General features: G+C 44.3%; 2 protein-coding genes across 8 annotated transcripts; both read left to right on the top strand.

Annotated features, from left to right (window-relative positions):
- Window positions 1-26,457: 26,457 nt before the first annotated feature.
- On the top strand, window positions 26,458-74,080 carry sulf2a (sulfatase 2a). 6 transcript variants are annotated; one of them, XM_069155307.1, is made up of 22 exons: window positions 38,843-39,077; window positions 46,382-46,450; window positions 61,132-61,391; window positions 62,153-62,392; window positions 62,511-62,662; window positions 63,263-63,432; window positions 65,018-65,168; window positions 65,437-65,612; window positions 65,783-65,911; window positions 66,178-66,234; window positions 66,369-66,498; window positions 66,939-67,146; window positions 67,557-67,839; window positions 68,006-68,102; window positions 68,218-68,312; window positions 68,389-68,448; window positions 70,864-71,030; window positions 71,227-71,369; window positions 71,555-71,663; window positions 71,755-71,788; window positions 72,302-72,355; window positions 72,740-74,080. In XM_069155307.1, exons 3-22 carry the CDS (start codon window positions 61,196-61,198, stop codon window positions 72,768-72,770), a joined length of 2,682 nt encoding a protein of 893 aa, XP_069011408.1. In that variant the 5' UTR covers window positions 38,843-39,077; window positions 46,382-46,450; window positions 61,132-61,195; the 3' UTR covers window positions 72,771-74,080. The 6 variants fall into 6 exon arrangements, with proteins under 6 accessions (XP_069011477.1, XP_069011420.1, XP_069011408.1 ...); XM_069155467.1 differs by having other exon boundaries at window positions 67,581-67,839; XM_069155376.1 differs by lacking the exons at window positions 38,843-39,077; window positions 46,382-46,450 and adding an exon at window positions 26,458-26,526.
- Window positions 74,081-75,141: 1,061 nt separating this feature from the next.
- arhgap46a (Rho GTPase activating protein 46a) lies at window positions 75,142-106,072 on the top strand. 2 transcript variants are annotated; one of them, XM_069155768.1, is made up of 10 exons: window positions 75,142-75,275; window positions 86,954-87,460; window positions 95,528-96,959; window positions 99,292-99,949; window positions 100,192-100,284; window positions 102,473-102,546; window positions 102,852-103,051; window positions 103,715-103,806; window positions 103,894-104,063; window positions 104,286-106,072. In XM_069155768.1, the coding sequence occupies exons 1-10, from the start codon at window positions 75,262-75,264 to the stop codon at window positions 104,478-104,480; spliced, it is 3,435 nt and encodes a 1,144-aa protein (XP_069011869.1). In that variant the 5' UTR covers window positions 75,142-75,261; the 3' UTR covers window positions 104,481-106,072. The 2 variants fall into 2 exon arrangements, with proteins under 2 accessions (XP_069011869.1, XP_069011956.1); XM_069155855.1 differs by having other exon boundaries at window positions 99,292-99,925.
- The last annotated feature ends 297 nt before the right edge of the window (window positions 106,073-106,369 follow it).

The following is a 106,369-nucleotide window of genomic DNA, read 5'->3' on the forward strand; positions in this document are numbered from 1 at the left end:
CAGGGACAGCTTGGTCTCTCTGTATCTCTTTTCTCACATGTGTTGTGTGTGTGTGTGTGTGTGTGTGTGTGTGTGTGTGTGTGTGTGTGTGTGTGTGTGTGTGTGTGTGTGTTTGTGTTTGTGTGTGTGTGTTTGTGTGTGCATTCACTGGACCCAAAACTCACCCCTCCTTTACACCCCTGTGGCCATCTCCCTCCGCCTGGTTCCCACACACACTATCAAAGCCTTTTAATGGCTTCTAATTAGCTCCCCATCTGCTGGTGACAGCGCACTGGTGGCATGCTAAAGCACCCATTGAGAGCATAGGCATTGTGCTCTGGAATACTTTCCACTCCAGTGGCAATTGCCTGGAGAGAGAGCTTTAGTTGGGAGTGAGTGTGTGTGTGTGTGTGTGTGTGTGTGTGTGTGTGTGTGTGTGTGTGTGTGTGTGTGTGTGTGTGTGTGCGTGTGCGTGAGCGGGGGGGGGGGGGGTGTTCTAGGCGGACTTGTTGTCTTCTCTAGGGTTAGGGGCTTGGGGGAGGGCAGGGGTGGAGGGATACACAATGAGAGACAGTGTTACGACTTGTTGCAAATCTAATAACGCCAGAGTCCCTTTTCCGTCCGCTGGACATCAAACCCCCCCCCCTCCCCGCACCAACAGCAACTATTTCACAATCCCACCTCACCCCTCCCCGGACTCCTTTAAGTATAGCAACAGTCTGCAGACATCCCAACGCCCACTCGGTGCTGAGACCAGGGTGAAACTGGCAACACAACCTGATGAGGTGCTCCATTGTCCCGAGGAGCCCCGTGGCTGCAGCTCCCCTCTTGGACCGAACAATAGATGCACCTCTATAGAAACTGTAAATGTAGTCTAATGAGGCCTCTTCATTAGCAGAACCTATATATGTGTTTTTGTGATTGTCAGATCCTATAAGGCCCTCTGCTTTCCAGGACTTCCAGCAGTGCCCAGGTCCACTGGTAGCAGAAGGGGAGACCAGCTGTTCCCAGCTGGTAGCCAGAAGATGCCTATAGGGGACAGGCCTGATTACTGCTGGCCAGCTGCCCCCTGCTGCAGGGGGGAGATGGACAACAATAAATATCTGCTGCTGTCCTCACTCTATGTCCACTGTTCTCTAATTTTACACCTCAGACATCACTGTTGGACTGAATGGGGGGGAAGTATGGTTACATCTGATGTGCATGTATTTTAATCAAGACATTTAGCTGACTCATCAGAGTGGGTAGGTCATCATCAACTCCCGAGAGAAAAAAAAGGTCAAATGTCACCAACAAATTGCCCTGAAAGTATTCTGCTGATGTAAAAAAAAGAACAGAGAGCAGTACAGTAAGAGAGGAGTGTTTATTGTAGATTAATAAACATGTTTTGTTTGACAGAAACTTCCTGGATGATGTTCTGAAAACAAAACCAAAGTAAAGATGGGAACTTTTTCTGCTGTTTTTAAGATTCCATGGCAACTGAACGCACCACTTTGAAATGACAAGTAAGACCCTAAGTCATGTATTTGTGTGTGTCTTCTGTGTGTTGTGAGACAAATGGCCCGTCACCTGACCTCTCTCTCCATCCCACACACACACACTCACACACACACACAAACCCGCACATCCCCACAGCTGCACAGAGGCGTCCAGTCAGCACGGCCAGGGGACATGGGAGCCAAAGCCCAAAGATGGAGCATGGACAGTGGCAGCTGGGGAACTGACAAAGCCCCATTCAGAGGGCCCGGGCCTGGGGACAATGGCTGGGCCAGGCTGAGCCCTCTCCTCCACTCTTCCACCAAAAGATTAATACTTCAGATGGGCTTCCCGGTGGCAGGCAGGGCTAAAAGGAGAGCCCTCCTGTTTGTCACTGGGCATTGTGCAAGTCGCCTGAGAACCAACCTCTTGGATGGGCTTGACAAATGAGAGCCGCCATTGACAGTGAACAGATTGGGCCTGCCACTTTTGTTTTGATTGTGGAGCGGGTATAATCAAGTTATTTGGGCCTCGGGGAGTTTTTGTTTCTTTCTCCTGGTGCTCTTGACACTAAAGTCCCACCTTAACAGTCTCTGTCGGCTCAGCTGTGATCTCAGCCCGCTCAAGTTTCCCCTCTTGTTTGTTGTTTCTATTTATCAAAGCTGTATAGAGGGTGCAACGGCAAGAAGAGGAAGTTAATTTACTTGGGTGTGGGAATCTGGCAATCTTTTCATGTGCCGTACAGAAGGCAGTGCAGGTGCAACAGGTGTAACGTGTGTGCGTTTCCTTGTCCCAGTAGAGCAACGGTGCAGGGTTATTGTAATGTTTTCTATGCAGATGTCCTCTGTACACCTGACCTGAATAATGTGTGAAAAGAAACAGCTCAGCCAGGGGACTACAGTAACCAGAGATCCTGTTAGGGAAGGGTATGTGAGGGGGTGCAGGCAAATCCCCCCCCCCCCCACACACACACACTGTTTGCTCTGTAACCCAGTGAGTGCAGCGCAGGTGTTTAGCCCCCAGCAAGGCAGCATTTCAGGTTAAACTGTAGGAACGCTGCCCCGCCTTCACACTGGGAACTTGAAGTGGCCACAGAGTACACAGCATCACACCTGCACACCTGTGTGTTGTCATCACATCACATGATGTCACAACAGGAAATACTCGTCCACTGAATCTTATCAGAGAAGAAAGCATCACATTCAGTGAGCATTGTGTATGCAAATGTCACTTTTAAGCCAAATGAAACTGACCTACAATTTTTTCCCCTCACCAGTCAGCCTCTGACTGTTTGACAAAGGAACAAGCAGGGACTGAACTGCTGTTTTCATGTGCTGTGGCTTCAGTGCAGAAGGCCTGGGACCATCTGCCCAGTCAGTCCCGGTGTTATTGCTGTGCATCGAGCAGCCATTCTCACGATAAAGGAATGTGCCCTTCTTGTAAACATGCATGGACCCGACCCCCCCCCCCCCCCCCCCCTCCCACCCCCCACCCGCAAGTGCCACAAGCTTCATCCCCTTTCCCTCCTTTCTTCCTCTCACGCTCGGGTGTCCCCTCGTGTACCCCAGTGTATCACCCTCTTATCCACCCCTACCACCACCACCCCTGTCTCCGCCGGGTCCGTCCAGTCTCCCTGTCCCCTCGGCTGCCCAATGACGATCCTCCTCTGGTTCCCACGTAGAACTGAGAAACTAAGATGAACGCCCTGCTTTTTACCCAGGGCTCTCTTCCAGGAATCTGTGTGAAACTCTGATGCAGCAGAAGGTGCCCTACTTTTAAACTTCATTCTTCTCCCATGGGATTGTTTCGGAGGGTTCAACAAAAGGGGGAACAAGCCTGTGTGTGGGTCAGCAGGGGTGTGTGCATATGTGCATCTAGGTTATACTCATGTGCATGTGTTCGCGTGCGTGCTGGTGTTTATGCAACAGTGTGTATGTGTGTGTGCACGTGATGGGAGGGCTGTAGGATTATAAAGAGGAAAGGAAGTGAATGGGAAGTACACACTCAGTGACAAAATAAGAGGGAGACATTCCTTTACTGCCCCTCCCCTCCTCCTCCAGCCTCCCTCTTTCTCTTCTCTCCCTCCGCTGTGGCAGGGCCCTGGGAAAATCAAACAGGTGGTTTGTGCCTGGCAGGAAAGCTGGCTGGGCCTGGGGTGGGCAGGCCTACAGGCTGCTGGGGGCTATCAAAAGCTCTTAGCCCCAGCTTTAGGCCAACACTCTGAATGGCCCCGGGCTTCATTATCATGTGAATTCTGGGAACTGCCCCGGGCCCCCAGTAACACCAGTGAGCTGCCCATATGGTGTTCGCTTGGCAACTAGGGAGACCTAGCACCCCACCCCCCTCCCCACCCCCTCACCCCCCCCTCCCCACCCCCCCAACCCTTCCAGTGCTACTTCTCCATTCCAGCACTCCCGATATCAAGGGAAGACAAGGAGAGGAGGGAGGCAGAAGCCCATAGCCCTCACCCTTCTTCTGGGCTGGGCGGGGTGGGGGGGGGGGGGGTACTGGACCACACAGAGCAGCATTGGGCAGTCCTTAGGGACACTGGGTGACACTGCTGCCCTACAGGGCGCAACCACTTCCCCGGGTCTGGGTGGATTTAACCATTCAGTGAGCATTAAAGACACATTCCAGAGCTGTCAATTTAGCATCAGAAGCCAAAGCTTTGACAGATAAAGATGTCAGCAGCCTCTCCACTTCCTAAGGATACTCACGATCAGCTACAGCCACCTCCCCTCATCCTATTTCTCACAACTTTAGAGGGAGAACTGTGGTTTTGTAGCTGGTGGGCAGGTCACCGTAGCTCTTTAAGATTCTTTAAATCTAACCATTACAAAACTTTGATATTTTCAGGACACATACCAAATTGCTTCGGTACGATCTACTATGGACAAATGGCTTGTTATTCGGTATCTATGCTACTTCAGCTTTTGCTTCATTTACACAGGACTAAATCTCATCAGCATCAGTATTACACAGCATTTACCACAAGTAGCATAAACATGGGTGGCCCACCCGCATAGATAAAATCACTTGGTTTAAACTGAGGTCAATTTTACATTAGGATGCCTTATTTCACTTTTTAAACTAATTTTTGTCCACAAACCACTCTGAGTAAGGTGTAATGAAGTGACTAAAAGACTAGCGAGAACATGTGCATGTGAGGCGTATAACCTGGGTTATACTCTCCCCATCCAAACTAAGGGTTTGTACTGTAACGTTTTGATGATTATATATAATGCCTTTTATATAATTATCCAAAAAAGTATCAGTATCAAGGTCAAGGGATCATTCGAGATACTGGTGTTGAAATACTTTTGAATGAGACCGAACCCTACACCAAACATTTTGTTCTCGTGATTTTATCTAACTTTATGCATAACAAGGATGATCAAAATGTGAATAAAAGCTTTTGTTAGCTTGTTTAGCTAAGTTTACTTATTTTGTATTCATTTTCTATTTACTTATTTGCACTATATTCTTCACATTTCCAATTGATCTAAGATGTTATGATCGTGATTGTCCATCCTGTCACATGACTGCTCTGTACATCTGTCTGTCTGTCCTGGAAGAAAGCTCCTTAATCTGCTCCCGTTTGTGAGGTTTGTTTCTCTTTAAAGCTTCTTCGGAGATTTTGTCCTTATATGAACTGAGGGTCTGAGGACAGAGGGTGGCGTTTGTTGTAAAGATTGTAAAACCCCTTGAGGCAAACTGCTGATTTTTGATATTCAGTTATATGAATAAAATGTACTTTTTCAAAAGTCTTATTTGTACCACTGTCTCTTGTCTCATAACTGTCAGCAAACAATTTGTTTTTTTTGTGAAGCAGTTCATGCTGGAGATAAATTGGCTAATCTTTTGGATTTTACAAGGGTCAACACAATATCAAGACAGCTTGCTATTGGTTAATAGAATTTAATCAACTTTGGCAGCCAAAATGCTCAAAGTAATACTTCCTTTCATTACTATCTGAGATTTCCATCTGCAGTAATATGCTGTAGGTCTACTGGCCTCATGCAGCTTCCCGTAAGCATTCCAATTATATTATCAGTGACATACAAACCCCAATCAGATCCACGTGAGGTAAATATCCTCGTGAGTCATTTGATTTTCCTGGATGAGGATGAGGACACTTCTACAGAGGAGATGTCACTTAACAGCAGAGCAGGAATGCTGCTCCAGCTGCTGCAGTCGGCCACCTGTGCTGTAGTCCAGCAGGAAGTGTGTGAGCAGTGTGTGTTATATGTGCCACATGATCTCATGCTGATGAAGAGACTATGGATGGCTACGACATTGTTCATTGTGATCACTGAGGTGTGTGTATTTATATGTGTGTGCGTGTGTGTGTGTGCACATGTGTGAGGTTGTTCTTATGGAGCACATGTGGACAATCTAGTCTGCTTACTTCACCGCCTGCACCTGTGATAAAGAAGGCGAGGTATGGAAAACAGAAGAGCGCAAAGCAGGCAGGGAGGGGGGAGACAGCTGAAAGTGTGATCTGACTTCTGAGGAACTCTACTGGTGATTCATGCTGTTACACATGGAGCGATTCACTCCCTCTGCAGCTGTGTGGGCCACATGTGCAATATGATTTCACAACATCTTCCCTGTCCTTGGAAATTCCTTTTTTTCATTCTCACCCTCTTCTCTCCTTTCAGTGTGCTTGCGGTTGTCCTGACTGAGAGGCAGGTGCACAACTTAGTCATTCTTCTCTTCTCCGAATGCCTCTGTATTTCACTGAAGCTTTAGTCAGCTCGAAGGGCTTGGCCAGTAGGCCCTGTTGGAGTAATGTGTTTATCATACAGTAGGCTTCACGGTGCTGCTGTTGACGGTGTTGTTGTTATCCCTCAGTTTACCACTGCTGCCTTAGGTGTCAACAGCCAGCTGGGAGCAGAGCAGTGAACTCTCAACTGGAGTGACTTAGCATTTTTATGTTTCACGTCTTGCTTTTTGCCTACAGTGTGTGCTTGCTTATCTTTACAGTATCCATCTCACTCTCTGTCTTTCTAGGATTCGATCCACTCCATGTCCAGTTGTAACCCACGGGAGCGTCAGTGGGATCCCATCCAGGATGATGTGTGTGTTGTGGGGCCGTGACATGATTGTTCCGCACAGTTTAAGCTGCACTCACATGAGACTTGGCTTGATTTTGTCAGAGCTTTGATTGCAATAAAAAGTAATGCACCTCAGTTCAGGACCGCCTATAGACTCTGCTGAGGCATTAGTTAAATTAGATCTCAAAGAATGTTTCATTCAAGAGGCTCAAAAATAGACATTATTTTTCCAATAGAAAATGGCAATGCCTATTAATCAACTTTAAATGAATACGTTAGCGTACTATAAATACAACAGGGCTGTCCTACTCAGATGACCTTCCACACTGACATTATTAATTAATTAGCTTGATCCAAATTAAAGAGTTTCTTTGTCAATGTCATCATAAAATTCTGCATTTCTGCTCCCAATTACATCCATTGAACCACAGCAGGTCATCAGATAATGGGAGCTGAAGTAAATGAGAAAAAGTCCCATCTGTGTATCTCAGTTTGCAATGCTGTTCAACAGCAGACACACAACTGGAACATTAGTCAAGTTCCAACATGGCAGATTTCTGAGTTTACTCTGAATAACATCCCTAAAAAAAACCTATCAAATGATACTGTATCCTTTTGAGTGCTAAAAAAGGCAAAATTGTTGCTTGTGGTTTGAAAGATTTAACCAGCATCTCCGATAGAGACTCACCTCTGGTTGGTCAGCCTACCTGACAGATTGATTGTATGGAAACACAGTTTATATTCCAAACCAGTTCCTTTCAAACTTTGGAGTCGCACTAACCTGTTACAGATAAACACAATTGTTCTCACAACTAAGGAGGCAAAATCTAAAGAAACATGAATTGAGGTGGTGGATTAGCACGGATGACCACTGTGACTGACTGTATAGTGCTTGATAAGTAGTAATAGTACTAGTTGTAGTAGTAATACTGAAGCTAAGTTAAGGTTATTAACCATACCTTATTCAATCTCTGTGACCGAAGCATGTAATTCTCCCATCAGTCCACTAGAGGATACCATGTCAGTGTCATGTTTTGCCTCGCTGAGGTGTGAAAAGAACATGCGGGTATGACCAGGGTCGAAGAAGGAATTCATTTTCTATTCCCTGAGAAAGCCGTTACTGACATAACATATTTGACACACGTAATATACCAATGTGATGTATGTAACATTACTTAAATTGAATTACATTTATTATGACCCAAACCATCTTTTCTTTAAACGAACCATGTGGGTTTTTTTCACCAAACTTAAAGCACCTTACTTTTCATGCTAAATCAAGGCAAAACGTGAAACTGATACAATATCCTCTAGTGGACTGACAGGTGTATTACACCATTTGGCGTAATACTGGGTTAGAAAGACAAACAATAGAAATGGCAGAAAGACAACAAATGACAAAACCTGTGGACGTCCAGATAATAAAATGTTTAAAAATCTTTTTTTAAGGCAAAATATATTCTAATAAACACCAATTACACTTTAAAGTCAAATATTAATTAGTTTATCATATATTCATAGTTCATTTAAACTTGTCTTGGCAGGGCTGCAGCTGGGTATCACATACTTTTTTTTGTTAACGACTGAAGTGCTGACATCTAGCAACAGATATCTGTTCATATTTGTAATCTTTCAGTCATACTCCATTAAGGACAACATTTGGTCAGTTTTAGTCTATTTTATCAAAGTTATTGTACTTTTATAAACTGTGTGTCTTGTTTTGGTATTGGTAAAGCTGAACATTTTCAAATGATATCCATCCCCAGTCTTCAAATTACCTTTGATATTTATCTCAAACTAAATTTGCAGTAAACTTCTTGAGGGTAACCTGCATTACCATGGTCACATCAGTGGTGGATGATATCTCTCTCCCTAATAAAGGATATGGGCCTTTAATGAATAAACCTTGTTTGACATACATATATAGAATCTATTAAGAGCTATATCCATTGTTTGATGAAGCATTTCAACTCTTAATCCCCCTCTCCACTCCCCACCCCCCTCCACACACACACACACACACACACACACACACACACACACACACACACACACACACACACACACACATCTCTTATCCCTCTTCGCGCCAAAAGAGCCAGCAGGAGAAAGTGAAAGGAAAGAGAATGGGCCATCGAAAGGCGAGGAATGAGAGTGGAGTTGAGGAACAAGTGAGTGTGTTGGAGAATAAGAAAATGAGAAGGAGAGACAGCATGGATTCTTTTCTTTGGGGCCTTAAAGACATGTTTCCCTCAGATGTTGGCTCTTCTTCAGATGCTAATGGTTCACTCTTATTCCCAAGCTGTGCCTTAGCATAACAATGCAGTGGAAGTGAAAGAGCTAAACCTCTGCTTTCTTTAAGAAGCCAAAGCTGGGCTTTTCTCGTGGACTAATGCCCCTCTCACTCTTTGTGCTCCCAGTGAAAGGCCTGTGGAACGCAAAGGCAAGGTGATCACAGAGTTTACTGAAAATGAGACTGAAACAACACATGTGCCTGCACTAAAACTGCACCGGTGAAGTCACTGGAATCCAGGAGATATGACCAAATATAGAGCAGTGAGCTCGCTGGCCCTGAGCCAGAGTACTCACTCTCTCAAGTATGATGACAGCAGTCATTTTGAATATTATCAGCTTTTGCTTTTAAAGCTGTGCTGAATTATATCTGTTGCACGACTCCAACCCAAATGTTATGACTGTGTGTCCCGTGCTGACTCCAAGACAACAGTCCCATCTGAAATGCAGTTGTGAGCCTGAAGGGTTTTTGGACGAACTGCGGTCTGACCTTGATGAAGCCCAAGTAGATACTGTTGTAAGGCCGAGATAGCCTCCGATAGCAAACACAGAACATATGGTTTTTCAGCTTTATCATTTATCAAGAAAGAATGATCGGAGGTAAAGGACATGAAGGAGGACACAAAGATATAGATAGTATAGGTCGAACTGGCTGCACCAAGACATGATGACGTCAACTTATCCCTGTTTGTGCAAAAGTGAAACGGTTCCCTCTTATTATATGTCACTCAATTTTCTGCCTTTCTGCCAGAAGTCATGCATTGGAATTTGGCAAGATCTCGAAGGACACATTTTGAGATGTGGTTTCAGGATTGGCTGACATTTTACGATCGCGTGTTTATGACATAGAAGCACATTAAAAATATTTTATGCTGAAAACATATATTAAATGACAGAGAATTCACAGCTTTAAAGGAGCCATCAGAAGTTAGAAAAACACAATGCTATTATGTAAATTAAATGTTAAAACAATATGGTAACCGCAGTGTAGGAGAAAATAAAGGTCCCATATTGTACAGATTCAGATTTCAATTTATGTTTTGATCATAAAGCAAGTTTAGGTGCTAAATAAATGCTGTGAAAGTGTCAAAACACTCCTCTGTGAAATGCACACAGACTGTGTTCAGCAGCTGTGCCGTTTGGGCTTCGGTACATTTGTGATGTCACAAACTCACATTTATGTCATCATGAAGTTTCACAACAGCAAATGGAAATTCAAAAGAACACGAATGATGCAGCCTAAATGAGAAAAGCAAGCTGAAACTGCAACAACAACAAAAACAGCACACCATATGAAGCCCAGACGCTAATACATACACCATACGTAAATAGTAACTACAACAAATGTTTGGGTTAAGAGAAATGTTGGAATAAAAGTGTAAAGGACAATGGTAATGGTAGTTTTTGATATCAGTTAAAAGGCACCATCATTTATAGGGATGTGTGAATTCTTCAATCCAACTTAATCTGCTTCATTTGTTGTCATTGTGACTGCACAATAAACCGGTTACATTTGTAAATACATCTTTTTCTCTGTATTTCAGCCCTTTCCAGACCAAAATTGTTCTCCCTCCAAAATGTAGCTTATCAAAAGGGCCTTCAGTGTGTAAACCTGAGTATTTTAAGTGCCCCACAATTATCAGGTTTAAGCCATTAACACCTCTGATATTCTCTTTCTTTTTCTTTGTCCTTGCAGCTCTCCTTCACCCCTCCTCTGTCTTTATGCAGATGAGCAGTCAGCCCAGGTGCAACACAGAGGAAGTTAGCGCCTCCTCAGCACAGCGACACACTCTATTTACATGCAAAACACTGGGCTCTGTGAGAAAATGTGTGAACACAGGTGTGTATGTGTGAGCGGGAGATGATGGGAATGTTGTTACTGGAGCCACTAATCTGTTTGTCCTGACGTGCTCTGTGTTTGCTCTGATACTGTTGAATCACTGTATTGCGTAATTAGATGCTTTGTGGCAACACATTTGAGTTCTCTGGGAGAAGAAGCAGCTGAAAACATGCCTCTCACAAGCCTGCATTTACTTGTGCTGAATTGAGCTGTTTGAGCTCTTTGATTTGAGTGCGATTACAGTATGTGTGTGTAGGTTGAGAGGAAGTCGGTGGTGGCACCCAATGTCATTTGAAGCGTAGCGCCTGGCGCCACAGCATCAGGAACATCACTCCCTGGTGCCAGGCTAATTTTTATAAGCACTGAGCAAATGACACACAGCTGGCGGCATAGAGACAGCTGTCACTGCCGTCACTACGCCCTATCTGTTTCTCTCCCGCTCCTTTCCTCCTCTCTCACACTCTGGTGTTCAGCTGGGCTGCCTCCCTTCCTCCTCCCTCCTCCCTCCCTTCAGGGTCCAGACTTCATGGAGCCGAAGCTGCAAAAACTCACTTCCTGGAGCTGGTGCTCACTTCCTTTTCTTTTTGTGGGACTTCCTGTCCTGCCTCTGTGATCGAGCCGGTCAGAGCTGACTCTCTGGGAGAGACTTCCTGATGCACAGACAGCTGGGGAGATAATTCTGTCTTTCTGCCTTCGTCAGGAATTTTTTTTTTTTCTATCTCTCTTTCCGTGTCTCCAGAGGTCTTTTTTCTCCTCTGTACTGTTTTTCCATTTACTCTGCTAAGCTGCAGGTTTATTTTGATATGATGCACAGCAAATCTGATTCCCCAAAGATAGATCATCTTCTGAAAGAGGAGACCTATGAAGGACAGAATCACAGGAAAATGAGCCTAACAGATATCATATAGCTAGGGATAATTTTTTTTATTTTTTTTTTATTTTTTTTTTAAAGGCCAATGCACAATGAGCCCTTCATACCTGCTGATCTGGAGAAATTATGCTATGATATAATACCAGGCTGTCCTGTCCATTAGAACTCCTGTTCACCTCATCTAGCACCTCACCCTCCCCTCTGGCTGTTAAGTGGAGGAATGTAGTGGGTGTGGGTGTGTCGGTCCCGGTAGCGAGCAGAGACTGGCTCTAGTCGGTACACCAAGCCCAAGAACAGACTTCTGTGATGGGGCAGACGGGCCACAGCAGACAGACTGCGAGGAGGAGGCCTCAGTGGGTGAGCAAAGACAGGCCTGAAACAGGGAGTGATAGCAGGGGAAACGAGCACGAGCAGTGTAGGAGGTGTAGGAGAGAGTATAGTTTGAATTCGACGCCTCTCTGTCTGAGCTCTTGGTGTTTCCCATCCTGCAGCACATCACCCATCATCCCATGTTGTTTTATCGCTGCACACACTGCAGCATTTTTGTCTTTGGGGGTCTTCTGTTGCTAAAACAAATAAACTTCCTGCCAAAGCACCCATCTACTTTTCACTTGCATATGTTCACCTTATGCCGCTTCCTCTCTGCGTGTCCATCTGGCCACCTGGGCCACTGGTGACAAGCAGGGTGGCAAGTCCGGGGTCAGGCCAGAGGAGAGCGAACGCAGCAGCCTGGGGATGGAGGGCTGGATCTTGGTGTGCCGGCCAACCTAACCTGAAGAGAGGCTACGCAGGCCGCTGAGAGCAAGTACACCAACTCAGCATCCGTCTGCACTGAGGCCAAACTGTGAGGGTCTCCTTGTGTTGTGGCTCATACATGGGATACTTTCAGACCCAGTGTATGTCAGCGGGCCCTGCACTCTGTGCAATGGACAAATGGGTTTAGTGCATTGCTCCTCTGTTTGCACGGATGCTCTCATATGTTTGAGGTTCTCTGAAGGGAACGACCTGGCAGGGGCAATAAATAGCTGGACTGGATAACCAGTGTTGTTTCACCTGAGCACTCAATCTGTGGTCAAACATGCCCAGGGGATACCTATTGAAATGAGCGGCTGCTTTGGGTTTATATTGCCTCGGTTAACATCTCCACAGATAGTATCAAGGTGTCCAGAATCTGAGCTATGCAAACAGAGCTAAAAAAGGGACAAGTGAGACTGAACAGCAAAGGTGCGTTGGAGAGATATGCAGCAACTCCTGGCAGTTTCACTTTTCACTTTTCTGAAACAACAAAAATAACAAGAGTGGTGATACAATCGTCCTCTCAATCTATCATAATTAAGATGATGTAGTTTTTGAGAGTCACCCTCAGGGAGGGAGGGCTAAGTGGCGTGTCCTGCCCAGGATGAGACCAGCTCTGCCGCGCTCTGGCCCCGGTCTGCTTGGCTCGGACTGGCTGGCTGCTCCCTGGAGTGTTGAGTGATAGGAGAACACTGCTTCTCCACACGTCCTTCACTTCCTGAGCTACTGCTGGGCTCGGTCGCCATCAGGAGCTCCACATGGCAGCGAGCTGAGTACACACACAGGAAGAGGTGACATCTGAAACAGCAAATGCTGCAACAGTTTGTTTGCCATCTCTTCAAACTGGTGAAAGTTTTGAGAACGGGCACTCTTATCACCGGGGCCTTCTCATCACACAAGAGCCAAATAACTACACAAACAATATTTTCATTTCATCAAACTGCAGTAAGACACTTCCAACAATTCCAGTTTGTTCATCATTGAAAGAAAATTATTTATTTTTATGACAAATATGTCATGAACAGAACATAAAGTACTACCAGCTGGCCTAATTATCTGAAAAGGAAAACAGCAAAGAACGCATAAGTTTTCTGGTATCCGTCAACAAATTATTACAACAGAAGAGCTTAAAGTTTCTCGTGAGCAACACTTTTACTTTTTGCTACAAATCACATAAACTTGGCTGATAAAAAAGTAATAATGAATTCAAACAATTCCAAGGTTTAAACCAGCTTAGCAGAGAATGTTTTTTTCATATAAAAGGAGATACTTTAGAAGAGCTCAGGGATGAATGTGTAATGAGCTCGAAATAACCTAAAGCCCTTTTTTCTCTCTTTTTCTCCTCTCTGTGTCCTCCCTCCCTCCTCCCCTCCCTGTCCTTTTTTTTTTCTCCTCTTTTGGGAAACATGCCTTTCCCAGCTGCACAGCCCCCACAGCGCGAGGCCAGGCCAGGAGCACAGCTGGCCAGACTTGGTGGAGCCAGTCGACAGGCGCATGGAGCGCAGCCCGCCCAGGGCCCGCTTCCTCCGCAAACATGCCCAGGTGTGGGGCCTCCGAGCTGGGCTTCTGATCTCCACCAAACAGCACTGTGTGTGTGTGTGTGTGTGTGTGTGTGTGTGTGTGTGTGTGTGTGTGTGTGTGTGTGTGTGTGTGTGTGTGTGTGTGTGTGTGTGTGTGTGTGTGTAGGGAGGGACGGTGGGATGAGGGATCAAGAAGGCAAACGGGGGGAGGAGGAGGAGGAGGGGGTTGTCATGGTGTAGTGGGAGGGAGGTAAGGGGGTGGGTGTCCCTGCTGAAGCTGTGTCAACATTGTGTGTTAATGTGTGTGAGTATGTGCATCTGTATCTGCATGTGTTTGTGTTTCGGGAAGTGAGGGGTCACCCCTGGGGGAGACAGTGGGCAACAACAATTACTGCCGCATTGTAGCTAAATTGTGTCTGAATTGTTTGGTCCCTGCCCACAGCCAGCCGATGCCAGCAGAGAAAAGCTTAGAGTGAGTGTGTAATTACTGTGCAGTGGCTCATTTAAAAGATGCAATACTGCTTATTAGCATATAATAGAAAATAAATGATCACCTGCAGGACGATCAGACACTCATGCAGAGCTCAGAGGGCTGTTTGAAGAATGTCATTGTATACAGATTACAGATTACTTTCCACACTAGAAGATAAATAATGAAGACTAATTATTTATCTTTATTGCTCAGTTTTTCCACATTCTGTTCTTTGCTACTTGAGCGCCTCGTTGGCTGGTGAAGTGGCCTCATCACACTCCTTCTCCTCCGAGTTATCTTCCACATGTCTCTGACTACTTTTGTTAACTTTCTGGTGTTCCTGTTGAGCTGTGGTCCTCACACACTTAAACAAAAACACACTCCTCAACGTATCCAGCTCAGGCCACAGAGCTCGCCAGAGTAACTTTCCCATAAATCACTTCATAAATCACTGCACAAATGTATGCTTAAACGATTTCACATTGCATCGCAACAGTAACATTACCTGTGGTTGATTTGATATGCAATTCCCTCCCCTATAGCCCCCCCTTTTTTCTTTTTTTTTTTGCTGTTACAACTGATGGTGACCTCAAACTGGCCTGTTGACATCCAACCCAGGTATTTAACTTTATAACCATATTCCAACCCACTCACACACATGCCTTGAAATGCACACACACACACACACACACACACACACACACACACACACACACACACACACACACACACACACACACACACACACACACACACACACACACGAACAAAAGAAGCACTTCCACACGCTGCACCAGATGAAACATAGTGTAACAGGAGGCGTATGAGCTGGGGTCAGATCAGATAAGGTGAGGCCAGACAGGCTCAGATAAGCTCTTTGAACGGCTCTATCTGCAGCGTCAGGGAGACGTTCTCCCCTCCAGCCGTTTCACATGATGACTGCTGGCCAGGCGGCTGCTGCTGGCCTGTTTGTGGCCTGGCCCTGCTACTAATTAACTGGGAGAGCCCTGGGCCCTCTGACTGACTGCCTTGTCCAACCCCCCAGCCCTCCAACTCAGGATTGCTCATGCATGCATGCTAACTGACACTCACGTAAATACACACAGACACACAGACTCTTATCTGATGTGGACCCCAAGAGGATGTGAGATGGTATAGGTGGCCCTCTTGTGGTAAGAAATGAAAGCTGTTGAGTATAGTAAGTGGGTGTTCCTAGTTTCTGGGTCTGTCTGTCTCTCAAAAACACGCTAGCGGGTAAGTTCCCCAAAAAAAACAAAAAAATTCAATTTGGTTGTTATCTGACCTCTGAAAACAACAATTACAGACCATTAATCTGTCCGTTACATTTAGGATTAAGCAATTAATCATTTAAATCAGTCATTTCCAAAATGGAGCACTGTCGCCACCATGAATTCATTACAAAATATAGCCATGTGTTGAAAGCTGTAACATCTAAGCAATATTGCAACTGGGAGTGTGTGGAAGTCGAAACAGCTACCTAAAAGTAACTTGATAGTTAAAAATAGCATAACATAAAGAAAAGCAGTTCAAATAGTGAGATAAATGTGGCGTCGAGGAGTGCTTCATTCATCAGGGCTGTGGGACTTGGAACCACTGATTCAGTCCATAATAATTTCACAGGTGATTTCTTCAAAGTTTGTCTTTTCTTCAACTAATAGTCCAAAACCCAAATATAAACACTTTACAGTTACAGGACAGTCTCCACTCCTCATATTGGAGAGACTGTAATAAGTGAAGAGTTGAAATCTTCACTCAACAAATGACTAAAAAGGAAATTTTCGGTCCATCAGTTAATCACTTCAGTAGTCTGATTAACTCGTACTTCTCCTGTTGTCTGTCTGTCTCCATGTCAAGGCATCATGTAGGTTTTCACTAAACAACACTGACATTGGCTAATGTAAGCTTCTGATGTCAGTCCAGTTGGAGGTCTGGGCTGTGTTTTAGCAGCACTCCCTTCCCACGGTGCCAAGGTTAAAGCCCAGTTAACCTCGTACGTCCAGAAGAATTCCAGAGACTCTCAGCTGTTTTTCCCTGCAGCGTCTCATTGATGGACCGGCTCTGAAGGCTGGAAAACCTCCCTCTGTATCCCAGAGACAAGGAATGACTCGATCAAGATGTTTGAACAACCCTGAAGTGCAAGCATACACACACACACATTCATATAGACGAGGGAAAGAAAGTGTGTGAGCGCTGCTGCTGCTGGACTCTCACCATGAGTAAGTGTTTGACAGGATCAGCTGGGATTTGTGTGGATGAGAGTGTGTGAATCGGAGTAATTGTGTGTTTCAGTCACTATGTTTGTGTCCACTGCTTGGGCTAAAAATGATGGCTTGCTCACCTGTTCACACACAAACACACACAGAGGACAGCAGGGGAAGCAGCCTCTTTTCACAGGGCCACAGTCACGGCTGAGTGCACACACAAACAGACACACGCACACTGACCTCCACATTTTTTCCCCTGAGCTCACCTGTTTGTTCAGAGGATGTCTGCAGCCTGATCAATTTAAACACAGCTCCAATGTTCAAGGCTACCTGTTTGAACAGCTGAGCGTTGACTAGCACTTTGCACAATAGCTCGAGGTTGGTTTGGAGGAGCAGACACACACACACACACACACACACACACACACACACACACACACTGGCCTCCTCCTCCTCTGCTCCCGCTGCTCCCGTGGACTTGGATATGTTAAATGCTGCCTGGTGACCCACTGAAAGACTTCCCCTTTAAAATAGTTCACTCTGGTCTGATGGAGTACAATAAGAAATCTGGTTTTAAGCGCATGTTTGTGGTCTGCATTGCTTACTATATATGGGCCGGGCCTCCCAGTCCAACATCTAATTATGTGTTGAAGGCTGATGGGAAAGGATTACACACACACTCATATCCAGCAGGAATCTGTAATTGTGTGAATACACTCTGTGGATGTTGGAGTGGATGTCGAGTATGGGAAGCAGTGTGCTATTGAAGGAATGCCCTGGTGCCAGTGAGACTAGCGAGCAGAGAGGCAGACGAGCTGTGGCGGAGCTAAATGAGGAGAGACGGCAGCGTTTACGACACAGAGCTGCATTCCTCTCTCATCTATAGGCAGCTGTGCACTGGTGGCCATCATCTGCATTTAGACAAACACCTACACACACACATGCAAACATGCCCGTTAAAAAAAAAAACGTGGAAAACGGTGGTAACTCTTTAAACTTGGAGACCTTTCGATCTCATATGGGCAGTGAGGGAGACCGTTACAGGCGTAACACGGCGCAGCGGGCTCGTCGGCGTCCGTCTGTCGCTGGCCGGCCCGTTTTGGGGGTCCGGGCGGAGGGGTTTTGTGGCTGCGGTGCTGCCTGAGGCCTGGCTGGGCTGATTTACAGGCGGCGTGGGGACATGTGCCGGGGATACTCCCAGAGCAGCCTGGTGGGGGCCAAAACAGCCACACTGCTGCTGCCTGCACATCTGGAGTCTAGACTGAGTGGCTCTGCCGAGCGCCTCCCTCCCTCCCTTCTTCCCCTCTACACATCCACATCCATCCATCCATCCATCCTTCTGCCTCAGCTGCTTGGGCTCCCCCTCCCTCTCTTTACACTGTTTGTGTAGCTGCCGGGCCTCCATTGAAATTTAAGATCAGCTCTCACATTTTCCTGTCTCCCACTCACTTTTCTTTCACCCTTTTGCTCTGTTTCTCCTCTCTCCTTCTTGCCCAACCTCCAACACGTCTGATGAAGGACAAAATAGCCCGCGTCATGGAGAGCATGTGGAAGATATCATAGAGGGGATTGTTATTCCTCTCCCTCTGAAAGCCGGAGCCAAGTGTTCACAGGGGGACCCTCCAGTGATCTTTCAAGGAATTGAGGATCAGGCTCCTGAGCCAAAGAGCGGTCATATAAACATATTGGCTCTGACATACATAATAAATAGCGGTGATAAACATGATACCGCACTCTTTCGCACACAGCCGTGTTTTAACAGCGGCTCCTGTTGGTTCCTGTCAGCACAAATGTTCCTTGTTCTGCTGAAGGCCTTGTAAAGATGACAATCGCTGTCCAATCTGACACTCCTGTGCTTTATCCTCCCCTGCTCGACCTCCTTGCTTCAAACATAAACATCTTCTCTTACCATTCGCCATCTATCTCTCCTTGCTCGATCTCACGTGCACACAGAGAGATAAAGCCTCTCAGGGTGATGGTTTTTATTGCTTTCCCACATATACATCCCATAAGGGAGCGCTCATTAGATTTGCATGGGAGAACATAATGTGTAAACAGAGACATATGTGTTATTTCTCATTACACTGACATGATGGATGACGCTCTCAGCCTCACAAGATAGATATGTTTTGGTAATTTGGATGGCCTTAAGAGGAAGTTAGGGAACTAGTGGAGACAGAGATTGTTATGCAAATTATCGATTGTGGCTGACAGTGGCTGTTCTCAATTTTAAAGTGCGTCTCCAGTAAACAGCATGCATCAGGGTTTCCCTTTGGCACAGGAGCGCAATCACAATGGAGTCTCCTTTTTAAACAGTGGAAAAGTTGTGGCAGAAACAACGTGGATCCAGAGAGGCGGGCGTCAGTGTAATTTACTGCAGACAAACAGGGACCTCTCTCTCTCTCTCTCTTTCCATGGAGCTTAATTTCCCTTCATGCATATGAACATGGGCTTTTTTCTTTTACTGCCGTGTTCAGCCCTATATTGCATTCACACCGTGTCATACACTGCAGGATACACGGCTGCGCTCAACTCTCTGGTGTTAAACAGGTCATAAAAGGCGGCTACGTGATACTCTCCAACAAGGCCTGAACCTGTGCGGCTGCTCGACTGACTGTCGCCTGCCCGCCAGTCTGTCTCCCCCTCCCCTGAAATGGAACAAATGATCCAGCTACTCTGGTACAACAAGGTTTTTTATTCATTTTTTTTTAAAGAAGTCAAGAAAGAAACATCTACAGATTACATCTGGATAGCACTAGTTGGTGTTTGCCTTCTCTGGAAGCCATTAGAAAAGTTTTCTTGGTCTATGTGAATGGTCTCCTCTCACTCTCACGTTTCACTCTGGTTGAACCTCGCACATCTTCTCACCACCTGGGACAGCTCCGGTTCCCAGCCTTGTTTTTTTTTTTGTCACGGGACAGATACGGCGGGTGAGAGACGGGAGAAGGACACCAGATACAACAGAAGGAGGCAGTCCTGTGTGAAAGACAAAGAGAACAAGCAGTCCCAAATGCTGGAGGTGACCTCGGCTCTTCAGATTACAGGTGCAAACGGTCAGCCTGGCTCTCACCTGCGTCGAGGCCGGGGGGGCTTGAGTGTCACAAATGACAAAAGTGGAGGACGCACATTTGGTGCTCTGTGAGAGCCACGTGGCTCAAACGTTCCCGTCAAGTGCCTGCTGAGGTGATAACAAAATGTGCTCTCTGCTGAAGTCCTACAAAACCTCCTATTGGCTAAAATACTTTATTCAAAGACATATTTAACTTTTCCAAACACTACAGTGGTCTACGCACTGCTGACGTATCCACTTTTTCCTCACTGACAGCCATAATAGACCTCACTGCCAAGTGTTTTACTGTAAACCAGGCAGCTGAATGTATTTTGCTAGTTCAACACCATGCGCTGAATCATATTGTCCTTCTGAGACCCATATATTGCACAATAAACGTGTGCGCGTCCAAGATAGAGAGCACATTAGATTTAATTATGTGCTCATGAGTCTGCAGAGCTAAAGAAAGTTTTCAGTGTCCTGTCATTGCACAATAAGCCACCGGCCGGATGGCTAGGCGTGTGCGCTGTCGGTGTGTTGAGACCCGCAGATTGGCACAGCACTGTGTGTGAATCATCCCGCTTACTCGGGCAACACCACTGTCAACACAAGTCTGCCCAACGCCCCACTGGGAGAGGCTCAGCAGCAGTGGTGGACTGGTATTAGCTGTGTTTGTTCTGGGAGAGTAAGGCAAACACAGGCTTAATGTTTTATCCAGCGCCTTAGAAGAAATTATGCCTGGTGATAACTTCAAGTATGAAGAAGAGCACTCTGCTACCGCAGTAGGTGAGAGGTGCTGTGTATCTGATCTGACTGCTGATAAAGTGGTGCTAACGTGGTACCGGGAAGGGTGAAGAAAAGCAATTACACAGCAACAACAAGGGAGAATTGCTGTGTGCTGCTTGGTTTGATAAAATCAACAAATACTGATTGATGTTTATCCCTCTTTTTAAACCCTCATCCATCCCCTAAACTTCTCTTTGAATCAAGCCTCTACAACAATCGTCCTCTTGTGAATGCTAGATTAAATTGATAAGAAATATCACACACTTGTTCATATGCTCTCGGGTTTGGGTGCTACAGCTGCTTAGTGTAGTGTGAGAACTAGCTTACGGTTACCAATGGTTTTTTTTTATGTTGCGTAACTGTGAGCTCCCACACTTTAATTCTTCTCATCTCTTACACAACATTTTAGCATGCCAAAGGGGAACCTTTCATTGGGTTAATTCAGTGCTCCTTCAGAAGCTGCGCCTCCCGAACGAATGGACGCCAAGGCCAAAGCAGCAACAATAACAACTGGGCTTACTGTACGTTCCACAAAGCGGGTTATCATTTGTCATTGCTCAAGCAAAACACACTCTATAATAAAAAAAAATGCCATCATATGAAATACATGAAAGCACACACACATTAGCCTGGAGATTATTACATTATTGCTCACAGCTGCAGTTAACTTTGCTGTAATTTTCGTCTGGAAACCCTGTTAATGTTTGCACAGCCACTCTGACCAATCTGAACCTAGTATGATGACACTGAAGTCAAGGTCTACGCCCAGTATTGTGCAACGACTGGACTAGATTTCATATGGAGGATTTACAGACCCATATATTCACGCAGTGAACTTCTGTCTGGTAACATCAGGCAACACAAACACAGCATCAACAACACAACCGCGTAAAAACTAGCAAGCCTTACTCATTTGGATTGTTTTCTCAAAACTACAATTTTGAGAAAGAGCTGCAAGTAAATGCAGCTCTTCTTTGCCTGATCATGGCACCTCTTTTTTAATTCGTATTCTTCAGACCTTCTCCTCAACCGACCAAACCCTCAAGCTATTTTTCCTCCTTAACAATAAAAGCTCCTGTGCACAAGTATGCATGCACCCTGTTGGTGGTTGGCTGCAAAATAGTGTTGTTTGGCTTGGTCTCAGGCGTCCTCATCAGATATTTATTTTTTTATTTGACTAAAAGAAAAACAGAAAGCGGACTGTGAGAAGATATTTGCAGAATTTGACAAAAAGTTTATTGATACGAATCCTGTGGCTAATTGCACCTTTAGGGTGTCCAGAAACACGCTGAGTTAATAGTAGACAATATTGAGCAAAAGATATTGTCTTAATTGACGAATATACTCTTGCTGTTATGACTTCTTAAATGCATTCAGACTGACAAGTATGGCAACATGGTGCATATGAGAAGGTGTACTCAGAACGGTCAAACTTGTGTATGAAACGCTGGACACTTTTGCCAGGAGGGACCACCGATGTATTTTTCTGACTGAGCTATAATTGATGCAGGAAAGCTGCAGCATTTGTAGCAAACCTACAAGTCCACATGAAACTGTTTATTTTTTTATACCGTTGCTGGATAGAAGCCAACACAATGTTTATTGTATATGTTAAACTAGGGAAACGAAGAGACGCTCTCTCTGGAGGAAAATAACCAAACAAAACTGGCAGGTATGTTTGCAGGTGCTGCATTCAATATTGCTGACGTAATTACCGGTAAGTGCATAACGGCCGTGTGCAATTTGAGCCCAAATTTACGCACTGCGTAAGTATGTGTACCAACGTTTTTCAATCGCCGTGATGCTACCTATTTAAAACTGCAGATGTTTTGCTATGATCTCAGCCGGAAATGTGTAGAATGTAAGATTTTGTGTTAGCCTTTACATATTTTTAGGGTTACAAATTAAATTCTTAAATGTGAATATCTAGGTACACTTGACGTTCAATTAATATTTGGTGTCTGAAATGATACAGCCATGTTCATACCTTACCATCATTTGGCTGGTGGCTGATGTTAATTTCCCATCCTGCGGATTTGTAAGAATTTTTCTACCATGTTTGTGGGATTTAAAACTTTAAAACCCAGTATCTGGTCATGATGATGTTCAAAACTACTCAAGACTTCACACTGTTTGATACGTTTTATCAAAGATTGTTGTGGAAATGAATGTGGGAGTTAAATGAAAACGAAAGAGTGATGTCAGTGGCCATGCCCTGTCAAGTTGAACCAGACCAGAACGTCTTAGTGACAAGTGAATGAGTTATTATAGCACTAGCTCAACAGGATCATGTCAGAATAGATCATTGTCCCCAGTGTGTAAGTGAATGAGCCTTTTTGTGCATGTGTGGTGGTATCTGCCAAACCAGTCAGTCACAGTAACTGTGTAAAGTGCTATACAGTGCATCAGCTCCAGCTGTAAACAGCTCCAGTGTGTTAACTTGGTTTGTAACAAACTGCCTTAACAGGGGGTTTTATGGCAGTGTTATGACATCCTGAATGGTTTGCTGTCCACAAGTGGCATTTAACCTTTCACTCAACTTTTCTCACTCAACATTGTATCACCCTCTTTCTCTTTCACTCTCAGTTGGTCTCTCACAATTCGCGTAGTTCAACAGTGAAGTGAAGTGAAAGGATCTATCTGTCTATACATGTGTTATCTCTCATGCAGCTCATCAGTGATCTCACCAATCCTTTGTCACACTCACTGTAACGCCTGTAACAACAGCTCTGTTGGTAATAACAACAACACGTCTCAGAGACATTTAAAGAGATCACAGGCTCCTCTCTTTGGGTGTAGCCTGTTTTTATATCTGCAAAAGGCTCTATGTCTATGAGCAACTTACACAAAGAGTAAAGCTGTCATTTGGTCCTCATAGTTACAGTAGTTTTTAAAACTAAAAAGAAAGAGCATGTAGTTTGGATGAAATTCTGTTCATGTGTATGAGGCCTCTTTTGCAGGAGCTCAGTGCCTTTGGGAAATAATGAAAAATAAACAGAGAGCCTTGATGTTGACTCAGGGAGAAGTGATCCACAGGTTATTATTGCGCTCCTCTTTCTCCCTCTCTCCCATGGCTCTTGGATGAGTTTATGTAATCTAAGCAAAGTCCTCCCTCTCCACACATACACACACATTCTGGCCTCCAGGGCAATGGATGTCAGATGCTGCTGTCATGTCTCATTTACACCTATTGCTTCGCAGCTGTAATGGATGGAAGGAGGTTTCTCACCCAAGGTTCGGGTCAATTCACTTATTTTGAGAAATATCATAAACGCAATTCACGGTCCACTTTATGTAGCATTCATGCATTGTGGTTATCGACCAGCTATTAGGGCCTGTACACATACAACTGTACATTTCAACATGTTGATGCCTGAGGATTTTCCTAATTTGTCTAAATACCTTGTAGGGACTTTTTCTCAGTTTTTTTTTTATAAAGACCAGCCCTACTGTTTTCTATATCTTCTCAGTGTGCTCTTCGGTGTTTATCTACTATTGCATCACAAAAACGACATGCAATGAAATGGAAATCAAAACACTTAAAGAACACTGAAACTGGGTGTGTGCACAGATAAAGGGATGATTGAGCCATTTTAAGGCAATTTTGTGATGGATATTTGGCGCCTAAAGTGTCTAAACCTATAATGATTTTCTTTCGAATAAAAGAAGAAAAATATACTTATTGATGCTGTTATGAATCTACAAATATTATGTTTGTAATGTGGGCTTTCGCAGGTTTATAGAGAAAGTAGAAGGAGGTGGGATAATATGGAAAATCACACCAAAAAAAAAAAAGGGTGATGTTAAGGGATTAAGTTAGCTGGATTATCCCACACACCTCAAATCTGTAACTCACCCATGCAGCCAACTACGGCACAAACAGGCTTTCATGGTTTTTTTTTTCAGAAAAACACTTGACAGAAAGAGTCATCCTGCCAGCTGGAAACTACACTACAGCCAGACCTGCCTGCTTGCTTGGACTTGCAATGCTTATGAGAATAGTACAAGCTGGTGGCGCCACCTTGTGTGTCAGATAGGTATGTAAAAAAAATGATGTGTCGGCGTTTCTTTCAAGGTTTATGTCAAATTGCAGCAATTATAGGATGAATTGGTCAGTGGGTAAGCCTTGATAGACACGTTTGATACTGATGCAGCCTACACGTTCAGCGCCATGACAGGAAATGCGCAGGTGTGATGAATACCTGTAATTATGGGTTCCGTCCATGCCGGAGTTGTTGTGATGGTGTCCTCGTGCTTTCGGTAAGTAGACAACGTCCAAATATAATTGATCATTATTGTCATCAAAATTTCTGCTTGTAAATACAACAAGTCCCTTAGAAAAAGTAGTGACACTTATTTTATTAAACGACGCTGCGTTGCGTTAACTGAACTGAACAGGTAGTTTGCCCGCATTTCCCTCGACGACTTCGCTTTTCAAATAAACTAAATATGAATATTTGTGTCTAACAACAAAAGCCAAACTGAAGTCTTTAAATATATTCCGTGCGTCACTTGGTGTAGACATTGTTAGAAGTCGGTAGGGGTCGCTGTGAAACAGTGCTGGCTTTAGGATTTAATGACACAGCAGAGAACATGGTGGGTTCAGGTGACTGTCTTCGTGACGTGCAGAGCACCAGGTGTGTCCGAGGTTTTCTACAAATGCAGCAGTGAGGGAAAACTTCAGGATTTCTGCCATTTCAAAAGGTAATGTCATAGTCGGAGTAAACTACAGCAGGCCCAGCTGTATGAATTTACTCTTAGAATAACCTCAACCTGTAGTTAGCAAGTAGGTTGAACCAAGGGTACGATTTTTCTGCAATCCTCCATGCACTTGGAGTGGCATATCTGTTTTTGGGGTAAATCAGATTAATAAAACTTGCTGTATTAAACCCTCCCGTTGTCCTCGGGTCAAAATGACCCGCAGCTGTGTTCAACCAAGTCTTATTTTATTTCTATATTTTTTTCTATTTTTTGGGGATCATTGGTGATCATTCTTTAAAGAAACCCTCAAAGCCTCCTTGTCACCAATGATTCCCCCCCCCCAAAAAAATAAAATAGAACTTGGTTGAACACAGCTGCGGGTCGTTTTGACCCGAGGACAACGGGAGGGTTAAGCTGCATATGGGAGCAGAAGTTTTCACATCAGCTATTGCTACTTTCTCATTTGGCAAAATATGACTCATACATGCACTTTGTGTTGCACTACAAAACTTAAAATGTAATAGAGTGTGTTATCCGCACTCAGTAGACAGGGACCTGCATCATTTATGGTGGAATGTTGTTATTGTTGCCTTCGAACTTTTACTCCATCGGCACTATGTCTATTTTAAGCTGACACCTATTTGTGTCTGAAGTGCAAATTATTGTTTATCTTACCAGGTTGTGTTTATTTTTGATTTACACATGCCTGTTATTTAGATGCCAACAACAGATTTGCGAAAAATCATACGGAGGAAAAACATCAGTTTATGTTGGGGGGGCCAGATTCGTCCCGGGTACCGCGTTATTTGCCCAATGGTCTGAACAATGTCTGCGTGTTTTTTTTTTTATGCCACTAAACAGTGAACAAGTGTTTGTATTTGCAGTAATGCAGGAGAACACTCTCATCAGCCTGTAAGTCTGTGAATATGATATTAATAGACTGTGAGTGTTGTTTGGAGATTCAATAGACTGGATGAATTATAGATGATATGCCTGGAAAATATAACTCTATAATCTCTGAACAAAACATTAGAGACCTCAAGAACTGTTGCAGCCCTTCTTCCAGACTGCTCCAAGACATCCAGCCAGGGAGAGAGACCGGCTGGTGTCTGTCATCAAATACTCCCACTGTTTGTGATCCATTCTGTCTGTCTCACACGCACACGCACACACACGCACGCACGCACACACACACACACACACACACACACACACACACACACACACACACACACACACACACACACACACAGAGGTCGGTAATGGCTCGGCCAGTTGTTTGGTGTATTTGGGACATCTGTGTCTCAGTGCGGCTGTCACGGTGAGGTCATTCACTCACTGAATTATACTCTGTTTTTCTTTTTATAGACGCCCTGTGGCAAACACTGCTGTGAAGAAGCTCTGCCTGACAGAGAGAGGTCTTCAGCCAGAAAGTTAGGCGGTTGAAATCATCCACGCACAAGGTAGGGAAGAACAGACTATTTATTACAATTGCCGGAGGAGGAATCCAGATCCTTTTTTTTTTAACGGCAGTAGAAGTACTGCAATGTCAAATATTGCCTTACAAGCTGAGATGTATTCGCCATGAGATGTAAGAGTGTTTGTTATCAGTGATTAACTGTCATGTTTAATCTTAGGCAATGCATCCCCTTTTTTGTGGGTTTAGTATACATTTTATATGTAAGGACTTGCTTGGAAACACCACTGTCTGACAAATTGGAGTAAGTTATATTATTGTACACGCTCAAACACAGGGTTAAAAAAGCAGCGCAACTAACGTGTAACGTGTAAATTACTACAGGATTCAAGTATCTGCACATCCTCCCTTCTTTTACATGTCTGATATCACAATATTTAACGTTAACCATTTGCAACACAGCTTCACATTCCCCATCGCGTCACCAAACTTAGTTTAGTTTTGCTGCTCGAATAACAAAACACAAAAACATGTTTTCATTGATTGTGTAAAAGCAATTGTACTGGGAAGATTAAGAAAATCAAAGGGGTTTAAGGCATTCCTTAAAAAAGAGAAATTAAAATCAAATTCCTGAATTTCATGAAAAAAAGTGCAGCCTTAATCCTGACTTGAAGTTGTATGTACAACTATGGGTAGGAATAACACAGCATGGAATTAATAAGCCTTTTTCACAGACAACATTTTAAAATGACTCCATTTAGCTGCTTTAGTTTAAGGGTCCTGCTATTACTGGCTCACTGACTCACCGCCATGCCTTATTGGGAAAATTGATTTGAACAAAGGCATCATTAAAGTTATAAGTAACAGCTGTGATTTTCCCTTTGTGACCAGTCAAAAAAGACTGACTATCAGGTGTTATTATTACAAGCTAAATTGTAATATTGTTTTGAGTGTGGACTTAAGAAATGTTGTCATCATCTACAAATACCTTGCTTTAAAAATGCTTATAAAGACGAAAGTCTAAAACTCTCTTTTCCACACACAAGTATCTTTGAGTAAATTCCAGAAAGTATAAAGTGATCATTCCTTTACATTAAACTCATTATAGGGATACAGTATATTGTATATTGCAGGTAGCAGTAACTATAATCAGATTACTTTAATCTAATTATGTGTAACACCTCCCTCCTGAGTCTGTTCATGTTCAGGAGTCTCATAAATTCACCTCATGTCAGCAGTAGATTTCTCTTGCACACACTAAGTTCACTGTGTCGAAGACAAGGTTGCCTCACCTCTGTTGGTTTGTCTTCGTGCCCCCCCCCCGTCCCTCCTATCCATCCATCTGTGCTCTTCTCTCGCTGACTTTGTCTCCCTTTGTTTGAGTGCGTTCCAGCCATACTGTGGTTTGAAGCATTTCTGCTTCTAATGAGCGAATTGTTCTTGCGTTTTGTTCCCCTCGGGGAGTGTTGTGAAGCTAACAACATTCTGCTCACAACCATTTTTAAAACATATTCACTGCACCAGGGAGGGATCGGGGCCAACAAAACAATAATGCCTGGGAGCACATACAAAATGAAAAATGTGTTAATGACAGTTGCACTAGTGAAGTGACAGCATATTCTTTTCCTGTCAATTAGACCTTGGTTATTCAAAAGCAATTTGCAACTCCCTGCAGAGTAAAATGTGTGCCATCTCCCAGGCCTTACTCTGTGATTGTGTAAGTGATGTTTTCATCCCATTTCTCTGGGTGCGTCCTAGTTTGAGACGTAGAAATAATATTAAGGTTAGCGACGAGCCACAGTACTCTATCCACATTCTTCCCACGAAAACAGAGAAATGTGTAGGTCTATTCTGAGGTGCGTGTGTGTGTGTTTGTCTCTGTGTGCACAAGTGCGGCCATAACCGTGTTACAAGGGGTATTGATACAGCTGGCATTCAAGCCCCTGATTAATTGCCATGGCATTTGGCTGTACTTGGTAAATGCCATATCCCATGCTGAGTGCTCGGTTAATGGATGTCTGCCCATTGCAGGCCCAGCATTGTCCCTCCTTTTCTTTCCTCTCCGTCCATCCTTCTTTCTTCCTCTCATTCCTCTCCTCTCCCTCTTTCCCTCTGCTCTCCTGCCCTCTCCTCCTCCTCTGCTTCATAAAAGGTTAGCTGTGCTTTATCAGCAGGAATTGACACACAAGTGGACTGATCCCATGCAGCTCAGATGTCCATGCCCCTGACAGTTCTGCCCAGAGTGGGCTTGCTGTACAAAGGCCTGCTCTTTATTTCCGCCAGCTCCAGTTCAAAGGTAGCTTAAGGTTACGTCCTCTCCCTTTTCTATTTAATCTACAGTAAATGTGTTATGATAAGAGCTGAGAAAAGAGCTCTACCTTGTGTGTGTACACCCAACTTCAGTTTGTCTCTACATCTCAAAGTAGAAAAAAAAAAAAGACATGAAGAATTAGCTCTTGTTCTCAAGTGAATTAGTTTGCTCTATCTTAATGAGGTTTGCCATGTCAGAGGGAACAGTTCAGAGGGTGCATACTAAACAGGCTGAAATTGGAATAGAGTATTAGCTCCGAACTGCAAAAATACCTTCTCTCTCCAGCTCTAATTCCAACACTGCCATGCAATTACCCTTATACACAATTTTATCTTGTCACTTCCAAATGGGAATAGAAGACCAAGCAGAGGAAAAATCATTCTGTTTTTTTTCTTTCGTTTTTTTCTTTCTGGAAACTAATTCCAAAATCTAATTAACTGCAGAAAAACATGTCACCAGTTTGGCTGAAAACATCGAATGTAGTTATGCAAATGGGCCTGTGGATTGTAGAATGTGATTTGACAGAATCTCATTCTGCATGATGTGGGTCCAGATAGAAAGATTACTCAGCCATATCTGAGTGGAGGCAAACAGGAAGCGATGAGCCCGGTAATTTATTGTATTGGTATCTCTCCTATTTGACTTCAGACAGCTCATTAAGGGGCGAGGTGTCACCCAGCTGGACAGAAAGACAGACAGGAGCATCTCTCTAATGGGTCCTCCTCTGCTCTGTCTGCATCAGCTCTTTTCTGCCTTTGTGTCACTGGCTTAATCTCTGCCTTTTTTAATATGAGGGATCCAAATACAATTTTACACAGTTCATCATTTTGCTCCTCACAGGGGAGAAGGAGGCGCTGCTCCATCCTCCCACTTGTCTTTAGTTTGCTTACAGGGCTGTTTCAGGGCAGAAGTGGACAGAAGGCTGCGATAAGTAAAGACTGTCAGAGGAGAGACGATGAAGGATGCTTTGATGTGACAGTGTGCTGTACAGGTGTCATTCTGCTGTAGCTGGCTGGTGTTGCTGTTGGCAGTAAGCGGTCCATATGCTGCGAGAATGCTGCGACTCACTTAACATTTGTCTGTGCGAGTGGATGCCTGCTAATATAAACACAAACAGTGAGGGGTTCATATTTAGAACATAACCGACTCAGTTGCATAACTGCTGAACAGAAACTACAAAGATTACGTCGCAGTCTAAACTAGCCTCTTACAGAAGTGAGGTGAAGCAACACATTTTCACTTTCATAATATCTCAAACCTGTAGTCACTACGAGTATGAAAATAAACATACTCGCACATTACCAGACACCAACCTCCCCCCTCCAGTCCTGCAGCGTTGACCTTTCCTCGTGATGTCAGTGCTTACACCAGGCTCTTCAGGAGCCCTCCTCACACCCTGACAGCTCCTGATTGCATGCCAGCGAGTGTTTGTTTGCAGACACAGAGAGTCATACAAAAAAGATCCAAGATCCAAGGTCCACTCTGGTGCAAAGAAGTAATTAATTATTGAGGACACAAAACATGACTGTTTGCTAATTTACATAGCCGTTTAAAGCCCCTTGATTTATAATTCAGGCCACTCTTACTCCGGTGAGTACTGAGATTGGAAGGCTGCACTTGAGGGCACTTGAGACATCAGTGGGGAAAGGTGCGTCTTTTCATTAGGGTGTATGTATCTGTGCATGGTTAAGTGCTACAATAGGTGTGTGACTACAGAATTGCATGTGCCAATCTGTATCAAAATAAACAGAGAGCTGAGCATGTCACCCAGCAAGTTAACACAAATGCTCATTTAACTACATCATAAAATTCACCCATTTTTGTGTAATTCTACTCCTCTGTGTAGCCGCCCTCACAACGTTTTAAAGTGATTACTAATGTATTTGTGCTAAAAACACTGGGGTGCCTTGTTAGACAAACCCACAAGCACTACTTATTTAATATGTGTGGCAGATATTACTCGTGCTGTACATTAGTAATGCAAATAACATGGCGTCAAAGGGGTTTTGGTTAATTAGCTGGAGATGTGATGCGGGCGCTGGCCCATAGCAGCTTGATTTCCTTGGGAGCGCAGACCTCGACGGGGGGCCACTCTTTGATCTGTGGATCCCACGGTCTGTTAGCAGTTTCCCAACCTCTGCAATGGTGCCGCACATGGACAGATGGTAACAAAGTGCGTGATGGAGTAAGTGTGTACCTTTGTGCCTGTGTGTTTGTTTCTGTACATGTTACTGATCAAATTTGTTTGGATTTTTTTTCCCCCAAAACTGTGAAATCCTAAACACTCAAGTTGAATAAAGTTTAGCCACCGATAGTTTATAGTTCTACAGATAGTTTATCTGTAGAAGATGAGTTCAGATTTTTCTTAACTTTCGCAACAGCAAAATAATTTATGCCTTCACTGCATTAAAGTGAATGCCGTCTGGTTTCAGTTCTATCATAAAAATGTAATCAATTATGTCCCATTCTGTTTAAAATTGTATTCAACTCTGTTTCTTCAAAAAGGTCTAATGTGAAGTTAATTTAAATTTTTCAGCAGTGACTAAATACTCATAAACATTAAGACAAGGCACTATTCCAAAGGCTGACATTTATTTCCAACGGTAAACTTGGACTTAAAAAAAAATCCACATCCGAATGTGCAGGAACACAAAAGAACAGAAACAGAACCATGTTAAAGTGGCGAGACAGTTTTCAGCATTACCATTTCAAAGAAGACAATGAGATATTAATCGATATTAATCATCTTTTCAAATCAGTGCAGTTGTCTTCACCTCAAAGTAATGCTTCATGTTTTTTTTATACTGCTGGTGCTCAGTGGAAGATTTATTCCATCCAGGCCTGAGTACGCCTCCCCCTGCTGGCTGAGGATCACACAACATCGGCTGCGTTTGTGAGCCTGGCAGGGAGTCCCAGTTCTAATTACTATGTGCTTGTACACCATGTACTAATGTTGACAGCACACTGTTTTGGCAGATAGACTACGCAATAAATCAATGTACTGTAGTGTTTTGTACTAACAAGAAATGGTAGAAGCATGTTAGTTAAACTACAGCTAGGGGACTGAACTTCAAATTTAACAAAAAAAATGTTCAGCTCCAAAAATATTTTTTCCAAAGATGTTTTGACTTTGGTTGCAGCTACAAGCGGCCGAAATGAGTTTCCTCCGTAGGGTGGCCAGGCTCAGCCTTAGAGATAGGGCAAGGAGCTCGGACATCAGGAGGGAACTTGGGAGTTGAGGCGCTACTCCTTCGCGTCGAAAGAGTCAGCTGAGGTGGTTTGGGTATCTGATTAGGATGCCCCCTTGGGCGCCTCCCTCTAGAGGTTTTCCGGGCACGCCCAACTGGCAGGAGACCCCGGGGAAGACCCAGAACACACTGGAGGGATTATGTCTCCCAGCTGGCCTGGGAACGCCTCCGGATCCCCCAGGATGAGCTGGAAAATGTTGCGGGGGAGAGGGAAGTCTGGGTCAGCTTGCTTGGCCTGCTGCCACCAGACCCGACCCCGGATAAGCGGAAGATTATGGATGGATGGATGGATGGATGATTTGACTTTCATAACTTTGCTATTGCTGGATTTCTTTTGATCAGTTCCATATCCATGATTTTGGGCTCACTCAGAGAGTTACCCTAAATGGCATGGGGCCATCGTTTAATTTTAAGCTGCTTTCACACATGCTGCAACCCTGAATTTAACACAAATATTTGAATCGGTAGGACTGAGCACTTTTCAAACATGTTCCCATAGTGTTGTTCTATCCCATCACTGGCAGGTAGATCTCTCTCTTTTTCAGAGTACACTGAATTTTTGGCTGGATGGATAAAACAGAGGGGCTGGCCCTATAAACATGAGAGTGTGTCACTGAGTGAATGAAGTTACACCGTTGGTGTTTCCCGTAGGATGGAGTTGTCGCAGCAGAGGTGAAGAGCAAGTGTGCGCATGCATTCATATTGACATTTATTGAACATAAAATATTTGGTCAATAGCTACCCAAGTACAATCTAAAAATTCAGAAGTGTTTTGACTATACTATTAGTTTTTTGTTTGACCCATAATATCCCCAGTGTCACAGTTTACATTTTCTGGGTGTTAGCTAGCTCCTAGATAACTCATTCATCGTCTTTTTTCGCCACAATTACCTTGCATCACTTCACACATCAATGGTCTCTTGTTGATTTTACCACTACTTTTGAAAAAAAAAAAAAAAAAAGTGGTGTTGTATAATTTACGAGTAATTACTATTGGGGAAAAAAGATCATTGATATGTGAAATGATTTTGGTCACAGTACACTGAATGAGCCTGTAGTTATTAAATATTTTTGTAGCATATCTTCTTTTCATTGTTGCACTTTTTAGACAGTCCCTGGTCACTCGTTGTCGTCAACAATGGATGTTTGTCCAAGGACGACTCGTTTTGATTAAAAAAGGAGGTTGTTGTTTGTTGCCTACTTTCCTGTGGTAGGAATGAAACGTTGTTTGTGTTTATCAATGTTTAATTATTAAGTTAATGATTCGGGGAAGTTTGATTTAGCCAATTTCATTCCTACTTCATTGAAGATGTGTTTCCTTGTCCTACTATTGAGTGAGTGTGTTTACTGTAACGTTACTGTGGGACACCGAAGTCAAGTTGCAAGACTGATTGTATTTCAGAGAATGATAATAAAAAACAAAATCACTTTTGCTTCTTCTTTGTTGACACCCAGCGCTTGTTACAAATGTGCCCTCATTACCAGCTCAGTGTAATGTTTCTCATTTATATGCTTTACTCACAGGTGTGTAAATTGACCGAGAGATGAAGCGTCCGTGGCGTAAAATAATATGATGTTAGCTTCCGATGAGATAAAACAGAGCCATCTCCTCTTCTCTCCTCTCCTCCTCTGCACTCCCCTCGTAAGAAAACAAAAATGCCGCCGTAGTGGAAACACTGGTGGCTGAGTTCTGTGACTTACTGTATCCGTTTCAAATTAAAAGCACTTGTTTCAACTTAAATGCCTAGTGTTTCATACTGGGTCCAGACATATAATAAGTTTGACCCAGTCTCGTCAAATCTATCTGGTGAGACGTTCCTGCAAATACTGGGCATGCTCTGTGAGCATCAGGGATTAACTTCCATTTAGCCCTATGGTAACATGGAACGGGATAAAATAATACATTTTCCAGATGCTGTTTGAGCTAATGAATCAGATCTTGTTTAGGGTTATGATTCTTAGACCAGTTTTTCTACCATTGCACAGCTTTAAAGATTCTGTAAAGCAAATTCCAAGATTTGCTTCTCAATACATTATATACATGTGAAATGAGTTGCTGAAAGCATGCGCAAAGTTTGTAAACTTTGTCGCACAGAAATGTGGAGTTAGAACATTAAACAGTTTCTCATCCGTCTTCAGCTCAGGTTTTTTTTAGACGGGGCTAAAAGCTAGCCTATCTACGTCACAAGGCTAGCGCACAGACAGTTTATATAAAATGATGTGAAAAAGTGTTTGTCCCCGTCCTGATTTCCAATTTTTTTGCATGTCACACTTAAATGTTTCAGATCATCAAACAAATTTAAATATTAGTCAAAGATAATACAAGTAAACACAAAATGCAGTTTTTAAATGAAGGTTTTTATTATTAAGGGAGAAAAAAAATCCAAACCCACATGGTCCTGTGTGAAAAAGTGTTTGCCCCCTCCTGTTAAAACATAACTTAACTGTGGTTTATCACACCGGAGTTCAATTTCTCTAGCCACACCCAGGCCTGATTACTGCCACACCTGTTCTCAATCAAGAAATCACTTAAATAGGACCTGCCTGACAAAGTGAAGTAGACCAAAAGATCCTCAAAAGATAGACATCATGCCGAGATCCAAAGAAATTCAGGAACAAATGAGAAAGAAAGTAATTGAGATCTATCAGTGTGGAAAAGGTTATAAAGCTATTTCTAAAGCTTTGGGACTCCAGCGAACCACAGTGAGAGCCATTATCCACAAATGGAGAAAACATGGAACAGTGGTGAACCTTCCCATCTTAAATTTGTTTGATAATCTGAAACATTTAAGTGTGACAAACATGCAAAAAAATAAGAAATCAGGAAGGGGCAAACACCTTTTCACACCACTGTAACCTTCTGCATGGTTCCTCCTCTCACACGGTGAAACGGTATAAAAGCCTGTAGCTCATTTGCATAAGAGGTCATCCCACTCGAGGAGAGTCGGAAGAGACTCCAGCGGAGCCTAGTTGACAAGTGTTTTTTGTGATTACTCTCACTGGCAGAAGACGAAAAAACATTTCAGCACTGCCGGTTTAAGGTTTTAGTAAACTATACTTTAGTTTGACATATTTCATTGTGAATGTAAGACATAGTGAAAGCACAATATAAGATGTGGAATAATCATATAATGTACAATGGACACCATATTGTTTTGTGTCTATCTGCATCTCTGTTGGTTGCTGTATAGGAACTAAAAAAACTAGAACAAAATCAACAATCTGTAGTGCAATTAAGGAGGACAAAGGCTTCCTCACAGTTTCTCTGTTCAAGATTTCACATTGTTTTGCAGAGATTTCTGTCAGAGACTTATTCAGACTCTGCCATCTGAAAAAAGTCCAAATGCTTAGCAATTAAATTTGAAGTCTGCATTGATGAAAGTTTTGTGAAGACTCTGTTCTTTTTAATTGTAACATTCAGAATTGTGGGACAGTCATGAATAAAATATAACCACCTCAGGATATGGAGCTAACTCTTCATAACAGATTGATGAACAATTTATATTTTCAATGGTAGCGTGTGACGAGACGGTGACAGGAGGGATGAAATAAATAAGAGGAAAATATATTGCATATGACAGGACGATGTGTGGTGTAGAACATTGCCAGGATGTAATGATGTCTGGATATTTAGCTGATCCAGCCAGCCGTTCTGTCGACCTTCTGCACGACAGGAATATGAGTGGAGGAAATGTGGTCCAGGAGCAATGAGTACAGCTGCACAATGTGACTAATTATACTATTTGCACTTGTAATTAGCCAAGAAAACTGTCCTCTGGACATATGTTTAATCCTCTCAAGTTTGTGTGACTATGGTTATTGCAATATAATACACACAGGAGCCATGTTTATGGTATGTCTGAGCCTCTGCAAGCTGAGCAGGAGGCTACGGTAGGTTTAATGTGGCTGTCTTGCCGCTGGAACAATGTGCTCAATGGTTGGATAGCCCTTTTACTATTCTACCTGCAGTAGCCCCTGTGCTATTTTCAGTTGGAGGAGTTGTTTCATAGTACCAGGACTTCTTTTATCCTCAGTTCTGTCAATCCTGTGTCCTTGAGTCCCCACATTGTCAGCCTCTGTGTCCTTTTTCTCTCTTTCTCCCTCTCCCCCCCCCCCACCCCTTCTGTCGCTGTTTCTCATCATAATGTAGCCATAGAGATGTAGAGCTGTCTCGGCACAGGACACATACACACACACACGCAACTGCACACGCACACACAAGCAGCCAGGGATTCACAGAGTGGACAGAGGGAAGGTGGTGGGTGGGGAAGAGAAATCAGCCTTCAACCGATTGGCCCACACCAAGAAAGTAATAGGAGTAGAGCTCTCAGAGACAGAGAGCGCTGGTGAAGAAAAGACAGTAAGGGGTCTGCCTCATTTGCACGGAGTCCTCCCCTCTTCATGCAGCCAGCTGACAGTGGATATTTTTATCAGCCTGGCACACAGCACAGAAAAGGAACAAATTCATTTGTAAAAGCACATTCCCCGCCAAGGACAAGATCTCCGCATGAGCTGCCTTTCTGTGCTATCAGAAGGGAAATCATTCATTTTTATTTATGCACCTGCCACAGCATTATCATGCAAAGGTTGCGCACAAGGCCTTTCCCACATTGTATCCAATGAAGCAGAAAAGAGAAAAGCAAATTGTGTTGTCCAAGGTCTGGACCCTTCTAGTAGTTTTAAAGTGCGGACATTTCCCTTTGTCAACATGCAGATATTTGTATTTGTATTCTTGTTTTTTATGTCTTTGTCTATCTTTTTTTTTTTTTTTTTACTGTGTCTTCTTCCTCTGCCCTCTGTGGGAATTTCCCAGAATCCAGTGGTGTTGGAATATGTCACCTTGTAGTTCAAGGAAAGTTACCCTGTCAATATACGCTCTTTTAATGAAGGATACATCTGTTGATCTGTGTTAAACCCAATTAGAAGTCAGTGGGATGACACGGCTTAAGTGTGCGTGAGAGCAAGCGAGCGAGAGAGTGCGAGCATGAATAAACCATGTGCTAAAGTGGTGTCACTGGGCTGCTGTGTTGGCATGTCGGCATCGCTCAGGAAAAACATGGCCATCTCTGGGGCATTGTCTGTAATCCAGCATGTAAGAGCAGCTTGATGTCTCCTTTATGTAAGAAGTCCCAGAGTCTCAGACATAATCTATCATGCATTGATTGGAGAAATACATAATTTCACTTTTCATAATTTCAGTATTTTTTGTGATAATAATGAAAAGTATTAGAACAATCTAATCCATTCTTACAAAGGGCTCATGGTTCCAATTGGCTTAAATGACAATGCTTTTGTTTGTTTTCTGTTCATTTTTTAATTATTTTTTTTTTATCAGGATTAGTGTTGAATACACCTGATGTTAAAGCAGGAAATATCATTTTCTTTATCCTCAAATGCCATGCAAATCTCCTGCTCTGAATAGACTGTTTTGCATCTGCAAAGGACAGTCACGGCCAGTAAATTGCTGTTTGATTTTCTCAAAAACAGCATGGTTTCATCTCTTTGCAGTGACACAAATAGCATAGTGTGCCAAGCTGACAGATAGATGATCCATTGCAGACGTTGTAATTGAAAACACTGAGAGGGGGTGGACAATTAATCTCTCTTTCTCTCGCTGCTTCAAATTTCCATGGAGAAATACCTCAAAATGCAGATAATAGATAAGAGTGTTATTGATTAGATGGGGTGGGAGGAGAAGCAAAGAGGTGCAGAGGTTCTCCATCACTAATCTTTCTGGCTGTGACTGCATCTAAATAACCTGCAGAGAGGGATAAACAGGCGCATCCATCATGGGACGGCTGGTGCAGACAGTGATGGATGCCTCCACCATTCGCCGCACCTTTCCCTCCTGGTCAGGGATGGGAATTGACACCGGCACTCGGGAGAAATACCTGGTTTAAACTAGGCAGGAAAATGCCTGCTTTAGCTCTTCTGTGATAGAAGGACTCGGGGCAGGCTGTGCACATGTGAGTTTTTAGAATTGTCCCCTGTCCCCCTTGTCTCTTTGAGTTTGTACGATTATCCATCTTGATAGATCCTGTTTGTTTTGTCAAAAAGGAAATTGGTTTTGTAGATTTGTGTGTGTGTGTGTGTGTGTGTGTGTGTGTGTGTGAACTCTCATATCCTTTTTGTGCGCTTGTGTATAAATTGATTTGGGTGTGCATTTCTTTTTATCTGCATGCCTGTGCACTGTGAGCCAAATCCCCTGTGCTGCCTGGACCCAGTGAGCAGGCATACCCACGCCAGCTCTCCTCAGAGGTGCCAGCCTGATAGATATGGTGTGTGTGTGCCAGGCTGTGCTTTCCCTCCCCAACCCTGCAGCATTAAGATTGATCCTTCGTTCCCTCCCATTCTTTTCTCTCTTACTCCTCTGTGTGCCTCTGCCTTTATGAGACTGTGAATAGGGGAAGTTAACAGGCTCCAACAGATGGCCAGAGCTGCTCTGGTTCACTGTCTTGCTCACACACACACACACACACACACACACACACACACACACACACACACACACACACACACACACACACACACACACACACACACACACACACACACACACACACACACACACACACACTACTGCTCCATGAATGAAAGTCGAGAGAGGTAGAGGAAAATGTGACAAGGAGAATGAGAGAGACAGGAAGTAACACAGGAGAAGAAAGGCTAAAACTAATGGAAACAGAGAAGCAGTGACAAATAACATGCAGGGAGGAAGATGGAAAAAGAGAAGGAGCGCAGGAGTAACAGCAAGAAAACGCTAAAAGAAGAGGAGGACAGAAACACTGCTGAAAAAGAGAGTGAGGGCAAAATTGAATTGTAGATTGAGGGAGCCTCTCTCCTCCCTCTTTCCCTCCCTCTTTTATTTATCTCATGTGAAACCACGCCTCCCTCCTTTCACTTGTCAGTGCATCTATAACAGTGAGCTGTCTGCACCGGGCTGTGTGGGGGGTGAAACGAGCTCCTCACACTGCCAGCACAGCGGACCAGATCTGAACCGAGCAGACGGGACTGGATGGTACTGGACTAACCAACCAGGTGTGTGAATTGGTATTTGTGTGTGTGTTTGTGACAGATGACAGAAAGCGGCATGTTTATCCCTCAGCATGTGATCGCTTGTTCCTCCACAGGACTTCCTTCCAGAGTAGCATATCTAGAAGGTACAGTGCTGGAGCTTTGCCCTAGTTTACACTTGAATGCTCTGATCCATTCTGTTCGCCTCTGAGATTTATGCATGGAGTCGCTAACGGCACTGCTCATCGGGGTAAGAAAGATGAGACCTCTTGTTCATCGGCTGCACTGGAGTATCTGGCTCTGAATCCGAGCAGCGAGGAGACAAGCTGCCGTTTATTCAGTGGAACAAGTTGGTCGGTTTTGGGCTGGACGCTGTCGACATGTGCTGTGTCTCCATTAGGTTTCGAAGTGATTGTCTTTTAAGTGGCGTTTGTGTTTTTGTAAAACTTATAATATGCCATTGAAAGATTACTAATGAGGAGAATCTGTAAGAATCCAATTTGTTCAGGGAAATAAGTAGGTACAGCTTTTACAGTTGTTTGGTCTGCCTTGGTTTTGAATCCCATTTTGTGATTAGTTGTCTTTGTCCTCGTGTTTCACAGTCTGCAGTGTTTTGAAAAATGGAACATTCATTGTCTCAGCGTTGCTTTGTATTTACTCAGACAGATATAATCCTGACTGCTGCTGAATAGTGTGTGGGGTTTAAAATTAGAACAAAAACAACAGCAGTGAAAATATAACTTTTTCCAAAGGCAGGACCAGTCCAGTGTTGGATGAGCTGCCATGTGCTCCCCCCTTTTTTCTGTTTTTTTAGGGAACTGATTAGGTATCCACCACTCAGCGTTCATTCAAGAGTCGCCATTTCAACAGTTGCAGCCGCTGCCACTCCTATAGAAGCCTGCACAGCTTTAGTCTGCCAGACTGGTCCCAGTGAATACACTCACTATCAGTGTTTTGTCAATATCTTTATGGGTCAAAAGCCTGTGTCATCACCAAGTGGTGGTGGTTAAGAGCAGCGGAGTGGAGGAGGGTGCGAGCACTGACCTAAAGGCTGAAATATTCATGACAGAGACAGCTGAACGTCCCGTGCTGTTTGTAGTGATACGGGTGGGTGGGTGGATGAATAAAATGCAAAGATGGAGGGATGGATGGAAAGTAAAGCAGCTTCAGAGATCTGTTCTTTAAGCATTCATTATTTATCACAACGCACTCTGCCATGGAAGCTCTAACCCCCACATCAACTGGCCTCTTTTCTCACTGAGATGCCAGTGGACTGAAGGAAGTTGCTTCTGCTTAGTCTACCTGTCAGCTAGTCCCCAGGCATGTTAAGACTGCAGCTGAATGCTACACACTCTGCTCACACACACACACACACACACACACACACACACACACACACACACACACACACACACGTAAACACAAACACACACGTAAACACAAACACACACAGACTCAGACATGCACGCACCCATATGAGTACACCCACACATACGATTTGCGATTATGTTATTATGTACTTATCATCTGGCACAGTTATCAGTATTTTCCTGGTTACACTCACTAATGTAATACAAAAAATGCAGTAAAAATCACATATCTGCACTGAATTAGTTGCAGACATGCAGTGGCTTCACTCACTGCATAGATTTGTGCTCATCTACAAGGAACACACACACATGCACAGCACCTTGTTAACCATCAGACATTTTTCTCATTCTTATTACCCTTTTTCAGTTGTTCAGACACTCTTTCGGAGACACATGAACACCACACACATACACACACACACGCACACACACACAGTCAGACTGAGGGACGACCTTGAGACCTGTTGATGTTGTTTGCGTGTTGTGAATACATAAGAGGCCATGTGGGACTCCTGACGAAAATGGGACGCTTGACATGCCGTTTGTAAAAAATGGCTCTAAAATGTGCAGGAGGGCTGGCGATGGAGGCGAGGGGAGACACCAGCATGAATATGGATTGTATGCTAATGTCGCACGTCGTGGCTGTTGATGAAAGCAAAGGACATGTTCCCGCAATCTCCACTCTTGGGAGGAAGTGGTATCGACAAACCTATTGTCAGCGCGCAGCCTCATCTTTGGCCAGGGGGGCAGTCTGGTGACAGGTGGCAGATATCCATGACAGCAGCCAAGGTGACACTGCTCCATGGTCTCCGCGGGCCCGCAGGCAGCTGGGGCAGCGCCGTTGCTCATTTTACCGCCGCCTTGACCTTTTGTGGTTAGACACAGAGAGGTTGGATGAGAGGGTCCTGAAGTTAATGTCACCTATTACCGTCATTCAGCCCTGTTAGACCTGCAGCTTCTTCCACCGGCTCCCCTTCCTCTCCTACAGCATGCCCTACACCGTCTATAGATACACCAATTGGTGCATTTCCAATCCATTTCTTTCGACGCACATTTTGAATTTGCAAATAAAGATGTTCTGATTTTGCCTGCTTTTTAATCTGCTGTAGACAAAGCGGCCATGCCATTCTGCATAACTACACAGAGCAAGAATGATGCCATCCAAGGTGAATAGAGGCAAATAAATGGCATGATACAGTATATCTGAGTTACCGAAGCTTGATTAATTGTTAAATTGTGGTGCTAAAATATTATGGCAGTTTAAAACTCTGAAACATAAGTAGGGTTTCACTACTCATTCACTTCCACATTAAGCTTCTTTAAAACACATTGAATGTCGCCACTAAGTAGCACTCACGTGAATCCCTGCTCATCTGTATGTATGAGCTGCTGTTAACAGGTCCTGCAATGAGCCGGCTTCAGGAGATCAGTGTGTAAATCTCAGAGCTCCTGCTCCTCTCAGCTCTAATGATAGAGAGGCTTTTTGACAACGCCTCTCAAACGCTCCTCTCTAAAAGCGTGCAGAGGCTGAAGAGAAGTCTACGGCTGATAAGAGCAAATAAGGCGAAGTGCACTGGTGTGTGTTTGTGCATGTGATTCTGTTTATTTTTTTTCCTGTTGTGCCTCTGTCATATCAGATCAGTGTGCACAGTGTGTGTGCATGTGATTCCCAGTGTTCATGTGTGGACAGCCGTTCGACTGCTGCGTGCGAGTGCAATCAGATTTCAATCTCTTCCCTCTATATGGCTGGGCTGCTGCAGCGGAGGTGCCCCACGGGGAAATGTAATTATACCCTGCTGGCCACAGAGAATGGGCTTCACTGCCCTATCTGTCTCTGGAGAGACAGCGGCTGGAGGCCCCTTCTCACTTGCAATATCAAACAGCAGAGATGTCACTAAAGCCCTGCTATATCTGTGAATTTTGTATTAAATCCTTGCTCCAATCTCCTCCTCTAATCAGCTTTTAGATCCCGGGGTTATCTGTGGTCTTTTGCTACAGTTTTGTTACAGTTTTGAATAATTTATGACAGAATTAACTGCGGTTGCTAAGAGCAGTGATTGGGAGATTTTGGAACGCGGCCCAAATCGTATTTAGGTTCAAAGCCATTTTTCTCAACCTTTTTTTTCTGTCTGATAAGCAAAATTTTATCAGCACGTATGTAATTATTGCCGTAATTACTTTCATCTGCATTTTCTCCACCTGGGTCCCTCACATATGGATCTGAAGTGCTTTTTATTGCTGAATCTATTGTATATTCCTCTCATGTTCCTATCCTTTATGGTTGTGTTTCCTCCACTGCTTGCTTTTGGCTTCGCTCAAACTGAGGTGTGTGCAGAGATGGTGTCCATTAGTAAGGCAAAACAAACAGACACACCCCACTCTCCTGAATTTAGGTAAACAATCAATGAGAGCACTAAGAGAACAGCAGCCTAAGTGGCCCATTGATGTTATGTTTAAATGAATACAGGATGCACGAGTGATGGTAGAACAACCCAAACCAAAAGAATTCTATTATTTCTTATTGTGTAATTCAATTCATGTATACCAGACGTCTCCCAAAACAGTTTACCCTGTTGGGGCTTTTAAAGCAAAGAGGGGATAATTCCAAGAAAAAAGAAAGTGCACAAAAGAAAAGGAGCTATGGCAAAAGACATCAGAAAATTCCGTGAGTCGGGTAAACAGGGACAATGAGTCCAGCAGCTGTATAGACGCCAGATGTAAATACTGACTGGCAAGTTGAAAAATGTTCCCCGCAAATCTCAGTGTGTCACCCGTTTCATCATGTTGTACCTAGTCATGGTAACTTACTAGAAGTGCAGCTGAGCCAGAACACTTCTGTCTTCTTCATTTCCCTGATTTGTTACACTCCAACTCTACCTTAATCTCCATTTCTCCATTCATCACCCGCTCTCCATCCCTGCATTTAGCCTGGTCACAAGTGCCGCTCCCCACACCCCTCCAATCACACCCTCACCCCTCCCTCGTGCCTCTCCCTCAGGGTGTAGTAGCCATTGTTGTGTCTAATAAGGTTTATGGAATTACAGATCTCTGAAATTGGATTTTCTCACTGCACCAAAGCAGTGGGATTACAGGTTTAAGGCCGGGCGGAACGGGGGAACAGCTGACTTGAGACTGAAATTTTTTTGTTTTTTGACTGCACCCTTGAGGTGGGCAGATCAAGAGATTGACATGCCAACAGCTCTGGAATGAGTCAGACAGGCAGGCAGATTCCCAGTGTCTGTATGTACCTGGCAATTAAATTGATTCTGAGTCAGACAGCTTTTTGGCTCCAATGTTTGGATTTCTATTTCTCTCATGTCGACCACTCTCACTCTTACACACTCCTCCTCTGTCTGTCCTCACAACTTTGACTGTGTTTGATCTAATTCTCCTCTAATGAATCTTTTGATCTTCTTCGCCTGACACGGAGACACATCCCAGATTTCTACATCCAAAGTAGCTCAATTCGTTCTAATCCTTAAAATCTGGCTGCTGGTAAAGCAACTGATTCCCAGAGATGTATAAAGATTTGCACTGTCTACCCCAGGCTTTTGTTTGAAGAACTGTGGGATTACTTCACTAACCTTGACCTCCCCGCCCCACCATACCCTCAAAAGCTACCTCGTTACAAATCCAGATCAATTCAGTCATTATTGTTCAGTTGTGCTGGAGCATTAACTACAACTGCAGTGGAGGAGTCACAGGCAAAAGTGAGAAATGAAGTTTGAAAGCACCAGAGACAACGGAGTAATTTGCCCCAGTGAGATGTTGGCAGGAAGGTGGTGTTGATTAGGAGTGGTGGCTTAGTGAACTCTTAATTGGGTAAGAGACAGGGCTGGGGATAAGGGATCAATGGAGGCAGGACTCGGGTTCCAGTCCACTGAAATCAATCAGCCTCCTCTCCAATAGGGAAAATGCTCCCAATCAAAGAAAACAGGCAGCCGCTCATTTACCCTCCCAGTCAAACTTCATCAGGAACAACCTAAACAGACAACGCACTCTAGCTCCCTCAGTCAGAGGCGGATGAAGTCGCCTAAATTGTTTTTATTTGTTGATGTAGGCATTTGATCATATTGCTTAGAGATGTTTTTAACGTTTCGGTGTAAAAACTGTCAAGAATAGGAGATTACTATTACTGATAAAACACTTTATGGAAAGGAATATTAAGCAAAATGTCAGCCGTGTTTTTACTTCACTGCTAAAAATAGTCCCTTTCCCCTCATCTTCCTGTTCATTTGCTCTTTGCCTGGGTAATAGCCATCTTTCTACCCTGTCACTTTTTGATGTATCATCCTCTTATTCACATCAAGGACAAGGCCAGGTGTCGCATTTTCTCTCAGTTGCCACGCTTGTCACACTGCCTTGTCTCCCAAAGCTTGTTCCAGCCCACTCCCTTCTTCCTCCCCCTCTCCGCTTATTTATATGAAATCTGTCACTCCTTTATTTTAGTGAGAAAAAGAAAGTAAATCACTTTTGCCATTTGCAGCCTGCTGTGTCTGCTGAATGCTGCTAAATTTATGTGGATGTCATCTTTGGCCACATAAATCCAGTCAAAATAAGTGATGTCAATGCTGTTTTGTGTTGTTGTCACACAACTGGAGTTCCTGCTCCTCATTGTGTCCTTGGCTTCAAATGCCTTTATTTCAGTTATTTGTTAAGCTACCTAGGAATATACTACACAGTGTAATGAAAGCCTTGACAGAGGTCTAAGGTTGTTTTTTTTCATTGCTCCAGTTGGACAGACAGACATACAGACAGGCACAGGTGTCCAGACTCACCTCTCTTTGATGCCCATGAGTGGCTGGCAGTGCTGGCTCGGGCAGACAGCAGCTGGGGTCAGAGACATGCCTTGGCAGTGAGATGACAGTGGGCTTATAAGGTCCTCCAGCGTATTCTTAGCCCTGCTGCACATACCAAACGGCTGGATGTGTGTGGTTGTGTGTGTGTGTGTGTGTGTGTGTGTGTGTGTGTGTGTGTGTGTGTGTGTGTGTGTGTGTGTGTGTGTGTGTGTGTGTGCGTGCGTGCGTGTGCGTGTGTGCGTTTGTGTGTGTGTGCATCCTCACATTAGTGTGTGCAAAACTCTTCACCAAAGACTGCTTATCAGGGAGATTAAGGTCTAAATTTCACAGGGTTACAGAGATAGCTCAAATGCTTACATGCTGGACACTGACACCTGTCCAATCAGAACAGACATCAGACAGCTCTACTCCTGTCAACATATCTTCACAGGCAGACATAGAACAAGGCCTCGTAGCTTACAAGATATCAACTAGAGGCACTTGCAAACGTAGAGATAGAGTGTTAGACGGCAGGTTGATGGAAAGAGCTGGGTGAGAACAGCTATTTTTCTGTACCTCAGCTGCTTCTGACATCAAGTTCAAAGCAGTATAATAATTTACTTGTCTGCCTGACTGAGTGTAAGCAGCGCTTACATACTATTATGAACACAAACCGATTATTATCAGTGCTAAAAATGTCCTGAAGGGTGCGAGGTAATTATCTTAAAAATTAGACCATTTCTACTGTGTTTCTGGCACAGGTCTAATTAAACCACCTGCTGAAGGCCTGCTGCCTCTGGTGTCACAGCATCAGTCAGACATGGATTTTTTTTCATGTGTAAACATGTGAACTGACATAATGTGGGGTTGTTTTTCTCCATATTCTACAGTTCTTCACAGTGTTGTGGACTAAAACAGATGTGTCACCACCCTTGGGGTATGTGAGGGAGGAGTGGTGACTGGGAGTTTATGGCATCTGTTTGGTAGGACAGAGACAAAACAGGCCCGGATGAAGCATGGATGAACCAGAATGCGTACAAGATGATGAATTAAAAGAGATTAAAGAAAAAAAAAAGATGGATTGGCAGTTATGGGATAGTCTGGCTTTGTTTGAGCTCCTAAGCTGAAATTGCATATGTTCCAAGTATTCATCCACTCTGGACTTTGTGTTTGCTTACAGAACTTGGCAGTCAGAGGCTGATTTCTGTGGGAGAGGCGAGCATCAGACGCTGTTTGTTTAGAGAAGAAGGTAAGGCGGTTCACCTCTTATTCACTGATAAAGGGACATTTCTCTCTGCGCTCTCATGTCTCCCTTTCACACCCTCCTATAGAGAGTTGACATGCATGTGTGGTTGGAAGTTTTGTTGTGTTTCTACAGCTACTAGAGGTTTCTGAGGGTTTTTTTTGCATGTGTTTACTGATAGATGTGGGTCAGTGTATGCAAGGCTGTGTCTTCATGTTTCATCAGTAGCCTATTTTAAACAAAGATCTCACAACACCGAACCAAACAAAGGCGGCATAATGCCGCCCCAGTGTGTGGTTTTTAGATAGCATGCTGACTTTTGGTAATTAGAGGTGTGACATTTACAACAGCATTGGTATCTAGCTGCTGGTTTAACGGTGGAACAACCCCTATTCTGTGTTTAGATGTTTTATACAGAAGGGTGAGAGCGAATAAGAACTAAACAATCCCACCTTGAACAGGCTTTGTAAAAGTGACCATTGAAAGCAAATCATGTAATCAGAGTACTAAACTGTGCAAGGATCACTCCCCCAGTACAGTCTGTCTTCGCACCTCCCTGGGTATCCCTCCTCCGTCTGAACAGAAATAAGTCAGGTTCTGATTATTGTTCCCGTTACCATGGATTCTACAGATCCCACAGGAACCAAACAACACAGCGTTAGTAAGAGTCAACACTTTATTTACTGCGGGGGATAGATTCATCACCTCAAAGCTGACTCCAGCATCACGCTCCTCAGTCACTCTCAAAATCACATCACCTCATTTTATTTGCATGCCAGTGTTCTGCACAAATAAGAGGCGGGTTATAGTTGGCCCGGCAGAGATAGAATTCATGATCAAAGAGACCTGTGGGTGTTGTGGCCACTGCAGATGCCCCCTCTATGGTTATCAGTCCAAATGAAAAGAAAAGATACAGAGAGCAAAAAACTGCTTTCACCCCGTGTGGCTTTAGGCTCTAAACTAGCTTCACGTCTCTAAACAAGCCGTGTTAACATTGGCCATGTTTTATGCTCGGAGTCGGTGCAGCGTGACCACTGTCCTGTTGGTTGTTTACCAGTAACAGACTTGTGATGCAGCTGTGATCAGAGTCATCCTGTGTGAACAGTTGGAGAGCAGCAGAAGAAGCAGCACATGTGGGCATCTTATGTGCACAGCTGTGCACAGCTGACTCATTACCACTCGCGAATACCTCAGAATGTGTGACTGTAATCATCTCTCCTTTTTATTAATCAACAACTTGCTACAAAGGGCTCCAAATATAGTCGTGATAGTTAAGTGTTTGGTTTGAGAAGAAAATATGCCCAGCAATGAAACTTTTATTGACGGAGCATTTGGGGAAGGTGAACTCTGATTTTCCTTCTTGTCTCTGTGACACTAGCAAGAGCAGACAGGTGAATGATTTGCCTTTGGTAAGATATTCTGTTTAAAGACTGATCTCCACTTCAAAACCCAGTTTGAGGATAGCATTCACCTCTTTCTTTCTTCCTCCTCGGCAGAGGGGCCCTCGGCTGTGTGGGATAAAAACCAAAAGTCTTCAAGAGAAACTCTTCAAAGGCACAGTTCATCCACTGAGTGAAGACCTCATCAATTCAGTTTTCTTCTCTTAAACCACTGTCCCTTCCACAGAGCTCTGGTTGTTTACGAACAGAGCTATGTTATATTTCTCCCCCATTCCTTGCAGCTGGTTGCGTAAGGTGCTTTTGATATCTCGCGAGTGACAAAGGGATATTTTCTTTTTACACTTGGGCCTGTTGTTGGTGGCAATTTCTCTTCAGGCAGGTTCCTCGCATCCTCCCTGGGGTATATGTGATACACACAGTGGGGCTCTTGGACCATTTTCTTGACCCTCATTTTCCACATCAGCAAGATGGAAACTGCCAGCTTGCTTCCATGCTCCATCCTGCCTTCTGCCCACTGATTAAAAGTCAAATATTAAAGTGCTCTGTTGTGAGCTCGGCCTAATTGATTCTTTCCGCCGGGTGCACACAGAATGGGCTGACAGCAGGCGATACCAGGCTTTGTCAACATCGGGCATGCAGCCTGACGCTCAGGACGGCACCCCAATAAAGCTCCCTGTGAGTGTGCCAACCTGCGGCGCCACACACAGTGAGGGCACTCGGCACGCCGGCCAAGCTTTATAGTAACAACACAGAGGCAACTCATTCTTTTGCTGTGTGTCAGCTCCCATCGGCTGGGAAGTCGGCTCTCTATTTGTAAGGAAGTGGCTGGCTGTGACGAAAGTGTGTGTGTATGTGCTACACTTAAAAAAATAAAAAAAAAAATCTCTTCTGCCCACTTGCATAACCACTCATCTAACTTAAGCAATCTGGGGCGATGGTGCTGAAAGGAGCATTCATGTGAGTTCTACAAAAGGCTCTCTTCTTTTCTTCCGATCCCAGCTTTCCTGCCTTTAAGATAATTGCTTTAATAGCTTTTAATCACAGCTGTGTTTAAAAAGGAGCTGACAAAACACAGGATGACACCAAGTATGGAAATCACTGACCACTGTGAGAAAAACACTGGACAGCTGGTGGAGATTCTGGTTGAAGCCTCGTGTCCTTATCTTAAAGTGTTTTGCTCTCTCTTAATAACAACTTAGAGATAATTAATTGAATCTCTACATCAGTAAAACAGTGTCCCTCTCTCCTCCTTAAACCAAGACAGTGCAATGTCCCTGTCCCTTTCTTGTCTGCTTTCTCTATGAATTTACTGGCCTTTTTATGTGCATCATGAATCAGCTTTGCTTCCCATTTATTTTTTAATGCTTTTCTGCTACACATGTGGGAGAGTGTAACAGTGATCTTTGTGCCACACAATGTTCATTATATGTAGACATTCATCCGCAGCATTTTCCTCATGAATCTGATTGACCTTTTAGCTCAGCATGATTCACAGTAAAAGGGTATAGGTGCCTATTAATCCCTCCATGGCTGAGAAGCTGGGTATAGCTCCTGTCCTGTCTGGTGCTTTATGTTTCATCTGAGCTGATTGGAAGGTGCGATAGGAAGGTTTGAAGGCGCGTGGGGGTGAAGGTCAAGAGCTGGCTGTAATTACTCGATTAGTGAAACTGGGCCGCGCCCTGTGGTCTGACAAAGCTCTAATTACAACACAAGGTTGATGAACTTGATCAGGGCCCTGTTAATTCATGTTTAATTGAAGACACAGGAAGAAAACAGAGAAACAAGGAGGGAGACAGGGCAAGCAGGTGTCCTTCTGGTCCATTTTTAAGGACATAATCAAAATGTGAACCTTTTCCACCCGTGCAAATCCAGTATTTGAATTTTTTTCTAAATCACATTTCAGTGTGACCGATCAGCAGCACAGTTGAGGAATGGTCTCCCGGCTGCTTCAGTAGTAAAGGCCACTGAAAAGTAATCACAGTGTCCTCTCTTCTGAGCACTGAGCACGGTTTCATTTGTGCCTCCCTTCTGTTACTTCCCTGCTGCATATCCTGGGGGGCGGGCGGGTGGGGGTCCAGAGGCCGAGTGGGGGTCATGATCACAACCACAGGGGGGCCGATAGCTGGCTGCCTTTCTGACAGGAGCCTAATGGCGGGCTAACAGGAGAGAGTCCCGGAGACCACTACTGTAACCTTGACACGAGCCTGTGGAGGCAGGTAAAGAGGAAGAGGGGGGAGGGAAAAGTGGCACTAAAGAGGCTGACAGGCAGGTGGTTTAAATATCTCTTTACTCTCTCTGACCATCACTCTCTTTACTTGACCTTTGCTTTCCTCCATTGTCCCGTTAGCAACTCCCCAATAAATGTCAAGATGGAGGAAAGAGATGTTGCTTTCTCTTTCCTGACACAGCATGTGTGTGAGTAGATGAGTCAGTCTGTCAAGTGCGTATATGTGTGGGTGTTGGCATGTGTCAGAATAAATATTCAAATGATGTTTTGATTTGTCTTTAAGATTTACTTTACTGATGTTTTTTGTTTTTATGACTGTTAGTTTTTGTGTTCTCCCTACTGAGAGAAATGTTTAAATTGTTTATGCGGAAATATTTATAAAGTATTCTGTTTGGGGGAATCAATATTGTCATTACAACAGCTTGATCTTTTTTTTATTAGCACATGTAAAATGAATAGTTTTTTTATTTTAGAAGCAAATTTCAAGATTACTGCTGGTAGTATTTTCAATTTGGTGACTTTAGCAGTAGATTGAGGCCAATAATAGTTATATTTTCTTAAAGCTGTTGCAGAACATTATTATCAACCACCAATGCCTCTTGACCTTTTATGATGAAATGGCATGTTTGTAACTAAAAACAACTTTAAGATACTTCTGTGCTGGATTAATTTTTTTTGATACAAATACATTGAGAAAATACAGCAACAGGTTTAAATCTATATAAATGTTGTCCTGGTCCACTCAAGCAGTGTTTCTCATTGCATATTGATTGGATACAAAATGAGCCATATGGATTCAAAGCGCAAGGAGACAGTAATGATTTCAGTTCAAAGGATTGTGAAAGTCCCCTTTAACAAAATTAGAATTATTTCTGCTCAATAGAGATGTGAATATTTAATATAAATTTTCCTTGTGACATCTTTAGCATTCTTATATTTGTGCCAGCATACACTTATGTGTGTGTAAGTGTGTATGAGTGTATCTTTTCATTCTCATGCCTGCAGGGACAGCCAATAAGCATTATCCACAGTAAAGAGAGAGCCACTGCTGCCTGATCAATCTGAGCTCTCATTAAAAGGCTGCCAAGCCCTTTGCAACCCGATACAATATCAATACTGTAGCACCACAGAGAGACCTCCAGGGCTGTTAGGCAAGCCGCTGGCAGCTTAACTGTCATTACCGGGAGGGCAACATGCCAGAGACCCCCTTCGTTGGCCACTTAGGCTCCCCCCATGGTCCCAAACACAGGTCAGGACAGACAGATGGGCTGTCTGGGCAGCTGTCCCAGGGACGAGGCAGAGAGAGATGGATACCGACCTGTAGAGGAGGAGACAGCCTGTGCGCCCTCACAATATGGAGGGATGATATGGACTGTTTGTGTTGTGTTGTGTGCGTGTGTGCCGGTACGCACCGGTGCGGTCTCACCCGAGACTTGTTTGTTTGCCTTCGGTGCTTTCCGTGTTGCTCATTCTGTGTTGTCAACGACTACAGGAAAAATCACATGTGTTTGTGTTTAAACTAGACAAAAGACAAAAAAGACTTTGGTTAAAAACACTCTTGGTGAACGCTGTGGATGATAGAGATTCAAAACTCTAGGTTTTGGCACATAGCCCGATTCCTGCTGGGAAAACCACGAGCACTGAATAGCACGCCGTGGTGATTTCTGAGTCAAGCAAATGGGGGGAATATAAGTGGCCATACATAGAAAGCCTCTGTAATTCAGATCATTGTGCGGAGGTCTCCCCTCTGTACTCCAGTCTTAACCCTCTGTGTGGTTCCGATTGGGGAGGGAGGGATCAGTGTGTGCGTCTCTAAACCCCCAGTAATCCACTGACAAAAGGACCAGGAGAAAGCCAGCTCGAGAAGGCAGGGGGTTAGGACAGAGAATGGGAGGAGTGAAGAAGTAAAGAAGCGGTCGTTGCCTCTCCAAGCCCCAAGGGTGTGCTTAATACCAGATAAGATGGTCCTCATTGCACCCACAGACCCCTGCCACTCCTCGGTGAAACACCCCTCTGCTGCGTGGGGCCTCAACAGCCATTGTCAGCTGAGCAAAATAATTCAGAGTCCGTAGAAGTGATTACTTCTGCAGCAGCTCAACTGTAACTTCCAGCAGGAGTATTGATTTAACTGGGCTGTCTGTAATTTATTCATCGGGCGGGCAGCAGTTGTTTACTGAAAGTTGAAACCGATATTGTCTGTAATCATCATTAAGTCAGAGCCATTAGAGGCAATCCCCACTGCAGGTGCTAATTTAATGATGGGAGAAAAATGGCATGTAATTAAAACACAACAGATGACATCTAAAACGTACGAGTCCTGGGGAAAATGATCTAATTTTACCAACACGTATGCAGCTTACAAACCCGAGGCAGACAGCATCATTTAGAAAGATCCACTGCAATATCGAGAGTAGATAAATATCCCAATAATGTTCCTCTCATCAAACCTTTGAAGTATTATGGATTTCTCAGCAGATCATTTTTGACTGATATTTGATTTCTCATTTGTGCTGCAGTTACACAATGTCATACAGAAGTCAGCAGGCTGCTCTGAGGTCTCAGTGAGGTAGTTAGGTCGGTGGAACAATGGGCCCCAGCTGATTTGTCTGTAATCCATTTAGCTGAGATGTGACACACTGTAGGGGGGCTTTGCCTCTGGTCAATAAGTGCCAATAGGAAACAGTCATCACTCAGCGGGCTGCCCTGTCCACCAGCTTGCTCACTTGTTTCAGCTGTCAACCCCTGTGTCAAAGGAGCTGGCGATTGTGCCGCTCTTTCGGACGCATCACAAATGGCTTTCCCATACAAACCTGAATGGGACAGGAAAGGCAAGGACACTCGCAGACTGCAAAGCAGGCGTATTTCCCTCCGACATCTGAATAAACCCATCTGAAGTGAAAACAGCTACGTATTTACAAAACACCATTGACAGTTGCTCATTCTCTCAATCTTAAACCCCTGGAGGTGGGGCTACGGGGGGTTGAACCCCAGGCTGGGACAATCGGGGCTCTGTTTGTGTTTTCTCTAACACCTCCGTGTTCTCTTTGGGCTCTCATGGAGCGTACCACAGGGGAGGAGGGGTGAATGCTGTGACCCTGCCGTAGACCCTGACTGAAGCCCTCTAAAAAAAAACTCCAGACCACCACGCTAGCCGTACATACCACCCGGTTGCTGCTGGCAACAGAAAGCAAGCGCAAAGTGGACGTGCGAGAATGAAAGGGAAAACCGGCGTCTGAAGAGATCAAGACAGAATTCAGTCACCAAAACGTCCTCACTGCAGCAGGTTTTCACATTGTTATTTATGATGTGGCTCCAGTCCAATCTCATTATGCAGAATATCTCCATGAGTTAGTTTGTTAAACCTTTAGGAGACAAAAAGGCAGACAGTAGCGGTGTGATGTCCCACTAGTGCTGGCTGGGCCAAACAATTTGTGAACAATACAATATGATGCTGTTCATTTCCTCCAGATTCAAAGATAATTAACCGAACTGTTGTTCTCTTCTTTAATGTCCTCTTGTTGGAGAGAGAAGTTTGAAGTGTGATATGCAGAGTGTGGGTGTGCTTGTGTGTGTCTGTCTGTCGTTCTGCCTACGTGTGTGTGTGTGTGTGTGTGTGTGTGTGTGTGTGTGTGTGTGTGTGTGTGTGTGTGTGTGTACATTTATAGTCAACAGAGCAGACACAGGGAGTCTGTCAGAGCTCTTTGTTCTCCAGCGAGAACACATCATGACTGGGCCTTTTGTCTGAACTGACACAATCATACAGTCTCTTTCTTTTCCTACCTCTCTCTCGTTCCCTCTCTCTCTGTCTCGCTCTCTTCCTCAGCCTCTTATTTTTTCCGCCAAACTATTCACCTGGCATCCTGTCACTTTCTTCCTTGCACGTTGAAATCATTTAAAAGATAATGGGCCCAGTGGATTATGGAGTTGCGGAGATGGAGATGATTTGCTCCCTTGTGTCTGGGCGTGGACCGAGCTCTTACTCTGTGAGCAAGTATAGCGTGACTACCAGAACGTAATGACTGAGGACCGTTTCTCAGTGTCTGTTTTTGCATTTATAATTGATCAATTTATTAATTTACTTCCTTGCTTCCATTTTACTTTCACGTCTATACAACCTCATAATTATTATTTATAATATATTATAAATTAATCCTAAAAATCTAAATTTCAAGGAACACCACATGGCCAACATTTGAACACCCCAAAATGACACCCAGATTGAATGTCTCCTTCTAAAAACATTGGCGTGCTGCCTCACCAGCTTCCACTCTTCTGTGAAGACTTTCCATGAGCGTTTGCAGCCTGACTTCACAGCATGAGGTCAGTCAGTGATAAGGCGTGGCTTGCGACACCATACGCCAAGTCATCCTGGAGGTGTTTGGGTCATTGGGTTGAGGTCTGAGATCTGTGCAGACCAGTCAAGTTCCAGTTAATGTATTGACCTGCTAAAATATAATTATTGTGTAGCATCCTATGCAAAGGAAAAAAAACATTGTTTCATTGCTGGAAAAAATTCATAAACATGCTCATGGTGTGTGCATGTGTGAGAGAGAGAGAGAGACATTTCCAGCCAGAACACGTCACCCCTTCTCTCAGAGCAACAGACTTACTGCAGGATTAATGATGTGTTAAGCGCTAAAATTACACACATTAATATTTCACTGTCTGGGCAGCACATTTCACATGATATTAAAGGTTAGAGGACAATATTATGTATAAACAAGAAAATAATCACAAATGTCGAGGCAAACAGCTTAACAGCAACGGCAGAAAGAAATATTCCACACCTGAGTCACTTCATCACAGCACAAATCTCATTTTCAAATTTTTAAAGTCTAACCACCTCTTTTGTGTGTGCGTATTCAAACAGAAAATTGCTGTGCAGGTTCTGACTTTCATTTTAAAATGTCTGCAGAGTGCCAAGCTTATCGGAACCTGGGGGAAATCTAAATTAAATCTTCTCGGTGAATGGGATCAGCATAGCATTATCTCTTGTCATTCTCAACTATTAAAGTTAGTTATTAGGAAGTAAAGGCACATTTGTCAAAAGAATGTGCCGGCGCTATTTTCAACCAAAGAGCAGTTGTAGAGTTATTGAATATGATTTCAGGGTTATCAGCCAGACACTGAGTTTGGACAGACTACGCCGGCCTATTCAAGCATTGTCATTGTTTTAAGATGTCCTCACACCAACATTAATAACGGAGAAGCTGTTAATTTAGAGGTCACTGGTTCAAAAGATGATCTGGGATGCAGCAGCGCACAGACGCTTAAAGCACTTGTCATAGCAAGATTGTCCTCCAAAGAAACGACAGCATTGAAACTGCTTAAAGCTCCTCATGTTTACATTCAGTACCAAAGCAGGAATGTTCCTACAGCACAGGGAAAAGTAAAGGAGTTGGTTTTGAGATAGAGGATATGCACACAAAAGATTTGATTCCAGAAAGCCTCTTACCAACAGCTCACATTGGTATCGTTTTGCCAGGATGTCAGTCTTTCCCTAAGCTTCACCAAGTGATTCACCTCAACTGTACCATTGCAGTACTTTCTTTTTCATGACCAAAATCTTGCCTTAACCTTACTCGTGTAATTTTGGCTGCCCAAATATAGCGTGTCAATGTGTTTTATAATGATAATGCATCAAATAACAATTTGAGAACAGTGTGATAAAGTGAAAGTGGCCACTTTTGGTGATTACTTTACAGAGAATTATCCCCTTGAATCTGTAAATGCCCTCAGCTATACAGAGTTTAAATGCAATTTCAGGTCAAGTCAAGACTGAAAACAGATATAAAGGACTAAAAACTGAGTTACTGTCAGTGGCTGATCTCTGCTGGCTGCCCAATCCACTCTGCACATGCATGCACCTGCACAAACAAAAACACATATTCCTGCCTGATTTCTAATGTGTAAACAAGTCACAGTGTTGAAACACTTTACAGCTGTCAGCCGAGAGTACGTTTGAGCCGACGCCTGTTAACGCCTGTTTCATTTTTCATGTTGCTTCATAACTGATCTTGCACAACTGTGCTTGTTTTACTAAAATTGATTTAAAATGTAAAAATGAAATGCTAAAATTAAAGGAACACGATGACACAAGGCAAAAGATGGCTCCTTGTCACCTTACACACATCCATTTAGGCTACCTGTGGTGAATAAATATTATCCTGGATAATAGAGACTGAGCCATCCTTTTTAGGACACACTTATTTATTTTCTTTGACTTTGTTTCACGCAACCTTTTCCAATTATGGTGTTATTTTCTGGCTCTCTAGATTTTGCTAGAAGCGTAAAACCCAGCATGAGACAGCTCAATCTTATATCCCTTGTGAGAATCAAAGCAACATAAGAAATAAAATAAAACCAGCGTGCGACAGAACGGACCGTGGCATAAAAGATTCTATGCATGTGCCTACTTTTGCACAGGTGCAGAACAGATTGGGCTGCCGGCACGCATCAGTGGGTCTTAAGCATGACTACAAATGAAAAATAATGCTGCTATGTAACTGCCTGACACGTAAATAAGCCCAGGTCACTGACATGTCAGTACTGTGCTCACAATTGCTTCTGCTCCCCCAAGATGCCCAAAAGCCAGATATCTCAGGTTTAATCATACCTCAGCTGTCGGGGAAAATGAGCAAAAATGCTCATATGTCATTTTTGAATGTATGTCATTGTCATTTATCTGAGATTGACAAGATTGAGAGTAAAGATTTTGCTGCTGATTCAGATTTTCCTGAATCTGGTGGTGATGCAGAGATTTGTGAACAGAGAATGATAGATGAGGGATGGCAACAAACCATGGCTTCTTATTATCATGAAAAAGGCATTCCATACTGTATTGAGAATTGCAAACCCCTCCTTCCACCAACACACACACATGCACACAAACTTGTCTGAGAGAAAGTTACTCTCATATAGATGCATGCCATTGCAGAATTTGCATCTGAATACCAACTTTTGTTGGTAAATTCAAGGGTCCTTGGGGATTTTGCACATTCTGTTCAGAGCTAGGCAGGCCAGTGGGAACAAAGTCACACATTAGCAAAGCCCTGCCAGCCTCAATTATGACCAAAGGGATTGGCTTCATAGTGTTGCAGCAGACCACATTCAGCACTGGATGAGTCTATTTAAACCTTCCTGGCCACTTCCTTTATGGGTTTCAGCACTTGAATATGGTGGACGGCGAATTCCTGTGTCAAGAACGATGCAGAGATATAGTGGTTCTCTGCTTCTGTATTCTCTTTTATTCTGTTCTATTTTGTATGGATGCCTTGGTCTGTGAGTCTAGTTTCATGTTTTGTAAAAATCCATCTGCAATGGAGGTACTTGGTCTTTGTTCTCTCCAGACTGTATGCCTAGAGGTTTTTTTTTCCTTCTCACACTTTCTCTGTCTTTTTCTCTCAATCTTTTTCTGTCTCAGAACATTCGTGATAGAGAATCCAGGAGTCTGGCTTTAAGCTTGTGGGTTTTCGCCTCCATATTTCATATGCATTATGAGACACAGCTGATTAAACTGCAAGTGTACGCTATGACTCGTCCTTCTTCAATTTGTAATAAATGTCTGTTTTTTCCCTTGGTTTTCTCATATTTTGTGCCTTCTCAGGGGGCTGCAGATTGGATGAATCAGACTTTATTCCTGTTTTAAAGCCCAAGGTATTTTATTTATAGGGAAAAAGTACATTAACGCCTCTGCAAAGTCTTTGGAAGATTTATCAAGTGCTCTCTCAGATACCTCAGTGCCTACAGTGAGCTGTGGTACTTAAAGCACAGATGTGTGTTGCTGGGCAGTGTAACATATCTGTCTGTCGATCTAGGGTGTGTTTTTATTCCTCCACTCTTGCCACTGTCTTACCATCATGCCCATGCTGTGACATGGCCAGCTCTGTTGTCACTACATTTATAATTCAGTGTTATCAATAAAAGATGCGCAGCATTAAGTTTTTATCTGGTGATGCAGTGCTGCTGTTTCTCAGAGCCTCTTTACAAGCAACTGACTGAAAAGCAAAACTTTCCTTCTCTGTTCTGACTTCCAGGCATCACTTGGCATTAGTATAACCTTAGATGATCCTTGTTCCTTATACATGCTTTTAGAAGCTTATGCTCTATGATCTCATATTCTGCTCGCTTGCTCCCACAGCCTGCCTCTCCAAGCCCCCAGACTTTAATGAGTTTTGCTGAGAGTTATATTTACTCATGTTGTCTTGTGCTTCTGTCTAAATGGCAAAATCTTCCCCTTTCATTCTCTCTTATCGGGCTGAATCAGCATTGTCTTTTTGCAATTCACTTAGTGCAAAGAGCTGATGTGGGCAGAGCTCTGTCAGGAAAACGAGCTCTAAATCTTCCCGGTTTACAGAAACAACATGGCTTGCCTTGCATTATGAATCACGTTGTTCATGTTGTTGGAGAGTGAGAACAGCTTGTCTATGTACTGCAGTTTTCTAACTGTTGTCCATCTCGATTTTTCTATATATATCTTCAAGGTATAATGGCTTTTGTTCGTTTGGATGTTGTGGTTTCATCTTCTTTTCTCTTTGTGGTTTCATATAGTGTCTGCCACCCAGAGAGATAAACAATACGGGCAGATAAAAGAGAGGGAGAGAGCAATCCGGAAAGAAAGAACTGCATGTGTCAGTTTGAGCTGATAAAAGCCTGAAAATCCAATTAGTCCTCAGCATCAGGGGAAAGAGGAGGCCTCATAGGAGTAATGTCAGGAAATATCCACCATCGTAGCATGACAATAACACAACATTTACATACTTGGCTATTGATAGATCAGCGTGAAAGTCACTCCTATATTTTGTTTTCTTGCCTAATGGGTTTTGCCCACATCAGCTTTTTGAACAGATAAACAACTATCAAAGGCGAGTGCGCTACCTTCCGTACCACAAACCACTCTAAAAGAGGAGCCATTGCGGAGGATGAGCTTAATTTCAGAACACTGAACCTATTCTTTATTCACTGTAGATGTCCTGGAATCCATTTTGGTGATGAGGTACTCACAACTGAAAGCAGCCAGAGCTGATTAAATGTGTGTTCTTTCAGCAGGTTTTTTTTGTTCTTGTGGATTTCCTTGTGGCTGGTGCCTTGTTTTCATCCCAAGCCAGAAATGACAGAGGGATGCAGGCAGGGAGAGAACATGAGAAAGGAGCAAGGACAATTTCAAACAGCACAGCGCCCCAGGTCAGAGCTCATACGTTCCTCCAGGGAAGAAGCACATGCTCTGGGAGTAGGAAACCAGAGCAAACACAGCTGGTCCTATACATTTTATTTGTGCGTGTATGCACATATTCACATGCTCATGGTGTGTATTTGCATGTGTAGGTGTGCATTTTGTGCAATGCAAAACTAGGTGGGGGAAGGAGGACATGTGTGGGTGTTTGTGTGATGGGAAGACCTTAATGAGCACAATCTGGACAACTAGATCAGCAAAGAGCAGGATATGTTTGTGTTAGACAGGAGCTCTCGCACATTCAGCTCACACTTGCCACCACTGCTGTATAGAAATACAGATTAACAGAACTAAATTCACTCTTCCTTAAATATGTAATACATTTTAGATGTGTGCATTTTAGGGCTTCATTCTGTCTTCGGTAAGTGTATCAGTTGTGTATGTCTGCATCCAGACACAGTTGCAGTTGCGTTTCTGTTCATTTGTTCCTGCTTATCCCCATGTTGAGCTGTATTCCAGTCGGGTTGTTGTTGGAGTAGAGTTGCGGTCCCAAAAGACGGAGCTTGCCGTTGTGTTGTTGTTATTGTGTTCATCTTCAAACGCGGATTGCTCTGGCCACTAACTCCGTGTGGACTCGCAAACACACAAACACCCACCTTTCCATGACAGTGGAGCATCTCAGTGGGCACTCGGATGCTGCTGCCTGTTTATAATTCCGGTCGCTGGGGTGTGTGCCTGCTCTGATTACGTGTCATTATAAATTAGGCACAGTATTTCAGTATTTCCGTTTTGACCTTAAATATCAATTGAATAATATGCCGTTAATCCATTTTTACAAAATGTGTTGTTGCATGTTAAATGGACATTCGATGGAAATAATAGTCTGCAGTAGGACACATTCATACGATAGGTTTTTGCTTTATCTTGGGAGCTTTAAATGAACATGGGGGAACAACAAATAATTTATCTAAATTCATGATAGTGCTCTTGTTTCTATGGTCAGTTCCCGCAGTCATTGTTCCTGGAGTTTTCATAATAATTGTAGATTTTGTTTTCTACTGGAAAATCAGGTAACTACTGCTGTGTATTTTCAGGACAGCATTACCAATGGTTGCCATGGTAAAACTCAGAGGGGATATATTGTTAATGAGGAAGAGTTATTAAAGACCTAATAGGATTGAAATGTAATTTAAGCAAACTGCATGTAGAGATTAATGAAGACAAAGCTCTATTTAACATGTATTTGGCTCTAATTGTTATGTTGAAAGTTCAGGGATCAGAATGTGTAATTTTCTGTACTTCTAGAAGCTGTTTGTTTTTAATGATGTTGCCACATGATGATGTTTTTTCCCCTTCCTTTATTTTCACTGTTACACACTGCGTCTGGACTTGGTATCGTTTCAAGTCAGCATTTTCTTTTGAGTTTTTTTCCCCTTCACATTGTCACCCTGCTCACTGACCCCTGTCTTCATTTTCCTCCTCTCATCCTCTCTCTCCTTCACCTCTGCCCCCCACTACCCCACCTCCCCACATCCCTTATATCCACCCTAACCCTCTCAGGGGGAGGTGAGGCCTGAGCTGGCACGGGCCCAGGCCCATTAGCCCCAGCCTGGCAGCCATGTGCTCATCACCAGAGATCATTACAACCAGCCAATGACACCACTCTAATGCATCATTAATGATTGATTAACGAGCTGAGCTCAGCCCAAACGTGTGCTTTGTACGGAAGAGCACCCTGTAATGGCTGTGTAAGAATCGCATCTACTGTTTTTCAATGTGTATTGAGTGTGTGTGTGTGTGTGTGTGTGTGTGTGTGTGTGTGTGTGTGTGTGTTTGTGTGTTTGTATATTTTATTCTTATCAGTCACCACTTGTGTCTTGTTTCTCAGGCCGAGTGAGGGAGCTGAGAGCCTCTGTGTTGAAGGACTGAGGAGGTGACTGCAGGATAGCGTAATGGCAGGGTGGGGGCTCCCCGCCCCTCTCCCTCTTCTTCTGTTCCTTGTGCTGCTGGGAGTCCTTCCTGAGGCCCAGGGCTCTGGCTACCTGTCGGGGCATCGCCTCAGGTCTCGGTTGCAGAGGGATCGGCACGTCCGCAACATCCGACCCAACGTCATTCTCATTCTCACTGATGATCAGGACATAGAACTTGGTAAGATGGTTTCCTTCATTAATCCTCAGCTGTGTGTGTGTTTACTGTGTGGTTGTGCATCTGTCCCTCTCTGTTTGCTTTGTCCCCCTGTCCCATGGGTATGAATATTCTGTCCATGTGTATCCAACAGCATCAGCAAGGGAAATTCAGCCTAATTCTGCCTCCTGGCACCATAACAACTGGCCCACTCAAAGTCATGTGTTCCCCTTGCCAACTCCTCTGTTGCTGGCATGAAATGAGGGCGGCCTATGGCTTCCATTGTCTGGTTGCCAAACCCTGGCCATCTCCCTACCCGCTTAAGTCCTTTAGCGGCGTATTGGACTGGAGTGGCTGCATAATGGCCTCGGTGACATCCTTTGTCCTCCTGTGATCGCTGGTGAGAAGACTCCCATTGAAAAGCAGGAATTTATGGTCAAGCATCTGTTTCCCCAAACAATCACCATCAGTCTGAAAAGCTTTTAGTACACAGGAATCCAAATGGGTTACACTTTACCAAAAAGATTTATTCCCTCGTTAAATTTACCCCCTTCGTTTTCTCTTACCGTGTCCATAATGGTTTTACCCCCTCATGCCGAATATTTATATTTTTCACTCCTCACCCGATGTTTTCCTTAATCTCTCGCTCTTTTTTTACTCTCCAACTGCTTTATATGCCCCTGGGTCCTTTTCATTTCAATCGTTGGCCTTTGAATCTCCTCTTACCCTCCTATCCCCTCATATAAACTCCCCCCCTCTCTCCCTGTCCCACTGTTTTCTTCCAGGCTCAATGCAGGCCATGAACAAAACTCGGCGCATCATGGAAAAGGGTGGTACACATTTTTCAAATGCTTTCTCCACCACGCCCATGTGCTGCCCGTCCCGCTCCTCCATCCTGACGGGGAAGTATGTGCACAACCACCACACTTACACCAACAACGAGAACTGCTCCTCACCCTCGTGGCAGGCCCACCATGAGCCGCACACCTTTGCGGTGCACCTCAACAGCTCTGGCTACAGGACAGGTGAGCGCTGCCAAGTCCAACCCTGTAGCCTCAAAAATGCACTTTAAGTTGAGAGATTCACTGATAAATTGATGCTAGAGAACAACATTAACACACTGCTCACCTGTTCCACACTCAGCCTTTTTTGGAAAGTATCTGAATGAGTACAACGGCTCCTACGTGCCCCCTGGCTGGAAGGAATGGGTAGCATTAGTGAAAAACTCGCGCTTCTACAACTACACCCTCTGTAGAAACGGAGTGCGAGAGAAACACAGCAGTGACTACTCAAAGGTATTGATGCACTCCTCTCTCTCCCACACATGTCAAACAGAATAATACTTTGCATGATGCAAGTAAAAGTTAAGCACAATATGAGAGCTATAGGTATCTCAAAAAGGAACTATATCTTACCTATAATTAGCTACTAGATTTTTATTATTTATAAACTTAAATGACCTTTTTTCCTTTTAACGAGCTTTATGTTTCCGTTCTTTTTCTTCTCCTCACCATATTTATAATTCTAAAGCATTTTCAGAAATATACGTATACAGAATACCTCAGTGAAATGTGTATAATGTCATAAAGGCTACAAAACATTTTGAGCGTTTCCATTTTATCAGATGAAAACAGCTATTCTCCTTGGTTTAAGCCACCTAATACGATGTGAAAATTTAACTTAAAAATTTTAGGAAATTAATAAAATGAAGGGTTCAAAGGTTAAATAATTCATCTCAAATCCCTTGACTGTCTTTACCTCAGTCAGTAATGCTTGGCTTCGACTCTCAGTATGCGACACTGACCCACAACAGTATTAGAGGCTTTGACATCTGCTCTTTCACTCTTTCTGTCACTCACTGAGTGCCTGATGGACAACGTCTTCTCCCTCCACAGGACTACCTGACAGACATCATTACCAATGACAGCATCAACTACTTCCGCGTGTCCAAGAAGATGTACCCTCACCGGCCTGTGATGATGGTCCTGAGCCATGTAGCACCTCATGGTCCAGAGGACTCCGCCCCGCAGTACAGCTCTGCCTTCCCCAACGCATCACAGCACATGTAAGGAAAAGAACAAGCAAAATGCAAAACCAAACTTAATGATCTACCAAGCTGTGACCCCTCAGATTGTTGCAGGATCTTCTATGATAATTTGTGCACAAATAATTGCAAACTGTTTGAACAGGACTGCTTTTGCCCATTTGATGTAAACTTGTTTGCTTTCATTGGGCCAAAGTTGACAAGCACAAGGTTACATATCTACATTTTCACAGCCACATCTATTTGCTCACATATGAGTCATCCACACATTCATGCTTCCTTTCATTTGACCCAGAGTGACACAAATTCCATAATCTCAGCTCGATCTGATCTTCCTCTGCCTGCAGTATGCTGTTGGCAGCTGAGGCCTCTCCTTATACAGTCAGTGTTTTGCTTCAGTTTACTTGGCTCATGTGTTGTGCACATTAGTGTTGCCATGATAATGAGCCCTGCTAATTTGCACCATTTTATTAGCCATGATTAAAGAGTTGCACGAGAGTTGTATGTTTAATGCATAGTTCATGATTTATGAGTTTGCGCGCGCGCACACACACACACACACACACACACACACACACACGCACGCACGCACGCACGCACACACACACATACATACATACACATCTACGTAACACTTCAGCCTTTGTCTTTCTGACCCACCATGCCTCTGACTAGCTGTGCAGTGCTGCTGGCTAATGGCAACCCTGCTATTAGCCCCTTGAGATGTATCTAAGGCCAGTAATGAGACTGCAGTCTCTACCCCCTCCCTCCAACCCACTCACACCCTCCTCCTGCTTCATCTAATCCCTCCAGCATCATTAACCTGTGCCACACAGGCTTTACACACAGAATATTCTGAAAATTCAGCCCCAGTGTCTTTGTGCAAACTTTTAATTGCTCTTCCTCCATAAATTTGCTCTCCCTCGGGTGGTGTTTTCTGAGAGCGTCTTCTCTGGTCATTTTTCTCTCTCCATCTGCCGCTGTCCTTATCAACCACACGAAGAGAGCAGGGCAATAAAAGTTCTGCACTCCTCTGGTGATAAACCTTCTTCTCACCTTGGCACCTCACAGGCCCATCTTTACACTACATTGAAGTTTCCACTGCAGACTAAACTGTGAGACATTAACATTTCTAGAAAGTCAAATTGATCCACTTGAAACAAAAATATTCTCTTCTTGGATCTCATTAGCTTTTTAACTGGTTTTATTCTCAAATAATTAAAGCTCCATATGGCTTGGAGTTAAATATTGATCAAGCTCTGAGCACTGTGTGCAGGCCTATTGATCGCAACATTTTACCTGGTTTATGTAACTTCCAGTTGAGCATTGCATAAACAGTTTTCTGGCTACTTTGGGAAGTATTGGATTGGAGACATCAACCGACACAGGCAGGGAATATTGCTGTGAAGGCACAATGTGACTATAGAGCTATAGACTGTGGAAACATCCCAGGGGAAATGTATGCTGAACTACACTTATATGCACAGCAATGAGTCTTTCTCCACTAAATGTAAAAGAAAGGATGAAAATCCAACGTTTAATAGGCAACATAGGTTCCTGTGATTTGGTTTAATTTAACACTCTTTTCTATCTTCTACCTTTTCAGAACCCCGAGTTACAACTATGCCCCGAACCAAGACAAACACTGGATCCTCCGCTACACTGGACCCATGAAGCCTGTCCACATGCAGTTCACTAACATGCTTCAGCGCAGGAGGATGCAGACTCTGCTGTCTGTGGACGACAGTGTGGAGAAGGTTGGCAGACAGACAGACATATGCTTAAACACAGCAACACACATACACACTTAATCGTAGACACACACGCTCACATTTCATCTGACAGCCTCAAGTCCTGAGAGATCTGTGCTTATTCTGACTGGAACTGTGTAATGTATTCACTGACACACTTGGTAAATTGTTCAATCCCTTTTTCCTTGAAACTGGCACAAGAGACTTAAAATATCAAACAGGAAGTAAAGCTTTTTACACTGTGTGGGTGTTCAATGAGTTATATCCTCTGCAGGTGTACAACATGTTGGTGGAGACAGGTGAACTGGACAACACGTACCTCATTTACACCTCAGACCATGGCTACCATATTGGTCAGTTTGGCCTGGTGAAGGGCAAATCAATGCCTTATGAGTTTGATATCCGTGTACCCTTCTACGTACGGGGACCTAATGTGGAGCAAGGTGCCACGTGAGTGACTCAGACTGCTTTTCTGGCGAACATAGTGGAGCACTTTGCAACAAAAGAGACAGGAATTTTTCTAAGGAGCTGATATATTCTGATAATAAATGTGTAAGATTAGTAATACTGTGATGATTCTATCAAATTTATTAGAAAAATGTGTTCTTGTTCCCCTGCAGGAATCCTCACATAGTGTTGAATGTGGACCTGGCACCGACTCTGCTGGACATGGCTGGTGTTGATATCCCCGCAGAAATGGATGGCAAGTCTATCCTCAAGCTGCTGGACACAGAGCGACCAGTCAATAGGTGAACACACTCTGCTCTTCTTTACGCTATATCTCGGCCTGTAATTGAAGTATGGCACTTCAAAACCCAGGATCAGGTGGTGATTCACGTGTTTGCTTGGGCATAATGAAATCTGCAATCCAAATATCAATGTGTAGCACCATTTTCTTTTCCATACCTTACAAGGATGGCATTTATTTGAAAATAAAGTGCATGTTTGTTTGGTGCAAATATCACCAGTTGGTCTGACAGGATTTTTTTGTATTTTATTTGAACTCATTTTCCAGGTTCCAGTTGAACAGGAAGGGTAAAACATGGAGAGACTCTTTCCTGGTGGAGAGAGGGTATGTTTTATTGTTTGACTTTTTGCAGGACATGTTCTCATTCCAGGCATTGTCTTCTGCCAATGTCAGACACCTTGTCTTTGGTTGGTTGAAGAATAAAGAAATGTGTTTTTTTGTTTGTTTGTTTTTTTCAGGAAGCCTCTGCACAAGAGAGCTGATGGGAAGGAAATGGCCCAAGAGGAGAACTTCCTGCCAAAATACCAGAGAGTGAAGGACCTGTGCCAGAAAGCAGAGTACCAGACCTCCTGCCAGCAGCCAGGACAGGTAGTTGACCTGCAGGGGCTAAGGAAAATAAGTTATTAAAGTTTCAGGAGAACAAAATGAAATGTAGCTCATGCAGGGAGATAGTTTGCCATCTGGTTTACAATTTACTGGGTAAAAATGCAGTCATTGTACTTTTGGGGCTCAGTTCAATATCAGTGTGTCTTTTTTAATCCTTCAACATGAAGAGCACCGAGTAAGGCATGTGTGTGTATGTGGTTTTATAAAGAGCATCCTGACTTGTTAAAAATCTGAATATGACTCATCCTCGAAGAATTATTATTGAGGATCTGTCCTTCATTCTAACGGCTCCACAGAGCACCATTAGAGGTCTATCCACAGTAATCCAAGCATTACCCCATAACAAATTGGTAAAAAAAAAAAAATGTGGTATAAGCCTGGAGACCTGTTTTACATTCCTTTTTCCCTGTGCTTTCTTTCAGAAGTGGCAGTGCGTGGAGGACCCGACTGGCAAGCTGAGGCTGTATAAGTGCAAGGGCATGGCGAGTCTCTATGCCCCACGTATGCAGGCTCTGATGGCCAGCGGTGCCTCACAGCTGTCTCTAACATCCAACTCCGACAGCTGTAACTGCGATGATGTGGGCTTCAAAACATCCATCGTGAAGAGGAAGCGGCTGCTCACCAAAAAGAGTGAGTTCCTCCTGTCACTAACATGTGCTATTGTTCTGGTGGTTAATAATAGATCTGATTTTGTTTGAAAAGAAACCTGTTCTTTAGTTTCAGATGTCCTTGCGGTAGCCTACAAAGCCTTCCCAAACAGGGCCATTAATCTCAAACTAAAATAGCCAGTTTCTGAAGTATTCATGAGATGAGAAGGATGTGTCAGTGCTGCCATCAAGTGGCAGACTAGAGAAGACAAGTGAGCTTTAGTGACACTTGAAGTAACAAAAGCTTGTAATTTATTCATGAAATATACTAATTGCATCAAACTTTAGTTCATAACAATATTTGTATGTGCTATGTGATCTTTACTTGGGTACATCATTACATGTCCTAACCTACAGTATCAAAAACACATCCTTCTTTTCCATCTTATTCAGATTCCTCTGTCTCGTCTTATGCAGAGATGAAATCCACGAAGGCCGTGTCCAAGAAGCGCTGGGCCCGCTCTGTATCATTCGAGCTGGATGGAGACCTGTATGCTGTAGACCTGGAGGAGGGCTACCAGCCTCTGGGATCAAGGAACAGCAGCTGGACCACAGACACGATAAGAGGAGCAGGGAATGAGGAGGACAGTGATGAGTTCAGTGGCATGGGAGTCACAGCCAAACCCACCACCAGCAACAAACTCACACCACTTGCTGCTCTTAAAGTCACCTATAGGTGTGTGTGTGTGTGTGTGTGTGTGTGTGTGTGTGTGTGTGTGTGTGTGTGTGTGTGTGTGTGTATAATGTGTAACATTTCTGCAGATTACAGCCAGAAATATTAAATAATTTAGGTTGTGTATGGAGGGTTTTTGGTTATGCTACATTGTTTTTGTGTCCTGCAGGTGCTCCATCCTTATGAATGACACAGTGAAGTGTGATGGAGGCCTCTATAAGTCCCTTCAAGCCTGGAAGGACCACAAACTGCACATTGAGCATGAGGTGCAGTTCTATACTTTTACTAATGCATAAATCTAATGCATAAAATACATTTTACAGGTTGTCAGTAGCCTGCAGTTTATATAATGAGCTCTGTGTTTGTTCTTGCTGTATTTAGATTGAAACTTTGCAGACCAAAATCAAGAACCTGCGCGAGGTCAAAGGTCACCTTAAAAAAGTGCGGCCAGAGGAATGTCAGTGTAACACTCCCAGGTGAGAATTCATCAGTACCAGATTGTCACCAACACAGAGGTCGGTCAGATTTGACGACTGTCTCTTGTCTTTTCAGTTATCTCCTCAAGAATAAAGAGACTTTCCAGATCAGTGCAGGACAGATGCACTCGGTCAGGTAAAACTTAACATGAATTACTTCAGCCAAGGATTTTAGTTTTTCAGAGAAGTTTGTGTGTTTGTCAGTCTGTTTTTCTGGCATTATTATGGAAAAACTTCAGGTCTGATTTTTATGAAGGGGAGTGGAAGTGTGTATGTAGAATGAGCCAAAGAATCCAAGTGGATCTGAGTCATAGAGCGGAACCATTAATAATTTATCACTTTCATTAAAATTACGAGAAATGTCATACATCTTAAAATCTAGTAAAATGCAGTAAAGTTCAATAGTGACAAAACATAGGCCATTCAAGAAATATCCATATCCAATCTACATTCACAGTTACCAGAAATCCTCTGGGATATACAGTGGGTACGGAAAGTATTCAGACCCCTTTAAATTTTTCACTCTTTGTTTCATTGCAGCCATTTGCTAAAATCAAAAAAGTTCATTGTATTTCTCATTAATGTACACTAAGCACCCCATCTTGACAGAAAAAAACAGAAATGTAGAAATTTGTGCAAATTTATTAAAAAAGAAAAACTGAAATATCACATGGTCATAAGTATTCAGACCCTTTGCTGTGACACTCATATTTAACTCACATGCTGTCCATTTCTTCTGATCCTCCTTGATATGGTTCTACTCCTTCATTGGAGTCCAGCTGTGTTTAATTAAACTGATTGGACTTGATTAGGAAAGGCACACACCTGTATATATAAGACCTTACAGCTCACAGTGCATGTCAGAGCAAATGAGAATCATGAGGTCGAAGGAACTGTCCAAGGAGCTCAGAGACAGAATTGTGGCAAGGCACAGATCTGGCCAAGGTTACAAAATAATTTCTGCAGCACTCAAGGTTCCTAAGAGCACAGTGGCCTCCATAATCCTTAAATGGAAGAAGTTTGGGACGACCAGAACTCTTCCTAGACCTGGCCGTCCAGCCAAACTGAGCAATCGTGGGAGAAGAGCCTTGGTGAGAGAGGTAAAGAAGAACCCAAAGATCACTGTGGCTGAGCTCCAGAGATGCAGTAGGGAGATGGGAGAAAGTTCCACAAAGTCAACTATCACTGCAGCCCTCCACCAGTCGGGGCTTTATGGCAGAGTGGCCCGACGGAAGCCTCTCTTCAGTGCAAGACATATGAAAGCCCGCATAGAGTTTGCCAAAAAACACATGAAGGACTCCCAGACTATGAGAAATAAGATTCTCTGGTCTGATGAGACCAAGATTGAACTTTTTGGCGTTAATTCTAAGCGGTATGTGTGGAGAAAACCAGGCACTGCTCATCACCTGCCCAATACAATCCCAACAGTGAAACATGGTGGTGGCAGCATCATGCTATGGGGGTGTTTTTCAGCTGCAGGGACAGGACGACTGGTTGCAATTGAAGGAAAGATGAATGCGGCCAAGTACAGAGATATCCTGGAAGAAAACCTCTTCCAGAGTGCTCTGGACCTCAGACTGGGCCGAAGGTTCACCTTCCAACAAGACAATGACCCTAAGCACACAGCTAAAATAACAAAGGAGTGGCTTCGGAACAACTCTGTGACCATTCTTGACTGGCCCAGCCAGAGCCCTGACCTAAACCCAATTGAGCATCTCTGGAGAGACCTGAAAATGGCTGTCCACCAACGTTCACCATCCAACCTGACGGAACTGGAGAGGATCTGCAAGGAAGAATGGCAGAGGATCCCCAAATCCAGGTGTGAAAAGCTTGTTGCATCATTCCCAAGAAGACTCATGGCTGTACTAGCTCAAAAGGGTGCTTCTACTCAATACTGAGCAAAGGGTCTGAATACTTATGATCATGTGATATTTCAGTTTTTCTTTTTTAATAAATTTGCACAAATTTCTACATTTCTGTTTTTTTCTGTCAAGATGGGGTGCTGAGTGTACATTAATGAGAAATAAAATGAACTTTTTTGATTTTAGCAAATGGCTGCAATGAAACAAAGAGTGAAAGGGGTCTGAATACTTTCCGCACCCACTGTACATGTACTAGTTCAAACTTAATACAGCAAGTAGTTATTATGGAACATCAGAGGTGTACTGAGAAAGAAATTGGACTTGTCTGTTGAGACTGGACTGCCTGCAGCAAGTACTCATGTGGACCTTGAATGACAAGCACACAACACACAGAAAACGTTATGGGTTATTTGGTGGTCCACTGACCCAACTGGATTTGTCTACTACAGCATCCTGGAACAATAGGGGACAGTGGTTTCATAGGGGAGAACCAGAACCTGTAGGATTGTAATATTGTCAAAATTTGCCAGTATATCCAGACATATCTAATGATTGCAGTTGCAGATTTGCATAACATATTAGAGTGGACTATTGGTGCATTCTGTGAGTGCCCTTCTTGTTGACTGTGAATCCATCATTTGCATTCTTCATCCAGTCTCATCCTGTGAAATGTTTTTTGTTCTTATCAGAATGCCCTCCAAGCAGAAGACTCAGTGGCTGCAGAAAGAGCAGAAACGTAGAAAGAAACTACGTAAATTCCTCAAGAGGCTCCAGAACAACGACACATGCAGCATGCCCGGCCTCACCTGCTTCACCCATGACAACCATCACTGGCAGACTGCCCCCTTCTGGACAAGTGAGGAATGACACATGGCTGTTGATAGAAAGTGATAAAAAAAACATATTCACAGTGTTTTGGAACATCTATTTTTGTTTCTGGCACCATTTTCCAGAGCAGATATGAGGAAAACAATATTTTGAAACTCTCTTGTGAAATCCCCTGTTTTCCACTCTCACCCCTCCCTTCCTCCTCTACTCACCCTCCCCCCCAGTGGGTCCATTCTGTGCATGCACCAGTGCCAACAACAATACATACTGGTGCCTCAGGACCATCAATGACACACACAACTTCCTGTTCTGTGAATTTGCCACTGGCTTCCTGGAGTATTTTGACATCAACACTGACCCATACCAGGTATTTCATTTGTACAGACACACATATAAAAGCATAATATACTGAACGAACCAATAATAACCATAAAATGATCCCACAACATGATTTGTGGTGCATTCCTGTGAGCAGAGGGGGTACAGTTTTCCAGAGACTTTCCAAAGTTTCCGAAAACCCCTGCTGACATTTATTCCTTATTATTCCTGCAGCTGATAAATGCTGTCAGCACCCTTGACCGCAACGCTCTGAACGCAATGCATCAACAGCTCATGGAATTGCGAGGTTGCAAGGGACACAAGCAATGCAACCCGGAGAAAGGTGAGTAAAAAGTCTCGAAGGTAAACATGATGGATTATCGCGTCTCCAGCAATTTCAGCCTGAGATTAATGTTGCCTCCACTTCCTTCCAGGAGGAAAGGAGCGAAACTACTTCAGTGAATACAGGTATTTCTTCCTCTGAACAGCTCACAGCTGATTACTTTTACAAACACTGCAGATGGAATTCAAGTTACAATATGAACTCAGGGAGGTTATAGCCTCCCGAGTGAGGTTTTGGTTATGTTTCTGCTCTTTGCGAGTCATCTGGGGAGTCGAGGATATAAAATACAGTGATGTCGCTCTGAAATTGAACCTCTTCAAACTGCCATGGTTCCTTACTGTTGTGATCAAAGCCTTTTTAGCATGCAGAAGCCAAAGCCGAAGAGAGCTTGAATGCAAGCCTGCTTTTCAGCTTCTGCTGTTCCCTTTTTGTAATGAAACCTAATTGCTTGTCTCTGCCGTGCGTGTGGGGGTGTATGTGTGTGTGCTTGTTGTGTGTGCGTGTGGGCCTGTGTGCATGCATGTATGTGTGTGCACCTGTGTGTGTGTGTGCGTGTGTTTTGTGTGTATATATCTGTGTGTTTGTCTCCATGCACGTGCATTGGCCCTGCGCGTGTATACGTGCTGTGCATGCTTCAGGCCAGTTCATCGTCGAAAGAGGCCAAAAGTGAAGAAGCCCTCCTCCAAATCGCTGTGAGTTTGTCATAACCCATCTGCTCCTTTGTAGTCAGCCAAGATCTACTCCTGTCTCCATCCAGTTTTTATTAGCTTGGTCAGATGACCCAGCAGCATGCTCTCCTATTTACTGTAGTTCTGTTTTCCTCTACTTACAGTAACTCTCATTTACCTGCATTGCAAAGCTGCACCGTCTTCTTTTTCATTTACCCTCGCAAATCAAATTCAGTAAAGCAATGCAGATGTCACACTGTCTCACTATGTTGTGTTTTCAGTCCTGTCATTGTCATTTCTTACTTTTCCTCACAGTGTTAGTAGGAACAGACCACAACTGGAGCCAAGGTTTCCAGTGAACGCCTCAAGTGGCACATTTAACTTACAGTGTTTGTTTCCCCTGCACAGAGGGCAGATTTGGGAAGGGTGGGTTGGTTAACCACCTGCATCCCACAACCGACCACATCGGCCTCCTCCAGTGTAGGAAGGAGAATGAGGAGTGCAGGCAAACTCAAGGACCTTGACCACACTTCGATGGACCATAACCTGAGATACTACTCTTCTCTAATCTGGGATTAATTTTTGAGAGAGCTGCTCGTTGTAGCCTTCGCCCAGGTAGAGGAGATACCAAGGCTGAGAGGAAGCTTAAGGATTCCACAGCTGTCTACTTTTGAACACATGACATACCCAGTTACACCTTCTGTTACCCCCAGCTGTCAGGATTGTTAACATCCACAGGATGCTGTAAATCAAGTGAGGCAGTTTGATGTCTGTGAAGCATTCTATCTCGCAGTAATGCTTGTAGATAATATACAGTTTATCAGCTTTAATCAGCTTTCTTTCATGTTGTATGGGACCGGCTGGAAACATGATGAGTTATATGTCAACTCTGCTGCTACACAATGATGTCATGGCCTCATGATGTCCCTGTGGCACATGCTAATTAACTAAATAATTAGCACTCGTAACTGTAAGACATGTATTCTTTCTCTGCACCAACGTGTCTGCACATGGAGGTAATATGAACTTTATAACGACCAACTGCATCTGACTTTTTGCCATAATCGTTTGTATTATAGTTGATCTTAACACTGATGAATGTCCTTTATGAAGCATCATCTTCTACAGCTGTGAGATGGAAGGTGACAGGAGTTTGCCTGCAATGATTCGACCCTATACACAGACCTTAGTGTTGGTCCCTTCATGACCCTGAACAGGCTTAGAGTGTCCACTATGTCACAGTGATACAATCCTCCAGAATATTTGACAGAATGTGTCATTAGTGAACGCCATTTTACTCCTTTGTATTGTCAGTACCACAATGTAGAAGTATCCAAATAGTTTGTTCAGCTTGCTTTACATGGTGCTACAGGATAACAATACAGAAGTAAAATCTTGCTGTACAGTACAGTATGTATTTGAATGTATGTTGTGCAATTAATATAAATGTTTACAATATTTTTTATAATACTGAAGAGGCAGACCTCATTGTATGATATGAGTTGACAAAATGAACTTATAGGAAGAAAAGTAGCTCAAGAAATTTTATTGCCCGCGATTTGTATGCTTGTCCTTACCTTATTTACATCAGAAAAGCACTTAAAGGGTTCACTGTGAAGCGATACGCCATGTACAATAATGGATATAGTTTACTCTGTGCCGGAGGAAAAACACAACCGTGTAATAATTATTGATGTGAAGTTTAGCTACCTGCTTTTGTTAGCTTCTTTGATCTTTTTTTTTTTTTTTTTTTTTTTTTTTTTTTTTTTTTTTTTTTTAGCAAATATTTCCATAGACCTGATTGCTGATAGTAATTGTGAATAAAGTGTTGTTTGACCATAAATATGACCCGACTTTTATTCTGAAATCACAGGGTGGTTTACTTGTTTTGCTGTCCAGCAGGTGTCTCTGTCTGCTTTTCTACAGGCTATCAGGTTACATGATCGGCCTACTTAACTTACAGTTCACTACAATTACAAGTGGAAACAGCTACTTATGTCAGATAGTTGAGGTCCTCAACTCTCTGACTGGCTGAGTCCTAATGAGCACATTATATCCATGATATCAGAGGTGAAATGTAATTACATTTACTCAAGCACTGTACTTAAGTACAAATGCGAAGTACTTTACTTTAGTATTTAAATTTGATGCTGTTATACACTTCTACTCCACTACATTTTTCTAACAGCTTTAGTTACTTCTTACTTTTTGATTCAATAACACGTTTTTTTTTCATACTTTTCCTATCCAGTGGAAACAATATACCTCCAAATTACTTAAGTAAAGCACTTGAATACCTCTTACACATGATATTCAACTATTCATTTAAATAATGCACATTATCTGTATTGTGTCGCTCAGCAACAGTGTGCTTCTGCTTTTGCTATTTTAAAAGCCCATTTACCAACAAAACAAACAAAAAAAAACTAGGTTGCTAAAAGCAGCAATCGGCTTTTTGTAACATCCATAAAAATTAAAAAAAAAAAAAAAAAAAAAAAAACTACGTGAAGTTATGTATCTCGTTCTAAGAGAAGTTGTCAGACAGCGATGTCCCCTCTGATGCGATAGCATAAGTTTTACACTTTTTCCCTCCGCTTTGTTTCAGCCAAATGTTTTGTTTCTGGTTTGGCCCCAGACGGCCAGTGCACTGCTTTTGGGATGGGGTGTGTGTGTGTGTGTGTGTGTGTGGAGTAGAGGAGGGGGGGGGGGGGGGGGGGGGGGGGGGGGTAGACCGGGTGACCCCCTCATCCCAGCAACCTATGACTCACGTGCAGAGGCGGAGACTCCATCTCGGATTCACCAGCGGAGGACCGTCCTGTTACGCACTCTCCCCCTCGGACCGCTCACTAAAAACGAACCTCTACAACCGAAAGCAGCTACAGAACAGAGTTTTCCACTTTAAATCGCACCTCGTTTACAATGTGAAGAAAATGGCCGGGACAAGGTAAGCGAACTTTTTAATTTTGTTTTTTTTTGTAAAGCGGTACAAACTGAAGTAAAGAAAGTTTCGAAGCCGAAGCGGCGTTGCCTCTTTTTTTTAATCACCGACAGCTCTCCGGGGGACAGAGACGAGACAAGTGGACACGACCACTTCACTCAAGTACCTGTAGATACTTTTAAACCTCGCATGTTTTAAAGTGCGTAAATGGAAAAAAAAAAAAAGAAAAAAAAAAAAGTTATTTGATGTAAAGCGTCGTTAAAGCGGTCTGAAATTCACGTCTAGTTCTGTTGCTCCTTTATTTACTGCACATTTAACCTACAATTTACAAACAATGCTAATTATTTTGTAGCTCGTTAGCTCGAAGCTGTTGTTTGACACTTAAAGCTACGTTTTACGATTTGTTTAATCAGCCACAGCCTCAAGCAGCTGCACTGGGACTTTAAAGCTGAACTTTCTTCGTTTTTCTGTCACCACCAGCAGCAGCACCCCATCTTTGGATGTTGCTTTCAACTCGTCCACAAATTGGCTCTGGGGGTAACTTCTCTCTTTGCTGTGGTTAAAAGACCGGTAACCTAAACTGAGGGCAAATGTTCCACAGTCCCATTTGTTTCTCTCATTTTGACTGGTGGCCCTTTGCTTTCTTTAGCCACTGGTTTGATCTCCACATGTCGGGTCTCTTCACCGTCTGCTTTGACTGCAGATGTGCATTAAAACTTTGCTGGGCTGCTTGAGGCAGGCGTGCTTTAATCCCCGCAGTCTATTTTAAAGCTACCGAGATGTGCAGGGTAAGCCTCGATATTTTTCCTTCAACAGCAACACAGCTCAGATGGAGATTCTTCAGCGCCTTCATGTAGTTCAAACTTGATGGCAGAAATTTTGAGTTATGAGAGCCTTTGATGTCTTGTATTCCTCCTCCCACATGTGTTGTTGAGTGCTGTGCCACATAGGCCGTCTGACAAGCAATCCCTTCAGTCAGATGTAGTTCATATAGCCCGGAGCTGTTAGTTTGGCTTGGCACGCCAACCTGACTTCCTGGGTGCCTCCCTGCCCAGCTGGTGTCCATCTGACGACTGTTGGGAGAATTTACATGGCGTTGCTTTCTGCAGATGTGTAAAGTAAAGCTGCAACGATTAATTGATTAGTCGGACGAAAGGTCTTTCGCCATTTTCTGACATTTTAAAGATCGGACATCTAATCAGTCGATCGAGAAAATAATCGACAAATTAATAGCTATTGAAAATAGGCCGTTTTTTTTTTTTTTTTGCAACCGTACTGTAAACTTCTCTTATCTGTCCAGCGTTGTATCTTCTGTCTTATCACAACATCACAGACAGAGGAGGCAAGATGGCAGAAGACAATAGTCCATGTGGTGTTGGTGCCTCCTGAAACTTCTCTTCTGTTCATGAGCTTGTCATTGTGAGGAGCAGGAATCACAATAGGATGTTGTCTCACTCTTTACCCTAGTAAAGAAGACTGTCTGAAGACAAAAGAGGACCCCCCCACCTACCTTTACCACAACAGAATCAATCAACATTGGGTCTTTTGATAAAGACAGCACCGGATGTCCATCCTACGGAGGATCTGGCAATAGACAAGTTCATTTTCCTCTTGATTTTGAAGCTTGTGCCTTAATGGTAACAGCTCATTGGGTTGTGACATGGAAATCTTACAATTACTGTGATTGGATGAGTTTTTAGACACACAGCATCAAGCCAAATGTTCTTGCTTTCACCCCCTTCTTTCCTGTACTGTAATCCTGGTCATGTCCTTTCACTCTTTTGCTCTTAACACTCAAAACACACTTTTCATCTGATTCTGTTTGTCCTGCCACAGTAACACACGGGAGGGAGGTTAAGGTGATTTGCCCAAACGCATTTATCTGTACCTGTACAACCCCCAACATTTTGAGCCTTCCCTCTATGCGGATTAAAGGCTGATTCAACTTCCTGGCCCACACTAGGTTGAGCCTGATGCGAAGAGTGCTGATCACCACTCATTAGCATTTACAGGGTATAATAACCTGTGGCACGTTCAGATAAGCTGTAAGGATGAGTTGAACAGGTTCATGTAGTGTTAGTAAGATGTTTCAATGCAAAACATAAATGAGGTCCACGTGAAAACGACACAATACACACAAAAAAACAGAAGTGTAACATGGATGAAACATGCTGACATCCAGAAATGTTCTTCCTCTGAAATACAACATCACTCTACCACAACCTTAATGTCTGTTGTTATTAGGAACATATTAATCTGCCCCTCCGTGTTGATCCGCTGCGATGGCCTCTTAAATTTTAATCCACTTCCCCCTTTAGGCCCACGTAGACCCAGCGTCAACATCTCCACCAGGCTGCTCTGCATTTCTAATCCGAGAGAGCCTGCCGTCTGCACCTTCACTTCCTCTACAGGACAATCTGGACGTTTCTTTCCTGTGTGTGGCTCCTTGGCCCGCCACTAACCCTCTCACCCTGTAACTCTGCTTCGGGATTAGACTCGGGCCTCGTTTGTCATGTCAGCAGGGGAGGAATCGGTGGGGTGCGGTGGGGGGGGGGGGATGGTGTGACTCTACTCAAAATGAAGTTACAAACTGCTACTGGTGGTAGGCAAACGGGTCAGCTACTGATGGAAATGTTGTGTTGGCGGCGCACAGACGTTGAATGCTTGAGTATATATTTAAAAGGCCGTGCAGAACACATTCATTTATAACATACATGTTTTACAATATTGAGTTCGGATAATTAATATTTAGGGTTATTAAGCACAATTATGTCCTAATAGGTTCATTCATTTTTTTTTCTCTGGTTTGGACAAGTGACCTCATTGTTCCAGCTCCGACAGCTGGTGTGCTGGCCAGAAAGGCCGTCCTGTATGTGGTAAACACACTGATCCCGTCCTCAGCCTCTCCTGCACATGTTCACTCTCGTCCAAAGTCTTATCTGACCTGAAAAGTTCGCATATGTTCTTCAAATAAGGGAAGGGGTGGATTTTAGGAAGGACAGGGACTTCTGTTTGGTCAGGCTTTCCCCTATAAAAGGGAGTTTACTGACCCCGTTGGTGAGTGGGATCTCAGACACACGGTGACTGTTGAGCAGAGTAGTGAAGGGGCCGGAAGTTCCCAGCGTTTCTGCTGAAAGCTGCGCCATCCGTGGGAGAAGGCAAGATGGCGGGACGAGACAATACTCTCCATACAGAAAGTGCAGAGCGTTGTTTCTCTGCATTTAGTTTGTAGGCGGATTACAGCCAGGGTATCGGAAGGAACATTCAACCGCCAACACAAAAATGTTGTCCTGGAAGCGGCGGTGAGGTAGGCACTTTTATCTCGCGTCTCATGAAGAATCAGTTTGTTGCAGTGGGGGTGAACATTTTGACAGGAACGCATTCACTTAGGCCATGTAAAATTGCTAGTTGGAAAGCAGCATGGGAAAAACTGGCCTTGCATGAAGGTGGCTGAGCGACCTTGTGAGATCCGGTCTAATCCAGTGCCAATGGAGAAGGGAAACCGTCTCTAGTTCTGGATTAGGGCAGCTGTTGAAGGAGGTCACCCCAGACCTCCTCTACATGTCCAAAGCTCCTCCCCGACGTGGCTGATTGGCTGAGCTCCCCTGTGTGGAGGCAACACAGAGAGTTCTCGTTGAATGAAGTCTGCCTGTAGATCTGACAATAGTCTGCATTGTTCTGGTTGATCACAGGCTTCAGAATAGGGGTGCATTTTACAGGCTTTGTGATGCATATGACTAAGTCATCACAGGGAATTCTTGTCACCTGGGTACCTGATTTCTTTCTATTCCCAGAGAGCTGACAGACTTGTTTGATAAGAAACTGTTTGCTACTGCAGCAAAAATTCTTCTTTTTTTTCAGACTTTTCTATCAGATCGATATGTGCATGTGCTCGTATTTCACAAGTAGTCGACGATGTCCGTTGTTTTCCTTTGTGCTGAAAACACAATACAAATTGACAAGGTGCAAACGCCCAAAATACACTTTACCAGGTTTTTAAAACGGACCCGGTGTTCAGATTAGTTGGCGCAAGCCGGGTATACGGCACTGACCAAACCGGACCGTCTGGTTCTTGCGGTTTCACGTTTCATTTTAGTGACTCAGAAATGCCAATCAGACTTTTCTCAGGCAATACCAGGCAAAACGTTCACTGGAAGTATATTTACTGCTCTTTACTGGGTGATGATGACATTTCCTTGTGAAAGGGTTGCTGCAGAATTTCTGGGCTTGAGTTTACAGGAATTTGTTTGCATATATGTGCATACGATGGGACTCCGCAGCATCACGCCCAATATCAACAGCTTGTTAGCACCCTATACGGACCGTGCAGGACTGTGTAGAGGTGAATCCGTCGACGGGGGAGCTCTGGAGGAGTCCACGCCTCTCTTCATCTTTATCCCTCTATGCGAGCTTAGTTCTCTCTGCCAGGGATGTGGCTGCCCGGCTGTTTGGTCTTAAAGTGCTTTACCTCTCCCCCCCCCCCAACCGCCCTTCTCCCCCCTCCTTGGCAACCGGCCACCTTGGTGCCTGGGTCCTCTCGCATAAGGCCGGCTCTATAGTGCCTCACGTGTCTGGCCCTGAAAGACGACCCCCGAACTTGTTTGCCAATGTCAGCACACGGTGAGTGAGGAATGGACACTGACAACTGCTGTTGACGTTTGGGAGGAAGAGAGGAAAGCGGAGGAGGTTTGAAGTCCAGAGGAAAGATATTGACCCATTTGAAGCTGTTCAAAATTTATCTCAGGTTTTTGTGAACGCTGTCTGAAAAGTAAGCAGGCTTTTGAAAGTCCCCCTTGGTAAGACAAATTATACGGTCATCTGTCGAGGGTCTCGTCAGTCACCGAAAGTTCTTGTCCGTTGATTTTTCCACACTTTTGAGTAGCAGTAGCAATAACCTACAGAAGAATACATTGTCGGAATATGTAACACAAGTGTCGAGTTTCTGGAATAATGAATAAATCGGTTGTAATTCAAACAATGGGCCGAAGAGTAAACAAGACGGGCAGCGTGCAGCCCCGTGAGTTTCATTTACAAAACATCACTGTTAAAGTCACAGAACAAGATAAGCAAACAGCATTCAAACCCCGAGCGTTAACGTTTATGAGGGCTACTGAGCTCTCAGACCTACATCGCTCTACCACAGAGGGAGCGGCCCATGTGCCAGCCTGTTTGGTAAATTCTATGCAGCACACACGGCCCGATTGTGCCGTGAGGTTGTTTTTTTTTTCCCCTGACCTCTGACTCTGGTGACACAGCGGGAATGGGAGGTGTTAAACAAAAGGGGCCAAAGACTGTTTGAGTGACAGGTGCGGGATTATTTTCTGTCATCTCAAACATGTGCACTCTCCCTGCGATTGTTCTGGGTGCAGCGTGGAAGCACACTCCCACATCCGGCACTGTGACGAGCCGTACACACCTCGTCTGTTTCCAACAGAAACATTTTGTTCACTGGAGGCGTTTAGGAACCAAACCTACACCTCTGTAAGAGCTGAAATCTGCTTTTTATAAGGAGAACGTTGCATGTCATCTGCATTAATGAGCAGTAGGTAGCCGAGTTATCATTGTCACCTAGTTTTTGTGAGATTAATATCTTTTTTTTTTTTTTAACCCTAAAATATTTATTTTGTTGTTACTAGATACAAAGTAGGCAAACTGATATATCTGCTGTATATATTTTAAACGCCCCTCATTTTACTCTTTTGCCGGTGTTTGATTTCATCTTGATATCCATAAGATATTTTGTGTTTTTTAAGAACCAAAAAAACACCACTACATAGTTTTACATCTCTTATCAGTTTCTCTCTGGAGCTCTACCAAAAAACAGGCTATTTTGGGTTTGTATTTTTAAGGCGCATTGATATCAGTGACCCTCTGTTCTGTTTAGTAGACGCTTTTCTGAATGACTCATCACGGGTTTTCGTCGGTTTTGTTGCCGACTTGCTCCTCAATGGAACAACCGCATTGTGTTGTCTTCCACATTAATTGTCTGACAGGAAGCTTCACTGAGGTCGGACATACGAGATAAACGTTAGTTTGTGATTTCACAAAATTGAAGAGGTCCAAACAGCACGGTTGCTGAATACGGGCTATGTAAATTTCTCCACGGATTGAGCGTTTTGACACGTTCACAGTTTTTATATAGAAATTAGACCTCCCTTATTGAACCGAAAAAGAAATGGAAATCAGAATTGATGTAATGCGAGACCTTTTAAGTGGTTTTGTTTCAGTGCAGTTTTGTCTTTGGGGTGCTGCTGATAGGGTTACACACGCTAGAGCTGCGGCCCTCTTCACGCCAGAAAACCGGATCGTGGCCACAGCAGTGCTCGGCATGCCAGGTTTACGGTTACGCGCTGCGTTAGTCACAGCTACTGGAACTGCTGCCAAAGCACTCAGTAGTCGATCTATGTCCCCGGTCTTGTTTTACAATATTTAGATAAGCAGGTTGCCTAGCAGCCACGCTGAATAGACTTTGTACATGGTTTATACAAAACCAAACCGAAGTCTGCTTTAGGTGGATTACTCCTTGTATTATATTGAGGTACAGGCCTCTGCTTGTTCTGCGTGAGCAAATTGCCAGTGATTTCTCAACGTTTCTTCATTTTTAATCGTTTTGTGTCTGTACGGTTTGATGATTTCTTTTTTTTTTTTCTTCTTTTTTTTTTACAATTCCTTCCTTTCCTCAGAGTGCTGATTTATTTTTAAGCCAGTATCTGAGGAGAAAGAATGTTTTATGTCTCTAAATAGGAAGTCGAAGGTCTGTAAATACACCAGGGTGGACCTTGGCACTTGTTGCTGCCCGGTGACAGCAGTGCTAAGGTTTCCTGGATGAATGGCAGGCCCTGTGTGAGAAGCCCGCCTGCCTCAGTCCACAAGGGACAGTCACAGGCAGCAGCTTAGAATAGTCTGTTGTTGAAAAAGGTTTAGCGGTTACCTTACAAGAGTACGGAGATATCAATGGGAGCTTAACTGGGTTGCTAGTTTTGTGTATTATCTCACATAAACAAGTTTATGGATAAATTAATTCAGTAATACTCCCATTTAGCTCAGTTTCTGAAGGTGATCTGTCTTGTTGATCAGGAATGCAACAATGCCACTTTAGCCGTTACTACATTATCTGATAAAACACTGCTGCTATAGTTTAGCCTAAACTCTGCTACCCAGAGAAAACAATCTATTCTTTTCGCTGTATAGTTTATCTTTTTGGTGAAATCAACAACCACACTGGTATTTGAGTTGGAGGACAATGATACAAGGTTGCTTGTTGCCCTATTTCTAGTGAATGTATTGTCCAGCCCTCTATGTTTACCGCTGCTGGGAAACGTGCCATTTACACTGTGGCGTTGGCTTTGAACAATGGGTCAGATTCCATGAGCTGTATTCTGTTGTTTCCCCTCTCTGGGAAACTGCTCTCAGCTTTAGTTATTTTTGGAGCTGACTATAAATTGTGGATGATGGACACAGTATTTCTCCTTCAGAAAGCCGTTGGCTCATTATGACTGGGAGTTACATGACGGTCAAGAAGGTGTGTTTGTCAGTTTTGGCCTCTTGGTCTCAGTGGTGAGCTCTGTTTGTACAGATTTTTTTTTTGATTTTTTTTTTTTTTTCTTCTCACAATTGAACGAGCTTCATTTCTAGTGGCTGTGGAGTAACATTGGGCTGCTGCAGTGTTTCCTTGACCCAAATGGGAGACAGAGACCCTGTGTACCATGGGAGAGCACAGAGTGTGTTATTAGACACGAGAGTAAAAAGGACACGGCATTTTCACACTTTAGTTTTCATATCTTTTAGACCTTAGACCAACTCTGTTGGGTGATCAAAAGTTCAGTGAAACAGTATGTTAAATGTAGAAGTAATGCAAATTCTCAGTGAGCGATACTACTTGGAAAAATAGGTCCCGAAAATAAAAAAAAAATAAAAAAGTTCATATTTATTAAGGCTTGTGCCATCCTAAAGTCTGTAAAATCCAGCTGCTCTCCAATCGTCTATGTTTGCGTGTTTACTGAAGGCAGTGAATTGCTGGTTTAGGACTGCACAAACCCGGAACATGAGTCCTCTGGCATACAGGTCTGGCTCAATTAGATTGAGTTTCCCCCAGAGGTAAATCAGGTGCTGTGTGCTTCAGTCACAGGACCATGTGTGTTGCAAGTTAATTTTAGATCAATATAAAACCTGTGTTGAGCTAAACTCCGCTGAACTGGTGCAGACTGCATTCCAGACCTTTTATGAACATTTGCAGCGTGGAGCAGATTGCCTTTGGAGCGCTGCACTATACTTTTATGTCTGCTTCTCAAGTCAGGGGATCGCCTGAGTTTAATTTACAAGGTATCAGATACAGTACACCCATACAGTACACAGGTTTTTACAAAGAACGTGGCTATCCTGCTCATTTATATTTTTGTTAATCCACCTCATGCAAATGAGTCACTGTTATCTCCTTTTGATAGTCATGACAGTTTTAATATGGTGAGGATAAATGAATGATTTTCATTTTAAATGTAAAGAAATCAAAGTGTTTTGACCTTCGTTCTATATCTTAAAGAAGACGAGTCTTATTTGTATGAGAACATTTATTCCTAAACGTTTGGTGTGAGGAACACACAGAAAAAGTCATTTCAGTTCATTTTATTAAAAGCAACAGTGATTATATATACCCATCACATTACAATGATGGAAGCATTTGTCGTTAATCGTGAATATTTTATAAATAAAAATTGCCTGTGCTTAGGCAGACATAGCATAATGCTAATTTCAGCTCGACCCGGTCAGACTCTTGACTCCTCAGTTGATGACTTTGAAACGAGTGGCACTTTAAAATGACTACAAGGTGTGAAAAACAGACAAAAGATAAGAGACAAAGCGTCACCTGACGGGATTAGACGAACCTCTCAATGCTGCAGAGGAGTCGGCAGTCAAGAGCGAGAGCTGCCGGCCACACATCGCTGTTTCTAGGCGCCTCTTCTGCTGATTTTCACTGATCTTTGTGAGGATTCGCATTAATACATTCTTTGCTCTATTTTGCTGTTAAATCAATGAATTTTATTTCATGATAAAACATTGTTGGTATCTGTGGTGAGAAGTGGTAGTTTGGTGCACAGCGGTTACACGGCCTGAAATGTTTGGGAACCTCTGTGTTAGACAAACCAACGTGTCTCTTGTGTTTTACCAAAAGTGAATTCGGAACCTGCACACCAGCCCGTCTTCCTGCTTATCAGGTCGTGTCAACAGAGCCCAGCAGGCTCGCTCTCAGCTCAAATTGCTGTTTATTTACCCAAAGGGAACAGCCCTCGTGCGAGCGCAACACCCCGTGCTGCTAAACTCGTCAGCTGTGGCCTCCACGGTAGACCCTCAAACACTGGTCTCCTGCTGGGGTGTGTGGGAAATATTTCAGTATGTTGGATTTGGGAGTGGGAGGCAGAGCCTCAGCTTTCTTTTACTTGATGTTCATGACTTAAGTCCATGAAGAGTTGTTTTTGTTTTTAATTCAGATACAAACACTGCATTTAGAATGAGTGATGACAAACACAGGGCTGAATAACAGGGAACGCAGCCTGCGCAGATCAGTTTCTCAGTGTGGGAAGGAACGCCTCTTTTTGAGGCCGGGAGCACTAAAAGGATGAAGGCTCTGGTATGTGTGGGGTGGTATTGACTGTTTGGCCTCCGCTTTGAATGCCCCATTATTTGCTGAACGTCCCGCCCGTTAAGTGTTGCGGATCTAATCAGTCTGAGAGTCATCTTCTAATAGCCGGGCCTCATTGTGGATCCTCTTGTCTTTGTGAGAAGTCAGACTGCAAACATTACCCTGCTGCATTTAAGCCCTGCAACAACAAACCAACATATTTTGGACAGTCAGGTACCCTTTTTCCTTCAAATTTCCTTGTCTTATCACTGCATGTAGAGTATAAAATTTTTTTTTTTTTAAAAACACCCTGCCATGTTGAGTCCTCTAAGGTCAGGGCTTCTTGCCTGGTGTGAGGGATTGGACCAGATGGCCTCCCAGCATAGAGCAGTGGGTCACATGGGTAAACAGTATGTGAAGGGCTCCTATATTCTTCCCATGCTCTTTCTCTGTTTACCGGGCTGTTAAATCGAGGTGTAGAGAGCCTGTGGCTCCTGCTGGCAGCGCATGAAAGGGATACAGATCGATACGTTATGCTTGATGAACAGGTACAGCAGTGTAACTCAAGGCTTTGCAGTTAAAACAGAAAACAGCTGTTGTTCCCAGTGAGTTGGAGCCAACAGGGTGACATTGTAGATCTGGCAGAGCTCACTGGCACGACACTCCTCTGTGTCTATTTCTGAGGCCGGGGTGCACACACAGGGTTGATTTGGCAGACACACGGAGAACGAATGTGGGTATTTGGTGGACATGGTAGGCTTTCTTATCTATGCTAAGCTTCTTGCCCCTTCTGATCATCCCAGGTAGCCTGCAGGCTCGTACCGCAAACAAACATAACGGGGAAGAAGAAAAGCTTTTCTGTCTTGAGAAAGCTGGGAAAACATCCAAACCTCTAGACGGTTCTGGTGACACTAATTCCTCCCCACTGGTACTTTTTCTCTGGATACTAGGCTAGAGTTGGGTGGGATACTAAAGAATAGACAGGATCTATTGCCAGGACCCTCAAGTGGTCATTACCAGAGAAAAGAAAGGAGCCTTGTAATTTATTGGATATTTTGGCTCTGAGCTAAATGTCTACTGTGTTGCTGAGCCTTGGTAAAGGACTCTTCCTGTCTTTTTACGTTGTTCCTGTTCCCACGTGGATTTGCTGGCACAGTTAAGGCCACCCTTAGAGAACTAGATCAAAGGAGACATAAACTGAGCCCACTAAAAGGTAGTAGCATGACCTGGATAGATAGCAGCAGCAGCAAGCTGCAGTCCTTGCTTATTTGTCACATGTATTTATTGACCCTGATTTTATGTAGGTAGCTATAGCCCATGGCCGTAATGTGACGTAATCATATTCTATAGCGTTTCAATGCCACTCACTTTGTTCAGCACACATAGTGTCCTATAATTTATTTGAAATTTAGTTCATGATCTAATTGTGTAAGCGGTTTTCCATCTCTGAGCCTTTTTGCCTCGGTACTTTTCTGCAAACTGGGTTGTCTTTTTCTCTCTCTCTCTCTCTCTCTCTCTCTCTCTCTCTCGCTCTCGCTCTTTCTCTGTCTCTATTTTTTTTGCACCTCCTCTCTCCTCTGTCTCTTTTCTGTTGTCTGTGTGTATTGTGCTGAGCTGGCTGTTGTCACCCTGTGATTGTAGTTAAGCTCTGTGGTTTTTGCGTTAGTAGCACTCGGAGCGTATGGTTCTCTTTGGGCCCTGCTGACTCCATGCCTGGTGTCTCGCTGAGCGTGTCCACCTGTCTCCTTAGTCAGGACACACACACTATCATTTCTGCCGCTCTATTGCCTCGAGATGACATCACCACCCACACACACACACACACACATACACAGATGGATACATGTAGGGAACACAAACATTAACACTCTCTCCATCTGGCCAAGTGGGCATTTTTGAACCTCTCAGTCTGTCAAACAGTGTGAGTTGTTTACTGCTTGTCGAGTTCATTAGTACTCAGGCGTGACTGTGGCTTCTAATGCATCATCGTATCCTGTTGGTGAAAAATCTGTTGCCGTTTTCAGCTGTAAATAACACCTTTCACTTCGCCTTGTTTCTTCTCATTCAGCTCTGATTGGGTGGAGATCCTGGAGCCACGCTCCCGTGAGCGTATGTATGTGAATTTGACCACTGGCGAATGCGGCTGGGATCCCCCATCAGGCGTTCCTGTTCGCCAGGCAGACGGTAACCAGTGGTGGGAGTTGTTTGACCCCCACAGTGGCCGCTTCTACTACTACAACTCCACTGGGCGCCGTACAGTCTGGCATCGACCCCAGGGAGCCGATATAGTGCCTCTCTCCCAGCTCCAGGCCATGAAGCGATGCAGTGAGTCCAAGCGGGCTGGAGGGGGCGTGGAGCGGCACCACCACGGGACCACAGGGAGTATCAGCAGTGTAGGGAGCCAGGGCCGTGGCACCCCTCTGCCTGAGCAGGACGGAGACAGCCTTGTCCCCAGAGCCCCGGATCCCAATGAGGAGACCGCTAACCCTGAGCTGGACCCGGCAGTGGACAGCAGATCACAGGGAGATGGAAGCAGCACCGAATACAGCACAGATGGCAGCAAAGACCCACAGAGGTAAGCCCGACCAAACCTTCAGAAGCCCCCACAGTAAACCTGCAAAGAGAACTGTGCTTAATGTGGATGATATTACCAGGAGAAAAGTGGAGAAATGTGATGGTAATTGCGGCATGTGCCATAGTGAGTTGTAAATACTTTCAAATGCTTCTGCTGTGAGAATTTGCAGGATTATGTTGACTTTTGACCACTCGGGCCGAACTCAAGCTGCTGTTTTGTTTTCATTCTCACTTATCCGAACATTCCATATGTCCCGTGTTTCCATACGATTGCCTGTGAACCGTGCTCAGCCATTTCAGCAAATCGCTACCAAATGGGGAAAACGGTCAGTTCTATTACAGAGCACGACATTTCCCCTCACGCTAGGGTTAGTGGTGCAGAACGGGCCCTAACAGTAAGTCATTCAGAGACCCCGTCATGTGCTTGGTGTTGTGGCCTTATCCAAACCACCGTCTCTACCCTCCAAGCCAAATTCCAGACATGCCACTTCTGTTTCCCCTGGCACACGGCCACAGAGGCCGACTTCTTGTCCTTCTGTGTGCTCACTGCCACCCTGCTCCGCTCTGCTCCAAAGCTCATTCCATTTTCCTTAAACAAATCTATGCCCGAGGCCATCAAACACTGCCGCGCCTCTTGCCACGCCTCTTATGCGCGTGCAGGAGAGGCATGTGAGAGAGTGTTGTCTGTGGTTAATAACAAGCAGAGCCGCTACATTCCAGCCGCCTATGAACATGGCGAACTCTGCTGATTTGTCTGAGGCTCTGCCGTCGCGACTGTGGATCTCCAGTTTCTCCTGTCTCTTCTTGTACCTCACCTTGGCTATTGGGAGGTCTCTCCTCTGACCCGCTGATCCTTTGGTATTACATAAAGATGGAGGGGGAACTAATTGGTCAGCCATGGCTGTTGAAAGACACTACAGGAGGCCTTGTTGCATTGTTTCTGGTGTGTGGGGAGAATTAAAACTCCCCACAGGGTCCCACTCGGCCCCAGTGACTCAACCTTTCCCAGAACCTTTTCTGTCTCCCCTTAAAACAATGGCCAGCTGTGTTCCGCAGAGGAAGGTTCAGGAGTCTTGGCTCACAGGGGCTTCATACCCTACTCAGCCATATGGCCCTTCACATTCTCACCAACCTCCATCTCTTAACAGGTAATTAGAAACCACCACAAAATGCACAGTGAGGGTGGAATGTGACAGCTTAAAATGGATGAAAACAAACTCTGAGACATGCTTGTCTTCAGTTACCGGCCCACTTTATTGATATTGACAAGGAACAATGGGTGAGAGCGAGGGAGAAAGTTGAAATGAATAGCTGAAAGGTTTTAGGTAAGCTAACTTGTTTTTTTCACCCAAAATAGAAATGTTTTTTTTTTGTTGAGAATAGTCAATTTTTTTTTTTTTTTTTTTTTTTTTTTTTAAAGGATCCTATTTCCTATCACAACTGTTTCACTTCCATTGATTGAGTATGTGATAGTTTAAAGTTCCCCAAAGTTGTTCAATCGTCTCAGCTATTTTAGACATGTCTTTACATGTTCTTTTTTTTTTTTCCTTCCTTTTTTTTTTTCTCTGTGAAATTTAGCCGGAGATGTATGTGTAAAGAGCATATCTCTTTGTCTTTGTTCATGATTAGGCATATGAGCACACGTATATACCCGAGTGCCAAATCTGTTACACATTGGCCAGGTCTTATCACATGTCCTGGGAATTTCTGGGTACTTGAAGCCTGTGGAGCTCATCAGGGAAGTACCGTCATCTTCAGGGATAAACATGTCAGTCACACGTGGTTCTGGGCAGGAAACCGTGGCAAAATGATCTCTTTCCATGATGTAGGACAGAAAGGTGCTGCATACCAACTAGCTTATAACATCTATATTAAGTTTCACCCCCCTTTTGAATTCATGTATAATTCTGTGTGCTGTCATAAACCAGGCAACATCTGCATGGGTTTTCACTGTAGAAAGTGTGTGATCTCTGGACAGCCATCTTCACTGTGTGTGGGCGAGTTACAGACCTGCTGAGGTTGAGTACATGTGAAAAGTCTGCTGAAGTCACAGGACCGCAAAGACAACCCGGAAATGACCCAAGGTGCTTCGAATCGGGGTCACAGCACTGTTTTGTCCTGTGGACGAGCCTGGGGTTTATAATGGACCACTAAAAAGAACAAAGGCCCTCACTTAAACCTAGTTGCCCCCCAGGGTCAAACCGAGAGCTTTCTCTATGCAGGAAGTGTAGGTATGCTGAATGGAGAGGAACACTAAATGACTTGTGCGTGCCCTCTCATTTAGGGCCCTGTAATGATATAGCAGTGCACCAGCGTTCAGTGAGAAGCAGTCACACTGACATTACACACTTAAAAGTTGCCTCTCCTGATTGTCTGGCTGGCTTTGGATTCCTCTGAAAAGCTTAGATTTTGCGATATATCAGTACTTAAGTGAACTCCGCTCTGTTTGTGTTTATTTCTGTGTGCTTATACCAAAGCTTCTACACATCAAAGAGGAAACAGTACAGCTGGTTTTATGAGCGTGCAATGACTTCAGTTAAAGGGTGTTGTTTTAGTCTGATGTATTTTAAGGGACGCTAAAGGACAAATATCAAAACCTGCCCTCAAAAGTGACAAGTTTGATGATATGACAAACTAAAAAAAACATTTTATTTTTTGTCATTCGTTTCTGTTTCTATTTTGGGGATTTTTTTTTTTAAAGGGAACTTTTGAAAGAACCCATCCTGCTGAAAGCAAAAGTATAAAAAAGCCCAAACAAAAAACCCCCATATACTTGTGGAACTGGCTGTTTGTCATGTGGGAGATCTCCCCGATGGGTTTATTTAGGAAATGAGGGGGCGTCTTATGGGGTAGATAAAGTTTTAATGAGTCTCACATTGTGAGTATGTTTACAGCAAGAGCAGAAGCTTCTCATGTTTTTCATCTCCCGCCACTCTGAGGACGTAGCCACAACATTTTTACGCACACTGGAAATACTTGTTTTATCTCTCCACTCCTCATGTGGTAAGCTCATTTTCCCGATCTTTACAGATGGTGTTTTAAGTCTGCCTGTAATAAGAAAAGTTTCTCCTCTATGAAAAAGTTGAACTTGTGATCCTGTACTTTGGTCTGGGTAGCATCGACAATGTGCTTTTGTTTTTACCTCTCAGCTCTTTCTCTACACGCCCCACGATTCACTCTGTATTTCTCCTAATTGCAAAGTTCATGGCAGTCTGAAGAATAGGATTATAGAGCTACAGTTTTATGTGTCTCACTGAAGCCGTGTGTCCAAAACCTCTATTGTTTTATTTTAGATATTCTCGAAACCCTCATTTTACAGTTGCCTCCTCTCTCTGGTGCTGTGGTGTGAAAGAATATTTTTAGTGTTTTCATGAAGAACCAATAGCCCCACATGTGAACCGGCCTCAGGCAGGCTGCTCTGACTGCCTCAGCTGATTGCAGTGTTCAGGGATGGTGTTTTTCAGCTGAAAGAGTTTTCAGGTGAACCCATTTCAAATTGAACATTATTGTTTTTTTTATGATGCTATTTTTCGGATCATATTTCTGAGACTAGAGACGGACTGTAACAGGTTTTCTTATTAGATGTTTTTGTGAGAGGAGGCTGCAGTTATAATAAAGTCATATAGAGTGTGCTGTAATTGGACAGAGTTGCAGCTACACTTTCAGATTCCAGAGGCGGGTCTCAGGCATCCAGTTGGGTTTGGCTTCATCCTCTACCTTCTGAAGGATCCTAGTGGCTGCCCTGTGACCCAGCACAGCACCCCTCACTGGGTCGGACTGCGGGGCTACTGACAGACACAGCTGGTAGACATCTTGGCTCAGAGAAGGGTGGTGCGTCATTTCAGCTGTTGCAGGACAGCTGGCTCTCTGGAGGTGTCTTACAGGAACGAGGACGCTACCAGCTTTGCCTCAAGCCTCAAATGGCTCTGCTTCATTTTAAAAAAAAATTTTTTACAGGTTGTTCAAAAGTGAGAGGAGAATCAGCTTTGAACACTGGCGATGTGGATGTAGCATTGTCCTTAGCGAATCCTCTTTGTCCTCTCAGTTTCCTTCCTTTAACGCAGATCGCAGTGATCCCATTGGTCTGTGTTCTGAGGTGTTTGTGTAGCAGAAGCTCGGCCTGTGCGACCTCATTTCCTCTTCCTGTCCAGCCAATGTTAATAATAACCCCTGTTTGTCAGACCCCACTATTCCCTGGAGGTATATTTCAGAACGTCCAATTCCATATTCCTATCCGGCACAGTGACTCAGCTGATGGTTTTTCCAACAACCGTTACTCCAGGCAGGAAAGAAAGGAGGCAGAACATCTGCTGACAGCTGTCGCCCATTAGTAGCATTTAGTTGGTCACCGAGACGAACTGACCACAGGAATACTCCGAAAAGTGACAGTGGGATCTTGAACTGCGTATGTAGGCGTGAGGCACCAGAGCTGCCGAGACTAATTGAAAATTGCTGACCGTTAAGTTGATTTGTTGCCCGAGAAGCCAATCAGATTACGTCGTTCAATTCCAAAGGGCCTCTAACTTTATTTTGTGTTACATTTCTCTGTCTTCCTAAAGGTCTCATGGCTCTGAATGAAGGGATTTTGTAAACGCATAAGTTTGCATGCCACAAGTGTGTTCATGTGTCCTGTATGTGTCTAATCACGTGTGCCGAAAGGAAAAGTAGAAATGATCTGCTTGCAAACAGTGGGAGATTTAAGGGATGTGTTTCCACCTGTACTTTTTGCACATGTCCGGATTGAAATAGCCAAAAAAAAATAGGAAACGGGGTCAGAAAACTCTGGAGAGAGTTCGTACACTCCCAGTGGTAATTATCATGTCTGTTTAACCTGTGTGATAAATTGCTGTCCATAATCCCCTCCTTCAGCTAACACCTGTCAGCCAGGCTACGAGCAGGCCAACACGCCCTTTCTAAACAACTCTCCTTGCAGTTAGAATGAAGTCCAGGCCTGCTCACTGTTATGTAAGAGCATGTCTGCTTGCCTGACTGACTGGAGGTTGAAGATGGCTCTTTATTTTCCCCTTCCTTGATCTCCATTGCTGCCGTTGAGGGAGGCGTCTCCCTGACGATGGCACAGCCATGCATTGTGAGAGGCTCCCCACACTGCTACAAAGGCCCCTGAATGAGCCCTGAGGAATTCCAGCTTTCCACTCATTCCCTCGCTGCACTCTCCCACGACTAATCCCCACCCCTTCTCATTTATACATGCTCACACCATCCTCTCTTGTCTCTGTAGCTCTGTGCGCCTCAAACCCCCCCTCCTCTCCTCCCCCTTCACAACCACCAACACCAAATGTCTGCCCACATAGGCTTGTTGTAGCTGTTGTAGTTTCTCACCATTGTACTATCTTTGTCTTTCTCTTGGTTCAGGGTTTACGATCACATTTAATTTAGTTGATCTGTGTTTTACTGATATCCGAGTGTTGTCCTAGCTGTGTAATGGGATTAGAGGCTTTGAGTAGAGATTGAAGACGCTGCACAGCCTCGCTGTTGGAGTGTGATGTCGCCCTCCATACGATCGTGATGATCATCGCAACAAACAGACGTCCAGCATATAATGTGCCAGTGCCGCAGTGGGTGAACATGCTAGACCTTTGCTGAGCCTGACTGGAACAATGGCAGACAAAGCTTTACAAAATCCCTCTCTTACAACACTGTGAGCAGGACCTATCAAGGTGCTCCTTCGAGACCTAGAATAATGAAGAATAACTTAGTAGGACACTTATTTTTCAACAAAAAGTTTTTGAACACAAAGTTTCTAAAGGGCTGCTTGGTTCCAAAGATCCACAATTTCCCATTTATAAAGATAAACATTTTGTAAAGCTCTGTATGATCCCTCCTTCCGCCCTGGATGCGGCGTGTGAACATTACATTAGGCATTTCCTGTTTGTGTTTCATATGGGGAAGCCCTCTCTCCAACCCTCCAGAGGACCTCACGAGACAGGAAGTAGTGATCACTAGTATGTGAGGATCAGACCTCATAAAGCAGGTCACCCACCCACCAGGAACATAGAGAACAGACTCATTTTTTATACAGTTGGCAAATGAACCCCAGATATTTTTTGATGTGTGATTAACAAGGTTTGACTTGTTTGAGGAAAACGGAAGGGAATTTGATTATTGTGGTTTTATGTGTGAAGTCCAATTATGTTAGAAAAGCCTTGATGTTTCATGTGTTAGTTGTTCTTGCATGGCAAAGTGGTGCTAAACAGTCAGCTGTGTGTCAGCTGCTGAGGTGGAGATGATTTTGTAGCACTGGTACCACCTCCTCCGGCTTCACAAGACCGGAGTGAGAAAACACACTGTTTCAAAGAGGACAAACAGTGGTTTCTCATGTTTACAGCTGTCACCTATCAACCCCCCCTGACCACCCTGTATAACCATACACCCTCACGCTTGCGTGCAACAACTAACAGTGGTGGTTTGGGGTGAATCCCATCCATCACGGCTCGTCTTCACACGTGTATGTCTGCCAGTGCGTTACTCAGCCAGTAAACTGCCCTGATTGGTTGTCAGTGAGGCCAAAGGCCTTGAGGCATTCCCAGCATCGGTGGCTGAGGCAGGCTGTTCTGGTGCTGTGCCAGGTGGCTGAGACCCAGCTGTTTATAGGCCCGGGCCTGGATGGTGAATCTGCAGCAATCGTTTGAAGTAGAGAGCCTGTTTACATTCAAACGGCTGAGGTGGTGTGACTCATTCTGTTGGGGGGGGCCAGCGCAGGGTCAGAGAGAAAGAGACTGAGAAAGAGAGCTGTAGCTAGGTGGACGAGCGGAAGTTTTGCCGTTGGCTTGAGGACCTCAGGGGAATGGTTTCAGCATTGTTCCAGAGAGATGTGGAGGGGAGAGGGGGGGTCACTCCGCCTCTTTCTCTCCTCCCTCTGCGTCCTCTTCCTGCCCTTACAGCCCAACTCTCAACTGAGACCCAGTGCTCTTAGTAAAGGGAAGCCTTTCAATGCAGGTTTTGACTCAACAATGATCTGTGTTTATGTTTGGATTTACCAGGACATAAGGCGATCAGCTTTTATGTAATTAATTACCCCACTGAATGTTAAGTAGAAGTTGGAGGCAGGGAAGGTAAGTCTCTCGTCTGTCGCCAGACTTATTTACCTGTTTGGACTTTTGAGTGAGCAAGGAAGTCGATTGAGCTCGGATATTCAGAGGGACTTCACACGAGTCTCACTCAGGCTTGGCGCCATATGCGTCCATGCTTGTATGCGGAATGACGCCTGCTTTGGACACAGTCGTTGGTTGAAGAGGGCAAGGTTGTTTTTTTTTATCAGTTGTGGAATGAAAAGTCCTGATTGCAAAGGAAGATTATGAGGCGACAGCAGAGTGGAGGGCACCAGACCACAGCAGCGTGACTAGATTGATGGCGTATTGTTTTTACACCGCTGGGATTAGTAGTGGGCCGTTGGGTTTTGAAGTCGGTCTGTTCGCTCAACCGAAAGGGAAAGAATTAACCTTTTGGACCCAAGTGAAGATCTCAGCTGTGAACCGCTGACTTCTCTCAGATCATCCTCTTTTCAAGGGGTCTGCTGGTTTACAGCCCCAAATGTTCATTCAGTGACTCAACTGGCAAACTTTCAACCATATATAGATGGCACATGCTAATACCAGAAAATATAGATGTAACATGACCCAATATGTTCTTCAGACATCTGAGTCACACATGTTGGGAGGAACTGTGGATGGGTTAGATGCGTTGTGTTCAGTCAGTCAGTATTTTTGGGCACTTGGTTTGCACAACACACTGGAGTTATTGTCTCATGGCTTTGACAAGGCTATTACGTCTGCCAGACTAAAAATGGAGTGAAGTATTCAGAGGTCAGTGAAATGTTTGGAGAAGAATTTGTGGATTGCAGCTGATTTTCCCAGCGCCGTCAGTCTTGGATATTTTAGAATAGATGAAATATAGCCACAGCCTTCATGCCTGTGTATGATTGTATACGATGATGGTGCTTTTATGGTCCTGTTTGTTGACTTTTGGCTGGTAATTTAGACTTGATATATACACTTTGGTACTTTTATTGGCATCAGATCTCATTCTGCTCTTGTTTTCTCTGTTTCAGGGATGCTTCTCAAAGATGGCAGCCAGTACCTGGTTCAAAGGCAGCCATGTTGGTGAAGGTGAATAGCATGAGCTGTACCCAGCCCAGCCCAACACTGCAGCAGCACCTCCAACACAGTGCACAAAGCAAAGCAAATACCATCACCCTGCACCCCTCCAGCAGCAAGGCCCAAGGAGGACACTTAAGCTCCACCCAGGGATATAAGACTGCCCCTTCTGGCAAAATGGCAGGTGACACCCGCCAGGCCCATCACCTGAGAAAAGCCAGCAACGGCAGCTTTTGTTTGGTGACATCAGACAGTAGCCAACCCAGTCCACTCCTTCACAGGTCACAGACCAGCACACCACGCCCCGTCTCCCCTCAGTATGGTTGCACTGCCCCAATCTATGATGAGCCCGTTTCAGACTGTCCCATATATGATGAACCCCCTACAGACATGGAGGTAGAGGGGGCCCACCTGTACAACGGACAACCTCTGTCTCGCTTGACACCCACTCATAGTCTTCAGAAGCCCCGACTCCTCCAACAACCTGGTTCATCTCACTCAGGATCCAGACACAGGAGGAATCCTTCTGCCTCTGACTACAGCCCAGCTGGTCTGGAGTGCATCAAGCACATGGTCAATGTAGACCCCAAACAGGGGCTACTGTCTGGCTCTCCTGTGCCCACACGTGCTCCCTCCCCTACCTCCAGGCAGGACCCTGTTTTGACCCAGCCTCAGCCACATCCCCAGCCTCAAGCCCACTCTTTGCAGCATCCTCGAGGCCAGTTGAGGGACAGAGAGCCAGGAACCCCGGGCCCAAGTACACTGGACAAGAAACAGAACTGGCGGGTTCTGGAGGCCACTGTGCAGCGCGCCATGGAGGCACGACACAGCAGACAGAGCAGCCAGGCCTCGCAGGACTTCCCCTCCTCGACCCCGCAGGCCACAGCAAACTATCAAGACTCTGGTTACTCCACCGGCCCCTCTCCAAGTCTGAGAAGAAAGAGCAGGAGGAGGATGGGAGCTGGTGGAGGTGCAGGAGGCAGGCCGGGGTCAGTAGGCAGCAGCGGGGAGCTGTGCGCCCTCAATGAGAGGCTGATGGCCGAGATGAGGGAGGTGGTGAGTCGCTCCAACACCATGAGGGAGGTGAGAGCAGGGCTGGACCCAGAGATGGGGGAGAGGGTCGTTGTACCTCGGACGCGCTCCCCTGCAGACTCACTCAGGTGGTACGGGGCAGGAGGGTCAGCAGGCAGGTGCGCATCACGAGAGGACCTCACTGGGGCCCCTAGGTCATTGAAAGGGGCCGGTAACTATGGCAACCCTGCCCTGACACCTCTGGAAATACCAGGGAGGCAAAAAAGGACCTACGAAAAGGTGGACACCTTGGAGATGAGCGTAAATAGCCAGGCAAGCCTGTCCTCGCCGGAGACCCCAGGACCGCCCTCCCAGGTAACCCCACCCCTAATATGTTTGTGTGTGGGTGTATGAGGCAAACGGCAAAAAGTTAAATTACTGTTTATGACAACATACAGATTGTAAGATGATACATCCTTACTAATCCAGTGTTATGATACTTTCCTGTCTGATAGATAGATCAACTGTGTCTGTTTTTGTGTGGTCTGTTTATCTGAGCAAGTTTGCTTGGATTCAGCTTTGTTTGGTCTGGTAGAGCTCAGATTACTGATATCTGTGCAGATTCACTATCAGATTAGAGAAGAATTCTGTCTCGCTGTCAAATGAGGCCAAGTCTTGCTTGAATAAAGCGTCTGCGTGTTGTAAGAATTTTTAGCTGCTGCTTTAGAATTGTAGAGCGTGTCTTGTCCTCAGAGAGCTGTGAGCAAAGTGACCAGATTGTTGGTCGGAGCAGAACGTTTCCTCTTGACTATTGGGGCAAATTATATTTTTAAAAACTCGAGTCAAACCGGTAGATGTGGTTATGCTTTGATTTTTTTTTTTCGAGTATTAAAATAGAAAAGGGAACAGGCAACTGAACATGGTAAAGGTTAATCTTCATGCCAAGAGTCATTGCGAAACGTGCACATGACCAAAGATTAAAGAACTGTTTGACTTTTCAAAACACTTATATAAGTAGCAGCATGTGGAGCCATTTCTACATATCTGCTTTCTTCTAATCTCCACAGAATCACGCCCCATATCTCCATATATCATAGTGTTGTTTCCAGAAGCTGTCCAGCTCCTTCTCTGTCACTATAAAAATGAATGTTCGTTGAAACGGGGACCTCTGGGATGAAAACAATAAGGCTAATTTGTCTCTTTGAAAACAACACAGAGCATTTTGTGATCAATGCTTCTTGCATTCCAGTCTTGAGTGGCTCAAGATGACATGGACATTTAAGACAGTGGACAGGCTGAGCACCGCTGACTGTAATGGCCACATTCCCAGCAATAGCTGTCATCCTCTTACCACCATCCATCTGCCCTGCACTGCAGGTGCTGTATACTCATATGCCAGCTCTGTGCTTGGGCATCTGGGGCCCATGCCAGGCCAGAGAGATTCAGGACATGGCTTCCCTTGGTCAGGAAGGAGGGCTACTGAGGCCCATATGGCTCCAGGTTTGGCAGGGAAATAAGGGGGGGGGGGGCTGGTACCAAGGCTTATTGGTACCACTGTACTGCATGTCAGACAACAGCCAAGGCGCACTGAGCGGGCCCCCTAAGTCTGTCCTGGAATGTTCCTCAGACCTGCTGTTATATCACTCACTCGCTCTCACACACACACACACACACACACACACACACACACACACACACATAGATTATAGTTTGCGATGTATGAGTAGCTGTACATTTTCCAGATTTGTCCTGTTCTCCCTGATAGACCTTTGATCTAATTTTTTTTTAAGATTCACAGAAACTAACCATTGTTACAACATGGTTCTCTAACTTTATGAGCTGGGAGCATTTCCCTCTGTTTATTGTTGTGTCCCAGTCACTGTGACTAAATTACCACCATGTGCTAGTGCATGTATAAACTATATATTTAGCAGTTTAACGAACTGAAAGTAGAAGTTGCACAGCATGTGTCTCATTGCACAGTTAAACATGTGCTTTGTTGCATTTCATCTTTTGGACTTGACTTCTGTGTCACTGATTTAAAAAAACAAAACAAAAACATCAGTTCTATACAAACTATATAACCTCTTTTCCAATCCAAACCTCAGATCCACTTCATATGACTCAGAAACCAAAATCTGAAATCCAGTTTGCCTGGCACTCGTCACTTCCATATTAACCTCAGGATCTTATTGAAAAGACATGTCAATGCGTTTTATGTTCCATTAGTAAATTAGACCTTTGATTTTGGCTCGAGGTCTGTGTTGTTCCTGGCTGTTTGAAGAGCATATCTGGGTTACTGGCCTTCTCTGTTAAGGGAGCTTAGGTACTCCTTACGGCCATAAACTCCACCGCAGGGATCACGGGGAGGTCTTGTGCCGAGCGTAGCCTTGCTTTTTCAGTGGAGGTCAGCCTGATGTGGGGAGGGGCACGAGTAAGGACTGCTGTGCCACTATGCGTGCTGAGGCCAGGGTTCATGAGGATTGAGTGAGATTTTTTTTCCCTGTTACAATTCTTTTTGGGCATTAGGAAATCAAGGTGCCGATCTAGCAACAGTTCCCCTGTCGGTCCCAGCACTGCAGAGCAGAGCACAGTAGGCAGAAGGCGGCCCCGGCTCTTAGCGTGACACAGTGAAGACTGCAGCTGCACACACAGTTTGTAACTCTGCTGCACTCCTGCCTCATGCCCCCCTCTTGTACCCCTGCAGGCGGGCACCCTCGAGCTGCAGGCTCAGTTGGAGAGCAGGAAGAAAGGCATGGTGGATGGACGGACCGCTTCGCTGGGCCCCCACCGCCCCCCTGCCAACCACGACAACAGAGAGGGAGGTGATGGGGCAGGAGGATCTGCCTACCAGCTCTCCTACGCCACCCTGCGGCAGCCCCCGCCTCCTGACACGGGCATGGAGGACTGGGCCAGCAAGCACCTCAACATGCACACGCAAGGCCTGTTCCGGCGCCGCGTCTCCATTGCCAACATGCTGTCGTGGAATCGCGGATCCATCAAGAAGCCCATGCTCGTCACCAGCAACCGCGCCGTGAGGAAGGAGGCCTGCGAGATGTTCAAGCTGGTGCAGGCCTACATGGGAGACAGGCCCTCGCGTCTCGACCGCCGTCACTGCGCCCTGCTCATTGTCACCAAGTGCTGGGACATGCCGGGTCTGCGCGATGAGCTCTACGTGCAGCTGGTGAGGCAGACCACAGGCAATTCCACCCCCAGGAGCTTGGGGGCAGGCTGGGAGCTCATGGCTGTCAGCTTGGCCTTCTTTGCCCCGTCGCCCAAGTTCCGCTGCTACTTGGAGGGCTACATCCAGAGACACACGGAGCCCACCAGCGACAAGCAATGTGAGTCTCAGACTGAGCAACAGGGTGGGTCACCTTTCTTTCTTCTTTATGCGTTGTAGGCCACATAGATTTTTTTTTTTTTTAATTTTTCGTAGAATTCACATTTTCTACTTTCCCGCCCTATTTTCCTGTGGCATTGTGCTTTCATTTTGTCAGAATAATCAAACACTATTGTTTATGATGAGCCCAGTAACCTGACTGCTGGCCCTGTGCTTATCTAACTGACCATCAGAAATATGACCTTTGCTTTCATCTGTGTTTCATAGTGACTCAGTTCATACTGGAACAGCAGGAGCTAAAGCTGAAGAAGAATTCAAAGTCCAGAAAGAAGCGAAAACAAAATACAGATGAAGAAGAAGGTAAATCATTTATGTTCCCTTCAGTTCCAAACATTGCTTTAAGACCAGTGGATCCTCCCGTGTTTCCCACTTGTACAAGTTTATCTGTTGGACAGAGGCTAAAGTAGGGAGTCCCAAAGATGTTTTTCTGCTCTTTAAAACCTGTCTAGAGTCTCCAAGCAGTGCCAAGCCATTACAAATCAAACACATCGCTCCCTACAGAGTGACCACTGTGAGTGGGCTGGAAAATTCAGCGCTGCGCAGTTTGTCAGATGAGTACATGCTGATGTCCTTGCAGACTCAATGAATGGGTTTCACAGAAAGTTGAGCTGAAAAACAGTAGGATGAGAATCTCCGAAGCCTCTGTACATGCACAAAGGAGCACAGTGTGAGTCACATCAGCGGCCTCTCCTGCCACTCGTATGTCAGACAGACGTCGAAAGAGAATAGCTACTCATCGGCACATGCCCTCATTAGACCAGCCCGCACTGCCAGCTCTGGTGATGATGTCACCAGAGAGGAAGCCAATCGTCTTACAGTAGTAACCATGGCAGTGGCCTCACGCATTGTACTTCAGTGACTCGGGTGTTTTATGCTGGAAAAGCTCCAGGTGACTAAGAGGTCAAAGTGAAAGCCCGCAGAACATTTCTGACTAACTCTAAAGGTCTTTGGAGAGACGAGTCCAGATGACCGCCAACAACCAAAGGACCAGTAAATAAAAGCTGTTGTTTGGTTGATGGATGGAGGAGCAGGAACGTGTACACTGTTGACCGGAGCAACGAGCAGCTGTGAGCAGCAGGAGTGGGACGTGTGAGGGAACAAGAGGCCTCTAGTCGGGGCCAGGCGTGGCGTGGCCTGGGCTTCCAGACCTCTTCAGGCTCGGGACCTGGAGTGGGTTGACTTCAGACAGCACTTGGATGAGCATCTCATAAACAATAACCAAGACTAGACAGAAGGCGTCTCCTCGACATCCTTTAATGGCCATGTGTTTTTGTTGTTAAGTTTAGCTCCAGCCCATGTGTAGACAGGTGTCATGCCGCTCTCTGCCTGGTACACTCAAGCTCCTAATGAGCTTGCATTTCTCCCGGGCTTTGGTTGCCTGGATGTTGTTGTTTTCATGCCATATTTAGACCACCAGTAGTGTTCAACCCCTTTTTTTTTTTTTCAGCTGCAGCACAGGGGGCTCTACACTCTTGCTTTTCTCCCAGTCAGTGTGCAACCTGAATGTTGAGAGCCATGCGGAAAAAAAGTCTGTCTTTGCTCCAAGATCAAGGCCAAAGTATTGGTATGATCTCTCTAATTAGATATAATTATAGTCAGATGCAGTCAGATTAGCAGCAGTTGCAAGCTTGCATAGGAGTCACCTGTTTTCTATAAATCTGAGGCCTTTGGCTGTAGTGAACATGCTGGAAAGGTGTTTACTTTCTAAAAATGCCATCAGTACGTTTGTCCACCTGGCCCTGGTTCAGGTACCTCATACAGCAATGATTCTGGGAACAGGAATATACCGCATGAGAGCTTAGGGTTTAGTTTCAAGTTACCACGGCCATGAAAGATGGGGATGATTTATTTTTTAAGAGCAAAGACACTGCCTGAACAGTCGAGGTTCTCTTTTAACTTTTTGCTTGAGAACGACAGAATTTCTAGGGACACTTTTTTTTCCGGGACAGATCAGGTTCTTCTGTGTCTTGTGTCTCTTGAAGTACATCCGGTTTCAGAAAAACTGTGTCGTTCCTCTTCCGAAATAGACCCGAGCCCCTATAGTAGCTGCTCAGAGCAGGTAGCAGACGGGAAGCCTCTGTGCTTCTTCCCTCTCTCCAGAGGCCTTCATGTCTGTGTATGCTGATGAGTCACCTGAACGTTGGATGTGTCGGCTGGATCCCGACTCTAAAGCTTTTGTTCACCAGCAGTAAATCTTCACACGCTGACAGTTTAGACGCACCTGCTCTTATCCCCATATGCCAGAATCACACCGTCAACATGTCTCTCCAATTACCGCTGCCTGCCTCTCCGACTCCGTTTGACGTGTGTGGGAAAAAATACACGGCTCGTCCCGTGTGTGGGAAAGAATTTAAATCATTTATTATTTTGTGTGTTCAATGATGCCTGATGCTTAAGGGTATTACATGGGGTATTTGAGGATATAATAAGGGGGCGTCGAGGTTCTTTGCTCTTCAGTCCTGAATATACTTGTTCTGTCATTCCGCAGGCCTTCCCATCAGCACATATGCCAAGTTCTGCCATCGGAAGCTGCAGAAGGTGGCAATCACCGGCGGCAAAAAGGTAAGATTGAGCAATAAAAAAAAATAAAAAAAAGAGGAGTCGAGCTTTAGATGTGTTATGAAAATAGTTCACTTCCACATGATAAAAATAGGGCATATCAGTTTGAAAGTTGTGATTCTCATGAGTCATCCTAGATACCGTCACACAGAGAGAGACATAATTACATGTATGCTGACAAGGTAGAGACATAAACACAGACCCAGTCATAGTATTGCAGCTGCAGCAGACACAGCCATGATTAGTATCATAGTCCCTGACGTACAGAGGCAGTAAATCCTCCCCTCTGCTCCCCTCTCACCCTCCAGGGTCTACGGAAGCCCACCTTGGAGGAGATCGACCACAGCAGACGGGCCATCGTCACCCCCTCCCTCTTTGGCAGTTCTCTGGAGGAGGTGATGGAAAGGCAGAGCGAGCTGTTCCCAGACAGGAAGCTGCCCTGGGTGCAGGTTCAGCTCTCCCAGTATGTCCTGGCTCTGGGCGGGGCTCAGACAGAGGGCATCTTCAGGTAAGACGAACCCAACTCAGCCGATGGCGTGCCTCGGCTTGTGCGAGAGGTGCAGTTTAGGAAATTAGAAGGGGATCTTATGTGTGTGTGTGTGCGCCGCATTGTATGTGCAGTATAGTGCCTATAAACAAGTGTGTGTGGTCTCATGTATCCCTGTATTTCTGAGTTTGCTCTCCTTGTGTACAGTACACAGAACAGGCAGAACAAACACAGCCCTACTTTGCTCCCAGAGACCAGCGCTGTTTAATTTGATACTTCATGATATGTGTTTACATTACCACTTAAGCTTACAAGCACATGGGAGATTCACAACTGTGTGTTTGTGTTGGTTTTCTCTCCTGCAAATGAAATTCTGTAGCATCTGGTCTTGTTTAGAAAATGGTTCCTTTCCATCAAACATACGAAGATCTCCCTGTGAAACTCCGCCTCTTCATGGGGACTTTCCTGTTGTTTGGTTCTATTATGTTTATTCTGTTATTGTTTTGCTCTAAAGAAGTGCTGCAAACAAAGAACAGCACTTTCAGACACCAGGCCACATTTGAAGCCAATTGGGTGTGCATGGGAAACGGATTGAGCCGCAGGGCATGAAGAATGTGTGCGATAGAAGTGGAGGTCCCTCTTGTGGCGGCAGGTTGTAACTGCAGTGTTGTGTTTCATGCTCAGAGTGCCAGGAGACATCGATGAAGTGAATGCATTGAAGCTCCAAGTAGACCAGTGGAGGATCCCGGAAAACCTCTCTGACCCCAATGTTCCAGGTGAGGAAGGACACATTTTTGCTGTTGGGCTGCAGGTGTATGTGAGTTTTGAATATGCCTATTAAAGCATGCGTCTGCCTCATTCAGCCTCCCTGATGAAGCTTTGGTATCGGGAGCTGGAGGAACCCCTCATCCCCATGAACTTCTACAAGCAGTGCGTCAGTAACTGCGACGACCCGGTGGCGGCCATCGCCGTGGTGCAGTCGCTGCCTGAGCTCAACAGGCTGGTTCTCTGCTACTTCATCCACTTCCTGCAGGTAACCTTCCTGGCAGATTTCTAATCCCCCCCACACACACAGTCCCTACCCTAATCTAACCTGACCATGGTCCCTATTCAAGCACTTCTCAGTGACCATTTTAGATAACTGAATGTGACTCATTCATGACTCACCGCAAGTCAAACATCTGTCTGAACACTCTTTCTGCACTTGATGAGTCGTACTAATTGTTTTCCCTCTCCACATCTGGATTATCTCTAGGTATTTGCTCAGCCTTCTAACGTAGCTATTACCAAGATGGATGTGAACAACCTGGCCATGGTCATGGCTCCCAACTGCCTCCGATGTCAGTCCGACGACCCACGGATCATCTTCGAAAACACACGCAAGGAGATGTCCTTCTTGAGGATGCTCATCGTTCACCTGGACACTAGTTTCATCGAAGGTGTCGTGTAGATGCTGCGAAAACACAGAGCCCCCGAGGTGCTGGATCAGCCCTCCAGCATCTCCAGTTCCACATTTACAGTCATGCATAAACACTGTCTCTGTTCAGAGCACACTGGAAACTGTTGGGGTGAGACATGCCACCTCTTACAACACAAGGAGTGTTAAAACTGCTCTAACTTGGGCTCTCCCGCTTTCTTACTGGGAGACAATACCAACACCTTTAGGTTTCACTGTTTTTAATATTAAAATCCACGGTGACTGCTTTCAAGTGGTTCACTTTAATGACTGTATTTTCTAACCGACGCATGTGAAAACAGGTTTACCCTCTAGTTCTTATTTAATGGGTGGTATTACAGCTAGATTGGACAACCGGGCTGTGCAGAGTGAGAGAGCCTTGCAGTATTTACTTCAGAAGAATTCACTTGCACAAAAAAATCTTAAGGCAACAGTGTTGACACTCTGCTCTTTTTTGTTTGGCTGTCTGATTTCATTCGGGTGTGTGTGTGTCTGTGTGTGTGTCTGTGTGTGTCTGCGTGTGTGGAACAAAAGACAGCCTTCTTTGATCATGTACAGAGATTTTTAAATATGAAAACTAAAAGAACTCTTGTAATTGTGTCTTGTTGATTAGCTTGCCTGTGCTGTTTTGAGTCGTCGTACTGATAGCCGGTCTCCTCCTATTTCATTTTACGAGACATAAAAAGCCGCACCGCCACAGCTATTTGGACGGAGTACAGAGCTTTCATTTCAAAGCACAAACTGGAAGGATGTGCAGAATGCTCTCTCTCTCTCTCTCTCTCTCTCTCTCTCTCTCTCTCTCTGTGTGTGTGTGTCTCTCTCTCTCTCTCTCTCTCTCTCTCTCTCTCTCTGTGTGTGTGTGTCTCTCTCTCTCTCTCTCTCTCTCTCTCTCTCTCTCTCTCTCTCTAAGGGATGGTGGCGAGTTTCTCAGCAAATAAACATGGAGGTGCTTTGATTTTCTAAATTTACACTCACTGAAGCCAGGGGAGTGCGTTAATTCTAATTACAGCTTATGTTGTAGTGATGTGGGGAGCTGGTTTTATTCAATTCATAATACTCTTTCTGGATTATCTATAAGAAATATTTCAATTGGAATTGTGTTCTCTTTTGTATGTGATCTGTGTGTTGTGTCTCTTGACTCAGGTCTTATAATAAAACGGGTGTTGGATGTGATAACTGTACACGGCCTCTCTCACGGACTGAAAATTAAATCTAACACACACCCCTGTACTGAGAATAGAGTATTGTTCAACTGTCAAGCACTAGGACAATGTAAATTCAGCTTTTTGTCTCCTCTCAGTATTTGCCGATGTAAATAAATTCTACGTGTAAAATAATAATAACTTTCCTTAAGTATATTCTAATGATCCAGGTTATGGGTGACGTTAACTGTTGCTGTAAAGAGCAATAAAAAAAGATTGGTTTTTTTTTGTAATTACCTGTTCATTTCTCTGCTGTAACCGCTTGCCTTTTGAACATAGGAATGATTCAAACCACTTTCCATGTATGTGCGTGTATGTGTGTTTGCATACCTTCTTGCCATAATGTGGAATGACTGTTCATAAATAAAGGTTTGTTCAATTGTTGATAGATAGTCTTGTGTATATTTTGATAGTGATTGGAGAGACGGGAAATGAGAGAGAAAGGAGGAACAACATGCAGGGAGGCCTGTGATATGAGGCTCTGACCAAAGTCTGAAATATCGTCGCAGAAGAATGTCTCCTGAAGATTTCATCCTGAATTACAATATTTCTTATTAATCAATGACGGCAAAAAGGCCCTTCATACATTGATTGATTAAAAACAATTACAAAACAGCTTAACAAACACAAACAGGGTTGGATATTGCTGAATTTCTAATATCTGAGATATACTCACCACTG

The sequence above is a fragment of the Embiotoca jacksoni genome, unplaced genomic scaffold (genome assembly GCF_022577435.1).
Source record: "Embiotoca jacksoni isolate LCO1_2020_lvr unplaced genomic scaffold, fEmbJac1.0.p SCAF_1, whole genome shotgun sequence".
Classification (NCBI taxonomy): domain Eukaryota; kingdom Metazoa; phylum Chordata; class Actinopteri; family Embiotocidae; genus Embiotoca; species Embiotoca jacksoni.

What these genes read in the sequence shown, in the direction of transcription:
- sulf2a (XM_069155376.1), top strand. Translation starts at nt 61,196, where the DNA reads ATGGCAGGGTGGGGGCTCCCCGCCCCTCTCCCTCTTCTTCTGTTCCTT. An exon ending in TCTTTCCTGGTGGAGAGAGG is followed by an intron (nt 66,235 to 66,368) that starts GTATGTTTTATT and finishes TGTTTTTTTCAG; the next exon opens with GAAGCCTCTGCACAAGAGAG. An exon ending in GGACAGATGCACTCGGTCAG is followed by an intron (nt 68,449 to 70,863) that starts GTAAAACTTAAC and finishes TGTTCTTATCAG; the next exon opens with AATGCCCTCCAAGCAGAAGA.
- arhgap46a (XM_069155768.1), top strand. An exon ending in GGCAGCAAAGACCCACAGAG is followed by an intron (nt 87,461 to 95,527) that starts GTAAGCCCGACC and finishes TCTCTGTTTCAG; the next exon opens with GGATGCTTCTCAAAGATGGC. An exon ending in CCCCAGGACCGCCCTCCCAG is followed by an intron (nt 96,960 to 99,291) that starts GTAACCCCACCC and finishes GTACCCCTGCAG; the next exon opens with GCGGGCACCCTCGAGCTGCA.